We start from the raw sequence: 131,266 nt of genomic DNA, 5'->3' as shown, positions 1-131,266 counted from the left end.
TATAATGATCTTCGTTTGTTTTTGAATTTGAATAACCGTCCACACTTGTTTTCTTGACGACCGTTCTGCACCCTACTTTGACGATCTATGTTGATAACTTCTCCCGCACATAGCACGCCCCATAATGGCTTAATTTAAATTTTAATAAAAACTGCTCCTTTCCTAGTGAATTAGAAGCTTTCCCGCTAATATACTGAAGAGAAGTGTTAAGGGGCAGCAGATTTTGGGATTTGTAGTCATTAATTAGCCATAATAAATATTTTTAATGGTATGAGATTATATCTAATGATGTGAAATCACTCTTTTTTTTATGATTAAGTGCTGGTCAAATTTTAATAAAAATACTGGCCTCCCAGACTTTCTCTATACTAAATCTGACTTCATACGTTATTAATAATATTATCTTATATTTATTTACTTAAAACAACTTTTTTTTAAATGATAATATTTTTTTGTCTAACAATTATATATGTCATTTTATATATATATTTAATATTTTCTCTTTTTAATTTTTCTCATTTTTGATTCTTTTTCTTTGACCCAAACAGATAAAAAAAATATATATTTCTCTTTGTTTTCAATTTTTTTCTTTGCACAGCCAAACAAAGGATTAATACAAAATTACACGATTAAACTTTACGGAGAGTTATGCACTAAACATTATTTTTTTTATTTTATATTTTAAGAATATACGTTAAAATTATAAATTATTTTTTTATTAAAATATAAAAAAATAAATTTTTAATATATTTATTTAAAACTTAAAATATTTTACTAATAATAAATTTGTCATGTATTATTATGACACAAAGAAATAACACATGTTAACTAAATTTTAACTAATATTAAATAAAAACATTATTTTTTAATTATTTTTTAAAGATAAAATAGATAACTTTTAGTCATAACTAATCTTAGTTATAGAATAATCATCACAAGAAATTAAGTTGACTTTTATTTTCATCAATGCATTATACTAACGCACCATAAGATTGATAGTTTCGAAAAAAAATCACAATATATTATAAAATTATTTTTTTATTACAAAAAATTTTAAAAAAAAATTTGAACACACTACCAATCTTTAAAATGATATCTCCAAGTCCAACACAATTTTTTTAAAAACTGAATTTATATTGAGAAAACTCAATATCATCATATGCTTCACTTTAAAGATTTTTCTGGTAGACTTAGAAAATATAGAAAGAGTGATTAGAAGCTATTTCTCAGTCAAAAATTGAGATCCTCCTAAAAAACTAACTTTATTTATTTTCCATTAGGTTGGTAATAATATATGAGTATATTCAACTGTCCTTCAGTAAAATAAAATTTACTGTTCATTCATTTTCTTACATCTATATAATTAGAACATGAATCAATGAATACAACTCGAGGTGGTATTTAATAGATGTAGTGCATTCTAAATGATTGTGACAAAGGATAATCGTGCTATAACATTAGATGTATAGAATAAGTTTAAATAAGAATAATAATCAAATTATCAAAAGAACAATAGAATGACAACATTATAAAATATCATAAAAAATTATAATGCATACCTTAAAAGTGTTATAAAATAACTAAATAAATAAATAAGGAAGAGGTAACAAACATAAAGTATAAAGAAGTATAAAGAGAGTGAGAGAAGTATTGCAACATAAAAGAAAGAGAGAATTATTTTATTGCTTTTGTGTGTTCAAAGGCCTCAGCCTATGCTCCTATTTATACATGTGCAAGGCTTCTCTTTTTCAAACTACATTAAATTCATTCATCCTTGAAAAACTCTATCTTATGGAAAATGGGCATCCACATAAGATGTGATAACCCATTCTTATCACAACACTCCCCCTTGGATGACCATTTAGGATTATTGCCTCGTTAAAACCTTACTAAAGAAAAACCCTATGGGAAAAAATCTTAGTGAAGGAAAAAGAGTACAATATCCTTTGTGATGGGGACTGCCTCATTAAAAACCTTGTCAAGAAAAACCCAATGGGAAAAAAACCTGACCACGGAAAAAAGAGTACAGTCTCCCCCTCTTGCCGACATTATTTTATATCTCAAAATCGGCGCATCCCAATTTGATTTACCAATCTTTCAAAAGAAGATTTTGGGAGTGACTTTGTGAATAAATCTGCCAGATTATCACTTGAGCGGATCTGTTGGACATCAATTGTCCATTGATTTTGAAGATCATGAGTGAAGAAGAATTTGGGAGAAATGTGCTTTGTTCTATCGCCTTTGATGTATCCACCCTTAAGTTGAGCAATGCATGCTGTATTATCTTCAAACAGGACAGTTGGAGCTATCTTATGATCAATCAGTCCACATGATGACAGAATATATTGAATCAGACTCCTCAGCCAAAAACACTCACGACTAGCTTCATGAATCGCCAGTATTTCAGCATGATTAGAGGAGGTTGCTGCTATCGTCTGTTTTGTGGACCTCCATGATATAGCTGTACCACCATATGTAAACAGATATCCTGTTTGAGATCTCCCTTTATGTGGATCAGACAAGTATCCGGCATCTGCATAGCCAACTAGTTGTGACTTGGATCCGTAGGGATAAAACAATCCCATATCAACCGTTCCATGAAGATATCGAAAAATTTGTTTGATTCCACTCCAATGTCTTCTGGTTGGAGAGGAACTATACCTTGCTAGTAAATTCACCGCGAATGATATGTCAGGTCGCGTATTATTAGCAAGATACATTAGTGCTCCAATGGCACTAAGATATGGTACTTCAGGACCAAGGATATCTTCATTTTCTTCTTTAGGACGGAATTGATCATTTTTCACATCCAAAGATCTTATGATCATTGGGGTACTTAATGGATGTGACTTATCCATATAAAATCTCTTCAAGATCTTTTCTGTGTATGTTGTTTGATGAATAAAGATCCCGTCTTTTATATGCTCGATCTGCAGGCCGAGACAAAATTTAGTCTTTCCAAGATCTTTCATCTCAAACTCTTCTTTTAGAGTTTTTATAATTGTTGGAATCTCTTCAGGAGTCCCAATGATATTTAAATCATCAACGTACACAGCAATTATAATGAACCCAAATGTAGTTTTCTTTATGAAAACACATGGGCAGATGTCATCATTCTTGAAATCGTTTTTGGCCAGATACTCAGTAAGACGATTATACCACATTCGTCCAGATTGCTTTAGACCATATAAAGATCTTTGTAATTTGACTGAGTATAACCCTTGTGAATATTCACTGGATGGTTTAGATATCTTTAGTCCTTCTGGGACTTTCATATAGATATCCCGATCTAATGAGCCGTATAAATAGGCTGTTACCACATCTATTAAATGCATATGCAGTTTATGATATGCAGATAAACTGACCAAATAACGCAATGTTATTGCATCCACTACAGGGGAATACGTTTCTTCATAATCTATATCGGGCCTTTGTTAAAAACCTTGTGCCACAAGTCGGGCTTTATAGCGCACAACTTCATTTTTCTCATTTCGTTTTCTCACAAATACCCACCGGTATCCAACAGATTTTACATCTTCTGGTGTACGGACTACAGGTCCAAAGACTTCACGTTTTGCAAGTGAGTCTAATTCAGCCTTCATGGCTTCTTTCCATTTTGGCCAATCATTCTTTTGTCGACATTCTTCGACTGATCTTGGCTCCAGATCCTTACTTTCATGCATGATATTCAATGCCACATTATATGCAAATATTTCATTGACAATTGTCTTATTTCGGTCCCATTTCTCTCCTGTAAAGACATAATTTATCGAGATCTCGTCATTTTCACAATTTTCAGGTACCTGAACGTCTTCTAGCGTTATATCAGAATTTTGGACAACTGCAGGTGTCTTTACTATGTCTTTTTCAACAGGAATATTTACCTCTTTTCTCTTTCAAGGATTTTTATCTTTGGAACCGACAGGCCTGCCATGCTTCTGGCGTGTATTTGCTTCAGTGGCTATTTGTCCTACTGGGACATCAATTCGAATTGGGGCATTTTCTGTCCTGCCACGCTTCTGGCGTGAATTTGCTTCAGTGGCTACTTGTCCTACTGGGACATCAATTTGAATTGGGGCATTTTCCGTTGGTATATAAGATTTGGTTATCCTCTTTGTATCGGAAAATGCATCAGGCAATTCATTTGCTATTCTTTGCAAATGTATAATCTTTTGAACTTCTAGTTCACATTGCCCTGATCGAGGATCTAAATGCATCAACGATGATGCATTCCAATTAAGTTCCTTTTCAGGAAGCTTATTCTCTCCCCCTAATGTTGAAAATTTTGATTCATCAAAATGACAATCCGCAAACCGGGTTTAAATACATCTCCCGTTTGTATCTCAAGATACCTCACTATAGAGGGAGAATCATATCCAACATATATCCCCAATTTTCTTTGGAGTCCCATTTTGGTGCGTTTAGGTGGTGCAATGGGAACATATACCGCACACCCAAATATTCTTAAATGGGAAACATTTGGCTGCTGGCCAAAAGCTAATTGCATGGGAGAGAACTGATGGTAACTTGTTGGCCTCAAACGAATAAGTGCTGCGGCATGTAAAATAGCATGCCCCCAAACCGAAGTTGGGATATTTGTTCTCATAAGTAAGGGTCTAGCAATCAATTGGAGGCGTTTAATAAGTGATTCTGCTAACCCATTTTGTATGTGAACATAAGTTACTGGATGTTCAACACTTATTCCATTAGCCATACAATAAGCATCAAATGCTTGGGAAGTAAATTCACCAGCATTATCAAGACGAATTGTTTTGATTGGATTTTCTGGAAATTGTGCTTTTAATCGAATAATTTGAGCCAGTAATCTCGCAAACGCCAGGTTGCGAGAAGATAATAAGCACACATGTGACCATCTCGAAGATGCGTCTATTAGGACCATAAAATATCTAAAAGATCCACATGGTGGATGAATAGGTCCACATATATCACCTTGAATCCTTTCTAGGAATTCAGGGGACTCAAATCCAATCTTTACTGGTGATGGCCTTAAATTAACTTTCCCTGAGACATGCAGCACAACAAAATTCACTAGATTTAAGAATCTTCTGGTTCTTTAGTGAATGTCCATGAGAGTTTTCAATAATTTTCCTCATCATGGTTGTTCCCGGATGACCCAATCTATTATGCCAAGTTATAAATTCATTTGGGCTAGTAACTTCTGGTTTACAATGGCATGTGATTCAATTGCACTAATCTTGGTATAATACAATCCAGATGAAAGTGAGGGTAACTTTCTAATATAACTTTCTTATTTGAATCATGAGTTGTGATACATACTCATGATTTCCCTCATTCATTGTCTCAACATGATCCATTTCGGCGAATATATTTGAAACTCAACAAGTTCCTCAGAGACTTGGTAGATAATAGTGCATTATTTATTATAAATTTGTTCCTCCAGGAAACAAAATTATAGCTCTTCCGGAGCCTTCAATCACATTGCCTGAGCCAATAATAGTATTAACATACTCTTCTTTTGGCACAATGGGTAAAATATATATCACTTTTAAGAATAGTGTGCGAACTTGCACTATCCGCAAGGCAAATATCTTCAGAATATATCTTTGCCATTTTTCTTCAAAAACAAATAATAATAATAATAAATGAGTAAAAGTACATGCACAGTAAATTATTCACATGATACTTAACAAACACATATATATCAAATTATTCCATCATTGATCAAATAGCCAATATCTCCTTCAAATCCTTAAAGAAATTAGATACATCATAATGAGTGGTGGAATTTTCATCATTTGAAACAAAATTTGTTTCCTTTTCTTTGTCATCCCTTTTCAAAGATGCTTGATAAGATCAACTAGGTGCCTTGGGGTACGACAGGTACTGACCAATGGCCCTTTCCACCAACGGAAGCATTAATCCTCAGTTGATATACTTTGCCCATTATTTCTTTCTTTATCCCACTTCTGGTGAGATCCTTTCTTGTGAACATAATTCATTTTCCTTCCATAATTTTTCTTGTCATCAAAATCTTGCCATTTACCTCTTCTGGGGTTATAATTTGCCGCATTTACTTCAGGAAATGGGGCGTCGCCAACTGGACCCCTTCATGATTATCAAAGTAACTCATTGTTGCATTCAGCAACAAGAAAGCAAGAAATTAATTCAAAATACTTTTTAATTTCTTTTTCTCGATACTGCTGCAGGAGCACATTCGAGACATGAAGGTCGAGAAAATTTTCTCTAACATATCGGGCTTGAGGAAGTATCACATGATTGTACCTTTCTTCAAGGTCTTTCCACAGATCTGCAAGATCTTTTAATGTGGGATATTCATTTTTCAATCATACTTCAAGATGACGACGAAAGAATTATGGCTTTGGCTATATCCTTCTGGGATGTATTATTTTCAGCCTTAATGGTATCTCCAAGATCCATTGAATCAAATAGATTTTACGCATAATAAAAATTTGTTACCTGAAGTCTTCCTAAAATTTTGTTAGAGCTTCGTGCTGATAACGTGTTATAAAATAACTAAATAAATAAACAAGGAAGAGGTAACAAACATAAAATATAAAGAAGTATAAAGAGAGTGAGAGAAGTATTGCAACATAAAAGAAAGAGAGAATTATTTTATTGCTTTTGTGTGTTCAAAGGCCTCAACCTATGCTCCTATTTATACATGTGCAAGGCTTCTCTTTTTCAAACTACATTAAATTCATTCATCCTTGGAAAACTCTATCTTATGAAAAATGGGCATCCACATAAGATGTGATAACACATTCTTATCACAACAAAAAGATTAATTTTGATGAAAAATAAAAAATACATTCTTATTTCATGAAGTAGTTAAAAAAAAATAATAAATTAAAAATTAAACAAAATACTTTGGTTCTTAAATCTAGATTCATGAATCACAAAAGAAACACTATATAATTATATATACATTTGAGTTGCATTAAATTGATTATAGTAATTAATTATTAATTTTAATATTAATTTCATACTAATAAAATATACACTAAGCTATTAATGTTAATATTATATTTATGACTAATTATGTTTGACTAAAAATTATATTATAATAATAATTAATAATTAAGATAATTAACTATTAATATAACTAGATTGAAAATATTAATTGTTCATATCCTAATTAAAAATGAATAGAATCCAATCAACATTTTTCAGATATTCATACCCAGGCCTACACTCCAAGACAATATGGGCCTATCTTTATTTTTTTAGATAAGTAATTATCTCCTACAAATCTTTTTTACTTATCTAAAAAGGAGATCTCAATAATCTTCATATTTAAAAAGTAGTTATTAATTTTACTTCTACACTTATAAATATCCTGACAGGTATTCTTCGAATTTTAAAATTATTGAAAATCTGTCTAAAACTTTTACTGACTTAAGCATCCTAAAACCCCTGCTAACTTAAGTATCCAAGTTCCTTTTAGGTACCACTGCCATCTCCATCTTTGTTTACAAGGAATTCAAACAACTTCATCTCACCGAAGAAGACGTCGGACACAATTTCAAAAAGAGTCCAAACTCTTCAGGTAATTTATGGAACATTAATCATTGACAATTAATATAATTGTGTATTAAAGATAGAGAAACTCGAACTCGCGACTTCTTAAATGAATATGAGGAGAGTATGCCTTTTGAGATATAAGCATGGTTCTGAAAATCGGACCGGACCGGCCGGTTCAACCGGAAAAACCGAGAACCGGTTACTTAGCCGGTCCGGGTAACGTCCAAAACCGACTGACAAAAAATCGGTAAAAAAACCGGTCGAACCGATGGTTAACCGACGAACCGGAAGAACCGTCAGGTTTTTTGGCGGTTTCAAAATTTTAATTTAAAAAAAAAAAGAAATTCAGCGTATAAAAGCTGTCTCTTCATATCCACTCCCTCACGCAAATCCTAACGGCGTAACCCACAACCTCCCTCTCTCTCTCTCTCAACCACCACAAGCAGTAGCCACCGCCTGGCCTCTACCATCGTCGAACTCTTCTCGTCAGCTAAAAGGTGCTGTCACCGCGCGCAGTGACAGACAGAGTGTCAGATTAAAGCTGTTGTCCGTCGTTCCTCTTCTCCACGCCGTCGCCTCTGGACTTGCATGTCGAAGCTCGTGGCCGTCTTCTACTCTTCTCTACGTCGTGGTCGTGGTCGTGGACTTGCAGATCGAGGATCTGACAGTTTGAATCCTATCCTCGTCTCTGTCTTGCCGTTCTACCCTCCTCGACAGTTGAGTTTCCTTCGTCCCTCATCTTGGTCTCTGTCTCGCCATTTCTCCCTCGTCTCTGTCTCGCCGTTCCTCCTTCACCGGCAGTTGAGTTTTGTTACAACTTCGTCTGTCTCTGTCTCGCCTGTCTCTGAGTTTTATGATTCTGGAACCGAAAATGTTTAGGATTATGAGTATGCACTGCTAAAATCTATGTTTGCTTCAGTTTATGTTTGTTCATTTTATTGATCGAGTTATTGTGATTATTGAATTGCTGTTTTCTGATGATTGGGTTGTAATTTTTTTTTGTTTTTTTCTGAGTTAGGGTTATTGGTGGTGTGATTTGCTAAATTTGGATCGAGTGCATGTGGATTGTGAGTGGATCTGAATTTTAATTTTTTTGTGATTGAGTGGCTGAATTTTCTGATGCTTTTGAATTATCTGGCTTGTCTATATTTGGATTTTGAGGTTTTATCTTAGTATTTATGCTTATTATTTTATTAGAATTTGAGAGTTAATTTGTTACATTACATATGTTTTTGTAATTTTGTTCGTTTGTTCTAAATTATGATTATGTTTGTTCCAAATTTAAATTATGATTATGTTGGCAAATTCAATGGTTAGTGGTTATTAGTATTACTGATCTGTTTGTTATATTTTATTATTAGGTTATAAATTAAAATTTTAAATTTTAAATTTTAAATTTTATGAGGTTAAATTTTATTGAAATTTAAATATTTAAAATTATATATTAAATTTTTAATAATTTTATTTAATATTTAATTAAACCGGTCGAACTTTGGTTGAACCCCGGTCGAACTGTTGAACCAGTAAATCAGTCACCTTACCGGTTTATTGACCGGTCCGGTTTTCGCAACCTTGGATATAAGTCATTGGTGTCGGCACATTATATATGTATATTTATTTATTTTCGGTCAGCGCTCTCTCAGGCAACAAAGACTGAACACGCACCAGAAAGCCGACCCACCCAAAGACCCGGATCCAACTCAGCTACCCGGCTACCCCCACACCTGATCCCTAACTTGTCTACCCCTCTTCATAGCGCTTTGCCAGCTTTCCAGACCTAGGTATAAGGGTCAATTTGGCTAAACTTCTTAAATAAGTTCTTTTGAAAAAAGAGTTTAAAATATAAGAACTTTTATTAATAATAACTTTTAAATAAGTTATTTTGAGTTTGAATAGTTATTATAAAAGTCCTTATTTTAAAGTTGTGCATTAAATAAGAATGATAAAATAGCTTTTAAAAATAAGAGAAGTCACATTTTTTAACTTCTTCAAAAGCTCTTAAATAACTTTTTGAAAAGTTCATCTAAAAAATTGTACCAAACACATTAATGTAACTTTCTATAAGTTAAAAGTTGAAAAAAAAAGTAACTTTTTGATATTTTCCAAACGGACTCTAAGTCGCCACCGCGTCACCAACAGCGGTTGCTGTGATACTCAGACCGACGGCGCCGATTCTCAAGCCTTCCCAACTGCTGAGCAAGGTGGTCAACCTCTCCTATGAAGATCCATGTGGTTCTAATCCTGCTTCAAAGTCTGAGGGCGACGGTCGAACTTCAAGGCGTAGCCCCTGTTGCGATTCCGGAGAAGAATAGAATCTTGATGTCCCTTGTTGCTGCCCATGCTGCTTGATCCGATGACGACTCTCGTTCCTTCCTCCCCGGCGAATCAACGCCGGCAAGGCCATCACCGCCACACCCCTTCATTATTTTTTTAGTTCAAGAGAAAAAAAAGATAATAATAAGAGAGAATTGGACCAAAGACCTTTTGGGCTGCATGTATGGATTAGGATTTAGAATGGGTTTAATTTGGGCCTGAGATGGGCCTAGACTAACTGAGGACATACTAAAATAAAAGAAACCTAGTACACAAAAAAAAAAACCTACGGCACACGGATGGAGGCAACACTTGCAGTTAGGCACTTAGGCTTTAAACACTGCGATGAGCCGATGATGTTTAATTGCTTAATTGGGAATTTTTTGTTTTCTTTTCTTTTCTTTTCTTGTGTGCACTAAATATCATCATAATACAACATCGCAGAGGCGCTATCTCCTCTCCAGAACGCTCGTCTCTCTCTCTCTCTCTCTCTCTCTCTCTCTCTCGTATGGCCAAACTCTGAGCTCGCTTACCACGAAATTAATACACAATAAAGAAGAAGGTATGCTTCTTTATCCTTCCCTAATGAATTAATGCTATCATAGAGCTTTTAATTCCGCCACTGTTTGAGTTAAATAGAACCGTAAAGGTAGGAAACTTTGAATCCTTTACTTGTTTATTCCTTTTGAGCGTTTTTGTTTGCTGAAGTAGAGGATCTTATCTTATGTTATGTTTTGATTTTTTGATTTGTTAATTGAAAGTTGAAACACTTGCCTGATTTGCTTTCTATACGCATGTGCTGATATAATTGCAAGAATGTAATTGGATCTTATGGAAAATCAAATCTACATAGCTTTTGGTGCACTTTGTCATGTCAATTCCTGTTCCTCACTCCAATCCTTCTTTTGTCTTGATTGTTTGCTTCTAGGGCGCTTATTTTGATTTTGATTTTGAATATTTCTGCGTATAAGTTTGCTTCCTGTTCATTCAGCATGTATATACACTCCATACTGGAAATGCCTGATTACCTAGAGTTTGATTTTGGTTTGTTGATTCGAAATTTGGTATTTGGCCTTGCATTGAATGGCAATGTTTCGTTTCTGATTAAACTATCATTTTAGAGATAACAAGCATCTAAATATAACAACTGTGTAACCGAAGGTATTCTCAATTATTTAGGAATACGAATCATGAATTGTATTACCTTGGCGGGAACCATAATAGACGTGAATTTATCATTAAAGATAAATTTCACATGTTAAACAATGATGTGAGCGCTAAAAACTAAAACAATGATGAGTTAAACTGTGCCTAGCTAAGAAATTTTCCTGAACAACATTTACCTGAGTATTTTCTTATTTTTTGTATTACCTTATTAGTATGACAATATCTTGACTTCAATGTGAGCCACAGTCTTTTGAGAAGATGATTACCTTTCAATGTGAGCCAAAACATTTTACAATAACATTAGTAATAGAGTAATTATTAAACACAAAACTTAACTGAATATTAGTCACTTTGGTGCCATTATTTATGCTGAAGCTCAACTGTTGAAAATTTTTAGCTTCACAGAAATCCGTTTGATGTATGGATTTCATACCCACGTTTAATTGCAGTTTCATCATCTCAACTTCTAGATAATGAACATTTGGTCTGATAACAATGCATTATCTAACTGAAGGTAGCTGTGCTGCAGGATAGTAGGAGTTGGGGGAAGACAATATTCTCAATGTACTTGAGGAGAATACAGTGTAGGGACCGGAGATGGGCTTTCGTATTGCAGCCATCAAAATACTCTTTTAGTCCAAGATTCTCAGATCATGCAAACTTGCAATCTTTTTCCTCTAAGACCACTGTGAGAGCATATGCTTCTCATGGTAGTTTCTTGAGAAGACATCTTTTAGGTTCAGATTCATATAGCTCTGCTTCATATAGAAATAATTGTATTGGTCTGGACAAAAGGACTAGTTTATGTATAAGTACTCAGTTACGTGCATATAGTTCTGAAAGTGATGGAAGAAATGCAAGTGAGGATAAACATGTGCATGTTAAAGATGGAGCTAACATTGATAAAGGGAAAAATCAGAAAGAGAAGTTTGACAAAGATGTCAAGTATTGCAATGAGCATGCACGACTTGGCGAGCAGGATCAAGCGGAATGGCTTCATAATGAGAAACTTGGAATAGAAAGTAAGAAGAAAGAATCACCATTTTTGACAAGAAGGGATAAGTTCAGAAATGAGTTTCTAAGAAGAATTGTTCCTTGGGAGAAAATAAACATTTCATGGGACACATTTCCTTATCATGTCAAGTAATTATGTTTACTTCTCTTTGGTCTTTTTCCTTATTATTAATTTTTGTTATCTTTAAGTTAATTGTGGATTTAAGTTGCACTTTTCCATCCATAGTGAGCACACCAAGAATCTACTGGTGGAATGTACTGCTTCACATTTGAGACATAATTCATTCGCTTCATCTTTTGGTGTTCGTCTCACATCTTCAAGTGGGAGGATATTGCTTCAGAGTGTTCCTGGTGTGCCATTTTTATTCCATTTTGAATGTGATTTTTGTAATATTTATGCAAGGGAAGCCTTTTCTAGTTCTTGTCTTTAGAGTCGTGAATATTTATGTTGTTATTTTCAGGCACTGAACTCTATCGTGAGAGGCTAGTTAAAGCTCTTGCACATGATTTACAAGTTCCATTATTAGTTCTTGATAGTAGCATCCTTGCTCCTTATGTAAGCTCTTCAATAAGCTAGAACTGATAACTTTTAGAAATTTCTTAGTGTCAGTGTTTGAAAGCAAACAAGTTATCTACTTTGAATTATTTTGCAGGACATTGATGATGAATTATCATCAGACTATGAGTCTGAAGATGATAATGCAGACTCCGGGGCAGAGGGCTCTTTGGAGTCAGAGAATGAGGATGATAATGATGCTGGCAATGAAGAAGAGTGGACTAGCAGTAATGAAGTGAAGTCGGATGCAAGTGAAAATGAAAATGATAATGATGATGCAATTGCATCGGCTGAGGCTGCTCTTAAGAAGGTTAAAGCAGCTGTTCAGAAACTTGTTCCTTACAACATTGAAGAATTTGAAAAGGTGTATATAAAGTGAAGTGTTTATAATTAAGGGGCGGTATCCTTTGCCTAGAGCAAAATCTAACAAAATGAATGTTTAAAATGCGATATTGATGCTAGAGTTAATATGTATCTATTTTCAAGTTACTTAAAACACACTGTTGGTTCAATTTTACTCAATCTGCATGAATAGACTTTTTACTTATTGTTGTTCTTTATGAAAAGAGCAAAGGATGTTTTAATTTTTGTAACAAATTATAGGAAATCCATGGGGCATTAAAATGAATTGATGGTGATATTTGTGCAAAGGCAATTTATTTTATTGTAATCTGTTACACTTACTCAAGTAGGATTGTAGGAATATTGGGCGGGGGGGGGGGGGGGGGGTTATTTTTTTCAATTCCGTGAGGATAATATGGTCTAAATGAAAGTAAATGTTTCGATAATATTTCAGAATTATTGGCTTATTTAGTTACAACAGACTGTTTAATTTCTCACATCCTGTCCCCAAATCTGCTGGCAGATATCATCTGGAGAATCTGAGAGTTCTGAGTCATCTAGGTCTAATGAAGCCAATTCTTCTGATAAATCTGGGTGCCAGATAAGAAAAGGTATCATACACATAAGCTGGAACTTATATCATACCTATGAACTTGCCAAATGTGATTTTCAACCATGTCTATTCAAGATATTCAGCAACTGAAACTTTTAACATACATATGAACTTGCTGAATGTGACCTCCCGCTTCCCCTCTGTCACCCTCTAGGATCTGGTGCAATATAGGAAGCTGGTAGAGAAGTTTGATGATCTTACTATGACTTGATATGATATTATCCCCCTAAATTCTATTTCAGTTTGTTGCATTTAATTAATGGATGAATATACGTAGTTGTTGCAACGTTAATGATTGACCTTCAAAGCTGTCCACTTTCACATGTATGTATTAGCATTCATGTAATTTCTAAATTACTGGTTTGTTACGTTTCAGGTGACCGAGTGAAGTACATTGGACCGTCTACTCGAGCTACAATTGATGATAGGTAATGAAATAATTCCTTATTCCCCTTCTAATCTGGAAGATGCTTACTTCTTGAACTGTTGTTTCCCCCAATATTGTATTTATGTGTTGAATGTTCTCTATTTATTGAAGAAAGCATGACCTATATATATCTTTTGATTTGGCTCAGTTGCACTTGAATGTGCCTATTTGTAGTAAGGTGGGGCTAGGCAAATATGGTTTATTTCATTAGCCAATTGGATACAATTTTTTCAGTGAATGTATTGCAGAAATAGTAACAATGGTTGTGGTGATATCATCACAAGGTGTGTGTCATAGTGCTTCCTATGCTTATGGCTATTGTCATGCAACATGTGAGGTTACAATAATGGTGATTGTCAAAGAGCTAGTGTGATACTGTTGAAGGAGACAGAGGATAAACTTATCTATATTGAATTGGAAATTTAAGGTCTTATATTTTATTAGATGAAAATCCTTGCGTATTAAGTGTAAGATGCAAATCCCTGACAAGTTTTTCCTATAGTTAAGAGGACCAAAGTGAAGTTTGGCAGATGATAACCTAGGAAAATTATCAATCACTTCTATTTCTCCTTATCATCTAATATGTGGTTGAATTTTATTGCTAATATTTGATGAATTAATACTGCTTTCTTATCCAAACAGTGTTTCTTTATTTTTTCCCCCTGTAATTTCTAGGATTATCCACTTAAAGGTGTTTGATATGATGCTTTGGATATTGTGTAAAAGTCAAGTACTTTAAACTACAAACATTTGGAGTTTGCATGATATTACTCGGTGAATAGTTTTTTTATATCATTAACTTTAGTACTTAATTATGAAGGCTTTTGTCTCCCATTATTTTTCCCCCTAAAACAAATTGGAACCTTCATTCTGAACCTTGAGGAAGATGTAATATAACTTGGGGGAAAGGTACAAGGAGAAATAATGAACGGGTTTTTCCAATATTTTGAGTATTGGACTTGAGGTTTGGTTCAAGGAGAGCAGCCTCTAGTTCCTTGTAAAACCATTATATACACATCCCGGGTGGACTTTTAGCACTTGCTTGACATTGGCATATATAATTTTATCACAGGATCAGATTGGGGAAGATACTGACATCTGATGGGTCAACTAGTGCTTATACTGTTATACATGGCAGGTGGGTCGGTAAGTCATCCTAATGTGTCAAAACCAAACTGCTAAACACCTCACACCTTTTTGGCATTTTCTTTTGAAACTGTTCATTAAATAGAGTCCATTGTTCTGCCAACTTCTCAGCTAATCAAAATTATACACACGCCTATGTAATTTGTTACAAAAATGGGCTTGTATTTAATTTGGGGCTTGACCTTACCCGTGCCTCAACCCAGGAAAGCACACTGCCTAAGCTAAATCTTGTGGCGTTATGGAGAAAGGGCCTGTGGTTGTTAGTTGTTACTGTTGTTTGGGTACGTAATGCACTTGGTCAGGGTTAGGTAGTTAGACAAGGGTTTCAGATTGAATAATTTGCCTGCTTCTGTGTGCACTTATGTTTCATGACCTTTTAACTGTAAGGGGTTTCTTAGTTTGACATTTATATTTCTTCTTTTCCATATTTTTGTTCCGTTATTCGATTCTTGATTGTCTGATCCTTTTACATTTGTATTCTTTTATTCATAAATTTTGGTATTGTATGTTTCTTGGCTGGAACGCCGAAATTTCTTGTATTCATGTATTTTGTATTGTCCTTTAGGCCAACGTTGATTTTTCTATCTGATACAAATATGAGGATTTCTACTATTCTTAGTGTTATCTTGTGACATGCTTAATGTTTATGGCTTTATTTTTGTATGTTGGCTTGTAATTTGTTATTTTGATAGATGTTTGTATCTTGCAAATGAGAACTATTTGTTGCAGAATACTCATATAGATTTCAGGTCATGCAGTTTGCACCTTTAATCAATTAGGATACTTTGCAGGCCTTTAACCACTGGTCAGAGAGGAGAGGTATATGAAGTAAGCGGAGATCAAGTTGCTGTCATAATGGATATTAATGAAGATCGTGGCAATGAGGGTGGGGCAGAGAATCTTAGTAGTGACCATCATACAAAACCACCGATTCGTTGGCTACATGGTATATTCTATATTTTTCTTATTCAGAATTATCCTATTTATTTTGTGTTCACTATTCAATTGTCTGTAGGAGATATTGGTAACATTCTTATTTATTTATATTTTTTCAAAGAATTAAATTAGTCAGAATTACTGTCACTCAATATATAAAATATGGACATATGGAATTAATCTCCCTTACAAGGAATTGACGTTTGACATTTTTTCCCAAATGGCCTATTTTCTACTCTTGGGAATAGTTCTTTTTAGCCTTGCAGAAGACTAGCGTATGTGTTTTTATCAAGGCATCAAGTTATTTTGATTATTGACAAATAGACAAATAGAAAATTAGATATTACTAAGGATCTAATAATAAATTTATTTTATGTGCTTGAACACCCCCCCCACCACATCCACCCACCAAAATCCCCCGCCATCCCTTGCCCTGTTCCCTTTTAGTTTTAAGATGAGTTTAGCTTATAATTCTTTCGATTACAAACAAACTGATTTTTTTTTTTTAATTTGCAAATAGTTAAGGACATTGAGAATGATCTTGATGCTCAAGCACTAGATTGCTATATAGCACTGGAGGCTTTATGTGAGGTATGTTGTTCTGGTATTCTTCAATATTTTGAACTTCCGTAATAAGGTAGCCACTATTTTTATTGATGGTTTAAGCTTGACTGCTGTTTTTTCAGGTTTTGCATTCGAAACAACCGCTCATTGTCTACTTTCCAGATGGTTCACAGTGGTTGCATAAATCAGTTCCTAAGTCAAACCGTAATGAGTTTTTTCACAAGGTTGAAGAGCTGTTTGACCGGTTATCTGGCCCCGTTGTGTTGATCTGTGGGCAAAACAAAGTTCAATCAGGATCAAAGGAGAAAGAACAATTTGTAAGCTTTAATTGTTTAATCATGAAGTAGTATCTTCTAAATATTTTTTATGACTAATGCATTTATTTTCATTTTGCAAATGGTAACATTTTAATTGTTTACTTTCTTCTTATTGATATGCATTTTTGACAGACAATGATACTTCCAAACTTTGGACGAGTTGCTAAGCTGGTAATGCTTGCTATCTACAAATTTATACATTCCTTAAAATATCATATGGTCATTTTGGTTAGATACATGAGAGCCTTTTTTGTGTGGCTATTTATATCCTACTATTTTAGAAGCTATCATATTTTATTTATATTTTTATGGCCAAATCTATGGTACCCAAGTGGCCAAGTTGCACTTGTAATCACTTAGCTCTTTTATATGGTCTGATTATTGCATCTACCTGCAGCCTCTTTCTCTGAAGCGTTTGACTGAGGGATTCAGAGGTGCAAAGAGATCAGAAGATGATGAAATTCACAAGCTTTTTTCTAATGTTTTGTGCGTACACCCACCTAAGGTAATTGTTTTCTCTTTACTGGCTTATGATCTTCCTTAAAGACTTTAAGTTCCTATGATTCAATGCAAAAGTAAATTTATATGTCAATATTGATGAGCATTTCTGTTGTGGGCTCTTTTTTTACCCAAGCATTAGAGTGATATATTTTTCTCAACACATTACATGGGCAGTCTTGTAATTTTCCTCGAAATTCAAGATGAAAAGATGTTATATTAGGTTGGCTCTTGATTGACTCTATGCCAAGTAAACTGTTTTTAGCAAGGATTACAGAAGTATCTAAGTAAACTGTTTTTAGCAAGGATTACAGAAGTATCTATTATTTTCTTTTTATTTTCATTATGCTTACATTTGCAAATTTGTGTATCTGCAGGATGAAAATGTGCTGGTAACATTTAAGAAACAACTTGAAGAAGACAGGAAAATTGTCGTTTCAAGAAGTAATTTGAATGAATTAAGGAAGGTACTTTGATCTATGAATTTTGTTGCTACCTTGATGATTCATGATACACTTAAATCATGCCATGTATGTTGCTTGAGATTTTTCACCGTCCCCAATCGGGCATTTATAGTAGGACTTTTATCTTGTAGGTTCTCGAAGAACATCAGCTGTCATGTGTGGATCTATTGCATGTAAACACTGATGGTGTTATTTTGACAAAGCAAAGTAAGAAGCTGCAGTTAGTGAATAGTGAAGTCATTTCCTTTATTCCCTTGTATACACATGCATGCGCTCTATTCCTAATAGTTCAGTTGCATTTATTCTCCATTCTCTTTTAGATTGATATGACTTCAGCCTTGCTGAATATAATGCTTGCTTTTTGTTTTTGAAATGGAGAAGATGTTGATTAATAACTTACGTAATGATTTTCTTGTCATATTATCTTTGTTCTCAGAAGCTGAAAAAGTTATTGGGTGGTCGAAAAACCATTACTTATCATCATGTCTGCTCCCTTCTGTGAAAGGAGAACGGTTGTGCATCCCTCGTGAAAGGTTTAACTACAAATCCTATCATTTTATATGTTTTAGTGTTTATTTTGAAGCTAATTTGTATTTTTTTTCCCTTTATGTGAAGTCTTGAGATTGCAATCTCAAGGTTGAAGGGCCAGGAAAATATATCACAGAAGCCTTCCCAAAACCTTAAGGTGTGGTTTATTTTACTCATAGTACATATAAGAAAGAATTTTAAATTCAAAAGTTTTAAGTTTTTTATTTTTTTGAATCTAATATTGATTTCTATCTTGCAAATTACAGAACCTTGCAAAGGATGAGTTTGAGAGCAATTTCATTTCAGCTGTGGTACCCCCTGGTGAAATTGGGGTGAAGTTTGATGATATAGGTGCTCTTGAAAACGTGAAGAAGGCACTTAATGAACTTGTTATTCTTCCGATGAGAAGACCAGAACTCTTCTCTCGTGGTAACTTGTTGCGGGTAAATGATTGTCGGTTTTCGTATGCATTATGACTTTGTCCTTTAAATTTTATTGTTTTTAATTGGAGGAAACCTTCTCAGCCTTGCAAAGGAATATTACTTTTTGGTCCTCCTGGAACTGGAAAAACACTTCTGGCCAAAGCACTTGCAACTGAAGCTGGTGCAAATTTTATTAGCATAACTGGTTCAACTCTTACTTCAAAGGTGATTTTGATGCTAGTCTTCTTAATTTGATAAACCTTTACTACTAAAACTTAAATATTTTTTTTCTATTTCTTCTCGGTTGTCTAAGATCTCACATTTTTTCTTGATACAGTGGTTTGGAGATGCAGAAAAACTAACAAAAGCTCTTTTCTCCTTTGCTAGCAAGCTTTCTCCTGTCATTATATTTGTTGATGAAGTGAGTCTTTGTCATTAATAAAATCTTGTTCTTGCGTGTTATGCCAGTATTAAAAAATGGTCATAGAAATCATCAAGGATTTAGCTATAAATATCTTAATACTATGCAATTTTATTTTTAGGTTGACAGTTTGCTTGGTGCTCGTGGTGGTGCTTTTGAGCATGAAGCCACTAGGAGGATGAGGAATGAGTTCATGGCAGCTTGGGATGGATTGAGATCAAAAGAAAATCAAAGAATCCTCATTCTTGGTGCAACAAACCGGCCATTTGACCTTGACGATGCTGTCATTCGTCGCTTACCAAGAAGGTAATCACTAAGGCCTTAAGAAAGTTATAAGCATGGGTTGAATTATGATTGTCTTGAATTTTATTGGCTGAATGATGGGCTGAAATAAAAATTCGGAGGCTGGGGCTGGGGTGTCCTTTTTTGTTTTTCTTAAAGGGAAACCTTATATATTCACATAACACTTTCTTCAATTTCTTGTCCATGTAGAACTTTATTTTAAAAATACGAAGGTGGTTTGTGATAAGGTCCTGAAAATAAAACAATTTGGCTAATTAAGCTGTGTTTGCATTGCATTTGCTTAGGATATATGTTGATTTACCTGATGCCGAAAATCGAATGAAGATTTTGAGAATATTTCTTGCACAAGAGAATTTGGATCCTAATTTTGAGTATGACAAACTTGCTAACTTGACTGAAGGATACTCTGGCAGTGATTTGAAGGTAAATTTTGTTAAGTTCTGTTGATTTTCTTTAATGAGAAATTAAAATGTAACATTTCATGGGTAAACTTGACATGTCATGTATATATGATGCTTCTTCCTTATGTTTGGCAGAACCTTTGTGTTGCTGCGGCATACAGACCTGTTCAAGAGCTCATAGAGGAAGAAAACATTGCACAGGTATTATCAAGTGTTTTTCAGAACACATTTGATTTTCAGAATAGTTTCTAACAGATAGTTCACACGGTGTTATGTGTTGCATTGTACAGGGAGGGACTAATAGTACAACTACAGTATTAAGGCCTCTTAATTTGGATGATTTTATTCAGTCAAAATCCAAGGTATTTGATAATTCAGTTGTTAATTATTTATTTTTAGCACAGCAGTTTGATCCATGTAGCCTACCATCTAGTGGAATAAGACTTTGATGCTGTTATTGTTTACATGCGATGTTAAATGTGTGTATAGGTGGGTCCATCGGTGGCATACGATGCAACAAGTATGAATGAGCTGAGGAAGTGGAATGAAATGTATGGTGAAGGTGGTAGTAGGACTAAAGCGTCTTTCGGATTTTGAAAAGAGCATGGTTTCTATGACTAATTCATGAGGCTCATGTTCCATAGCAACCTGAGAATATACCAAAGGTGGCAAAAAAGGAGTACTGAATGCAGCATACATTGTACGTTATAACTTATTCAACGGCCTCTGCATTCCAAATAATTCGGTACCCTCATTTCATATAATTTTTGATACAAGAAGAGTTTTCCACCTGCACAAATTACTGATACAATATGATTCCGTCTTGGAGGCTTTGTTTCGAGGTCGAACCCACCCATAATCTATTTTGAGCCTTTGGAAGAGTTACTCAGAGTTTAATGTATGTATTGAAATTTAGGTAGTTTCTAATCTGGTCTTAGGAGATATTCAAATCATATGTATGATAGGGGAGATTTTCCCAATTAATTTTTTGTTATTTTCATTGGCCGTGTTTAATAATTCAATGTCATTTTAAGTGTTGTAATGGAAATAATTATGATTTCTAACTGGGGGTATTATTTCAACCAAGAATTTAGTTGCAGAGAAAGTTCAGGGGCTTGTTACAAAGCAAATACAATGTGTTTTCTTCTGCCAAAATATTACACGGATATGATAAGTATCAAATCTAATACTATGCATTGTCTAAGATGAATGCATATTAATTATAATCGTTCAAATGTTGATTTTAATGCCAATAATTTAGAGAAATCGAAACCAATGGATTAAGTGAATAGTTTCTAAACAGATTTGATATTGATTCTTAAGTCTTAACTATACATTTTAAGCTATTTAATTTAGAATTCTAATATTCACTTAAATATTTTTAACTACTATGAAAATTGAAATTTGATACAAAATATTAAGAAATCATTAAAGTGATTTTACAATTTAAGTCAACTTAAGACAATAAATATTTATCAACTATACTAATTTTTTGTTTAATTCATTTATATAATATACATTCTTTCACTTGTAAAGTTCAAAATATTTTAGCAAGTTAAATAAAATAATAGAGAAAGAACATCATTGGAAAATTGAGAATTATCATGTTAATCAAACACTTTAACTAAAATATAGAGTTAATTACCAATTCAGTATCCGAAAGATTTAGCCGCTAACAAAAAGGCCTCTGAAAGATGTTACCAACAAAATAACTCCTGAATTATTTGAAAATACGACAAAAAAACCAATAAATATATTTTATAAGAAAAAAATTTTAATATTTAGCAAATAGCTTATCCATTAGATCTAGATTTTTGTAGCAACATTTGAATGATGATTTTAAAAAATTAAGAACAGAATTTGATCTCTAGATTTCTTCATTTTTCAAATAAATGTGGTTTTATGACAAAAAATTACCAAATTTTAAGGATGAAAAGATCATTTTCTAATAATAATTCCAAAAATTTATATCAAAATTTTATCGCTCAAGTCATTTTCTAAAATATATTTTTAATATCTATTTTTTAATTATGTTTTTAAATCTTTTAGAGACTTATTTATCATTATGATTTTTTAGAGTTTATTTTGTCATTGATGCAAATTTTCAGATACTATTTTAATAATTTACTCTAAAAAAATGTTTGAAACTGGAGAGAAAGGCCCCATGTTATTAAAGGACAAGAGTTAGAAACGCATGAAAAAAAATGTATTAGTATAATTTCCGAGGTGCAGCAAATCATATTCAACCGAGATTTAAACTTTGTAACGACTTTTTTTTCCTAGTATAATCCGAAACATGCATGCTGGCAGTCTAGCACAACTTTAGCAGCAAATAAATAAACTATTTGTTCACACTAATTGATGGCGAGGGTTTCATCAGCCAAGAAGTCACCGCTTGGAAAACCAATTCAATCAAAATATATGTACCTACAAAGTATAGTAATTGGAAATAAAGTACCAATAATGTAAACCTTCAGATAACATACTTTGAACTTTTTCTTTTTAAATTTTTTCGCGTACATCATAAATAGTTATAGTTATAGTTTACAAATTGAGCGAATGTAAGAAACATGAGGAAACCAGTACTTAAGATAATTTCCCACCTCACATCCGAACCCAAAAGAGAAAACTAAGCATTTTGGGAGTTCGGAGCCAAAAAAATCAGCCAACTCCCAAAAATAGGATCCATGAGTTAACATACGCCACTCAATCATTTTTTCACTCAACCAAGATAAATGATAAGCAAACCAAACAAGGGGCAAAATTATATACACAACCATAAATATTTTTTCCCCAATAAAATCGAATATACACAAACAAAAATTACTATTGAACCCTAAATTTACAAAACGGTATTTATGTGTAGAGCTTTAAGCAATGAAGTAGCCATCTGTTTAACCAAAACTTGGCCATCTCTTCGTTCGCCTATTAAGTTTTGAAGTTTCTGGGGCAAATCATTCTCCACGATCAGCTTCTTCGGCTGCGGATGATGCTCATAGACAGCCTGCCGCAACATTTTTTTCATATATTTGGTTTATGGACAATAGATAAAGGAAAAAACAAATGTGCAGGGAAGACCATTTCTTTAAAGTTATTGAATACAAATATTTCAATACACACCATCACCTCGTGACTAAGGCAATGCAGAAAGACGTTGACATAAGTCACGGAAAGAGTGTAAAATACCAAATAGAAATTTTTTGTATGTATAACAAAATTCTTATATGCGTACCTTTATTAGCCTGAGTAAATTAAGGCGAGCAATGGCATCTTGATGATCAAGCCTTGCAATGAGTAATGGTGTTAATCCATTAACAGCCAGCGTGGTATTGATCCTTGCAGATTTTCTGCAACATAATTTTATAATGGCGACTTAATTAACAAAAAAGTGTAGAATAGAAGGAAGGACCAATACTCAGAATGACAAAAAGAACAATGCTCACAAACAAAACAGAAAAAAAAAAAAATTTCTAACATCACAAACTATTTCTGGCAAGAGGGCAGAGTTATTTGTATAGCCTATAGCTTACCCTTGTGAAAATCTAAATATCTTTGGTGTGCCATATAAATTCCTCTCATACAATAACCCACCATATTTCCCATATGCTATTTGGACTAAAAGAAACGGGAAAAGGCAAGATGATAAGCTAAACAACATTGCGGCTTTGGCCCCACCATATCTTATTTTTCCTATATAGCTCTATGCTACAAGGTAGTCAAGCTTCTAGGGCATCGGGCCATTGATATAACTCAGTCCCTACATTTACAAGATCCTAATTCTCTTTCAACCATGCATCAATTGAACTGAAAAGTTGAACACCCTTTCATTTTACATGCTCAACTATAAAATTAAAGGGTGTGAAAAATGATGGTTTAGAAAGAGGACTAACTTGTCAAGCAATTGGAATGTAAAAAACAAATCCTTTCAATAATTGGATCAATAAAAGGCAAAGGATTTAGAATCATGTACGTGATGATTTTCAAGAATGGCTCCAATATGTGTACAAAATGCTGCTCCGGACACGACTGGAAAAACTTCACAAGCTTTTGAACTGCATCCTTTTTTAGTAATGATTGTTCCACCTTCTTACTGTCATTGTCATGGGCTAAGCAAACAGCAATAGAATCTAGTGCTGTCACAGACCAAATTTCATCCTCAAGGAGATTCAAATAGACATCCAAACCACCATGAGCCCTTAACTGCTCCCTTGAATTGCGAGATGCATGAGCCATATCACATAGTAGAGGCAAAGCATATTGTTTCAAGGGAGAATTTGATGTGATGAATTGCATCAAATGGGGAATGATCCCATTTTCAGCTGCCTGCTCTTGTCTCCTTTTATTTATCTTGCATAAGTTAAACAGTGCATTGAGGACCTATAAAAGATAAATGAAATACAACATTTAAGCCAACTTTAGATAGTCACACTAATATAGAATCAAAAGCAATGTAAAGCTGCAAGTCAGTGCAGAGCCGAGAATAACATGCAAGACTTTGAGTACTGTCTGCAAACAATCTTCCTACGATTTATTGAATAGTGAAGCATTTTAGTAGCTGCCATAATCACTGTCAACTTAAACTGAACATAATACAAAAGAAAGAGAGAAAGCATTATACAGAATGATGTAAAGATGTTTTAATCACAACAAATTTTAAATGACAGCAGCAAGAAGATCACCAAGACTCACCTCGTGATGTATTTCTGATACAAGAGACCCTTCTTTGAGTTCAAGATTTGGTATCAAGTATTTTATAGCTTCAGCACGTTGAAGATTTTCTAAGCAATTTGGATCAGTTGACAGATGATTAATACACTTCAGTATCTGGAGAATAAGCCAATACATAAATGGTCAGAACCAATAGGATATAAGCTAAGCTATTAAAGGGTAAGTTTTGGGCCATACCTTTAACAGAATAGGAGGCTCCACCCTGTTAAACATCTGGAAAAGACGACTGAGCAAGCTATGGCTACACATATAAGACTTCACTGTTGTGTCTGCTTGTGCAAACTCAAGCAGAAGGTCTGCCACCTTTTCTAGGTACTCCCGGGCAACATCTGCATTCAATGATGAAACCATGTGGGAAAGTAGCCCAGATGAAGTTGCACTACCTGGTCTAGCATTTAGAACACCTGAACCAGATAATACACCTGATGCAGTCTGGGATACAATCCCAGATGTTGAAGCAGCTCCTTCACTAGCACCTAAAGTCCCTAATTTCTTGGGAGCAACTTTGTGAGACAATCTGGTACCAAAATCAAGATTTCCATTTTCCTTTCCACGTTGAGAAACATCTGCAACACCACACACAAAACATGTGAACATACAATTGATACAGAATCAATTAAATAACAACCAAACCACAGAAAATTTGGAGGTAAAAAGAAGCAGCAGCTAAGGTGATCTGTTTTATCTTTTAAAGTACATATGGTTAAATCAAATTTCAGGAACAATAACACTAGAACTAGGCTCAACATGCTTTTAGATATTCAAAAAGATTGAACAAAAGTACCAATAATATAATATCAGAAATTTTGGTGTAAAGATAATAACTTAATCTATGAGAAAATATGTGACATAGAAGATTCTAAGATGTAAGTAGTCCAATTCTTCAATCAAAACCTAGAATGCAAGAAGCAATCAAAGGCTGGTTGCTGCACAAGAGGTTTTGATCACTTAATCGTGTTGATGTAATCATTTTTTCAAGTAGTTTGAAAGGAAAGGAAAGGAAATAATAAAAAATGAAGAGCAAAAAGCTTACAATGAATGTCTATGATTGAATTAATTGCAATTGGCCTCTTATATCTATTAACATATGTTCATTGAAGGCAGTTGATGGATCCTTCTTACCTGCAAACTCTGCCATCAAAAAGTCTAGTTCACCATTTGCTTTCTTTTCAGAGGCATGTAGCAAAGGAAGTACACTTTCATGTCTTTCTAATCCAGAAAACTGACGCACATACTCAAGCTGGCCAGAGAAGCGTCCAGATGGGGGCTCTTTCTCCAATAAGCTTAGAAGAGGCCGAACTTGCTCTTGCTGTGTCCCTCCAGTTACTGATAACCCATTTGATGCAGTCTCTGATGCTTTAGGAGGTCTATCTGTTGATGTCCTGTTGGCAGAGAAACTGATACGCTGAGGTCTGGATTCAACATCTGCTCGAGAAAAAGAATCCCTTGGTTCAGATGCTGCATTGCTAGATTGAGGCCTATCAACATCCAAGGAGTAAGTAGAATCTGATCTTCGATTATTGGATGTTGAAGCATGGGAAGCTTCCACGTGATGGTCAAGTACTGCACGCCTCACTTTAGGTATATCCTGCTGATCTACTGAAGGGAGCAATGCCTCATTCTGAACAATAAAAGGATGTGTAGGATCTGCCATTCCTGAACGTGGTCGTTGAGATGAACCATCAACCAAAAGTCCACCCCCAACAGACATAGAAGCTAGCCGAGTTGCTTCATTTAAGCTATAAAGGGTATTTATAAGCCTAAGGAGTATTCCATTCTTTGCAGCAATTCGACAGAAGTCATTTCTAGGAGTCGACTGTTGAAGCTTGAATACTTGCCACATGCCATCAATAGCCAGATGAACCATTTCCCTGAGACAAGACAGTTCAAAATAGACACATCTTGAGCATAAGTACTGCATACTGCACTAATGGGAAATATAGCCAAATATTTTCTATAAAAGACACATGCATCATCAAAATAACAATTACAATGTTAAAAGAAATTCTCTTGATCATGGATCCTCCTCCATGGCAAAAAGAGAAAAGATAAAACAAGAATAATTCAAAACATCAGTATAAGAAGCACAGTCTCACTGCTTATCTATTAAGAAACCCTGATTCACACCAAAGAGGACCCAATCCTCTAAATTTAGCAAAAAACAAGATGAAGACGCTGAAAAGTTCTCAAAGGAAATTTATTGAGACAATGTCATTACAAAATGTGTGGATAATGTTAAGTGTCAACCAAGTTTTGGCATTGCATTGTAGATTATAACCTGGAGAAACGTGTGGATAATGTTAAGTGTCAACCAAGTTTTGGCCTTGAATTGTAGATTATAACCTGGAGTAAAATGCGAATAATTGAATATAAACACCATTCACAAACAACTAACCTGTACTTGGCATAATCAGCCTCAAGAAATCCCACCAGTACAGGTATTCCACGACAAGCTATAAACATTTGTAATGTCAAAGAGCTGCATCAAGGGTAAACGATTTATTTAAAAAAAAAGTATGAGAGTATGAAAGAAACCAACTAACAGTAACATAAAAAACTTCAAACCTTGACTGACAAAGCTGCTGCAAAAAATAAGCTGCTTCCATACGAATCTCTCGGGGTCGATCAGGTACTGCAAAGCTCATGACTGCAGGAATCTGCCGTGGGGATTTTGAAAAGAATTAAGAATATAGCTAAACCAAGATATTTAAGGATATCTATTGATACAACCAAGCATCTACGAAGCCTAAGCACAAAATAGACTTAGACTTGTTTCGTTGTTTTGACCTAAATTTATTCAGAATAGTCAGCCTAGAGTAAATATGAAATGCACTCAAATTTCCTTGTTTAGAAATTAGGAGGATGTTTAGAGAATGACTTAGGAGGATCTATCATTTTCCATATATTTATGGGGCTGATTTTAATTTTGCAAAATCCTAATCAACCCAAAATTGTTCAGGGTTCTTAAGAATAGAAAGCAGTTAATGTAGATAACTTAAATCTAAACTCTGAAGAATATTTTACTATTGTTCATAATATATTTCCAAGTCATGGATATATATTTGGGTTAATGAGTTCATCACATTTAGGTGATATGGAGTGTTATTTGAATGTTCAACCTTGAACTGTGGGAGTTTTGTAATACCAGAGTCATGAAAGAAGTCATAACTGAAACATATTCAATCCTTCCATTTTCAGCAATAAAAAACATCATCTTACAAATTAAGTAAGCCATTAATGCAACTGTGACAAACCATAGGTAGTTGATTACCCACAAAAGAAGGATCATATAACATTTGTAAAAGTCATCTGCTAGATTACACATTAGGAATATGCCCTTTTGCATAGAAGTTATTTACTGAATTCTGTGTGACGGCATGACTGAACAGTAATACAATCTTTCAATTTCTCAATTTACCGTGGTTTTGGTTAATTCCTTACAAAAGTTGAACCCATTTTTATTACTGAAGTTTCATAAATATAAGCCTAACTCAACAATAAACACAATATCAAATCAGAAAGATAAGAATGCTCATGCTGGACAGAGAATTAACTAAATGAGCGTGCCAAGTGAGCCAAAATAAACTTGCTAATTTTAATAAGAAATAAGAATGGATAATAAAATAAGAGAAATGGGAAAGAGAGGAGCATAAATGTATATATGACTTACCAATCCAACAAGACATGCATTTTCTTGAAAATCAGTGTTGTCTTTAATTATTTGATTTATAAGTTGAAGCACAGAGCATATGACCTGCAACATCCATTAAAGATAAGATGTCTTCCCACTTACTAAAATGTCAGCCATGCCCGACAACAATGAGTAAAATAAGGTATCATTATGGACAACATACACGTGTTTTAGGAACCTCCAGTAAATCTGCCAGAGGAAGTAAACCATGCTGGGTAACAAAAACAATCTTCTGCTCTGGACGTTGGTGAAATATACCAATAAGTTTCTGGCAAGCAGAGGCAATGACTTCTTCTGATTCCTCTTGCCGTAGTGAACCAACTAATCTGCCAAACTCAACAGCCTACAACATGTAAACAACATCACAAACGCAGTCAAGAATTTGTTAAGCTGATTACAAAAATTTTCCTGCATGGAAGCAGTTTATTGGAAACAATTAAAAAGAATGGATGTCAACCGAATTGCACATATCAGCTTATTCCCTCTCACTAGTTTCTTGCCATCTCTAATCCTCTTCCACTCCTTGGACCAGAGAAGGCATATATGTAAGCAATGCACTCAAATAAAATAAAACAAATAAATTTCATGTCTCACTTGACAACCCTGAATTAAATGCTTCACCATGGTGTATGCCCCGCAAAATGAAAATGAAAATGAAAAGGGAACCAAATAACAAATTCAAGAAATTTCTATTGTGCATAATATGTAATACATACTTTATAAATACATAAGCAAATTTTGAAGAACAGTTTCAGCTTTGCATTTTGTAAAGGTATGCTCACATCAAATAACATACAATAAGTAAATAACATTCGTGAACATCACATAAAGTTGAATAAGAAAGTGAATACATGAGATGCTAGAACTGAGTATAACAGAACATAGTATGTTAGGGAGGTTGATATTATTCAGAGGAGAGGTACATCAGAATAAAAAAAAAAAATCACAACTGCAGATTCAAAAGAGACTTGGTACCTGCAATGGAAAAAGATTCTCTCCAGGAAGCTTCTCATCGAAGACCTGATTTATTTGGGAAAAAAAAAAAGTCAAAAGGGATAGAAACATAGATTTCAAATAAAGAGCTACTGTAGACTGGTAACATACCAAACCATCAATGTCAATCACATCATCTTTTAGAACACCTATCATTACTCGGTGTAAAAGGTTCCCACCATTGTTTGCCTGTCCAATTTCACTCTCCTTCTCCCATTGTTTTCGGGCAATGGTGGCCCTCAACTCCTTGGCCAGATCATTTTTCCCACCATCATTCATGGATGCATTGCCTTTAGCCATATGTGAAGTGGATGTAGATGTGGAAGCCTCAGCAGCAGCATCGCCAGGTTGTTTGTCTTGAAATAAATCGTCTAAGTATGCATCTCCTGGAGGGTCACTAAATCTACTCAGCTCATGTCCTTCCCCTTGGGCTGGTACCTTCATTGCCTTCAAATAGCAATCAGACAAATCCATTAGTTTCATCATTCAAAGAATGAGGAAGTATTTTATTGATGAACTACAGCATCATAACTAAGACAGAAGACTTTAGGAAAGGGACGTGTCCATATTCTAAATGGATTTACTGATAAGATACCTTTTCATTAGAGTACTGGTCATCTTAACCTAAAATACGGCTTCTTTCTTTCTGTAATATGTGTGTAGTAAAAGAAAAGAAAAAGAATACTAGAAATCTGTTTGAAGAGAGAAATCATTTCGGACAGAAAGCAAATAAATGCTCAAGGGATATTTCAATCAGCAAGCAGAAACATGGATGCATTACCACCAGGGCACCATTATCATGACCTCTTGTTCCAAAAGCAAATGATTTATTGCCATTATTATTGGTACTGTCTTTTCCTCCAAGCTTATTAGCCATCCCTCTTGATTTTGGAGATTTGACTTCTCCATTCACCCCAACTGCATGTAGGTCTTTAGCATTAGAATTTCCATGATCATCGGTTGGCCCAGAACCATCTACTTCTCCATTAGATGAGAGTTTGCTAGAACCAGTTTGTAGAAGCGATGTCTCGGGAATGGCTAAGGTAAGAACTTGATCTGATGGAACATCATCAGCCTTCTCTGTTCTCTCGTTGAGAAAGTTAGAATCTGAAGCATTGTCTTCGTGAGATTTGCTGCCATCAGCAGTCACAGTTGAAAACTCTTTTGGAGGATCCTAAAAGAATCAAATTGAAATTAAGACATAATAACAAATTAAAAATACAGTATCCAAAAAAAAAAAACAATATAATTGCTCAAAATATGCAGATTCCTGGTTTAATGTGTTAGATTATATTCTTAAAAGTACTAGCACCAGAAGAAATGACAATGAAAGGAGATTCCCATAGCTTCAATTCAACACTGACCTCTTTCTCCGCTGAAGATCTTTCACCAGCACCCTTGTGATCAACAGAAGAAACTTGTGCACCTGCAGAATCATCTTCCTCTATATTTCTGTAGAGGTAGCACCATTACTCAAATTAAAAAGCTATAAAATTCTGGAGCTACAAGTAAACAACAATAAATGATTCAAACAACAGTCTAACTGTAAATGCATCCAAGAACTATAAACATACTCATTTCACAAAGTAGAAAAAATGTATCTTCAAAGTGTTATACAAAAATGCATAGACAAACACTTTCAAAATAGAAAATGTATTCCATATTAGATGATTCTTATTCTCAAATAATTAGAAGACGAATTAAAAGTAAGAAGCTAAGCAATGAGGACAATTAATTCAGAAAACAACAGTGTGATTTCATTAAGTCAAGTTGTCTGCTGTAGTATACGGAGGAGGATTGTGTATATTACTTGAAAAATTGAAAAAAAAATTATGAAAGTAACAACCACTTGGTGCCTTGTAAAATATCAATATCTGACGCACAAGATTCAAGCTACATGCTAATTGTCAATATTAGACAAACTATACCAGAAATGATAACAAACAGAAACATGTCAGCTCCTTCAAATCTTATGAATTCTTCTATCAAAATAAAAATTTCATAAAGATTTGATTTGTTGAGCTAATTGGTCAGTATCTTGGAACATCATTAAGGAAAGACCATATTTTGAAATTGTTGATACAATCTTTTTTTCATTTTCTTTAATTTTGAAAGAAAGAATATTAGAAAAGACAAAGTAAGAAGTACAATAACAGGAGTAAAGACCATTTTGTGACATTTAAATGTCAATTCAACCAAAATGGATGTCACCCAATATCAAGCATCAGAATAATGAGAATAAAAATAAAGTGATAACTGGATCACAAAGTATTCGTATTTAGAAGGATACACTTGACCAAAAATAACATAATTGGACAGTAATATATCATGCTATCAAACCTCAATGTTCCACTATGACGGAGTGAAGACTGCAGGACACGTCTACAGTTTTGAATCCAAGGGTGAGACAGCAGTGTTTTAGCATCAGGCCTTTGTCTAGCATCCTGTCATGTGCAACAGAACACCAGGACATGAACAATGAGCAAAAGGGCCGAAAGGAATACTCAAAGGGAAGTCACATGCAGCCGGCATAGCATCTATGTTAATACATTGTATGCATTCCAACCAATAAGTTAAGATTTGCTTTACCTTCTTAAAGCATTGATGCAGAAAATCGGTAATGTCAGGTGACAAGCTATCAGGAATTGGAGGATGCTCATCCTGAGAGAAAAGTCAAGGGATTAAGAAAAAGTTTCTTTTCACTACACGAAATATAGATCAAATAAATTTTTTCATGGGCCTTTTGAGAGCTCCAATAACACTAAATCTTAAACCCGAAACTCTAACCACACATTGGTTACACATGAAAGTTTGATGCCTTTATTTATCCAAATGTAAATAAAAGAAGGTCCTAGGAACCTTGAAGAAAGAGTAACTAATTACACATATACAAACCTGGACAATACGAAAAAGAGCTGGCATAGGCTGCAAATCATAATACGGAGGTACACATGTAAGAAGTTCAATAACTGTACACCCAACACTCCAAATGTCAGAAGCAGCACAAACCCCAGACATTTCTATAACCTGAAAAATTAAAATGAACATTATCCATGAGTGTCCTTAAATAAGGCTAATACATTATATTAGAAGCCACTGCTATAATCCACAATCCTTTTTGTTAGGTGGACTAACATTAGATATTTAACCATTAGTGGCCTCTATCTAACAGCTTAAACTTTTATGATAAGTGATTTGATGACATGACATTAGAGCTGCTATGACCAAAAGAGCCCTTGTTGCCCCATTCTTCTAAATAAAGAAACAATCAGCATAAAATAAACATATGAATAATTCACAGCTTTCACGCTTCAAGTCCAAAAAAGGCTCGTGTGTGAGGGGCCACATTAGATATATAACTATTCATGTGTCTTTGCCTAACATCTTAAATTTTAAGATAAGTGGGTTTTATTACAACTAAAGTGCCATCTTGGTGCTCATCCCAACAAATATACCATTTTTATATTATGAAAGATACAACATAATAATGAGAGAAGAGACAGAAAACAAGGGGAAGATGAGACGTTCCTGAGAAAGAAACAAAATAAACAGCATGCCAAAAGCTGTTATAGATTATTCAAATAAAGTAATGATTAAAAGCTCTAAACAAATGATTAGTGCTCAGAGCTAATACCTCTGGGGCCATCCAGTATGGTGTTCCAACAACTGAATGTGTATTGACATCAGCCTCTGTTAATTTTGTCGCAACACCAAAATCAGCAAGCTTGACAAGACCCTGAAGAAAGCAAGAGTTATAATTGGTGAGAATTAATTGAACTAGATTCAATGACAAGAAAATTAATAAAACTCGTAACTAGATCATGAGACACTAACCAAGCAAAGTACAAGTTACTAAATGCAGAATAGCTAGTACCTAGTAGTTCATAATAATGCTAAAAACAAGCTAGCAAGACTGGGAACCCCTTCTCTTGTCTTCTGATTTCCAAATGCGGGCAAAAAAGTTAAGTTTTGACTCACTCCTTACAAAATACAGTTAATTGCCATTAACTTAAACATAAAGGGGGAAAATCAACATAGACCAAATTAAGCACAGAAGCAACAAGGGGGGAAAACTCCGAAAAGCAAAAAGATATGGTGAATCATAGAGGGAAGGGGGAAAAAGGGTAAAAATGCAAAATACATTTTTTTTTTCCGAACAAAGACGAAAATATAACAACTACAGTTATCCCACCTAATAAGATTCTACCATCTCTCTACTACTGAGCTATCCAAACTCTATCTATAATGCATTTACTCCTGCTGCTTCTATCCGTCCTAATGTGTCCACTCACCTGTCTCAACATCCTAATCCTTTAGTTATTTTCTTGTTGGCTTTTTTACCATCCAACATTCAATCCCATAGAACATTTTTTATATTTTGCAGTTGATGCTTGTACACCAGGCTGCCCTTTTTTTAGTTGTACAATAAATTTCTCCTCAACCTTTAGTGGTATTTCTTTGTCGCATAGAATGAATGCCCATAGGCTACTGCTCTTACCACTAAAACCACACATCAGTACCCACCATGGCCAAATATTGATTTTAGATAGATTAATATGAATACACAGTAAAGCACCAACATGTTGATTCAATCAATTAACTCCAACTGAGGAGGGAATATATGACACAAAACTCACTTGTATATAGATAATAACCTGAATAACAATGCATACACACCAGCAAAAGAATTGCCTAAACACAAAGCCCTAGCACATAATGTGAGCTAGAAAAATAGAAGACTTGCCTCTTTAGTTGTCAATATGTTTGCACCCTTGATATCTCGATGAATAACACCTTGTTCATGTAGATAAACCAAGCCTTCCAACACCTAGCTCAACATATAATACATTTAACATAAAATCTTATAGCCAAATCCTTGGAAGATCGCAATGAAAAAGTCATAAGTACCCCCAAACCTGGGCAATATAAACAGCAACCAGTGATTCTGGAAAAGGACCAAATTTATTTGGCTTGATTATATTTGCAAGTGAACCATTCTCCACATACCTATTAAGTCACAAAGAACACATAGCAAAATCATGACTCCTCTAAAGTACCATTAAATTATGCTACAATGAGATTTATTTACATTGTAACACAGATTTGAGGTCACTTACTCAAGAATTATGTGCAGGTGACTCTTCGTCTTTAAGGATCCAAGATACTTTACAATGTTTTTGTGGTTCAAATTCTGTATCAGATTACTAGCAGTTAACATGATAGGTAGTGTGATTTTGAGAGTTTAAACAAAAAACATTACAGGAAAGTAGACATGTAAAGAACACATATTAAAAAAACAAAAGTGGGAAGAGAGAAAAAGAAGGGGGGGGGGGGGGATACATTGTAGCATAGTAACACATTGCAGCACAGATACAATATTAAGAAACAGTACCTTCAACAAATCAATCTCTTGCTGGAAAATCAAAGCATCCATCAAATCGGACGAAAGCAACAGCCAAAGCAGCACCCAAATTAGTAATGTAGATAATAGATGAGGAAAGAAAAGCAATATAAAGAGCTAAAAAGACATTGAGAGCTTCAGAAAGATTGAATTGATTTTTCTAGTTGCTTTATCTATCATACAATATATGTTGCCAAATTATGAATATGTGAAGAAGTTCTGCTCCAAAAAGAACTAGCCTAAGCAATAGATCAGTTTCTCTTGAGTATGTTTGTTGGTTTTAGGACTAGGAGAGAGGTTAACTCCTTGTGGCATTATGCAATATATGCCAGTAGTCTCTTCAATGACAGATTGTCAAACACGATATTTTTATGGAAAATGATTATATATTTGGCATCCTAAACCTCATGATTCATTTAGAGGACTTCCCCCTCATAGATAGCTCTTCTTTTGATTGTTTTGTGCTCTTGTATGGAGGATCTCTTATCCTCCATTTCCTTGTTTATTCTTCTCTCCATCTTAATGAAATTCTTCTTTTATCCAAACCTTTTTTGAAAAAAAGGTGAAAGACCTAGCCTAAGCAAGGACCATATCAGTTGAATGACATATGGACACATGACATATGGACACAATATCAAGCCACCATGAGAGCCTCAGATGTCCATCTCAACCTCAATTGGGTCTGTTGAGACATAACAGACTAACTTTCTGCTTTATAATCAACAGTTAACACAATAATTCAATCTAAGGAAAAATTAAAAGAGGGATGATATGAAGACATTTTATACCATGATGATGTTGAGATCCTCCTGTGCAATATTCTCCAAAGAGACTTGTTTAATTGCAACAAAGTCTCCATTCTCCAGGTCCAAACCTTTGTAAACTCGACCATAAGCTCCTTTCCCAATCTCATCTCCCAGCATCTGCTCCAAGTTTCACAAGCAAAAATAAATAAAAAAACAAGAATAAAAGAATTGGCCAATGAAAAAAATCAAAGCAGTTTAATATACCAATCCAACAGCAGTTTCAAAATAGAGACAAAACCATATAATAAAAAATCCATGAATTACAGAATATAACATTTCAACTTTCAAGTGCATTCTCTGCCACGTGTGTACTGCAAACGCTGGATGATTTAACAAAGATGAAGGAACAACCAGAAGCAGCATCAAACAATGTAACACAGTCCCTTTAGAAAACATTTATTAACTGCTACCATCCAATCATCATCAGCAGCAGTAGCATCCCTCACCACTAGATCATGTTATTAGCAATATGACCTCATTGCAACCATAGTCACATCAACAACAGTACTCTTATTTGGCTGCCTAACACCAGTTCCACATTACCCCAGCACCCTAAGTCTAACATTACCACCACTACAGCTCAAAGCTGCTACAGCCTACCAGCTACCCTACCATCAGCTTCATCTCCTTTTTTTAAGGTGGTGGTATTGCTACCGTAAGCTTATGATTACTAATGTTACAATTCACACAGTCACCGTAATTTCAACAGTTCCCATATACTACTATCCTCCACATTATGTGCCATATCGTACTACTAAAGTAAAAACCACCACCAGGCTTTCAAATTTCATTCAGAAACATCTCTTATTCCACAATGAACACAACACTAAACCCTTCACTAATTCAATTTCAGCTATATGCTTTCTAAAACAAGAAATTCACGTCTTCACCCCCCAGAAAATGGGTAAAAAATCTTAAATTTAAGCAGCATTCTTTTGGCAATTGGCGAAAACAGAGAACAGAAAAGGCTGAAATCGTACGGAGAATCGAAAGTGAATTTGTGAAAGGAGAGAAAATGGCGTACATATTTGTTGTCGAGAGTCTTGGATTTAGTGAATGCCGTCGACGCCGTTTGGCGCGACATGTCTCCGGTGGGAAAGCGCAGCAAAAGCTACGATAGGAGACACGCGGAGGGAGAAAGAGAAAACAAAGAAACCCTAGAAATAGAGAAGAACGAGCCGGAGGAGGCCCATTGCGGAATTGGCTGATTCCGGCGGCGGCGTAACGGGGGCTCCGATCGGATGAAATTTGGGGAAATAATAATGGGAATATCTATGAAAACAAACTAACAAAGTGAAAAATAAATAAACAAAGAAGAGAAGAGAGAAGAGAGAGAGAGTGTGTTGCTGTCAGGAGTGGTCAAAATGGAATGTCCTGTGTGTCTAGCTTGCTTTCTTTCTTTCTTTCTTTCTTTCTTTCTCTCTCTCTCTCTCTCTCAATCTATAGACATTGGTATATAGCTGGCATCTTACTGGGTTTCATACTTTCATTTTCTCTTTTTCTTTTCCTCCCTTCTTTATATCCATTATAAAGTATAGTATAATAATAATATACAGTTAAAAAATGTGTCCAAAATAATCACAATAATTTTGTATGCATTAAATGTGTCATTTTTTTTTAAATATGCATCGTTTTTTTATAATTTATTTAATTTTACTAAATAAAACTTAAAAATTGTTATAAGAAAAAAAAAATTATTAGATTTTAATAAATACAAAATAGAAAACATGTTTTAATATATAATATTTTAAACAATAAATATTATTTTTTAAAAATAAATACATATAAATACAGAAAAATATAAATGAACTTTTATACATTAAAGATCGATTATTATATAATAAAATTTTTATAATATTTAAAATTTATATTAAAATAATATTTTAAATTATAATATAAAAATATAAAATATTTAAATTTAATTTTATATTATCTAAAAAGATTAAATTATTTTATTAAAAAAATTTTAACTAACTATTTTTGTTAAAAACAATATTATAATATATAATTTTTTATCAAAATATTTATAAAAATTTATTTAAAATATTATATATAATACATTGAAATATTGAGTTTTTATTTTTTTTCAATTTATTTTAGAAAAACAGTATTTTCATAAATGATTACGTCACTTTTTAATGATAAAAAGTTATATTATATAATAATATTTTTAATAAAATTAATTACTTAATAAATTTTTATTAAAATAATTTAATTATTTGTCAAATAATATAAAATAAAATTAATTATTTTATATTTTTATATCATAATTTAAAATACTATTTTAATATCAATTTCTAATATTATAGAAATTTTAGTGCATAAATAATTTATATTTTTGTGCATCTATATGTTATTTATTTATTTATTTAAAAATAATAAATTATATATATTAATATATTAAAAGATGAATAATACTACAATTTAAGTCTTTTTGTTAATCAAATTCAATTAAATTAGTCTAACACAACAAAAATTAGTTATGGTTAATATTATTCCAAATTTTATTGTTTAATTTACTTCATAAAAAGACTTGGATATATAATATTATTTTTAAATTACTTATTGATGTATTAATGTATTATTAACAATTCATCAATTCTCTTCTTTTAAGACCACGTTTAATTTTTATTTAATAAAATTCAATAGTTTATAAAAAACAGATTCAATGTTCACAAAGTTATTATGCTTATTTTGGATATACTCGAGGTACAATATTATTTTAATTTTAAATATACTAATTAAGTATTAATTTTATATTTAAAATATTATATTTTATTTCCAATATTTTATTTTCTTCTTTTTTCATTTTGTCTAAATTATTTTTTTTAATATCATTTTTTATTATTATCTTTTTTATTTATTTATCACTCTTAAATCATTACAAATTTACAATCACCACTATTACTACTACAACTATAATATTTTTATTAATTAAAAGAAAATATTAATGATAATAATAATAGAAGGGAATAAATTAATTTTGACAAAACAAATTGAATAAAATAAAATATTTAAGATAAAAATATAACACATTAAATGCTAAAAACAGAATTAAGAGTTAGTTCAAATATTAGGATTAAAATAATACTTTATACTATAATATAGTGTATATAGTATACCTTGAAAATATTTTGAATACCCTATTTCAAAAGGATTTTGCTAACATTAAAAAAAAAAACAAAAAAACAAAAAACAAAACAAACAACTACCATCCTCCACGGATAAATTTTCCGGCCACCAAAATTTCAGACTAATATGAGAAATTATCAAGCATAACAAGGTCTAATATGTCTCTTTTTATGGATTAATCTGAAAAAAAAAATATTTTTAATTGTTTTCTTAATTATTAAATAAAAAATGTTTGTTTTTATATTTTAAAAAATATATATTTAAAATTTTATTTATTTAAATATTAGGAAAATACATTAAAACTTCCGATCAATATTCTATCCTAAATGCCAATCTCATCTAATTTATCTAACTAATAAGTTGGCTAGCCTATTACAATTTCTGTTGTTTGATTCTGCTAACACCGTTATTAATTATTTCAGTTGAATTTTTAAAACTTGTTTAATAAATACATTATAGATACAGTAAAACTTTATTTTTTTTAATAAAATCCTTTTACATTGAAAGTCTTAACAAAAATACTTTTAAAAAATACTAAACAAAGTATATGTACATTTCTTTTCTTTTCTTTTTCCTTTTAAGAAAATAATATTTAAAAAGCAAAGAATATTTTAAAAACAAGAAGTATGGACCATAACATAGTTGAGAAGAATTTATCCAACTAATATTCACTCAAGATACTAAGAAATTCACTTCACAGAAAATTAGCAACATAAATAAACGTTGCTGATTCCAACAAGCATTGCACATAACACTTATGGAATAGGCCTTTATGTTATAATTGTAATCCATTGTCAAGAGATTTTTTAGTCTTTAAACTTTAAAGGGGTTTATCGAAGCACTTACCATGTAGTACAATTACAAATGGTTGATTATAAATTAAAAAGTATAAAAGTGTAAAAAAGAAAAGAAAAAGAAAACGTTCCAAAGTTTTTTCTGTGACTTGCAAATATATCCATTTAATGGAAAAAAAAAAAGAAAAAGAAAAGAAGTAGTTATCTTTATTGCACATAACAATTCGTATACTACTAATTACTAGTATTAGTATTTGGTTCTAAACTTCTCTCTTCCCTCTTTTTGTACTCTATAAAATAATAACTCATACTTTTTGTAGTATTGATTACATTGTACAAAGCTTTTTTTTCAAATATCTAAAAGACAAATCGACATAAAAACCAGTTTTCAATTAAAATTAATTATAATGATGATGTTAAAAGTTTAACCATCCTTCTGGCCATTTATTCATATCCAAGGTTCTTAAAGTCAATTCAATATTTTTTTATAGTATCTCCCAATCCGAGAAATTAAGGACTAATCCGTCATAAATCAGAACTCTATTTAAAGATTTGTCGCTGACCAATGAGCTACTGTATGCACAAGATTTTCGAACTTTCGACACTTGTTTAAACGGACTAGTGAGTTAATCATTAAACCAACCCAACTTAGTTACTCAATATCCTCTTTATTTATATGATGATTATGATATTGATAAATTAGTAAATATACATGTAATGAATCAGATATAAGCCAAAAGATATACCAAGTCAAACGAAATATTTTTAAACAAAACTAAATTATCGTTTAGCTCATGGAGCTCATTGTAGTAATCAATTTCTATTTCTATTTTTATTTCCAGTTTACAATAATTGTCATTTTAACTATTTTTTTTTTTTTTTGGGTACAATCATGGATTAATACTGGATAAAAATTAAATACAAATACATTAATTTTTAGATGTATCCAAAAAAAGTCAAAATCACTTTTTTCATTGTCACATTACTGTGATAACCAGTGTTACATGCTTCAGTTAGATGTCAACATTGATGAGTCAAGATCACTCGATAATGGTGCTTTTGAGTCAACCCCTTTGGCTTTTTTATCACTTCTTTGATGTGACTTATTTAGAACTCTGTCAGACTGAGACACAATCTTGGAAACTGTGAATCCAGCAACTTCAAAGGTGTGTGATCTGTAAGGTAATAAAGAATTACGAAGAATAACATCAACACCTTCATATGTCCAAGCACTTAAAACTGCATCTCCTTTGAGTCCAATGGCAAACCAACCAAGCCCAGAAGCAGCAATGTCTACAGAACTTGACCCCCAACTGTTCCCACTAACATGGAACTCCCTTCTCACCCAATTCCCAAGCTCTTGAACTCGTTTCTCTCCAATTGGAGGCTGGCAAAGAACAGTTCAAAATGGTGTTACAGACGAGGAAAATTTAATGCAATATCATTCATGCCACAATGAAATATGCGCACACAAAAAAAATCAGCTACCGATTCATCCGCTGTGTCTGTGCATAATACATGTGTTATTTAACTCATTTTTAATGTATATTTTGTATTTCAACATATATTCTATACAGGTGGTTGATTTAATAGCTGATTTTGTGTGTGTGTGTATGTATATATATATATATATATATATATATCATGATGGATTAAATAAAGTCCTGTGGTATTATAACAAATTCCCCTAATCCCCTTATATCTGCCATTATCAGTTTTTGGCACATCCTTCTACAGATGTATCTGGATAATTCCTTGATCTAACAATGTACCAAACGTTTTGTTGCTCTCATGTTTTAGTGCATAATGTATTTGGAAACGAATTGTAGTTATCTGGTGGATACAAATTGTATGTGGATACAATATCTATCATAGTTCCTTTTATTCGCCATTATCACCATTTGCTATATTTTTAGATCAATGTATTTTGGATACATTAAAAGGAATGAAAGGAGTATAAGATTTGTTGATAGTGTAGAATATTTTACACCGAGACTATATCAAAATTAATCTCATTGAATAAGTAGTCTCTCACCTAGAGGAATAAATAAGAATTTGTTGTTGTTGTGGTGGTGGTGGTGGTGTAATTTTTATTGAATAAACAAGAGCAAAGTGAATACCTGTAGCTGGCAGCCAAAATGGTCTTGGAATATTTTGGGTGCATTTTCTATTTTACCCATATGCAGTGGAAGATAAGGAGATGCCCACACTGTGACATAAATAGTATCTAGGGATGTTTCTTCAATATCCAACCTCATTAGACCAGCTATGTGAATAGAATGACCAACCTGCCACAATAACAAATATTTATTTTATCTTTAAAAAATAGTCACAGTGCAAACTGGCAATGCATATAAGAAATTCAGTACCAAGAATTAGCATCTCAGTGCACTCACCTTAACTCTATATGTCCTAGGTTTCAACTCCTTGCCCATGTTAACAAGCTTTTGCTCTTCCCTCGTCAACCGTGTTGTGATCTGGTGAGGATGAAGAAGGCCAGGTGTATCGAATAATTTTGCCTGCCTTGGAAGGACACCCTCCACTCTGAGAATGCCGAGTGTCGTCCCTGGCACAGGTGCTTCTGTCAGATGTGTAATGTTCCCCCCAACATACTTCCCTATTGAGTTTATTAATGTACTCTTTCCTGCATTCTGTGCCCCAACAGCCCAGACATTCCCTCTAGGCCCAGCTAGTGCAACTATATCGTCGACTAGGTTCTTCAGTCCCCAATCCCGCAGTGAACTCACCATGTGCAAACTAGTAATCTTGTTAATTCCACCCTCTCTCGCTCTTTGCCTAATCCAATACTCCAATGTTGTTGGTGACAATGAGCTAGGCAACAAGTCAATCTTTGTCACCACAAGTACCACTCTTGGCACATTCCCTGACTTGCCTTGCTTCCATGCAGCGGAATGATCCTCAATTGTCTTAGACAACAATTTTGCAACCTTCCGTGGAAATGATCCATCAAAATCCACTGCATCCACAACCATCAGCACCACTGATCGGGTCCCTGATGTTGATGCTAACTTCCTTCCCACCGTATAATCAAAGTCGAAATCCGGTAACAAGTTCTCTACTGTTGGGTCCTTTACTTTCCCATAGTGCCTCAACGAATGGCAGCGTGCACATACCACTGGCTTCTCTGGTTTCTTGATCAAGTTTGCATCATCATCATTAAGCTTTTCAGGTTCAATAACAATCCCTCTTTTAACAGAATTGGAGAACTCAGGCTCTTCTGCAACAGGTTCAAGATTGTTAAACAATTTATAGTTCAGGTCCTTTTCAGAGGGTTTAATAAAATACCCAGGGTGCTTAGGGTTGGAATCCTGCATATAAACACCACAGCCAGGGCAAACAACAGATGGGGATGTCCCTTCATCATAATTACCGTCACGCGAGATAGGCAAATTTTGTTTCAAAGCTGAATCTCCAGGCTGTGAAGAGAACAACCTAATCATAATTGTGGGTTGTGGCGAAAACTTTGGGCAGTTTTGTATCTGGAATTTTGAGTGTGCTACCAAAACTGAAGAGAGCTTTGAGTGGGCAAGGTTTCTGCACTCAGGAAGGAGTGATAAATAAAAGAGTGGCTTAAGCTTTGAAGGAGATAGCTTTCGAGCTAGCAGCATTTTTAAATGTTCGGTCTGAATCCAAAGAAGAGTTTAAGCACTTGGGAAATTGGAACTTGCCTATTAACCAACTACTATGCTGTATTGCTATATGCTATTTAACTACTGCAAGCTTCATAATCACACTCGTACTCGACACACTTAGGAAACCACAAATATGACTATATGAGCAATAAAATTACACAATTTAGAGTACGCATTTCATCAAACACCTTGTAAGCACTCTGTTGTTCTCGGGTGTTTTCTCTAGTACTAGAGGCCCCTTGCTTGGTCCTCTTGGGATGGTTGTGGCTATTATAGAAAACTGGTTATGCTGCAATGAAGAAGAGGGAGCAACGGGGGAAGCTGTATTGAGGAGGTTGGTAACCAGTGGCAGTGAGAGTCGAACTTGAAAATGGAGGTAGTTGTGGCGGCTGCTCCGAAGAAGGAGAACTCGTCAATAACATTTTAAAAAGAATTTAGTTTTGATACTAAAGGCAAAAGGTTCTAAAAACCAGACCGGTCATCAAACCACTTTAACTATCGGTTTATTAGTTTATCGGTCTAACCAATTCAACCGTAATTCAACCAAAAAACCATTTTTATAACAAAATAATAAATAAACATTGTACACTAAACTCATTGTCTCCCTATACTTTCTCTTTAAAAGTGTTGTAGACTTGTAGTACACTTATTCATCTCTTTTCCTATGATGCTAGTTGTTTAATAAACCATTTGTATGATTTAAGATATTGCATTGTATTCACTAATTTCACCCGCTGTAGCATTAATTTTGTAGTTTTTGTACATAAGGGATATCATAGAATAAATGCTAGGAATGAATGATTCAAAACAAGCAAAAAACCGGAGTCCAAATCTAGTTTAGTTTTCATAATATAGATCCTCTAATTGACCCTTCTAGATTTAACCAGCTATCTATCCTATATCTAACTCCCATAAGCAAATCTTTCTGGCATGTTACAAAAAGCTTGCATTGTAGTGCTGACTGTGTCAAGAAGCTGCAAGTATTCATCAGCACCATCAACCAGACACCGCAATTCTACGAGCAACTAGTGAGGGATCGTAAGCATCACAGAATAACAATGATGCATTTGAGTAAAATTTTTAAGTTCTTACAAAGGTAACAGAAAAATATTATGTGGTATTAGTGATTTAGTGTATAATTTCTGAAAGCAAAAGGTCATTTTGTGAAAATATTATCCATAACTGAAATCAATAAATCATTAAGAGTTTAAGACAGTCACAAACTCACAATCTAAACATAATTAACTCACAAAAACAGTAAAACACAAAGCAGGCTACATTACACAGGCAGCAGCTCATCACTATCCAAAAAATCACAAAACAGAAAAGTAGAAAACACAAAAAAGTAGCAGAGAACTACTCGATAATCATTAATCAGATAATCATCCCAATAAAAACACACAAAAACGAAGAACAAGTGAGCTCTGAGTCACTGACCTTCGATCGCAGAGGAGGACGGGCGGCGACAGACGAAGACAACGGACGCCGAGCTCGAGGAAGAACCTGCGAGCCAGCGACTGATGATTGCGAACAGATGAAGACTTGAACGCCTGCGACGCACGAAGACACGAGGAGACACGCCCCTGAATGCGACGGACGGCGGCAAACACGGCTCCTCCTTTCAGCGGGGGTGAGGCTAGAGTTTTTCCCTTGTTATGCGCTCAACCTTTTTTTTTTGCCCTTTAAGAGGAGACACGGCGTCGTTTTCTACAAACCTGCCTGTTTCCGGTCCGGTCCGACCGGCCGGTTCAGAGGTTTGATTCCATTTTTGAATTGGCGGTTTTCATCAATAAAACAAACCGTTAATGTCTCCAGTTTGCAGTCGGGCCAGTCTGACCGACCGATCTGGTCCGGTTTCAGAACACCCTGCACTTACCAGTATAGTTATCAAAATCGAACCGGTATTTGATTTGACCGGATCATCGTGTTACTAGTTCAATCGATGAGTTATTGGCTCGCTTGATTGATTTAGACATAATCCCTATAATTTTGTCAAATTTTCAATTAGGTCTTTATAGTTTTTTATTTTCAATTGGATCCCTAGACAAATTTTAATTTTGTAATTAAGTCTTTTCATGTCAAAAACGTTAAAATTAACATAATATTTCTCCTAAATACATGTGGTTAAAGATCTAATTAGTTTTTTAATTATAAATATTTTCAATTTGCAAAAAAATATTCAATTAACTCTAATATTTTTTAGAGAAATTCTCCACGTACAAGCGTTTTTTTATACAAGTATTTACAAGTGCACCTTTTTCTTCTTCTTCCGCACGTTCTTCTTCCTCTTCTTCTTCTTTTCTTTCGTTTCTTGCCTTCTTTTTCTCCTTCTTCAACCATTACTCCACGTTTTCACTGCACCTTCTTCTTCTTCTTACTGCACGTTCTTCTTCCTCTTCCTCTTCTTCTTCTTCTTTTCTTTCATTTCTTGTCTTCTCTTTCTCCTTCTTCAACCGTTACTGCACGTTTTCACTGCACCTTGCTGCACGTTCTTCTTCCTTCTCTTCTTCTTCTTCTTTTCTTTCGTTTTTTGCCTTCTCTTTCTCCTTCTTCATTTACGTTCTTTTCTCTCTGTTTTCTTTCTTTGTTATTTTCAATTTCCATTATTTTTTGACATCAAGTTCTGAAATCATTTTTGAAGAAGAAGAAGTAGCAGAAGATGAGGAGGAGAAAGAGAAAGAGTTTTGAATTATGCATAAGGTGTACTTCAACGAATTTTGGGTGTATTTGTTAAATCATTTAGGTGTAGTTTTTGTAATCCTTTGGGTGTATTTCTATAATCGTTTGGTGTATTTCTATAATCGTTTGGGTGAATTCCTGTAACATTTGGGTGTATTTCTGTAATCTTTTGGGTGTATTTCTGTAATCGTTTGAGTGTATTTCTGAAGTTTCATTATCTTTAAATTTGGCAGAAACTCGTTTTCATTGAGGAAGAAGAAGAGTTGTTTATAATGCATGGTGAGTAGCGCGCTTTGGAAACAGGAATTGTTTGAATAACGTGCGTTTATTTACTCTTGAATGTGGGAGTGTAATGCGTGTTTTTTGTTGGGCTTGTACCAACTTGTAAGACTTGTAAGCCAAAAGGACTTGTATGTGTAGCAGGCCTCTATTTTTTACACTAAAAAAGATCTAATTATAAAATTAAAAGCAGTCTAGGGATCCAATTGAAAAAAAAAATTGTAGAAATCTAATTAAAAATTTAATAAAACTATAGAGACTAATAGAGTAATTAAATCTAAATAAAATTATAAAATTATAAAAATAAAATTAAAATTATAAGTTAAAATGTATGTCTTCACACACATATTAATAACAATCAAGTATTAATTCTTTTAGAAACAAAATATTCAACTATGATAATTTTCAACAACAAAAAAACTTAGCTAAGTAAGAGTAAGATAATAACAAATTTGATGATAATCAGTAACAAATTAAACTTGCCGATGTTTTTTAGCAAAAAAAATGTAACTAGGTAATTATTCAGGAAGACGGCAAAAAATTCAAGGTTCAATCACTAACAAATTCAGTGACGATTTTCAACAACAAACAAATTTAAGCTAAGTGATTATTTCGACAAGAAAACAAATTTAAGGTTCAACTTTACTCAAAAAAGTATTAGCAAATAAGATTGGTGGATACTACCATGAAGATTTTACAATTGTTTTCATACGAAAATGTTTCTTTTTTACCATTAGATCATGAATTGTATGATTTGATTTTGATATGTTACAGAAGTGTTATTTTTTTTAAAGTGTGGCTAAAAAAATAAAATACACTTTTAACACAAGAGTCTTCGTAAAATATTTTTAGCATCTTCATTTGAGTAAGTGCCAATAAGAGTTATTGCCAATAAGAGTTATGAAGGTTTTTTTCTTATTTATTTAACTACAAAATAATGAAATTCCTTCATCTTGCGCACAAAATTAATGCTCATTAAACTGAGAGCGCACAAGATTTGTGCAGTCTCCTCACAAGTGTTATTGCGTACCACCTTAACTAACACATTGTGAGGAATAGTTGAATTTGATGGAAATTGATTCCTGAAAAATTATATGTTCATCAATTTGATTTCTTAAAAGATACTAACATGAATCAATTTGAATATTTTGTTAACTTCCTTGGTGTAAGGCTTAAGGGCTTGTTTGGGTGTTTTAGAAAAAAAATTGAGCGATATAAATTAGTAAAATTTGGTCCACTGAATGAGTAAAAATAAACGAATAAGTTGCTACTATCATTGCATATAAATACTATAAATAGTTTAAATAATATCATCCGTATATATATATACACAAGAAGAAATGTCAACATAAGCTCAGAAGGTGCAATGATCTTTTAGAACTTGTCTAGCAAGATCAAGAGCTCCACTCTTCTTGTAGATCAGGTGCAGATTGTGAGCAGCCTCTCTGCGAAGATCACAGTAACCGGGTTTATGATTTTCAGCAATATCCGGTGTTTCATTGAGAAGTTTTGGAATGGGATAGTCCTTCTCACGAATAGCAAGCACTTTCTCATAATAGAAAGCTGCCAAAGTTACAAGACCAACATGATGGAACGCCCTAGCTATGTTGTACAATGATTCCTGCAAAACCTCAACAATTTCTTGCTTATTAGTATTGCATCAATTTATAGATTTAAAAAATAATAACTCATGTCAGAAGAAAAACCAGTCATTTCAGCCCTTCATGATTTTACAGCCAGAAAAAAAAAAAAAATTGAATTCAAAAGATGACTCGTGCCTGAGGCTCCAACCTTAACAAGGTCTAGATAGATGTCCACAGCAAAACTATAATCAAATTTTTGCACTGGATACAAATAAAGCTAACCTTTGGTTTTGTGATTTTTATTAACAAGGTATTTTTCTTCTTACATGGGAACAAGGAAATTTAAGAGATGCAGTGTGGCACAAACCTGGCTGTTGTCGCAGATCCTTAAATTGTTATAGAGGAACGCTAAACCTTGTACAACACACTGATGCTTATTTTGAAGTCTTAAACCCAATGCTAGGTTGATCAAGGCAGTTCCTGAAGAACATTTTGAAGGAATGAGTTCAATAGCTCATTCTTGGCCTAAGCAAGCACTACCCAGATGCAGCACAAAATAAAAGAACATACCAACGCAAAGATTAACCAAGGGATTCTCTGGCAGAAGTTTATAAGCTTCTAAGTATTTCCTTGCAGCATCTTGGTGATGGCTAATTATAGTATACTGATTAGCAGAAATGAGAATAGGAGGTACACAATCCACGAACTTTCCTTGCATATTAAGTATAAACTTGGAGTGTCTTGTATCTCGATTTTCCAATCTACCAGACAGGAGAAAACAAATAAATGAAATGTTAGGGAAAACTAATGCGTGTCCATAGGTCATCAATCTATTCCTACTGTTACAGAATATGAGGCAACCTAATGTTTTACGAAGAAATCGGGGATCTTTGCATTCACAAATTTACCTAGACATAACCTTGTAGTAGCAATTCCAAGCAGCAACACTGTACGGATGTTGCTGAACAATGTATTTTACACAATCAAACCCATGCTTAGGATCCGTGGTGTTGTATGCCATTTCTGTGAAGAACAAAAATTTACTTTATTAGCAAAAAACAAAATAACTACATATTAACTTTCACTCTCTTTAAAAGACCTCTATATTGTGAGCTTCAACACAGAAATACCTAAACATAAAGGGGAGAGTAACAATAATAAACGAGCAGTAAAAGCAAATATGATCCTCTAAAGTAAAGATACATGTAATTGGTCCAAATGTGATTGATCTGTCACTTCTAACTCTATAACATCCCTCACGTCAGAGGATCTAAATCCCAATAAAATTCTTTCACTTTTCAATTTTATTTCTTGCAAGCAGAAAAGTAGGAAGCAAATAACTAAGCTACAAGAAATACACGTAGTTGGGGCTCAGGAGTTACGAGCTCCAAGAGATCGAAGTTCCTCTTTCTTGTCAGCAGAAAGTGCAGAATGAGTCAATCTGAGAGTAATATTTATAATCTCCAATGCTTCCCAATACCTTTGTAAGGAAGCTAATGCCTTGCACAACTGTACAAAAGAATTAATAGGTCAGATAGTATGGAGAAAAGCATAGAGATAAAAAGAGATAAAAGTACTAACATTAATTATTAGCTGGTGATGCTCTTCATCCTTGAGAAGATTACATAATGGAGGTTCTTTGCGTACTCTCTGGAAACATTCCATGCATAATACAGAAGGCGGTTATTACATTATTGCTCAACTTGTTTGTTCTAGAGGCAAGATTAGCTATCACAGAACTGATCACCTGAGGTTCAATATCTGAATCATCGCTCAGCCAGTCAATTCCAGCGGCCAATGCCTCAGCTTTCTTTTTCTCCTTCTCAATTTCCTTCTTTTGAAGTGATCGTTTTGCCCTGGAAGCTTTCCACCTGAATTTATTTAAACAAGAGTAGAAGTTCTTTAGCAAGGAAGTTAAGTTTACAACTATCCATTGTTTACACTATCATAGAAATAAGCATATAACACTTTTTTTCGGGATAAAAGAAAAGAATTTCATTAAGATGAGGAGAAGGAAATACAAATTGGGGGATCAGAGGAAATACAAATTGGGGGAACAGGATCCTCTACACAAAAACAAAAGGAGGCAAAATACTCACCGGTCAGACCTATCAGAAGGAGTAGCTATAGGCCTGAATCCTTGAAATACATTATCCTTTTCTGGAGCATTCATTACCCTAACCCTTTCAACCAGGTCTCGTGTAGAGAGGCGTTTTTTCGATTTACCCTACAGTGAGAACCGACCATGACAAATATTGACTGTCATTTTAGATGAAAATAAATTAGATAGATTATAACATCAGGAGGAGGCTATATCTTGGCATAGAACAATGTATAAGAACAAGTAGAAAATGGCATGCCAAAATAGGTCAAGTCAAATATTTCTATTGCATGCACATGCGAGAAAGATTTTAAGAAAATATCTTATAAAAAATTACCCTCTGTCGAAGGGTTGCGACGTACAATGATTCACGTATCATAGGAAAAATTGCATCCACAAAATCATCTAGCAACCCTTTATTCCAATATATATTGCAAAGCTTCAGTTTTATCCTTTCATTAACCCACCATTTATTTGGCTTTACAGAATGTGCTTCAGCAGAGTCTGCAAGTATCACATGTTAAAATCTTTCAGAGAAAAAGAGACAAAGGGAGGGGGTGGTGGTGGTGGTGTGGGGTGGGGGGTTGGGGGAGAAAGCAAAAAAAGAAGAGTTCATGGTATTTACCAGAATCCTTTGGAGGAGAAAGCAAAGAAATGGCTTCATCTTCTTTCCCTTCTTCAATCAAAAGGGAAGCCAACGTAATGCGTGCATCAACATCATCTTGTAGTGTTTCTAGGGCTATAATAATAAAAGGTTGTTCAGCAACAGAGAAACATGAATATCAAAATGCAATCAATAGTAAAAGAAAAACTTATGAACTTTAATATCACCAGCACTTGTTAAAAAAATGTAATGTAAATATTTAAGCTCAAAATATGCTCTTATAGTAACCCAAATCAATTATTAACTCTAACTCAGCATTGGATGTGACAAATATGCCAAACTTGAATCTAAGATGCTTAGCAAACCTCCCAAGAGAAAAATAATTGTAGCTAAACTTGATATTGTTGGCAACATTCATTCTAGAAACTAACAAAACAGATTATCCAGTATTTCAATCCATGCAATAAAAAAGGTAGACATAAGTGGTTCTAATAAATTATCATTTTCCTGAATACACACTTAACAAAAATGAAAGCTTGCCTTTGGTAAAAAAGTGAATTGCTTGTAACCTTTCTTTCAAGGATAGATAACACCTAGCAATTTTCAGATACAGAAGACCCTGCAAACAAGAAAAAGGTATATGCAATATGACACAGATTAAAATTACTTTTTGGGGAGAAGAGAGAAACAGGACTTTTGGGGGAGAAGAGAGAAAAAGGATAGAGTTTCTTGTATACTTTCTTTGAAAGATTTATATGTAGAGCTCAATATCAGATTGTATGACTTGTAAAGGGCAAGTCAACCACTAAAGAAAAATAGTAAAATACCACTATAAAAGTGACAGAGTGCTGCAATACAGCAATAGACAGGAACAAGTTACCATACATGTTCATTTCCACCATTGCCTTCCAGCATCAAATAATAACTCAATGCGGAGTCATAATGCTCAAGTTCCATTAAGGAGTCTGCAGCCGCTGTGACCAACTCAACATGTTCAATTGCATTCTCTGGTTTTATGTCACTGAAGCAAGCCTGTTAATCATGTAAAATGCTGATTATAGCATACAAATAATGCAGAAACAAAGGGAAGCTTTATATCTTTCCATAGATTCCCTAAACTCCACATAATGATGATATAACAGAGGATTTAGATATCTAATGTGTAAATAAAAAAAAAATTCTTAACATGACAATAATCCCCCACAATATAGGAAATTCAGCAAAAAACTACACGCATTTCTCTTTTGTAAAAATTCAAATAAGTGTACAATACATGGAGATATCATAAAGGAATCTCAACACCCAGTAATAGATACCATGATTACTTGCCATCTAAGACCTATGATATTCTGAGGTTCAAGCGTGTAAGATTACATACTCACCTGAGCCCTCTCCATGTTTCCAAGATGAGCATGGCAGATTCCAGACTTAATTTTCAGGTTCAAAGGCATTTCTTCCCCTGAATTTACTATTCGAACATGCTCAATATGCTGAAGAGCTCTGTCATGTGCCTTAGTTTCCATGTATATAGTAGCCAATAGGTCAACTAAGCTTGCATGAGCTTTGTCTGGTTGACTGCTTAGATAATCTTCAAGAATTTCGATTGAACAGGCTACTTGACCACATTTTTTGTAGCACTAAAAGAAAGCAGTAAAAGATAAATTCAACAATGAAAGTCAACTTCTAAATAAATAATTGGGTCAAAATCAGATGTGATCAAATAATGAAAAGTAAAGATCATAATCTCAGTGAGTAAGAGGAAGAATCACTGTTGTTAACAATATAGAGTGGCAACAAAATAAGCAGCATCTCTGACTCAGATAAACAGAGCTAAAGACAAACCTTAGCTGCTTCTGTTAGTGCTTCAACATTCTCAGGACAAAGGTGATGTACTTGCTCATATGCAGCAGCAGCTTTTTGATAATCTCCAAGCTCAACATAAAACATTGCACGTTCTTTCCTAAGACTCTCGTCCTTGGGATCTGCTGTTATCGCTTTGGAAAGGCAGTAACTGGCTTGACCAATATCACCTTGTTCTCTGCAGTTGGAAAAGGTTCTCAATTCAGTAATTAAACTTCTTCTCTTCGAAAAGAAAAGCATTTTAAAAATGAATACATTGATTCAGGTACTTTTAAAAGGTGACAAACTCCAATGAGGTAAAACTAATAAAGGGATATTTTGAAATGGAAAATTGAGTTAATTATGAACCATTTTCCCCATTATTATTTTGCCTGCACAGGTTATTTATTATGTGGACATATTAGTAGATGAAATTCTAATCACTTTCATGATTCAAGTGGGAATGAAAATTCATGCAGCTGAATAGTTCCGGAAGCATAACTAATTAAGAATGAAGATGCAACAAAATAATAAACCATCTCACCTGGACCAGTCATAAAGCATTTTCCAACGGGATGAATCTTTAGGAGTCAAATGAGCAGCAATCATGTAAAAATCCATCGCCCTTTTGTAATCCTCAAGGTCATAATAGACAAGTCCAAGGGTGTGATACGAATCAGCCACATTTGGTGCCAGCCTAATAACTTCATGTGAGACAGCTATAGCCTGCAAAAAGCCAACAAAAAATCTAAAGAAAAAGGAATAGACGAAGAGAGCATGCAGGAGAGAGATCCAAAAAAGAAAATGTTAACATCCGGCTTTTGTGACAAATTGCAACTTCCAACCTTTTCAGCTTTTCAATCGTAGACAACTCGTATATTGGTAAAGTAGTGTAATTTTGAAGCCAGATCTGAAGTAATTAAGTATGAATGCTCCTTCTTGTATATTAATTTTTTAGCCCTATCTCAACTAGTTATCATAAAAGAGAAATACAGAAGCATCTACTGCACCAAGTTGCATCAGGTTACTACATCCTCTAAGTTGTAGAATCTATCTGAAGGTGTATGGCAGAAAACCATCCTCATGAAAGATATGAATCAAGTTAGTAAAAAACTTATTTATCCTCTAACTTTTCACTCAATATACTTTAGAACTGTGACAGACAGGAATTAAACATCTCCAATGCCAGAGGCCAAAGATTGCAACATGACAGAACAATGTACCTGGTCATAACGGCGACAAACGTAGTGAAGCGTCGCATCACCGAGCATTCTTGTTATCTGTGGGTTTAGCTTATTCCTTGATCCTTTTCGCCTACCTCTTTTCTTTTGCTGCATCAGTCAGATGAATAATTGTGAAGAATGAGATGCAAGTTATACAAAAAGCTAAAAGCAGCTTGTACCATCCATGGGTTGTAACTGAAAATGCTTAAAATCATTCATCTACATCATTTCAAGGACAATCATTGATCAAAATAAGGGAGAAAAATATTAACAGAAAAGAGTAAACTATTGAGAAACCAATGATGTACATATCCATACCTTTCTTGATCTCCTGCGTGCGCCAAAATTCATTGCTTCCATTATCTCAGCCATGGTTGCCCCAGGATTATCATCTTCCCTCGCCTTCTTTGAAGGAGTCTCTTCCCTGCATGCAGACAAATCCAACAGCACAATGACCAGATACATCTTAAACACTTTTCAACATCCATAATAGCTTACTAATGCATGGTCCATAAAAATAAGAAAACATTCAGTTTATCCAAACGCAGCCGGAACATTTTAAACACTTAATTAATCCACTATACAGAAAACATAACTAGAACATGAAATTTTACAGAACGTAACTGAAAGGAAGCAACTATAAAATAGAATTGATAAGAGAAGAAGAATATTACTGATGAGAATCTGAAAGTGAAAGGGCTTTGCGCTTTCTATCAGCGAGAGCTTGATGCTCAAGGAGCTCGAATTGCTGGTAACGTTGGACGTCGGAATCGTTGTTTCGAACGAAATCCAAATGACTCATTCCGTTGGTGAATCTGAAAGTGTATTCGCCCTCTCCATCCTCCTCCTCCTCCTCCTCCTCGGCCTCTTCTTCTTCTTCTTCTTCTCCTCCTCCTCCTCCTTCATCGTTATCATTGTCTTCTTCTGCTTCTGCATCATCAACTTCGGTCTGATTTTGCTTCTCTTCTTCTTCGAAAGCAACATTTACTTCGTTATCCGTGGCAGCTTCTCCTCCCTCTGTCGCCATCACATACACAGCTCGGAGCTCGCTCCTTCCCCTTCTTTTCCTGCCTTTCTTATTTTTTGAATTTAGATTTCAGTGTGTTTGGAAAGATTTTTTTACCGTAAAAGAATTCTAATTCTATTAAAAAAAGAATTTTATTTTATTTTTAATTTAAATTATAATTTAGAATAATACATCATTTTGATTAATAAATTGAATGTTTTTGTAAAGATATTTTGAATTTTTTAATTTTTAAAATTATAACTGAGAATAAAATTAAAAATCAAACAAAAGAAATCCGATTTATAAAAAAAATAAATATGAGAACTAAAGTTTTATTAAAATTGAAATTATTTTTTATTTGTTTTAAAATATAAAAAATTAATTTCTAATGAATTCTGATTCTTAATGGTTAGAAAGAAAACATATAAGCTTTAAAGTCATATTTTTAAATTGCTGTAAATTGAAAATTTGTATAAAAAATATTTTAAAATATTTAACACAATTTATCTCATCCCATTGTTATTAAAAATAAAATACTTTTTCATTTGGTTTGATTTGAATTGATAATCCATTATTGAGTTTGGATTCTTCTGAGTAAAATAAGAATTCAATTGGTTTATAAAGAATTATTTTGATTTGAAATTTTGAATCCATGTTTGTCATTGTATTCTCTATTTATAACACAATTGTTTAATTTCATCTCTTATTATTTTCTCTCTCATATTTATTTTTTATTTTATTTATAAAATTAATAATAAAAAATCAGATTTTATTTTTTTAAATGTTAAAAAAAATTAAAAAGATCCATTTTCCAATTCACCCCGCTAATAGCTGAAAGTTATTATTCAAGGCCTAAAGTGGCTTCTCATATTATACTAAAATAATTCTTAAAATTTTAATTACACGACTGTTGTTTTTGAAACTAGAAAAATTGTACTATATTAGACCGGAAAATTGAGTCTTAATATTATATTTAGTGGTCAGATATTTTTTTTTTCAAAATTTTAATTTTTTTAATATTTTTAAAAAGTAGAAACATAAATAATTAAAATTTTTAAAAATAAAAACTGAAATTTTAATATGTTATTCTTAAAATATCTTTATTCAAAATTTTATATTTCAAATTCTCACTCCACCTAACTATCACACATCCAAATTTTACCACTATCACCACCATTAATATCAAAAACAACAATTTCAAAAACATATATCAAAATCAGATTCATTAACTCATAACAAGAAAATTTCAAAATCAGAATATAAAAGAGAAAAATAACAGGAGAGATTGAGGCGATGCAAAATTAGAACTAAGGCGATGCCCACGAACACAGCAGAAAATAGAGACGGCACAACGACCTCGAATATAGTAGTACGGTTCGAACAAAAGTGACACAGTGCAACACGAAACTGTAATGAAAGAAAGAACACGACACGGCGATATCCGAAGAAGGCGACACGACACGGCACGGCGCGGAACTGTAACTCGAAAGAGCGCGACAAAAAGAACGCGTGACAAGGCAGCACAACACGAAACGAGAGAGAGAAAGAGAGAGAGCTAAGAGACTGAAGAAAGGGGTAGGTTTTATTAGCAAGGATAATTTGGTAATCTCACTTATTTAAGTCTCAAATAAAATATTGAGACATAATTCGGTCATGTATACTTTACACCAAATACAATACAAAAATTTAATTTAATTTATGTATCTTTTTTAGTTGTAGTCTCTCTTTTAAATTCTACTTTAGTTCTTGTTCCATTAAGTGACTCATCGCATTAAATTAAGGTAGTATATTTTTGTTAATTTTAAAAGTGTAATTAATATAATTGAGATTTAAAGAATTGCTTTAGTAAACAAAGATATTTTAAAACCAGTTTGAAATTTGACTCACTTTAATCTTCTCTTTTTCTCTTCAAATATTTATCTTTTATGTTAATTATAGTAGAGTATTTTTGCTAATTTTAAAAACGTAATTAATAATTTAATACAGTTAGAATTTTAAAAATTATTATAGTGAATGGATATATTTCAAAAACCACTTTAAAATTTGACTCACTTTTTAACTTTTTTTTTCAAAATATTTCTCTTTAACATTAATATTTAATAGATAAAAAAGACATTTTTTTAATATTTTCAACGCACTATCATTTCAATTCTAATTAATTCCTCTAAAAGAATGAAACAATTTGATCTTAATTATAAATTTATAATGTAAATCAAATTAAATCAGTTCTTATTTTATATTCCAAAGAAAGAAAATTAATTTAAAAATCAAATTAATTCCAATTTCCTTATATTCCAAACATTACCCCCGAGTATCTTCTGTTCAATTGCCAAAATGTAAGGTCTATGCATATATTTGTGCACACGTCTGAAATTTAGACATTTTGTATCATTTTCATCAAAGTAAAAGAGAATGGTTTCTAAACTTATACGCGAGTTTTAATTTAGTTCTTAAAGTTTCAATTACTTTTATTTAGTCCCTAAACTTTATAAACGTGTCTCATATTAATTTCGGAGATGATTTTCAGTACAAAAACATTAATGAAGAGCTGATATAGATAGTCAGATGTCACATTGAAACTTGTAAAATGATGCAGTTTTAATTTTGACATTCAAATAGTTCATAAACGGGCTCGTATCACTTATTTTGTTAGGTAAAATTTTAATAAACACCACTTACGATGTTGTTTTTGGGTTATTTGAGTGCCAAAACTAAAACAATATCATTTTACAAAGTTTAGTATAGCATCCGGCTGTCTACGACGGTATTTCGTTAACGTTTGTACGTAGAACATTGTTTCAAGGACTAACATGAGTTATGTTCGCAAAGTTTGGAGACTAAATAAAGACAATTAAAATTTTAGGGACTAAATTGAAGCTTACATGTAAATTCAGGATCAAATTGAGTATTATCTCTTTTCTTTTTCAACTCAACCCTAATTCTAATTCCAAAATCCATAGTATATTATAGTTGTACCGCATAACAAGAAGCAGTAAACGAATCGAAATCAATCGAGACAAGTGGACAACCTGTTTAACCCACTAATGAAATCGAACAAGACTTGGTAATTGTAGAAATATATGTTTAACCAAATATGTGTAGCTACAATTTTTTGAGTTAATAGTCAAAATCGTCCCTAAAAAATTACTCGATTTCCATTTTGGTCCCCGAAAGATAACCGTGTTGGTGGAGTTCGTCCTTTCGTCATCTCAGTTGATGAGCTAGCTAACGTTCGTTGAGATGGAATGTTAACTGACAGCGTGGCACACCTCAAACATTACAATGTTGATGTAGATAAGATAAGTTTGTTAAATTAAGTCAAATCAGTCCCAAAACCCTAATCCCAATCTCAAGCATAAATATGTCTTCTTCTCCAATTGGATGACTTTATACGTTCCCTCAGCTAGCATACCCAACTTCAATGCACAACAACGAAGATACTGACCTTTTATCCCTAGCCTTGTCAGAAACACAAACTGAGATAACAAATAGTAGTGTAAGCTCATTCAATTCCAGTGCAAACTTAGATTTCCTCATAGAAAACAAACTGATACACTTGTCAAGGTGGCCCATTTTCGAAACCCCAAAAACCAAGGAGTTCCACGACACAAAATTCTTGTTGGGCATTTCAGCGAACAGCTTTTCTGTATCATGGATAGAACCCAAATTGAGGTAACTTGATATACCATTTGATCACCGATAAATCCATCTCTAAAATCTATAGATTTAATTACACAAGCATAGAAATAACTCTGAGAGACTCAACCCCACCACATGGTAGTATTTTCCCACAGCCGCCACCACCGTCAACATGGAGGAGAAGAGTTATTTATGCTTGAGATTAGGATTAGGGTTCTAACATTGGTTGTAACATCCAGGGAATTAAAGAGTAACAATAACAACATGAATGCAAAGGTTGACTACACTAACAAAATGCTAGTATTGAAGAATAGGTAGGATCTTTGCAAGAAAAAATTGCATAGGAAAATTCTAGAAGGGAAAAATAAAATACAGAACAAAAGAAAGAATAAAACTTTTGAGAAAATCACCACCACAGAAGAAAATAAAACTCGAAGAGAAAATACAGTTGTAGTATAGCTCATGTCACAGTAACCACCACCGCCACCATTATTAGAACCTATGCCGCCACCATCGCCACTGCCTCCGTTCACCTGACACGTACCCATCTTGCAAAAGGATCACCGGAAACACTCCAAATAAGGGATTTTGAATGCCGTAAAATCTCACAGCACCACCGCCGATTCACCACCTTGAACACGAGCATTTCACATGAAAAAAGAAAGGTTTTGGAGCAAAACAGAGAGATGGTTGTTATGAGAGATGGTGATAGAGAGAAACATTTGAATGTCCATTCTGAACATCAAACAACGTCGTTTCAACACTTGGAGGGAAAAAAAATTTAAATTACGTCGTTTTGGATGTTCTCTGCTATTAGTTGATGTTCCACTTCACCTACCGTTAGCTACATCATCACTGAGATGACAAAAAGACAAACTCCACCAACACAATTATTTTTCGAAGATTATTTTGATTAATTTTATCTTTTGAGGACTAGTATGGAGATCGAGTAATATTTCAAGAACGATTTTGACTATTAACTCTACATTTTTTATTATCGTTGCATAATCAATATTCTATAGTATAATCCTATGCATGAGGAATGCGTCCTAACTAGTACAAATTAAGTGTTGAATTGGTCATAGGAAACAAAAACAAAGATATACAAGTGCTTTTATAATAAATGACCATTAAAAAATCTTTGATAAAATCTTTGATATTCTATTCTGTGTGAGAATGTGATTTGAGAAGATATAAAAACTGAATTTCACTCCTCATTTGTATCAACCCAAATAATATTTTACTAAAATGTGTTCTATTAATCAAGATCTAATTGTCAATGCCTTCCCTCCAGACAGATCAAGGAATGTATCAAGTCTGATCACACCAAGAAAGTAATGCAATCGACCATTAAGTCAATTTCATTGATGCAAATGATGTTGCAAGATCCATAGCCTCACTTACATGTGATGCATCTGTACCCTGAAAAAGATGTGCTCACACAAATCAGTCTTGCATGATTCCAAAAACCATGTAACTACTTGAAAATTTTAATTTCTAAGCACTATTAGTGTGAAAATGACTTTAAATTAGGTATTGTCAGAGATGGAAACAGTTAACTGCCACTCCCACTGTTTAAAAAGGAAACCATTTTTATCTAGGCAAAACATTAGATGCCAATGTCAAAGTTTTATACTAACCTGGCCTGTTGCAAGACCACCTTTTCCTTTACCGCATCTCCCTTTCAGAGGCCCTAAAGCGTTGGTTAACCACTCTGTAACATCCAGCTTGCCTTTATCACCTTTCTCCGGTACGCCAGCACAAACTACAGCCTTGTTTGTAGACTTGTCAGTGCTAAATACCATAACAGATATACCCTGTTCATTAGCCGTCACCAGTACAAGTTAGTGTTTGATTTATCAAGGACACTGTATGATAATTAATTCGTGAAGCATAAGAACGATGACAAATTAAGATCACAAAATCTGAGCTTCAATGGTGTAATAGGTGCCAAAAAACCAAGGAATAGGTTTCGAATTAATAAATACCTTCTGCTCCATGACTTTTGTAACTGCTTCACGCACTGCATTTACATCCAGACCAACTTCAACCTGGGACACGCAAAATGTTTTCCCATCTGATGCAGCAAGTTCAGCCTTCTCAGCTGTAATCGTCACAGCTTTACGTTTATTTTCTTCAGCAATTTGCTTTTGTGCTTTTCTCACCCGATCCTACCCAAAAGGAAAAAAGGAAAATGTTACTAGAAAATAGGACTTACGGCATGAATGAATGTGTAAGATAAAAGAAAAGGATTTCTAAAAATGAATAAGAAAAGAGAATAAAGGCTGCAAATTTATTCCATGTAAGACACCTGAAGTTGGACTATCTTGTTCTTTATGTCAGCTTTCTTGGCTGCAGGAATAGATAAGGTTTCCACATTGCTTTTCAGGTACAAAACTTTCTGTGACAAGGAAATAGAATATCCAATGATTACAATGTGGGAAACAAAGCATAAGATGCATATCTTTATGCTAATGAAGATAAGTTAATAACGCAGATGAAGAGAAAATGGGAGCAAGTATCAATTCTGCAGAAGGGGTATGCACTAAGTTGAATTGTTAGGCTCCCAAATTTATTCATATTTCCATACTAGGCTAAGAACAAGTCTTCTACACACAACCGTAGGCTGAACAAGTCCAGGCAAGCCATGGCTCCGGTGAGCCCCTATTAGGACTCCCTCTAATAATAAACTGGTTTGATATTACTGGCCACACAATCAGTTGCTGAGTGGTTTTAGATATGCACCTTGCTTGGACCTTTCAGCATTAAACTGATAAAAACAACAATACAAACCAGCTAGAAACGCAAGCAGAAACATATACACAACACCAACCTCTTCCAGTGAACTTCCCTCTAACTTGGCTGCATTGTCTACGTGTTGCTCAAATTCATCTGCAACTCTTATTGCATCAGAAGCACGATCAGTTGTCACAGCTGTTATTCTGCGTATTCCCTTTGCAATTCCCTCCTCAGATAAAAGAGCAAAAGCTTTGGCCTCTCTTGTGTTTGATATATGGGTGCCTAGCACATATAATAATAATAATAATAAATGAAATCTCGGGCAGAGAGGTAAAGAAAGCTACAAAGGAGATTTATGCCAAGATATTCACCACCACATAATTCTGATGAAATAGATAACCATTTTTTATTTTCAGGGTCGGCAAGGAGATCCTCAACTTTTTCTCCGATTGATACAACTCTTACGGGATCAGGATAAACCTACATCAAAGAAAAATCTTGAACAACACTGTCCTGCATGGGACAAGAAAAATAGTAAAATTACACCACTTACTTCTCCAAACACAGCTCGTAAGCCATTAATACGCTTGGCTTCAGCAAGAGTTGCCTCCTTTGCATTGACATCTAACTCATCCCTAATTTGCTCATTAACAATTGATTCGATTTTCCTCAAATTGTCGGGATCAACAGGCTTGCCTATTCATTTCAGCATAAATTAATAATAATTTTTTACATTCACCTAATTCTAACAACGAAATGGAACAAAGCATACCATGAGAAAAATCAAATCTCAATTTTTCAGGAAGAACAATGGATCCTTTCTGGTCAACATGATCCCCAAGTACTTCCTGTATTCACCATAAGAAATTTTAGCAACAACGACGTGCAAAGGAATGAATAAGTCCAACTCAACAGTGTTCGAACATACCCTAAGAGCAAAGTTTAACATGTGTGTGCAGGTATGGTTGGGGGCTATAAGGGAACGCCTACCATAATCAACCTGCAAATGAAATGAAGTATAACAAACAAAAAAATAAATAAATAGAGAGAGAGAGAGAGAGAGAGAGGTGACAAGAAATCAAGAAGGTATTTAAAGTAAAAGAAAAAATGTAGATAAATAATCATAGGATTGTGAATTCATGAAGAAATCCATTCACGTATGAAAGTTTACCTTGCATACTACTTTGTCACCAACAGAGATTCCATTCCCATTAGAACCAATGTGGAGAACAAAACCTCCAAATACTTGTACGTTGTGAACTTTGAATGATGCATGTGGACCCTCCAGTGATCCAGTGTCGAAAATCTATATGTAGAGTTGTTTTTTATATATATAAAAAAAGAAAAAGAAATGAATCACATACACGACACTAACACATTCAAAAGGTAGGATTTTTTTATTTAGAGGAAAAGGTAGAAAAACATAAAGCATCGCAAGGCTTGAGGGCCAGGACACATTACACCAATCAACCCTAGTGTCTACCCTAAGTTTCTAAATATCTCTAGGCAAATATGAAAAACATTTATCCAAAATGTATTCCAAGGTTGGTTACAAAGTTTTACGTGAAAAATTGTTTAAGAAATATCTGCCAGAGGCTCAGAGCCAGTTGTATCAAGTCATTATGGTAAATTTACAGAAATGTAAATACATGCAAATACGTAACACATATACGGAGCCACATACCTGACCACCTTGTTCAGCATAGAAACTTGTAGATTCAAGAACGACACCAATGTCACCATCAGTTTCAACAGATTCAACAAACTCAGAACCAGTGTATATTGCTTTCACCACGCTCTCGTGGTCCTAAGACAAGAAATGGTGGATTGAAAATCCCAAATTAGCAAGTTTTTCTAACTACATATTTTTGCATGAGTTATAATGATGCATGTTATTAACATATCCAAACAGTAAAGAGAGAGTAGGGACAGGGAAAGAGAGAAAAATAAAAACTTCTCTCTTTGGTGGTTTACACCATACTCATGCAGGCATCCATGTCTAGTATTTCCCTCTACTTTTCCCTCTTGAACAACTAACATAATTGAGAAGATAAAAATCACAATTTTTATTTACGGGAAAGTTGGTTTTGGCAAATGTGAGAAGCATAAAACTTAAGCCAGTAACCTATTCTGATGTCATTATTTGAAATGCAGAGTGAGGATTTAAGAGTATCCATGTCCCTGAACATGTTTGCAATAATGAAATACTGGTAATTTATGTTAGCATCATTGGTTTCTTGTGACTTTTGTTGGGTATCAGCAATCTATATTACACAATCTATTATATCCATGTGCCTACATGTTTCCAAAGACAATCTTATTATATACAAAGCAGAATTACAAGACTACAATTTATTATTATTTCATTGACTCTTGCTTTCTCAGAATGTAAATATCGCTTATCATCCTTTGTATTAAATTATTCCTCCTCTGATTTTCTTTTTTGTTCTTTTGCCACTATCCTTTTCTTGTCTCTGACAATTAAAATGTCTTCATGACATAAGGCTAAATACCTTAGAAAAAAGGTCTCACCTTGAACCAAACATATTTGAAGCTATCATCAGTTGGAGCAATGCCCCTTCTGTGCAACACTGAGGTAGCATCAGCATCCATGATAATGGCACCACCTGCTTGCTGCCAACAATGGATGGTCAGGAAGAGGTCAGGAGAAAAAGAATAAATGGGTGTCAAACTATCAACAATAATCTCGGCTTTTGCCTGTGCTGCATTTTTTTTTGGGAAGAGCAATTCAAGCAAATAGAATACCGTTGCTTGAGCATTCCTTGATCGCTCTCTTGCAGCCTCCAAGGCCTTATTATATCCATCTTCATCAACAGTTAAACCTTTTTCTTCAGCCATCAGCTGAAAGATGAAAATACTTAGAAATAAAAGATATAGAATGCTTGATGACAAGGATTCAATAATGCTGAGCAAATAACCTACCTTAGTGAGATCTATTGGGAACCCATATGTATCCCAGAGGACAAATGCTTCCTGAAAACAAGAGATAACTCCATAACGAATAGCCCAAAAACAACCCCCAACCCGAGTAATAACAATGTGAAAAATTAAATCATATCAACTAAGTTACAGTCATGCAAAACAAAACCGAAATTTAGTAGAAGTATATTAATAATATACAAAATAATCAAACACTCCTTTACCCTGTCAAGAGTATCAAAAACAGAATTCAATAACAAATGTGACCAATGTGGTAAATTAATTATTTGCAACCAATAGCTTTTTCATAAAACATCAAGGGTTTAAATTTAATGAATTTCACAACAAATATACGGGAAATTTACAGTTCCATAATCCCATGAAGCGGAAAAAGACACTTGCCATAAAAGGACTTCCTCGACAAGTTGTTAACAAAAGTCAACTTTCCTTCTTTTTTTTTCCTGTTTAGGGATCAAGCTCATGAGCCATTCCATGAAGTTATGGGAAAATGTGATAGAACGGAGGTTGAAACAAGAGACACAAGCAACAGATAACTAATTTGGTTTTATGTCAGGTAGATCCACCACTGAAACTACATACCTGTTAAGAAGGATGACGGAGAGATACTGTAGTAATAAAATAGATCTACATATGATGTTTATTAATTTAGAAAAAACATATGATAGAGTGTCAAGGGAGGTCTTATGGAAGGTTTTAGAAAGGAAGAGAGTAAACATTGCATATATTCGTGCAATTAAAGACATATATGATGGGGCTACAACTAGTATGAAGACTCAAGGTGGTGCGACAGAAGAATTTTCTATTGGTATAAGATTACACCAAGGATCATCCTTAAGTGTATACATTTTCACATTAGTCTTGGAAATACTCACTGAGTATATCCAAAAACCTGTGTCATGGTGCAGGCTTTTTGCCAATAATACTGTTCTTATGGGAGAGTTAAGGAAAAACCTAAATAAGAAGTTGAATTTTATGGAGTGACGCTCTAGAAGTGTATAGTCTGCACATAAACCGTAGCAAGACGGAATATATGGAATGTAAGTTCGGCCGCCGAAGGAAAAAACCTTAATACAGAAGTGAAGATTGGAGAAAACATCGTACAAAAAGTTAAAAGTTTTAAGAATCTAGGGTACATCATACAGGATAATGGAGAGATTGAACATGATGCAAATCATAGGATCCAAGCAGGTTGATAAAAATGGCAGAGTGCGTCTAGTTTTATATGTGACAAAAAAGTGTCTTTAAAACTTAAAGGTAAATTCTATCGTACTGCTATTAGACTGCTATGCTTTATGGTACAGAGTATTGAGCAGCCAAAGGAAAACACGAACATAAGTTAAGTGTGGTACAGATGAAGATGTTGAAATGGATGAGTGGTCATATGCAATTGGATAGAATAAAGAACGAAGATATAAGAGAGAGAGTTGGAATAGCACCTATTGTGGAAAAGATGGTAGAGTTGCGTTTTAGGTGATTTGGACATGTAAGAAGAAAACCAATAGAGCACCCAGTCAAAAAGGTAGATGAGATGGAAGATGGATAAGGGGTGAAAGACAAAGGAAGACCATCCATGAGGTGGTCAAACGAAATCTACATGTAGACGATCTCTCTATAGACATGATACATGATAGAGTTTAATGGTGTCTTTTGATCCATGTAACCGACCTCACCTAGTGGGACAAGACTTTGTTGTTGTTTTTGTAGGGGTATTTCCACACAGCTGTCTTTTGGCTTTCCTCCTTTTGATTTAAAACAAACACACACACAAGTACTCTTGCTAGCCAAAAAAGCGAACATGATAACATTGACCTCATCAATCTCTGAGAAGACAAATAAAACCATATGGGCTATGGCATAAGGGAATGTCAAAAAATAAAAGAAAAATTAAAAAAAAAAGAGGGGAGGGGGGGAAGAAATTATTGTTCCTAAGAACATCAAATATTATTTGATTTACTTGCAAGAACCCAACTTAAGAAGACATAACTACACAATAAGTAACCAGAAAAAGATTGTTAGGTAATAGGAAAAATAACAGATTGTACTTGCCTCTCCACTCAGCTGTTTGTCCTGAACATGTTGAACAGCATTATTAAATTTCTCAATCCCCTGGAGAAGTAAAACAGTGAGGTTACTTTCATTTTTACACAAGGGATGTGTGTGTGTGAGATTGCTATAAAACCTACACACGAACCAATTACCAATTGAGTTCACAAAAAACAAAACTAAACTAAGAGATGATAATCCCATAGACAGATTGATAAGGAATAACCCCCAGAAAATGTCTTTATACATGTTATCAACCTTACCTTAATTAAGGTTCTGCCAAAACTTTCCTCCTCCTCTTCAATTACATCCCTGATGTGTGCCTCCTGTTGTTTTAGCTCAGGGAAAACATCGCCCATCACCTTGACCACAACACTTACAAGCCTATATTAACCAAAAATTCATGGAATCCGGCCAAAAATTAAAAAACTTTTTTCAGATCTGGAAACAAATCTTAATATGCTCAAGTATCATATACATACCTGTTAAAAAACCCCTCCTTAGCTTTTAGAACTTCACGGCCATACCGAACTGCACGACGGAGAATACGCCTAAGAACATACTCCCGGCCATCGTTGCCTGCAGAAGGAAGCAAACTTGACACAATTAACGCAGGTTGTAGGAGCTTTTTTTTTTTGGGAGAAAAATAATTACCAGACACATCAGAAGTTTAAATTCGCAGACTTCAAAAGAAAGAGATATATGGTTACGAGATGTTCAGATAGAAACATCCTCATGTACCTCTACAAAGCCTTACATACACGAGTACAATCCTGCTGAGAAGCAGGCCTCCTCAAGACAAAGGGGAAAAGGAAAAAGCAGTGTAACTTGAAACTTGTAAAGAAAACAATTTGAAATACAGTTCACGAAATCCTACCAGGACGAGACCCATCAGCAATAGCAAATGATAGAGTTCTGATGTGGTCTGCAACAACCCTGTATGCCATGTCAACTTTATCTGCATCATCTGGCCCAACCTTACCAGAATATGGCCTAGCACCAGTTTCCTACAGACAGGTTATAGGAAAACACAATTACAAATCAGTATAATATCAGGAACTTTACAGTCACAAACATAACATCAGGTATTAACACAGGTACTAGCACCAAACATAAAAACTAACTCTCTTTTTTAAAATAAAAGTTGACATCATTTTTCAACATCTCAAAAAAGCATTCACAAGATGTGAAAAAATGCATTAAAATGCATGTCATCACTCAGGATTTTGTATGTCAACTGGATATTTGTGCAGCTAACACGTAACAATTCAGAAAGAACGAAAATCTTCAAAATTTTCACGTAAAACTTCCAACTCATTTATGTAGAGAAATAGGATATTTTGACGTTAGAATGAGGCACTTAATGTGTTGTCAAAGGGTAAAGAGCATTAGAAGTGGCAACTTGCCCAATACACGACTTAAAATTATCACTGTTCCAAAAATGAAAAGGAAATATACATGGCTCTAATTATCTAATGAATTAAATGACATACCAACTGAATAGCATCAAAGATTGGCAAGAAGACATCAGTGTCATAATTGCTCATTTTGTTTTGTAGTACAGATGTCAAACGTTCAAAACCCAAGCCGGTATCAACATGCTTTGCTGGAAGAGGTTTAAGAGAAGCATCGGCCTCCCTATTATACTGTTGAGGCAAATCAACGAAAAAAAAGGTCAAAGAAGTAAACAGAATAAAATCCAATAGTTATTCCCAAAAAATGAATTAGCTGCGAATTTCACGGGAATTTAGAAAATATTTGATACTCGAGAGTAGAGAGCACTATTGTACCAAAAGTCCCCATGCTATGCAGTCATCATAATACCTGAATAAAGACAAGGTTCCATATCTCAATTAATGTAGGGTCATCATTATTAACTAATGATGAAGCTTCACGGTTTCCAATTCGATCAAAATGTACTTCGGTGCAAGGTCCACAAGGACCAGTCTCACCCATCTCCCAGAAATTGTCCTATATATATATATCCAAAGATGCAAACCTAGTTAGATATGAAGATTCAAACACAATTTAATGTAACTATTAAATATCTTTGCATGTCGTAGGACTTTTGTAAATACAAAACAAGCTCTTGTAAACCCAGCACTGATCAGACTAAACAATCTTCAAACTGGGAACATATTTTCAACTTGTCTTTTTCCAAGAAGAAATATTATTAACAAGGAGAGAAGGTGTGTAAATTCAGTTTATTAATCACTGGAAACTACCAGCAATCACACAGTTATCATAGTATGCCATAAATACAAATGTAATTGCAGAAGGAAAAAACAGAAATTACTTATTTCTTCCTTGCATGGTTATTGCAATGTCAATTAAGCATGAAGATTAATTTCTTATTAGACAAGCAGAACAACAAAAAAACTGTACTTGTACCATTCACCTAAGGTGTATAAAAACATAACTATTTTTAATATAAGCCAAGACTAGACAGTATAAGTGGCTCAGTTACAAAAAAGTTGCTATAGATAGTAACTACAGAATACATAGCACATATACATATACTGTGTGATGTGTCTATAACATTAAAAAAAAATCAAGAATGTCTTATAAAAACATTTGACCTTGCATTTTAAAGAGCAATAAAGAGAAAGCATACTTTACAGCCAAAAGGAAGCACACGTCCAGGAGGCAAAAACTTTAGCCATATATCTCTAGCCTCATTATCAGGGGCAAGACCAGCATTTTCGTCACCACCAAAATATGTAGCATAAATGCGATCTGATGGTAATTTATAGACCTGCAACCCAATAAATATGTAAATGTATAAGCTTCCAAGATATAATCACATATTATAAAAATTGAGAAAATAAATAATAAAAACCACCAAGTTCTCCAAATTGAATAATAGTAATAATCATGGATCATGCTAAGAAATCCGAATTGAATTCAACATTCTAATAAAATCTTATTGGAAATCTACTATTTTACTTTAAAATAGCAATGAACATTGCTCAAATTGGTTTTCACAATGCTATGGACAACGACTGGTGATTTAACAATAAGAAACTCCTATATTATATTTAAGTCACAAAACAACATTCTTCCCAATAAAAAGACCATGTGGTAGTGGTATGTATGGTGCAATTCATTGAGTGGGAGTAGTGGTGGTGGAGTCAGCAGTCAAAGCAGAGGCAGTGGTTGGTTAATCATCTTTATTGTCAGTGACAGTGGCCATAGTGGCAAACTGCATGTATTTACCACCATATTCATTTGTCTAACACTAAAGAGGATCATTTAACTAGCAAGGTAAAACAAACATACTTTTGTTAGAAGTTCCCATGCCCAAGTAATAGCTTCTTCTTTGAAGTAATCTCCAAACGACCAATTTCCCAGCATTTCAAAGAATGTGTGGTGGTAGGTATCTTTCCCTACATCGTCAAGGTCATTGTGTTTACCACCAGCACGAATGCACTTTTGGGTATTATAGGCACGAGTGAGCTTGCTCAAGGCAGTGTTGGGATCCACAGTCCCCAAAAATATTGGCTTGAACTGGTTCATACCTGCCAAACCACAAAGAAACCTTGATAGTCAATGAAACCTAAATTTCACATTAAAAAAGGTAAATAATAAGCCACCATACTAAATTGAGATACCTATAACAAAGCAAGTAACATGAGCGGAAAATTCGAGATAATTTATAACATTTAATCCATATCTCACTATTTGGATTTACTTTATATGACAACAAGCCAGCGCTTTGAATCTTTCTTTTTTCCTGAGTGTTCAGATTAGAGAATTTGAAGCCAATCCTAATACTTAGATTGCTTATTTCTGAGCATCTAGAGGGACCATTTTAACAATAACAAAATCATCTTAAATTTCCTAAATTAATTAACACATTCAATATGAATCAATCCAAAAACAGTCAAATCACACTCAAAGTAACAAAATCAATGCATATGAACAAACCACAACGTCAACAAAAAATTACAACTGAAACTAACAGAGTGTAGTCGATTATAAGAGAAAGAAAAAAATTACTAACCAGCGTTGGCGAACAATAGGGTAGGGTCATTGAATGGAACAACGGGACTGGACCGCCAGTAGACATGGCGCTTTTCTTCGAAGAACTTAAAGAAAGTGTCCCTCACGCGCTTCGCCGGCCACTCCCGGTTGGGCGAGTCAGAACCAGGCATCGCGGCGGCGGAAGCGACGGAAGTAGGAAGAGATCTGGCGGAGGAAGACGCGACGGCGCAGAAGGGTTTGAGAAGAGTGAAGACGGAGCTGGAAATGAGTGGCGGCTTAGTGAAGCAGTTACGGTTATTGGCAGCTCCAAAAAATCCTCTTCTCATTCACTCTGATATTTAGTGTTAGCGCTTAAAAACACTATCGCATCTTAATATGTGTCTTGTATTTTCGTTCTTCTTCTCTTTGCAGATATGGAGATGGGTTCCTTTCATTGGGCTATTATTACATTTTTGTCAACTCCTTATTGTGTATCGGGTAAGGTCTTGTGTAATATTTTGGCCTGCTTTGTAAGTTTTGGACAACTCGTGAGTGCAACTCATAAATAAAGTAATTAATTTAACTAACTTAAAGTTGGTGGAATAGTCAATTCACTCATCCATTTCAACAAGTGTTAAAGAACTGGAATTCTATTCAAAATTTGTCTTTTGGAATTAAGAGATACTTTCAGCAACAGACAACCAAAAAAAATTAAATTCATTAATTTCCAAAATAAATAAATTACACATAAATTTCAAAATAAAATTTGAAGTAAGTTTTAGAAAAATAAAAATAAAAATTTTGATATTTTATTAATATTAAAATATAAATTATTTTTTTAATTATTTTTAATATTTTATTTTAATTATATAAAATATTTAAAATATTTTTTGTTTTAATAAATAATAATATATACTATTTCTAATTTTATTTTAACAATATAACATAAGTGTGTCTAAGTGTATCTGATAAATTTTTTTATTTTTTATTAAGATACGATTAAACACGATAAATATGCATGTGAAACGAGTGCTAATAAATATTATATTTAAATGTATTCGACATGCAGATACAACAACTCAAAGTGACAATACTTTATAAGGAGGAACAAATTATGATTACAGCAAAAATATAGAAATTAACCGTGTAACTTAACCAAATTAAATTGAAGCTGATCTCCAGTCTAGGAAGACTGGGCCGGCCCGCTTGTTACTTGTTGACTTTAACTCGTTCTCATCAGCAACACAATTACACAAACCACAACAGTATCAGGCTACTAGCAACTATTACACTGTAGCTAGTTAGCTACAAACACAATTACCTCGAAACTCGAAACAAACCACACTCAAGACATATCGCCGCGCCTCCGCGAGCGAGTAAAGCGGTCATGGCAACTCTGGAGTGAGTACTGAGTGCCTTGAACATAACACTGACACTGATAACACTTCATTTCATTCACTCACAAAGCTCAAAGCTCAAAGCTCCGATGAAGAATCACAAACCACTATTCTTCATCACCATATTCACGGTGCTAGTCGCAGTGGTACCTACCGTACAACTAGTTGTAGCATCGTCACCATCAGCATCATCGTCATCATCGCGCAACGTTGGCGAATGGGAGATCCTCACCAAACACAATTTCTCTTCTCAGATCCAACTCTATCCCCACATCCTCCTTCTCCTCACTATTCCATGTAAGCAAATTATTATTTCTGTCACTGAAGTTCGTATCTATACGAAGTTCTGATGTTTTATTCCTAATTTTTGAATCCTAGGGTCTGGTGAGGCTCGTTCTCTTATGAAGGATGTGTCACTAATGGTTTCTGATAGATTTGAAGAGTTTGGCAATCTGAAATTGATGTATATGCATAGGAATATTGAGAAGATGCTGGCAGATTCCCTTGGTGCTAGTGCTGATGGGATATCAGTGCTTTATTTTCACTATTCGGTGTCTTACAAGTACAAAGGGAGGTTCAATGCCAGGAACATTTTGTCTTCATTGCGTCCTTACATGTCTCTTGCGCCTGAGGAGGTTCCTCTCAAATCCCTCAACACTCCTGAGGATTTGAGAGTCTTCGTCGATTCAACCGATAAGGTTCTGGTTCTTGTTGACTTTTGTGGTTGGACCCCGAAGCTACTCGCCAAGAGTAGGAAAAATGGAACAGAAAATGGGTTTAGCATGCGAGGTTAGTGTCTGGATGTTCGTCACTTGTGTTACTTAATTGGATTTGGTGTTTATCGTTTTAGTTAAACATTTTGGTATTGTATGATGCTCAGTTTTTTTCCCTTATACTTTTGTATTTATATTGTTGGATCAAATGCTAGGCCATAGGATTTATTTGTTAGTAATGGTGTGATCCACAGCTAGCGTAAGGACTGCATCCATTGGAGGCATCATGAGTAGGGATGTTTATGTTTATCCCATTGAATTCTATGGGTGGAACTGGTATCATCATATATGCTACTTGTAATCTGTTAATGGTTGTAGTTGTTGCACAGGAGCCAACATATAAGCATTTTCCTTTCATATGTTTAGAAGTGGTATTATTGAACAACATTGTTGCAAGATGCTTTTAGTATAAAATAATAGAACTTTCCTTGCAGGTGATCACCTTGGAATGGGCTTTAGCGGAGGGAATGACAAACTTCCAATATCAAGTGGGAAGACTAACCAGAAGGTGCCTGGTATTATCTAAGTGCATGACAAATGTGAAGTTTTCAGATTACATAATAAATTCATCATATCAGTTTTTCTTTTCCCCCTCCTGAAATTACCAGAGAATCATATGTGCAAGGCGGAGCTTGGTATCAATAATGGGTTCTGTGAAGCTCCTGGGCTTGGGGAATCTGCCTCGGTAAATGATGGTCTTCTTGAGGATTCTAAGGATACAACTTTTCATGTTCCATATTCCTGTTCACCTGAACAGTTCGAACGGTTTCATTCTTTTTACTTGAAATTCATGACTGCTGTGAGAGAATTCTTTCTGCCTCCAGAACGACATAGATTTGGTCTGGTTTCAGATAAATCAATGCTTTCATCCCTTGGTGTTGATGAATCTGGTTCGTGGTTTGCAGTTCTCTACCAAGCTGGGTGTTCAAGTTGTTCAAATATTATTAAAGTAGAGGATGACTTGAACTATGTTTTGCAGATGAATAATTATTTTGTCAAAGAGGTGAATAAAACCTTCCTAACTTTTGCTTTTTGTAGTTGTTCCAAATTCTTCATTGTTCTCATTTCCTATCTCACGGATGAGCTATGATTGTATTCTTATTGTGGAGTAATTTAGTTTGCTGATATAAATGCAAGCTCCCATACATCTTTCAATTGACATCCATTTTTAGACTGATACTGTCTTGCTTTTTATCATTCAGCTGGAAGGTAATGGACATGATCGGGATCCAATTTTACCAGCAAACAAGCCATCAGTACTTTTATTTGTTGATAGATCATCTGACTCCTCTGAGACTAGGGGGAAAAGTAAGGAAGCACTTGATGCTTTTAGAGTATTGGCACAACACTATAATGTTGTGAATCAAGCAGGTAATAGTAGCAATGATAATCACGTGAAAGTTTCTGTCCAAGATTATCATGAGTGGAAGAGTAAATCTGAGCATCCCAAGTTAAAGTTGTCTATGACAGCTCAGAAGATTAAACTAAAGGAGAAGCTGTCTTCCATCATGCTTCTAAAAGATGGTCAGCAACTTCGTTTGGAAAATATAGCTTCGGATATAAAAGCTAGTTCTTTGAGTGAGATCTTTGGTTACCTTCTCCAGCAAAAGAAGGCTTCAAAACTTAGCTCCCTTGCAAAGGATTTAGGTTTCCAACTTTTATCTGATGATATTGATATCAAGTCAGCAAATGCTGAACAACCACCGTCAGAGTTTCAGTCAAATCAAATTTCAACAGAAACTTCTCAAGAAGGCCATACGGATACTGTAGAGCAGGAAAATGGTCCACATAGATCTGCTATTGAGCTTCAGAACAATCCCAATTTAAATGATCCCTCTTCTCAGCATGACGAAGTGAAGCCACCTACTATTGTCTCAAGTAATGATATAAAATATGGGGATTCTGAAGAATCTGTTGGTGATCAAGATCTTTCTGCTGCCAACTTGAAACTGGAAACAGAAGATTCTTCAGATGGGTACACGATCGGGGAAGGAAAGTCTCATTTTATTGGTTTTAATGGTTCTTTTTTCTATTCTGATGGAAATTACCAGTTACTTAAAAGTCTAACTGGGGGTTCTACAATTCCATCTTTGGTTATAGTTGACCCCTTTTGGCAACAACACTATGTTTACCCTGAAGAGGAAACTTTCGACTTTTCTTCACTGCATGCTTTTCTTTCCGAGTTTCTTAATGGAACCCTGTATCCGTATCAGCGGTCAGGACATGTTCTTAAAGGCCAAAGGGAGGCCACCCGTCCTCCATTTGTTAATTTGGATTTTCATGAGCTGGACTCTATACCTAGGATCACGACTTGCACTTTCTCTGAACTTGTTATTGGTTTCAACCTGTCTAATAAAGAAAATGCTTCTAATGCATGGAATAAAGATGTGTTGGTCTTGTTTAGCAATAGTTGGTGTGCATTTTGCCAGAGAATGGAAATGGTTGTACGGGAAGTATATTTGGCCATCAAGGACTATGCAAATATGTTGAGGAGTGGATCCCAGGACGTGAAAGGTATTTCTGATCAGTAATATTGTATATATGTGTCTTTTTATTTGTTTATCCATTTGCATGTTATTATGAACACTGATCCTTTGGTGAATCTTAATTGTTCTTATCGGGTGGAATGGTGGGCAAGAATTTTCTGTTATGTGAATTGAATTTTAGATGAATTTCCTGGTGATATGGTAGATGCAGTCTCTAACAGTCTTACAATTGATGATTACATGGCAGAAGGCTTGGATTATGTTACGCTGAAGCTTCCTGAAATCTACTTATTAGATTGTACGTTGAATGACTGTGACTTGATATTGAAGTCAGCAAATCAGGTACTTTTGTAACCATGTTTTCTGATCCTTGTTGCTCTATCTTGCTTATCTATTTGCCATTAATTTTTTACACAACACATTTTATTCTGTTGAAATTTTTGGAAATTATAGCCACTTGATTATTTTGGTATATTTTCTAATATGCAGGGCGAGGTTTATCCTGCACTGATTTTATTTCCGGCAGAAATCAAGAAAGCTATTCTTTATCAAGGAGATATGGCAGTAATTGATATTATGAAGTTTGTGGCTGACCATGGAAGTAACTTTCATCATCTTATCAAGGAGAAAGGTAGGCATTCATGTATCATAGACTCTTGTTGAATGTTTCAGTTTATCAAAAAGGAACCGGATAATAATTATGTCAAACTTGGATCACACACTTTATGGAGGTCATTGCCATCTAAGGGGCTTGAGTAGTAGAATCACAAACTTGTGGCTGATGTATCTTCTGTTTCTTCCTTCTTGTATTTGCATGCCATCTTTCAACTATTTGTCATCTGTTTTATTAGCCATAAACAAAGTGGTAGTCTTAATGATGATTTTTATCTCACGATTTGCCAGTTCTTTGGGTATCTGAGAGGGTAGTGAAGAATCAAGATTTGTATGATACTTTGCAAACTGAAATCCATGAAGAATCACTTCATAAACACAGCAAATATGTTGCAGCTCCAGTTCATGATAACATGGGGGACGAGGTGGTCAGACCTAATGTGATGAATTCACCTGTATCAGATGGATCACATGAAGCATTGTCTCAAGTGATGATTGGTTCAGTGCTAATTGCCACAGAAAAGCTCTCTGGGGTTCAGCCATTTGACAGAGCGAAGATTCTCATCGTGGCAGCTGATCAATTAACCGGATTTCAAGGTCTTATCATTAACAAGCCTATAGAATGGAATGTTCTGCCTACACTCCAAGAAGGCTTTGAAAAGCTTAAGGAGGCTCCTCTATCCTTTGGTGGTCCAGTTATGCAATCTGGACTGCCTCTTTCATCTTTAACAACAGTTTCCAGTGGTTCTTCACCCGAAATCCTTCCCCGAATTTACTTTCTTGATCAGGTAACAACAATTCGAAAAATCGAGGAACTAAAGTCAGCAAATAAACCAGCTGATAATTACTGGTTTTTCCTCGGGTTCTCGAGTTGGGGTTGGGACCAGTTATATCATGAAATGGCAGCAGGAGCATGGGACTTGAGTGATGATGGCGTGAGACATTTAAATTGGCCATGACTACCATTTATTCACCTTCTTCAATGTTCTAAAAGACTCGATATTTATTAAGTTCTTGTTCATTGTATGAATAATTTACAAGAGCATATATAGACAAAAGTAGGCAAGTAGCATCCGTTTTGTGATTAGTTATAATCATGGAGGTGAAGAATCCGAAAAAATGTGGCGCTTGTTTGGGCAAGTTATCCAAAATTTTCATTTGGGAATGGTTACAAATTTTTATTTGGGTTAGGTCAAATTTAGTCTCTAAAAGATGGATCATTTTTTAAATTTATTTTTGAAAGATTTTATCAATTAAATATTATAAATTAATTATTTTTGTTCTACCATTACTTCATTAACAATTTTTTGTCATTGGTTGATGGTTTGAAATATTAACCGATAACATATATGATACCTGGTACGTTTAATTTGACGATGAACGAATATGTTTATGAAAATTTATTAATTTGTGTCGCTAGGTTATATTGGGATTAGGATTTGGAAAAATGGGTATAGATTTTTATAAAACGTATTTGTTAAACATCTAATTGGGCATGCTAGATATTATATATACTGTTAGTTAATATTTTATATCATCATTGATAAAAATTGTTAATAAAGTAATGAAAGAATAAAATTGATTAATTTATAATCTTAAAATGATCCATTTGAATGATAAAGTCTTTCAATGATAAATTTACTTTTAGAGAACAAATATTTCTGTGTCTAATTTGATTATTAATTGAATGATTTTTTAGTGTTATTTAAAAACATAAATGTACCTTGTCAAAAAAAAAAAAAAGAAAAAGAAAAGAAAGGATGAATGTACATAACACTTTGACTTGTCTTCATGTTTTTCCTTCAAAAAGATTTGGCATGGTTAATTACCTTGAAATATATTTATAATAGGATGCATAAAGTTAAATCTTTATGAATCATTTAAAATATTTTACATAGTCATACAATTATAACTGTCCTTTTATATAATGTGATGTTATGTAATTGGATACACATGTAAAATAGTTTAACTTTACAATTATTTTGATCAACATGATTAAAAAATTTGAAAAAATTAACTGAATTTACCCATTGTTTGAAGGTGAAATTCGTGGTCAAGAAAATATTAAAAAGTGCATCAAGAGAGAAGAAAATGAAAATAGTACATTCAAATTCACTCATAAATAGAATTGAAAAATTTAAGAATTTAGCCAACTAAAATTAAAGTGTTTTTTTCTGTGTCTTAAAATTAAAGTGTTTAGCTACTACGTGCCTACCACAGTACGATAATAGAAATTTTAAGGTTTAATTATTCTATTGGTCTTTATAATTTTATTAAAATTTTAATTAGGTTTTTAAATTTTTTTTCAATTGAATTCCTATATTATATCAGATATTTTAATTAAGTCTCTACTATGACAAAACGAAAACGAATTAACAAAAAATTCTATTAAACAAAACAAATATGACTAACACTTGACTGAATATTCTAAATAGTTTAATAGAATATAACATTTTTGTCACGATAGAGACTTAGTTATAAAATGAATATAGTATAGAAGTTTAATTAAAAAATATATATATAAAGACTTAATTAAAAATCCAGTAAAATTATAGAAAAAAACCAAACTTTAAACACAGGAGATAGTAGATACCAATAACTTTTGCCAAAGAAAAAGAAATCTAACAATAGCAAAATGAATTTGTCAATTTAGAAGAAGTATAATATATGAAAATAAAAAATGAAATGCAGTATTTAGAATTTTATGTTAGAGAGAACAAATTCCTCTGTAGTTCAAATTGATTAACCATTTTTCTCTTATAATAATAATACACGAATTTTTCTTAGGATATCTCCCAAGAATATATATTTTAAGATTAATTTTAGTATATTAACAAGTATAAATAAGGATAATTTACCTATTTAAAATAAATGGATGAAAAATTTACTCAATTACAACAATTGAAAATGAGTTACTTGCATATCCTAATTCATTTTTATATAATCAGTGTTAACCTTTCACGTTTTACAATTAACACATAAACCTTCCACGTTTTATGAAAGAAGTATCATAAATATAAACCGTGGTACTCAAAAACCGTAGAAAGATTACTATAGTTTATATTTATGATACTTCTTTTATAAACAGTTGGAGCTTACTACGGTTTATGTGTTAGTTGTAAAACGTGAAAAGTTACCACGTAATATATAAAAATAAATCAAGACATGCAAGTAACTAATTCTCAATTGTTATAATTGAGTAAACTTTTTTTCTATTTATTTTAAATAGGTAAATTGTCCTCTAAATAATTTTATATAATTATTTAAATACGTTCGTTATTATATATATTTATTTAATAATTGTAAAATAAAATTATTTTTACTCACCTATACACAATTAAATGTATGTATAAAATTTTTTATATAGTTAATCAAAATTAAATTATTTTTTATAAAATCAAAATCATTTATTCATTTCATTTCGCTATTTTATGAAAAAATTTTTAAAAATAAATTTTTGTTCCTAACTAAAAAAAGAGCCAAATATAACTTCCATCCATCGGTAGTTTGGAATCAACCCGGTTGATTCCGGTGTCGCTGAGAGAACCTCTCATACATTGTTTGTTTCTCTAAAACTTTTTTGTTAAAAAAAAAAAAAAGAGAGAGAGAGAGAGAAGAACAGGTACATTGTTTTGATTCCTACCAGAACAGAGTACCTTGTAATTTTGCTATGTAAATATTTGTTGATTTTTGTTGTTGTACAATACAATCCACTTTTTGAGGAGCAAGGAATTGCATATTCGCATTCATGGCTTCTTCTTCTTCTTCTTCCTCCTCTTCTTCTTCTTTACCTGAGGTTGGTTTTGTATTTGTTTATTTTCTTGTTGTTATATTTTCCCTCTATTTTTCAGGTTTTAGGTAGCATCCATTTTTTCATTTCATATTTTCTATGTTGTTAGTTATCTGTTGTTGCCATTTCTGAATTGGTTTCTTTTGAATCATCTTTGGTTGTTTCATATATGAATCCTCAGATATTTTGGTACCTTGGATGATTAGAACTTTGTAACTGAAAACAAAAAAAAAATGTGAAATTTGATTAGAATCAAAAGCATTTTGTTAGTGTAAGTCTGTAACACCCTTAACATTTTTGATAAAAGTAAAACCAAGGAAGGAGAAGGATCACTTGGAACTTTTGAAGAATGACATTTTGACAAGAGGGGAGAAACTAAGATAATTGGCCTGTTTTCTCGATAATGGGGTTTTATTGGGAGGAAGATTCTCTCTCTCTCTTTCTGGCAGAGGGTGGAAATTCCTTTTAGTATCTCTTAGATGAATGGTAAACTCGTTACATTTTGGTGGAGATTTTAACTTGGGTATATTTGGCTATTTGCATCTCAAAAATCATCGGTTAACTACTACTTTGGAGGATGAGGTAACATTGAAAAATCATGTCAATTGATGTGAAATGCGCTTAACAATCGCAATATTCGCAACTCTTTGGGGAGTTGAGAAATTCGAATGTGGTCAATTAATGGCTGTGTTGTGCTCCCTTAGGGAGTTTTATTGTATTGATATTTATAAGAGGAGATTCTTACAGATGAAGATTCCATGTATGAACTTGCATTACTTAGCTGTTTTAGTCATTTGGTAAATGGATGGCTCCATGTATTGTATTGCTTGCTTTTTTACTTTTACAACATTTTTGAGATTTCTAGCTTCATTAGTTGCTCATATAATTCTCATCATACAGGAGCAGCATGTGACTACAGTTTCTGAGAATTATGAAACAACATGCTGGGGTTGTGGACTGCGCCTTTCGCTTCCTACTTGTACATCTGTTTTCAAATGTGGCTGGTGTGGAGCTTTAACAAATCCAAACAAGCAGAAAAATGTCACTAAGGGCTGTTGGTGGAGACGGCTGTGGGAACGGTGCATCGTTTCATTGGTCTTTGTGTTTATGCTCTTTATAATATGTAAGCCACTAATGTTCTTCCGTGCTACTTATGCCATCAAATTCCTGTTCAGTTTATGAGGTTTGGTTGTGAAGTTCAAACCGAAACTTGATTGTTTAAAATATTTTTCAAGTGGATTGGTAGTTATATTCGAAGGCAGGATTTTCTGGTAGCCTTTTTTTCTTGTTTTTCTTTTAAATGAAACATTGTTGTAAAAGGGTTCTAGAATCCTACTAAAAGAAAGGGTACCAAAATTGATTGAATTGTATGGGTTTGGATTATAACGTATGTTATAAAGTTCAGTTTTCTTGAATGAGTTGAAGGAGAGGTTAGAGTCTAGAACATTTATAATGAAATTTTGTAGTGAGGATTGATGCTCATCTGCAATTGTTGGTCTGCAGAATTCTCCCCCCCCCCCCCCCCCCTTCTTTCTTCTTTTTTTTTTTTCTTTCTGGGTTTATGATTGTGTGTCTTTCTCCCTGTTTGAGCAAAATTTACTTTAAGAACAATCTTGCACTTCACTGATCCTTCTGCAGGGTCATCATTACCTGTATTGTTATCACATCTATTATCATGTAGCTGGTTTCATTGAAGCATTCACCTAAGAAATAAAAAAGGAAGAGACTTGTAACTGCATTATCTGATTCTTCTCAATTCATTGGTCTTTTGTGCAGTTGGTGCAGTGTGGGCAGTCCTTCCCATTGTCTTTTCTTTCAGTTTCTTTTCTGGGATTTTTCACTCCACCATTTCAGCAATCTTGTCCATAGCCACCATTTCTTTCTTCAGCCTCGTTGCATTTCACGGTGCTGGATCGCCTCCAAACATATTATGGGGAAGTTACCCAACTGTAGGTAGAAATGAACTGGAAAATTACACTTTCTGTTACTACTGTTCGAAACCTAAGTCACCGAGAACCCATCACTGTCGAACATGTGGAAAATGTATACTCGACATGGATCACCACTGCCCATTTGTAAGTTAACATCAACTTCTAAATATCAAAATTTCAATCTTTAGCTTATATACTGTTGTACTCTTCTATACTAAAGCTTTTCTTGTTTTCAATAATGAAGTGTATATAGTGTAGACCTTACAAAACAATTTCCTATGTAAGAAATGTTTTGGAAGTTTCTCCATATTAAAAGAAAGTTCTAATGCAGGTTGTATTTACTATTTAGGATTTCTTTCTTTTGGTATTCTAGTTGGTTCACAATTCAGTATGTCATGTGGTCAGCAGCATGATTCATTTGTTCCAAGTGTCTCCAGTTTTATAGAATTACATCCAAATATATTGAGTTATCAATGTGCTAAATTTTTAAAGCAATAGGTTTTGGAACGGATATTAAATGGTGACTGTCATACAATAGGACTTCATACTATCTCTAATTCTGTATCTTAATGTATGGCAATTTTTTGTCCTCTTGGCAGATTGGGAACTGTGTTGGTGCAGATAACCACCGCTGCTTCATCGCCTTCCTCATCTCCGCTTTGGCCGGAACCTCCTATGCTTCTATAATGTCCATATATGCAATGTCCCATATATGGCAAATGCCATCACTGACATACTCTTTTGAAAACTTGGATGGGCCTATAGGCCTATTTCCTCAATCGAGACGTATCGTCGAAATTATGATTACTGCACTGAGTTCTCTTCTATTCCAATCCTCAAGGGGTGTTATTCTTGTTTACATAATCATTGCAAGTGTTTCAGTGCAGATAGGACTGAGTATTCTTCTGTGTCAGCAACTGTATTATATTTATGAAGGGGAAACTTACTTGGGTCACCTCAACTTGCAAGCTCATAGCATAGAGGCAAAGAAGGATTGCCAAAATCTTGTTAGATTTTTTGGTTTCCCATATTCTGTAAAAAGATTTTTGCCAAACTCTCTGCTTCCTCAGAAGATACATGTTAAGTGAAATAATAGCCATTTTTTGTTGTTGTAATCAAGGTGATTTTTTGTCCCTTCTATTTGACTAATTTGTATCAATTTGGCTTCTTCCTTATGTATAAAAATAAATAATAGCATTGCATGAATAGTAGCCATTAGTTATCAGCATAAATTTTACACCGAACCAACCATTCTTTGACAATTATCTTCGTTTTGAAGTTTAATCTGAGATGTATAAATTGGATGAAATCATACATGCATATGGTAATGTATTTATTATAAACAACAAAGAAACATCCGTTTGGTAAAGAGAAAAAGAGGATGCTATATTCATAAATTGTTTAATCTGGGTTGAATTTTACAAGATTTGTATTGATTACATTTAATAGAGTGTAATAATTTGATCATAATCCTAATTTGATTTTCTTTCAGGTTAGGAAACAAAAGTTAAAAACACAACTTTTCTTCTCTAGATAACTGGTAGACATTTGATAATTTTTAATTAAAAGATGTGGTAGTCTTGAATCAATGAGAAGGAAAAAGATAAAAAAAACCTAACCAGCATAACCTTAAAAATAGCATTTTTTTTAATCTTAAAAAATAAGTCGAAAATAAATTATTAAATAAATCAAGTCAAAATGTTTATAGTTATACAACAATTTTAATGGATTTTAACTATCAAACCCCTCTAAAAACTATACATTTTAGATTATATCAACTAGTGTTTAAAACATATTTATTATAATTTATAAATGATGAAAATTTTAAATCATCAAATCTATTAAAAAGTAAAAAAAAAAAAAAAATTTATTGTTTACTTTCGTAAAAATTACTACATATAAAATACGAACAAGTACTATTATTATTACACTAGCAATATTTTAGAATATGGTCTATACTCTATACTCAACTTTCCCTATAAATTGATAAAGATACACTTGCATACGAGGCTCAAACCCAATCACATATGAAGATAAGGTTTCAACCCATAAAACCAAACATAAATATCACTTGTGTTATTCTCTTCTGTTCAGTGAGTTATCCTTTGTTATGGCCAAAGTTTCAAATTTGGTGTCTCCAAGGATCTTCAATTCAGTTTTCAATCCATGCCACCAATCCAACACCATCAGGTTGCACTCTCAGTTGAACTCTCACAATCATTCCAACAATGCCATTGCCTCTACCAAAAGAAATGATAACTTTCACTCTCCATTGGTAACTAACTAATTAACTATTTTTTTCATTCTTCATTCTTCACTACCTTCTCTTTAAGTTCTTCACCCTTGTTTGTTTATTTGTTTCTATGTGTGCTTATGTATCTTGAATATGTTGAACGGTTGATTATTAGTGTAAATTTGGAAATTTGATACATTTATAATTCAATAAATCTGGTAATAAATTGCATACAAGTTAATTGAGTTATGAATATTCCAAAATTTACAAAGTGATTGAACTTGTGAAACAAAGTATCATCTAAATATATCTTAATAAGTTGAGAGTAAAATAAAGTAAGGTTGCTTTTTATTTCAAGCAAATTGGTCACCTTAAAAGATTCAAATTTCTATCCTAATAGTGTATCAAAGTTGATCTCTATGATATATGTACAAAGCAAAACTTGTAATACAAGGTGGTGTCTTCCATCTTCTCTTTTTCTTCTTCATATTCTGAAGCTAGAAATTGTGTGATCAAACTTAGATTGGCAAGAACACAAGCAGGGCAACTCGTCGCCGGCTGATCACGATATCACCAGGTGACGGCAGATATCATGGGGATTGGACAAGCAACTACCATGTATCATTGCAAGAATTGCAGTTACAGGATTTGATTGAAGATGATAATGATCAACACAAGGATGCACAAGTATTCATCAAACTCAACATCCAAAAGGTGGTTCCATAGTATTTCATTTTGATGTTTGACTAGCAACTTAGATTCAAATTTGTTACTGTCATGGTATTGAAATATGTTTAGTTTATGTGTTCATACATTGACCTAGAATTCATGCTCCAAAATGTTCAAATTTAGTTTGATTGGTCACTTGTCAATGCTTGTGCATGGTAATGCCAGCATGCTAGCTTTGGCTTATCAGTGGACGGAAGAGTTATGACATCATTCACTAGAAAGTGTGGCACCTGTTGTTCTCCATATTGCCAACAGGTATTATTTCCTTTCATATGAATCTAGGTTCACAATGTGGCTTTTTCTTTCCTTTTTTTTTTCCCTCAAATTATTATGCATGGATCATTGTTGGTTGTTATATTTTTATTGCAGTATCTTTGATATTATGAATTTGATCTCTACCGTCTTCTCTTTCCCTTTTATTATTTGAGAAAGTTCGATTAGAGATATAATAATTCATGTATTTTCTTTTATAAACTTAAACTTTTGGAATAAGTGATTCATGATATGATATCAAAGCTTCTATGATTTAAAGATTTAGATTTTGATCATTAGTAGTTAAAATCTCAGCATAAAACCAACAAAAAAGAGAAAGAAAGCCTGTACAAAATTTGCGCAAACCCAAAAAGAGGCTTTTGCACGAGGGGTATGTTAGAGATTTAACCATTTATGATCTCCTCTTATAAACTTAAGCTCGATCTTTACCAACTTATATTTAGGTTTTGGTACAACTAAGGACAAATATCTCTATGAATTTGGTAGAATGAAAATTTCATATATTATTTGGCTCCTAAAGTGTTTTCTATTCTATATGATGACCCCATTTCTTTTTTAATGATCAAAGATTGACGCAAACTTTAACGTATGGGTTCTCATGGCAAATAGAGATAACCGCAAGATGCAACTACCCGAAATTGGTGGTGATCCTTCTGTAAGTCTCTAAATGCATTGAGTTTCATCATTTTTGCGTCTCCCATTATGCATATAAATTTGAAAAGCTTGCTTTGATTTTTTCCTTCTTTGCAATTCCAAAACTTAGTAAAACTTTTCAAAAGAATATAAGATTTTATTGTCAACTTCAGGTATTATCTATGTTGTGACATACTATGCTTTGAATGGATACAGCTTTTACCACCACTATATTTAAAGATTAAGGCGGAATAATTATGCCTCATTATGCATACTAATTATTCAATCATTGGAGGCATTCGAAGCTATCATGCTTCATAACAACAAAACAGCAAAAATATCTTGTCCATTGTTTTCAGATTCAAATATGATTAAGGTCAATCTAACCCAGCTAATCTTTTCAATACAGGTGATATATGTCAGACCAGGATCTGAGGTTAATTTGGATTCTCTTGTACAAGATGCTATCAGGCTAAACTCCACAGTAAAGGTGTGCGCATTAGAACTTGAAATCATTTTAAGTTCTTATTTTAGAAGCTTTAATTTCTTTTTTCATGTATTAATTTGCAGGATACTTGCTCTGAGTTGTGCGAGAAATCCGAGGGTACAATACTATGTAAGCACCTCCAATTTTCAAAAAGAAAAGATTGAAAAAACTAAACAATGAGGCCACTTTTATTGCTTTTCAAATTTTCTTAATTTTTTTTATTGCTGTCATATACATACAAGAGTCACCATGTAAAATATACAACCAAAACTAATGAAAGTTTGTTTTGATTTTTCAGTTTCAAGTGGACAAGGTCAGGCCTATGTTGATAAAAAGTGGTTTTCTAGATTACTGGAACTGAAGAAAAAGAAAGCAAACTCATGATTTATACAGCATGGAAATTAGAAGTTCCTTGTACATAATAGTCAGTTTGCAAATAGCTTGTATGTATAAGTAACGACGCATCAACAAAATAATATCACACTTTTACTTAAATTTTGCATATTCATACTTCAGATGGTGGATATCATACTCTAAATCCTTACATTTAGCCATGAACATTTTACTCTCATTCATTGTAGTGAGTCAGCATACTTGATATTGAAATTAACTTCATATAATTCCAAATTCTACATTTCAAATGGCACACAAGTTTTTGCCATAGGAATTTTTATCCAAGGAGGAGATATTATTGGTTTGCTATCTTCATATAAAAAATGTTAATAACTTCAAATTCTCAATAATTGTCATTACCACTAAAAAATATGTAAATAATTTCAATGTTCATCCATATTGATTACCAGACGAGCTTTTAGAGAACATGATCCACAGGGAAGAATTACTGATCCTGGCAAAGAATCATTGTTCAATATAGATATTCTACTTTCATCCCTCAACAAGGAATACCCCATTTTCTGCAATTCCAATGAGTCTATAGAGAAGTAATCTCCACATCTGCACTGATAAAACAGTTCCAATGCTTCTCCGTCATCTTCAGCCATCATATCCTCTAAGCTTAAATCTTCTGCAACATCAACAGTTGAGACATCACGCCTTGAACTCCGAAGCTCACTATCATAAAATAAACGAGAGCTGGAATCGCCAAGAACTTCCCACGCCTTTTGTACTTTGAGAAATCTATCTCCACTAGTTTGATTGCTGCCGGATGCATCAGAAGATTTCAATAGCTTATCAGGATGCAAACTGAGTATGGCGGAGCGGTAACTAGCACGGATTTCTTCATAACTTGAATCTTCCTTCACATTGAGAACCTTATAATGCGTTTCATGAATGACATTCTTGTCCAGAAGCATTATTATAGACGTTAATTTTTACTCAGAAAGGCAAGGTTCTCTGCATTCAAGAGAGAAACATCAGCAACAAGGAAAATGAATTCTCTGGTTTGGAATTCAATTAAATATTATTGTGTGGACAGTTTTCAGATCGATGCTATTCTAAATTCCATCTTGACATATTTAAATCGATATTGTCGTTAATGTTACCAGATATTGTTCTCACTTCTGATTGTGCAGTATCCATAGCTGAAAACTTGCATAACTTCTATCTTCGCAAGCGAATGATTTAAATAGGATTCCAAGGAACAAGAGGAGAAAGAAATCGTACCGTATTATCACACGAGAGTCTTGATGTTTTTCGATTCCGCGCAGTCACCGCCTCACCGGAATGTATCGAGGAATTGCAACAGAATTCGGACAGAAAGATGTGAAGCTCTGAAACCCTAGGAATTGGGGAGGTGACAAAGGACAAAAAACTGAAAAAAAAAAAAAAACAGTAAAAAAGAAGCGGAGGTGCACAGTTCAATTAAAACGCACAGCTTCAAACCGGCGAGGCGGCGACTGAGTTGCTCTATTTTGGTTAACTCTGTTCTGCCATTTACGATTGTCGATTATTCTAAACTTATTATATATATTTTATGGTTGTAAAATTAGAATATCTAAAATTTAGGAAAAATTGTATAACCTAATTTTGTTTGACATGAACTTCGCATTCTAAACATCAATTAATTTTATTCTAAAAACGTATAAATACTGCATGAGTAATGTATTTCTTGTTGTAAAATAAATAAAAAATATATTAAATATAAAATAAAGATATATAAATAAAAGATTTTAGTATTAATATAATTAATTCAATAATGATTCATATATATATATATATATATATATATATATATTAAGAAGTATTCAGTAAATTAAAAATAAAGAGAGAGAATTGCATTTGTTTATTATTACTGTTTTAAAAGCCTAAGCACATTTCTCTATTTATTTATACAAGTTCAAGGTTTCACTTTTTCAAAGGTTGAAAAACATGCACCGCATATTCTTTAATGTTTGTACTTTCCAATAGTACTTGAATGGAAGAAAGAATAATGTTGACTAGATATTGAATAGATATGGACATCCAAATCGTAACACTCCCTTTTGAATGTCCATTTAGGATTATGTTTCGTTAAAATCTTACTAAAGAAAATCCAATGGGAAAAAAAACTTTAGTGAAGGAAAAAGAGTACAATATCTTTTGTGATAGAGACTGCCTCATTAAAAACCTTGTCAAGGAAAAATCCAATGGGAAAAAACCTGATCAAGAAAAAAAGAGTACAGTCTCCCCCTCTTGTCGACATCATTTAATGTTTCGAAATCGGCGCATCCCAATCTCATGTACCAATCTTTCAAAGGAGGATTTTGGGAGTGACTTTGTGAATAAATCTGCCAGATTGTCACTTGAGCGGATCTGTTGCACATCAATTGTCCCTTGATTTTGAAGATCATGAGTGAAGAAGAATTTGGAAGAGATATGCTTTGTTCTATCACCTTTGATGTATCTACCCTTAAGTTGAGCAATGCATGCTGTATTATCTTCAAACAGGACAGTTGGAGCTATCTTATGATCAATCAGTCCACATGATGACGGGATATATTGGATCAAACTCCTGAGCCAAAAACACTCGCGACTTGCTTTATGAATCGCTAGTATTTCGGCATGATTAGAGGAGGTTGCTGCTATCGTCTGTTTTGTGGACTTCCATGATATAGCTGTACCACCATATGTGAACAGGTATCCTGTTTGTAATCTCCCTTTATGTGGATCAGATAAGTATCCGGCATCTACATAGCCAACTAGTTGTGACTTAGATCCATATGGATAAAACAATCCCATATCAACTGTTTCATGAAGATATCGAAAGATTTGTTTGATTCCACTCCAATGTCTTCTGGTTGGAGAGGAACTATACCTTGCTACTAAATTCACAGCAAATGATATATCGGGTCTTGTATTATTAGCAAGATACGTTAGCACTCCAATGACATTAAGATATGGTACTTCAGGACTAAGGATATCTTCATTTTCTTCTTTAGGACGGAATTGATCCTTTTCCACATCCAAAGACCTTACGATCGTTGGAGTACTTAATGGATGTGACTTATCCATATAAAATCTCTTCAAGATCTTTTCTGTGTATGTTGTTTGATGAATAAAGATCCCATTTTTTATATGCTCGATCTGCAGGCCGAGACAAAATTTAGTCATTCCAAGATCTTTCATTTCAAACTTTTCTTTTAGAGTTTTTATAATTGTTGGAATCTCTTCAGGTGTCCCAATGATATTTAAATCATCAACGTACACAGCAATTATAATGAATCCAGATGCAGATTTCTTTATGAAAACACAAGGACATATATCATCATTCTTGAATCCATTTTTGGCCAGATACTCAGTAAGACGATTATACCACATTCGTCCAAATTGCTTTAGACCGTATAAAGATCTTTGCAATTTGATTAAGTATAACCCTTGCGAATATTCATTGGATGGTTTAGATATCTTTAGTCCTTCAGGGACTTTCATATAGATATCCCGATCTAATGAGCCGTATAAATAGGTTGTTACCACATCCATTAAATGCATATGCAATTTATGATATGCAGATAAATTGACCAAATAATGCGATGTTATCGCATCCACTACAGGGGAATACGTTTCTTCATAATCTATACCGGGCCTTTGTGAAAAACCTTGTGCCACAAGTCGGGCTTTGTAGCGCACAACTTCATTTTTCTCATTTCGTTTTCTCACAAATACCCATCGGTATCCAACAGGTTTTACATATTCAGGTGTACGGACTACAGGTCCAAAGACTTCACGTTTTGCAAGTGAGTGTAATTCAGCCTTTATGGCTTCTTTCCATTTTGGCCAATCATTTCTTTGTCGACATTCTTTGAGTGATCTTGGCTTAAGATCCTTATTTTCATGCATGATATTCAATGCCACATTATATGCAAATATTTCATTGACAATTGTCTTATTTCGGTCCCATTTCTCTTCTGTAAAGACATAATTTATTGAGATCTCATCATTTTCACAATTTTCAGGTACCTAAACGTCTTCTGACGTTATATCAGAATTTTGGACAACTGCATGTGTCTCTACTATGTCTTTTTCAACAGGAATAATATTTACCTCTTTTCTCTTTCGAGGATTTTTGTCTTTGGAACCGACAGGCCTGCCAAGCTTCTGGCGTGTATTTGCTTCGGTGGCAATTTGTCCAACTAGGACATTAATTCGAATTGGGGTATTTTCTGCTGGTATATACGACTTGGTTATCCTCTTTGTATCAAAAAATGCATCAGACAGTTCATTTGCTATTCTTTGCAAATGTATAATCTTTTGAACTTCTAGTTCACATTGCCTTGATCGAGGATCTAAATGCATCAAGGATGATGCATTACAATTAAGTTCCTTTTCAGGAAGTTTATTCTCTCCTCCTAATGTTGGAAATTTTGATTCATCAAAATGACAATCCGCAAACCGGGCTTTAAATACATCTCCAGTTTGTATTTCAAGATACCTCACTATAGAGGGAGAATCATATCCAACATATATCCCCAATTTTCTTTGGGGTCTCATTTTAGTGCGATTAGGTGGTGCAATGGGAACATATATCGCACACCCAAATATTTTTAAATGGGAAACATTTGGCTGCTGGCCAAATGCTAATTGCATAGGAGAGAACTGATGGTAACTCGTTGGCCTCAAACGAATAAGTGATGCGGCATGTAAAATAGCATGCCCCCAAACCGAGGTTGGGAGATTTGTTCTCATAAGTAAGGGTCTAGTAATTAATTGGAGGCGTTTAATAAGTGATTCTGCTAACTCATTTTGTGTGTGAACATAAGCTACGGATGTTCAACACTTATCCATTAGCCAATACAATAAGCATCAAAAGTTTGGAAAGTAAATTCACCAGCATTATCAAGACGAATTGCTTTGATTGGATTTTCTGAAAATTGTGCTTTTAATCGAATAATTTGAGCCAGTAATCTCGCAAACGCCAGGTTGCGAGAAGATAATAAGCACACATGTGACCATCTTGAAGATGCGTCTATTAGGACCATAAAATATCTAAAAGATCCACATGGTGGATGAATAGGTCCACATATATCACCTTGAATCCTTTCTAGGAATTCAAGGGACTCAAATCCAATCTTTACTAGTGATGGCCTTAATAATAACTTTCTCTGAGAACATGCAGCACAACAAAATTCACTAGTTTTAAGAATCTTCTGGTTCTTTAGTGAATGTCCATGGAAGTTTTCAATAATTCTCCTCATCATGGTTGTTCGCGGATGACCCAATCGGTCGTGTCAAGTTATGAACTCATTTGGGCTAGTAAACTTCTGGTTTACAATGGCATGTGATCAGGGACGGACCCACACACAAAGTGGTGGGGGCATTTGCCCCTATTGAATTATAAAAAAAAATAATAATAAGTATACATGAAAATATATAATGTTCATTGTATCATTATATTTGTTCCATGCTTAAACATTTTTTTTATGTATGATAAAAATTTAAGTTATTAAATATCAATAAAATGAAAAAAAAAACTATATATCAATTTAATCTATTAAAATTAGAAAAATTAAATTTACTTAAATTAGAAAATAAATAATAATAATTCAATTAGTTAATTATACAAAATCAAACTTAAATTTTTAAATAAAAATAATATTATTAGTATTTAGTAGTTTTTCCTAAAAGTTAATTGAGTTAATATTATATATTATTTATTTATTTTTATTATTTTATTTAATTTAGTTTTGGCCTTATATATAATAAATTTTTTTGTCAAACAAACATCTACTATAAATATGATAGAATTTTAACTTTACAATTAATTAAATAAAAAAATTGTTAAATAATTATTTAATAAAAAATAGAGAGACATTATCTATATATATATATATATAAACAAAATTATATTTAACTATTAAATTTAAATTTTTTTTGTGTATTTTTTTGTTGATCTTTTCCACACAATTATAAAAACTTAGGAAAAATTAAAGTTAGTTCATTCAAATTATATTTCTAATAATTTTTTAATTGTTGAGCTATAATTCTTTTTGCATTATATAAAAATCAATAAAATATGATTTAATGGGTATACAATATCTGACAAAATGCTAGTATTAATAATAACTATATAAAAATATTTTTAAATTAATATACTTTTAGCATGTTAATTAAATTATTAAAAACTTAATTAATATATTTTAAATTTTAAATATTTATTTTTAATTATTTTTATATTATTTTTACCCCACTACCAAAAATTTTTGGATCCGTCAGTGCATGTGATTCAATTGCACTAATATTGTTATAATATAACCTAGATGAAAGTGAGGGTAATTTTTCTAATATAACTTTCTTGTTCGAATCATGAGTTGTGATACATAAGTACTCATGGTTTCCCTCATTCATAGTCTCAATATGATATCCATTTCGGCGAATATCTTTAAAACTCAACTAGTTTCTTCGAGACTTGGTAGACAACAGTGCATTATTTATTATGAATTTTGTTCCTCCAGGAAACAAAATTATAGCTCTTCCAGAACCTTCTATCACATTGCCTAAGCCAATAATAATATTAACACATTCTTCTTTTAGCACAAGATGGGTAAAATATATATCACTTTTGAGAATAGTGTGCGAACTTGCACTATCCGTAAGGCATACATCTTCATTACATATTCTTGCCATTTTTTTTAAAGACAAATAATAATAAAATGAGTAGCATGCACGATTAAATTGAATACTTGATCGGAATTATTTTTCTAAGAAATACTGCACATAAAAATAATGTCATATACTAAAATTTTATTTTAAAACATGAGATATTTAATGATTTCAAAATTCATAAACATTAATATTTCATTATTTATATATCATATTTGAAACTTAAATACATAGAAAATAAAACTTAATAATAAGTTCTTTACATTATTTATTTACATGAATACTTAACAATCTCACACATTAAACTATTCCATCATTGATCAAATAACCAATATTTTCTTCAGTGTCCTCAAAGAAATTAGATACATCATAATGAGTGGTGGAATTTTCAGCATCATTTGAAACGAAATTCGACTCTTTTCCCTTGTCGTCTTTTTTCAAAGATGCCTGGTGTTCATACCCTGGCCCCATGTTAAGGGCCCAGGTCTAACTAAAAGACCCAATCCAATAGATTAAACCTTTCTAAGCGCCGACCTTCACACAAGAAGTCGGTGTTCACTACGACTTGCTCTAAAGAAGTCGGACATGAGATTAGCTGGCACATAAACACTCATTTAAATGAGTAACCGCCCCTAAAATCTCTCTAACCGCTTCACAAAGCCATATCTTAACCTCCCTAAGATAATGGGACGGTTAACACCCTAAAGATACGGCACTACTCCAACGGTGGTTATTGGCTCACCACTATAAGTACACTGACACTCCTCAGGTATCTCTAAGCCCAATACTCTCTAGACCTGCTCACACCCTTGCTAACTTAGGCATCGGAGTGTCTTTGCAGGTACCACCCCCCATTCACTTGTGAACACAAGTCGGACGGAGTCTCCCGAGCTGCATACTCAGACGGAAACTTCCTTTCTCACACGTTTGGGCCAGTCAACGATGTCCGTCCAATTCCTCTCCGGTTATCCACCGTAACATTGGCGCCGTTGCCGGGGACCCGAGAGATCATTCATTGATGGCGGATAGGTCCCACGAAGAAGTCCATGCGGAAACAGATTCCGAAGAAGAGAATCTGGACGCAGGTAATAACAATGTGGACCTCAACCTCCACCAAGAAATCGATAATCAACACAGGGAAGGCACTTCAGGGGTAAAAAACCCGAAGGCAAACCCCTCAGACGAGCGAGAATCGGAAAAAGGCGGAGCATCCCACATAACCGAGCTAATGGGGTTAGTCCACAGCCGTCTGGAGCAGTTAGAACAAGAGCGGGAGAAACAAAGGGAAACAGAGAAGTACCTAAAAGAGGAGATGGAACGGCGGAAAGAGTTAGAAAGGAAACTCTCAAAGCTGGAATCCTCCCTCAAGAGTCACAACTCCCGCGACGACCAAGAAGAGTCACTCTTAGGTGAAGAAGATCCTTTTAGCGAGGACATAATGAGGGCAAAAGTTCCGAGAAACTTCAAAAGCCCTGATATGGACCTCTACAATGGAACCACGGATCCAAAGCATCACCTAAGCAACTTCAAAAGTCGGATGTACCTAGCTGATGCTTCCGACGCTACTCGATGCAAGGCTTTTCCGACCACCTTATCGAAAGCAGCGATGAAGTGGTTCGACAGCCTTCCCCCAAGATCGATCACCAGTTTTGAAGACCTCTCAAGGAAGTTTTTGATGAGGTTCTCAATTCAAAAAGACAAGGTGAAACATGCACCGAGCCTCCTGGGAGTAAAGCAGGAGGTCGGAGAATCTTTACGAGCCTATATGGAAAGATTCAACAAAGCATGTTTGGAGATCCAGGACCTGCCCACAGAGGCAGTCATAATGGGGCTAGTCAATGGACTCAGAGAAGGTCCCTTCTCACAGTCCATATCTAAAAGACACCCCGTTTCTCTAAGTGATGTACAAGAGAGAGCTGAAAAGTACATCAACATGGAGGAAAACGCCAAACTGAGAGACCTGAGCGGACGACCTGGGCTCCCTCCCTCAACAAAAGAGAGGGAAAGGGAAACCAAGAAAAGAGAAGAGCTCAGTCTCGAAAGGCCAAGAAAATACCACTCTTATACTCCCCTGAAAGTTTCTATAGTGGATGTATATAGAGAGATTTGCAACACTGAAAGACTGCCACCCCCTAGACCCATTAAAAATAAAAAAGGGAGAAGCCGCAGCGACTACTGCGAGTACCATAAAATATATGGTCACTCCACTAACGACTGTTACGACCTTAAGAATGTGATAGAAAAGATGGCTAGAGAAGGTCGGCTTGATAGATATCTCATAGAGAGGTCGGACGGTCACGGAAAGAGAAAGCGAGATGATATGGACAGAAGAGACCCACCACCGAAAACCCCAGAAAGACATATCCATATGATCTCAGGGGGATTTGCGGGAGGAGGACTCACCAAATCCTCTCGCAAAAGACATCTCAAGAGAGTCCACCAGGTCGGGGAAGAGTCACCCGACCTCCCCACCATTTCATTCACAAAAGAAGATGGGCAAGGAATAATCCCTGGACACGATGATCCAGTGGTAATAACTACGATCCTAGCAAATGCCCATCTCCATAGAACCCTAGTAGACCAAGGAAGCTCGGCGGATATTCTCTTCAAGCCTGCTTTCGACAAGCTAGGGTTAGATGAGAAAGAACTAAGAGCCTACCCCGACACCCTATATGGATTAGGGGACACGCCAATAAAACCACTAGGATTTTTACCCCTTCACACTACTTTTGGAAAAGGGGAAAAATCAAAAACTCTGAGTATAGACTTCATAGTCATCGATGTGGGGTCAGCTTATAATGCTCTAATCGGCAGAGCTACCCTCAATCGACTCGGAGCAGTGGTATCTACCCCTCACCTCTGCATGAAATTCCCGACCTCAGCAGGAATAGCAACGGTAAGGGGAGATAAAAAACTAGCAAGGAAGTGCTACAACGAAAGCCTAAACCTAAGGGGAAAGGGCAAAGAAGTCAACACAATAGAGCTCGGCGGTGCAAAGGCCAAAGAAGAGCTGCGACCACAACCGGGAGGAAAAACCGAGGAGATACAGGTTGGTGGAGAGGAAGGGAAAAACACTCACATAGGAGCCAACCTAGGGGAAACTCTAAAACAATGGTTGACTAAACTCCTAAGAGATAATTCCGATCTCTTCGCCTAGAAGGCCTCCGACATGCCTGGGATTGACCCCGAGCTCATGTCCCACAAGCTCTCGGTTTATCCAGGATCCCGACCTGTACAGCAAAGAAGACGCAAGCTCGGCCCAGAACGAGCCCTAATAGTAGAAGAGCAAGTACAGGCGCTCCTGGAAGCCGGCTTTATTAGAGAGGTCAAGTACCCAACATGGCTAGCCAATGTAGTGCTAGTCAAAAAACAGAATGGTAAATGGAGAATGTGCGTCGACTATACCGACCTAAATAAGGCATGTCCTAAGGACCCTTATCCCCTACCAAGTATTGATACCCTAGTGGACTCCAGCTCGGGGTACCAATACTTATCATTCATGGACGCCTACTCGGGATATAATCAAATTTCGATGTATGGGCCCGACCAGAAAAAAACATCATTCATCACACCCCGAGCCAACTACTGCTACGTGGTCATGCCATTCGGATTAAAGAATGCAGGAGCCACATATCAAAGGTTGATGAATAAAGTGTTTTCCTCCCACTTAGGGACCCTGATGGAAGTATATGTCGACGACATGCTAGTAAAAACCCAGAAAGAGGTCGACCTCTTATCCGACCTCTCACAAGTCTTTGACACCATAAGGCTGCATGGGATGAGATTAAACCCGGCAAAATGCGCCTTCGCGGTGGAGGCAGGAAAATTTCTAGGATTTATGCTAACAAAAAGAGGGATTGAGGCCAATCCCGACAAATGTAGAGCCATCCTAGAAATGAAAAGCCCGACCTGTTTGAGAGAAGTCCAACAGCTCAATGGCCGACTTGCAGCCCTCTCCAGATTCTTGGCAGGATCGGTACTAAAATCCCTTCCATTATTCTCCTTATTAAGAAAGGGATGCCAATTCGAATGGACTCCGGAATGTGAGGAGGCGTTCCAAGAGTTCAAAAAGTTTCTAAGCCAACCTCCTATCTTAACCCGACCAGTACCAGGGAAAGACCTCGTTTTGTACTTATCCGTAGCAAACAGGGCTGTCTCGTTAGCCCTGATAAAAGAAGACGAGGTCGGACAGCACCCGGTCTATTTCATCAAGGACCTGAACTAAGGTACCACAAACTTGAAAAGTTCGCCTACTCCTTAGTAATAGCCTCACGAAGGCTACGACCTTACTTTCAGGCTCACACAATAAGAGTCCGCACAAACCAACCCATGAAGCAAATCCTCCAAAAGACGGATGTTGCAGGGAGAATGGTTCAATGGGCAATAGAGCTCTCCGAATTCGATCTAAAATATGAAACTCGGACAGCAATTAAAGCTCAATGTCTCGCCGACTTCGTAGCAGAATACGCAGGAGACCAAGAGGAAAAGCCGACTACATGGAAACTCTATGTAGACGGATCCTCCAACAAAACAGGAAGCGGCGCAGGCATAATATTGGTAGATGAAAGAGGAACCCAGATTGAGGTTTCTCTAAAATTTGAATTCCCAGCCTCAAATAATCAGGCAGAATATGAAGCCTTGATTGCTGGGCTAAAATTAGCAGAAGAAGTCGGTGCTACAAAGGTGATGATATACAGCGACTCGCAAGTGGTGACCTCCCAAATAAGTGGAGAGTATCAGGCAAAGGACCCAAATATGAAGAGGTACTTGGAAAAAACTTTGGAGCACCTTGGGCGCTTTGCAGAAACCAAGGTAAAACACATAACTCGGGATCTGAACAGCAGAGCAGATGCCCTATCCAAGTTAGCAAGCACCAAACCAGGAGGAAACAATAGAAGCCTGATCCAAGAAACCCTCCAGGAACCCTCAGTAACAAAAGATAAGCAAGAGGTACTTGAAGTAGTCGGTTTGAACCTCGGATGGATGAATCCCTTAGTCGAATATCTGAAATTCGATATCCTCCCTAAAGAGGAAAAGGAAGCCAAAAGAATCCGAAGGGAAGCACAGCATTACACTTTGGTGAAAAATGTCCTTTACCGAAGAGGGATATCGACACCGTTGTTAAAATGCGTACCGACCTCAAGAACCGCCGAGGTGTTGGAGGAAGTACATAGCGGGATCTGCGGAAATCATCTCGGGGCAAGGTCACTAGCCAGAAAAATAATCCGAGCTGGATTCTACTGGCCGACCTTGCAGAAAGATGCCACAGAATTTGTGAAAAAATGTCAACCATGTCAGATGCATGCGAATTTCCACGTAGCTCCACCAGAAGAGCTCATTAGTATCACCTCTCCATGGCCTTTTGCAAAATGGGGAATGGACTTATTAGGTCCTTTTCCCCAAGCGCCAGGACAAGTCAAATACTTGATCGTGGGAATAGATTACTTCACAAAGTGGATAGAAGCAGAACCATTAGCCACCATCACCGCTCAGAGAAGTCGCAGGTTTCTCTACAAAAATATCATCACAAGATATGGGATACCTTATTCCATCACTACGGATAATGGAACCCAATTCACCGATGCTACCTTCAGAAGCTTAGTGGCCAGTATGAAGATCAAGCATCAGTTTACCTCAGTAGAGCACCCACAAGCCAACGGGCAGGCTGAGGCAGCTAACAAAGTCATACTAGCAGGGCTAAAGAAGAGATTGCAAGAAGCAAAAGGGGCTTGGGCTGAAGAGCTCCCTCAAGTGCTATGGGCCTACAGGACAACACCCCAATCCGCCACGGGAGAAACACCTTTCCGACTAGTCTACGGCGTGGAAGCCATGATTCCAATAGAAATCAATGAGCAAAGCCCAAGGGTAATTCTCCATGACGAGGTCGGAAATATACAGGGACACAAAGAAGAGCTCGACTTACTCCCCGAAGTCCGAGAAGGTGCCCAGATAAGAGAAGCTGCGTTGAAACAAAGAATGACTACAAGGTACAACAAAAAAGTCATTCGAAGAACGTTTGCTCCAGATGATTTGGTCTTAATCAGAAACGACATTGGAGTCAACAAATCGGGAGAAGGAAAGCTCGCCGCAAATTGGAAGGGACCATACAAAGTCAATGAAGTCCTAGGAAAAGGTTATTATAAAGTAACCGACCTAAACGGCACTGAGCTACCAAGGTCGTGGCATGCTTGTAATATGAAAAGGTACTACAGTTAAAAGCGAACTCTACTCCCTGATGTACTCTTTTCCCAACTTCATGATTTTTTCCCAAAAAGGATTTTTTCTGGAGAAGGGTTTTTAACGAGGCATCATAGTAGAGACTAAGGGAAAAATAGGCTATCAAGACCCTTAGTAGCAAAAGAAGGTACCTCCCCAATTAATAAAGATCTTTTTCATTCATAATATCTCTTATAATATCCTTCTTTATTTTTCTAAGTCCTTCTACGAAACGCGCCGACTTAAGCTCGACAAAACGTGAAAATCCCATGAACCGACCTAGATGGTCGTCAGGATAAAACGACGAGGTACAAGTCGGTGTAAAGAGGTTATATGAGTCGATCGTAAAAACTCGGAAACAAATCCGACTCATAAGTCGGAACAATATTCCGAGTAGGAAAGCTCGGAAACACACCGATCCCTAAATCGGAGCGTAGAACCGAGTAGAAGAAAAACGCATCGCAAAAATAACCAAAGTCATAGGAACTCGCTAAAACAAAAGTTGAGTATGAGGAATAACAAAAGAGATATAAAAACCTAGGAAGAAGTTTAAAGGATGTCCCAAAAAAGTCCTTAAACGAAAAAGTCCGAAAGACAAACAAGCCAAAAGGTTTTCAAGAAAAAGTCAAAGGGAATTCAGAAAATTAGAAAAGCATACACGCACAAGGTAACTTAAACCCTTATCCAAAAAAGGGTATTTATTTTGTTAATCTAAACCCTTACTCAAAAAGGGCACGTGACAAAATATTTTGTTAACGGCCTTAAAAGGCCAAAAAAGATTGTTCAAACATCATCAAGCAACATATAAATAAGTTTAAAAAAGGGGGGACTCACAGGCCGAGCCCCCATATAGCCATAAAAAATAATTTACTTCTGCAGAGGAGTAGACGAATCATCACCACCAGAGCCAGGAGGGGCGCCACCAGGACCAGGAAGAGAAGCTGAAGAGGAAGTCGGAGGAACAACTGAAGAACTCGGAGCGTCTTTGGGACGAGGAGGAGACTCGATAATCCTCTGCCCCCGAGTCTTCAAATCTGACTCGGAAACAACCTCGGGGGCAGGAGGATCCACGATAGCACCGTCAATGACGACCTTATCAGGATGTAAAGGAGAAAGGTCCAAGTCGGGAGCGATAACTCTGACTTGCTCCAGGAAAATTCTCCAAGACTCCTCGGCCCCATCAGCGATAGAGTCCTCCAACTCAGCATATGCGTTCCGAGAATTCAACAAATCCTTCCTCACAGCCATAAGATCCTGAAATAAACTTTGGTAACTATCCTGTGCTGTCTTCCTTAAATTCGCCTCCATAGTACACTGGGCCCGCAGCTTACTCTCCTTCTCCCGGAGGCTATCCCTCTCCTCCTTCAACTTGGCCACCTCCTCCTTTAACTCCCTCTCTTGATCTTGGAAAGCAAGAAGCCTCCCCTCCAACTCCTCAACCTTCGAGGTTACCCCCAAAGAGCTGAGGGGAGTCTTCTCAAAAAGATCTAAAAGTTTGCCACAAACACCTGCTGCCCTAAAACTCTCCTCGGCCATGGTGGTAAGGTGGTTTCGAACAGAAACATCATCCATACTTATAAAAGGATAGATGTTCTTTCGGACGAATGCAAGAGCATCCGCCTTAACCCCACCATCAAAAGAAGAAGAGCCAGACTCTGAAGTCTTGCGCTTCTTCTTCTCTGGCTCAGGAAGAAGTTGGGCAGAAGGGAGTGGCCGGGACAAAGTTGAAGAGGAAATTATAATGGGCCGAGAGGGAGTACCCACGTTCTTAGGAGGAGGAGGAGGAGGAGGAGGAGAGGCGATCGCCCTGGCACCACCAGACCTGGCCCGGGACTTTGCCTTAGCCTCCTGAACTCGTTGGTAAGATTCCTGAGCATTCTTCCTTGCCATATCTGCAAAAGAAACAACTAGCAAAAGTTACAAGTCGGTAAAAACTCAAACCGGCAGAAACAAGTCGGAAATGAGAGATGCATGCACTACCTAGTTGTGACCGAATAAAAGTCGGCGTCCCTTGGAGAAATTTCCTCGTATCTAAATACGGGGCCCTCCCCCACGCCTCTCGGAAAAACCCCACGATAGCCGCCTCCACCTCGTCAAGGTCATCTAGACCATACTTCTCACAAGGGGAGGCCGCCAACCAATAAAGGGGAAAGCGAGGGGAGGAGTGCTCATCCAGGAAAAAGGGGTGGTGACCCTCTACAGCTTGCACTTTGAAGAAATAATTCTTGAAATCGTGAAAGGATTCGTCAAAAAGGGTGAAAATTCTCCGACCTTGTATGGCTCGGAAAGACACCCATTGTTGTTTGTTATTTAGCCCACTAAAGGGCTTAGTCATATGAAAGAGAAAAAAGAAAATCCTCAAAGAGGTCGGAAAGTCCAAGGCGTGGCTAACAAACTGATAAATTTTCAGAAAACCCCAAGAATTAGGATGAAGTTGGGTAGGTGCAACTCGACAGTGGTGCAAGACAGATATTTCAAAATCCGAAAAGGGAAGAAAAACACCCAAGCGGGTGATCATACATTCATACATAAAGAAAAAATGAGGAGCCGCCTCATCAGCCCTCCCAAAACAAACCCGGTCTTCCGGACCCGGGACTATCAACTCATACTTTGGCTCTTCCTCCTCCGAAGTACAAAGCCGGTGATGAGTACGAAGATGAGTGATAAACTCAGCATCGACCAAGGGTTCCTCCCCAAGGACAGTGTCATCAACCCACAGAGAAAGAACATATACAGAGGCCATTTTTCTTTATATAATGAAAAATGACAGAAACCTACAAAAAGGAAAAAAAAAAGAAAATAAAAAAATACGGTCCCTAAAGGGGAGGGATGCGAAACCGAAAATCTACAGATCAACCTATCCACCCATAAAAACCAAAAGCATGCAAACATAAGGCATGACATGGAAAAAGTGAACACTAACCTTTATCCGAGAAATGAAGGTTGGGAAAGGCAGAAATCTTCAAGCACAAGAATACAGCACGAACAAGGAGATAAGAAGTTTGAAAGATTGCAGAAACGGAAGAAGGAAAGAGAGGAAAAGTATTTATAAACATACTAAGGGGCATAATGGTAAAAACGAGGCAGTCATTAATGAGATTGCACCGTTACCAAAGCCCTCAATCCCTAAATGCTTCCTCAACGGACACGACGCTTGAATTGACGTAACTGTCAGAAACAAAAGGTCGCAAAAATCACGTCGGTTTCGAAACCCGTGAAAGTCGGCTACGAACCCGAGTTAAATACTTGAACCCAAGCCTCAAAAAGATCTTGGGCTCAAGTAGGGGCACTGTTCATACCCTGGCCCCATGTTAAGGGCCCAGGTCCAACTAAAAGGCCCAATCCAATAGATTAAACCTTTCTAAGCGCCGACCTTCACACAAGAAGTCGGTGTTCACTACGACTTGCTCTAAAGAAGTCGGACATGAGATTAGCTGGCACATAAACACTCATTTAAATGAGTAACCGCCCCTAAAATCTCTCTAACCGCTTCACAAAGCCATATCTTAACCTCCCTAAGATAATGGGACGGTTAACACCCTAAAGATACGGCACTACTCCAACGGTGGTTATTGGCTCACCACTATAAGTACACTGACACTCCTCAGGTATCTCTAAGCCCAATACTCTCTAGACCTGCTCACACCCTTGCTAACTTAGGCATCGGAGTGTCTTTGCAGGTACCACCCCCCATTCACTTGTGAACACAAGTCGGACGGAGTCTCCCGAGCTGCATACTCAGACGGAAACTTCCTTCCTCACACGTTTGGGCCAGTCAACGCCGTCCGTCCAATTCCTCTCCGGTTACCCACCGTAACACCTGGTAAAAATCGACTAGGTGCCTTGTGGTACGGCAGGTACGTGACCAATGGCCCTTTCCACCACAACGGAAATACTTATCCTCTGTTGATTTATTCTGCCCGATATTTCTTTCTTTATCCCACTTCTGATGGGATCATCTCTTTTAAATATAATTCCTTTTCTTTCCATAATTTTTCTTGTTATTAAAACCTTACCATTTACCTCTTCTAGGGTAGTAATTTGCCGCATTTACTTCAGAAAATGGGGCGGCGCCAGCTGGACGCGCTTCATGATTTTTTAAAAGTAATTTATTGTTGCGTTCAGCAACAAGAAGGCAATAAATTAATTCAGAATATTTTTTAAACCATTTTTCTTAATACTACTGCTGCAAGAGCACATTCGAGGTACGGAAGGTTGAGAAAGTTTTTTGTAACATATCATAGTCAATTATCTTTTTCCCACATAATTTCATTCGTGAGGTGATACGAAACATTACAGAATTATATTCATTTATGGATTTAAAATCTTGTAAACGCAAGTGCGTCCATTCATATCAGGCTTGAGGAAGTATCATCGTTTTCTGATGATTATACATTTCTTCAAGGTCTTTCCAAAGATTTGCAGGATATTTTAATGTGAGATATTCATTTTTCAATCCTTCGTCAAGATGACGACGAATGAAAATCATGGCTTTGACTTTATCCTTCTGGGATGCATTATTTTCAGCCTTAATGGTATCTCCAAGATCCATTGAATCAAGATGAATTTCAGCATCTAGTATCCATGATAAATAATTGTTTCCAGATATATCAAGAGCATCGAATTCAAGATGAAAGAATTTCGACATAATGAAAATTTATTACCTGAGTCATCCTAAAAATTTGATCAGAGTCTCATGCTAATAACGTGTTGTAAAATAAATAAAAGATATACTAAATATAAAATAAAGATGTATAAATAAAAGACTCTAGTATGAATATAATTAGCTCAATAATAATTCATATATATATATATATATATATATATATATATATATATATATTATATGTTGTAATGTGTATATATATAAAGATAGAAAGAAGTATTTAGTAAATTAAAAATAAAGAAAGAGAATTGCTTTTGTTTATTGTACTGTTTCAAAAATCTAAACCCATTCCTCTATTTATACAAGTTCAAGATTTCACTTTCAAAGGTTGAAAAATATACCTGCATATTCTTTATATTTTGGTCCTTATTTCCCCCCCCCCCCCCCCTTTTTTCTTTTTCTCTCTTCAGAAAATATTTAAAGGATTGCCACTAAAATATATATCACTTCTTTTTCACTTTTAACAATTTACTTTTTAATATCATTTAATTATAATATTGATAATACATGATATTATCATGATTTATAAAAAATAAAATTTTAACAAAAATGACTATTTAAACGAACGAAAGTTAGAATGAAAATATGAAATAAAATAAATTCGAATTGAATATTTTGTAATTTTACTTAAAGTTCAATTTATGTATAAATTTAAAATTAATTTATATATTTTAAAAACTATATATCCATTTTGCTCTAGCACAACGCGACTGTCTAAATCTAGTTTTTAAGTTATTTGATTAGCCTACACTCGCATGATCATTACACAGGGTTTTTTGCTTTTCCTCGTTTTTTCTTCTTTTGTTAACCCCCAAATAAAAACTAATTCTAAGTTGCATTGTAATAGGCTAATAGCAATTGGTAAGGAGGAAAAGGAAAAGATTAGAACAAAAATCCGCAGGTAGGGGATATACTATTGGCCTAAAATCCCATAGTAGAGCCGAAAGGTTGGCTTGATTTATGGCTTATGATATATTGGACTTTTCATTTCAACTAGTGAGAACTGAGAACCATGGTACTCAACAAAACTTGTGTCTCTCAGATAGGGAAAGATCAAATTGTATCAAACAACTCGGATGATTATGGCTTTGATAGCATTAAAGATGACTAATACTAATAAAATAATCACGAACCACCTAAAGATAAAGCATAATACAGCACCCTTCTTTGCTATATGTCTGCTGCAAGGAAGTTACCAGCCAGTGTAACCTGTAAAAGTATGAACACACTTTTAACAAATGCTATACTAGATAAGTGAAACCAAACAGCTGAGATAGGGAGTGAGAGTACCTTCTCGCCCAATTTGAAGGGAGGAAGCCCCTTGTAAGGACATGTACCGCATCTGAAAGCATCCCCTAGTCCACACTGCACAGACCCAAAAAATTTTGAACAGAGTGAAAAATGTAGGTAAAACAGGTCTAGCAAAGATTGACAGAATGAACTGAAAAGCAAATATTCACACACTAGTGTACAAATTATACTGTCACAACAACAAGAGTTCAAACCACACTTAGAAATTCTTGTTCCATCATGGTAGGTAGGCTCAATTCAACATGGTTTATCAATTATAAAACTCACCAAAGTAGCTATGAATTAGGCCACTCTTCCATAGTTGAAAATGAGAGAAATGACGGTCACAGGAGTCTAATTACACGAGTTACCAGGGAAGGGAATTTTTCTTTTTTTTTTTGGGGGGGGGGGGGGGTAGTTAATCTGAACAAAACAGAAAAGGAAAGCTATCAAATTAACAAAGAACATATAGATAACTTGATGAATAAAAAAATGCACAAATTAAATTTCTTTGAACTGTCTGCATAGAATGTACAGACAGCACCAGACAGCAAAGCACACACATTACATGCAATTAGATATACTCTAAACAATTATGAACAGTAAAACTGGATATAGCAAAGGAAAAAAAGCCATACATTTCCACAAGCTGATTGAGGATTATTGATTTGTTCTGCAGTTAATCCTAGCTTTACTGCTTTTTCCTCTTCTTCGGCCCTCCCACATGTGCAATTTTTACAGGCTTTTCTTGTACTTCCAATTTCACAATCACCTATTGGACAAGTATGTTAGTTAATAGCTTAATGTATTAGTGTGCTAATAAACTAAGGACAACAATTATAAAAGTAAGCATTACTAGGTGGAAGCTGGGGTTTCTTTAAATCTTCTTCAGTCAAAAGACTATCCTCATCAATCAGATCTGAGTCTACATCAATTTGCACTTTAGGTGAATTCTTCACCACTTTCTTCAGTGCAAAAGATGATCCAACTTTCCATGAAGGCTTTTTAGCTTTGATCTGCATGCAAGGCATAACATACCAACAATTAGAATTTGTAAGACATTCATCAAAGTCAATCAGAAAAAGTCAAAAAGGAATAATTTTACATGCCACATGTCCAATAGTCAACCCAAGAGGCAATAGGAAGACAAAATCAGCAGAATACAGTGAATCGGGATAAAATTATATATGTTGTGATAAAAAGAAGAAAAAATGTAGTTGAAATTAAATGTGCTCGATCCAATGACTTGATGATAATAACAGTAGATCAGATTTCAAAACCAATCAAGAATTAAATCCTTTAAAAACAATGCATGTGTTACAGTCTATCACTCAACACATCCACCATATGATAATACTGTATTCCATTTTGTAAACTTGAGAGAACATATGAGCAAATTAACCTGATGATAAATAAGAGACAGCAGCGTCAGATACAAGATAATTAACATACCCCAGAGAATCTGCCTCCTGATAGGACAGTTGATTTTAATTGTACAACTTGAGCTTCTATAAACCCAGCCAACAATAACTTGCTCTCAAGATCAGATATAATCTGTAAGGACAAATGTGGAAAATAAGATCATGCATAACAATATAAATTTACCCCAAGTAGAACTAAGCCTGTTTTTACCGTATCAGGTGAACCTGCAACAGACTGAGATGACTTGATAATGAGAGTTGTTCCACCTGATTTCAACACTCTCAGGCCTTCTTGAACCAGTTGGTCCATAGGACAATCAAGAGACAGCCAGATTAAAACCACAATGTCTACAGAGGAAGATTCTACTGGCAGTTTGCCTGCAGTATGCAATAGATGGTTAAAAAAATGTCCTACTCCCCTACTCCTACTACACTACAATATAATCAAACACATAAATGTACAATAAGATTTTGGATTCATCATATTGAAGGGTTCCAAAAATGCATGCTTTAGGAATCGATAATAAGCATGCACTTGATCTGAATCTTTCTCAATAGATGAAGCATATTTAGGCTTAGGTTCCCCTACTTGAATGAAACTTGATACCCAACAGAGTGCAACCAAGCATTAAAAAATCAGTTTCAAACGTTATTACAATGGATAAAGCTGCTAGCCTCTAATTGTTGAAGCATCAACCGAAACTAATTGGTATAGAAACTTAACTAGCATATAAACTCCTTGAATACAAACAACACATAACAGCCCCATTTGATACCAAAATCTGTCTAGAAGATATATAACCAAGCTTTTACTTGCTGTATTCAAAGTTAAGGAAGATGCACACCGTAGAAAGTACAACTTTTTATTGATTTATAAATTCATTATATTTAAAAAGCAATTTAAAACTTATGGTGTAGGACATGCTATATGCAAAATCACATCTAGTGATCACCAAACAAGAAATTCAAAGAAACGAGAGGGAAAATTACTTAGTGATGATGCAGATGTAACCACCAAAGGATCATATTGCTCAGCCCCTTCATTTCCAAGTTCTTTAATGGCTTCAAATACTTGACTTACAGGAAGAACTGCTTCATCTGTACATGCCAACACAGCAACGCTAGTCTTTGTAGCATCCTAAAATATGGAAAAGAAAAATCGCTCAGTAGGTTTTAATTTCAGCATCTTTTCTCTTACCATATGGGGAAAAAGGTAGGATTTCTCTTATCAAGTGAATAATTAGTAAGAGAAAAACAAAATGGAATGACACCGAAGGAAATTTGGGAAAATAGAACATCTGTATTCATAAAAATACTACTAACATATACTAAACCCCAAAGTTGAACAATTAAACAACATCAAAATGCATGAATAACCACAAACAAATAGAAAACTAGCTACATGTTTAAAAAAAGAAAAAGAAAAAAATGAATACAGATTTTTCTTATATTTAATGGTAAAAAAAGAAGACCGCACACACACAATTACGCCTTATGTGAGTTACAGAAAGAAGCAAAAAAGGCCTTTCACCATAGCCAACAAAGAAAAGAACTGAATTAAAAACCCTAGGAATCGCAGAAGATAAAAGGAAAAGAAACTCGAATAATACTGTAGCAGCTCAAAATCTTATACACCGACTTGATGGAGTATATGGATGGCTACAACAATCAGAAAGAGAAATCCACAAATAATTAAGAAACAGAAATAGTGATTAAAAAGAAGTACGAACCATTGCAAATTTGCAATGAGATCTTGAACCAGAAGGAAGCAAGAGGAAGAGAACTTAGAAGGTTCGAGAGATGTGTTTGTTTCACAGAGCAGAAAGCCCCTTGATTTGGAACGCAGAAGATTTTTTTTTTTTTCATTTCTGAAACAAGGAGCGGGTATTTAAAGGGACCGGTTGAGTACGTGGAATGCCTAATGTCCAACCACGTGCGTATCACGTGATCGCATCAATTTGCACGGGGTTTCGGTAAAAAAAAAACACATTATCACGAGAATTAATGGGCTTAGTTGGGTCAGCGTGGATTTGAGCCGGCCCAAATTTGCACCGGTTCATCGGCGTCATCGTACCCTTCGAAATGCACGGTGTAACTTGACCAAAAAAAAAACGCACGGTGTAAGGAGCGTTGCAGCAAGTAAAATTAACACTGGAGTCTGTAGACTGCAGGCTGCTGCTCTCAACGACCATCATGCCATGACGGAGAAGGCGGCGCCTCCACCGTCGAAGCCGCTAACACCTCAAGAATGGGAGCTTTTGCTGTTTGTGTTTGTGTTTCTTGGATGCTTTTGCTGGCCAAGAATGGGAGCTTTCACAAAGGCTCTTCTTGATTTCAAGAAAATCGCAGCATTACTTGATTTTTCGGCTGCTGGCTGTGCGGTGGTTTTTGGGTTTCAATCAGCTAATTTCTAGTAGAAGTTGTCAGAAGACAAAGTCTATGATCAAGGCTTGCTTTATTTGCTCTTCTTGTGTTTTGCTCGGTGTGTGTTGAGGTCCTCAGAATGAAAGAAGATGGGTATACTGAGTTAGTTAATTCAATCAAGCTGCTTGAAGATGGTCTCATATGTGGATCATCTTTCAAATGGTTGTCTCCCGGTAGCACTGAAATTGCCATTGCGTTCCGTACTTTCGATAAGTTTCTAAGCAAGCAGCGACATCACTCGCGGCGGAGAATGGAGAGGAGAGCAGAGAAGCGATATGGGCAGCGAACCCGCGACAGAAACGAAGTAGACGAACCGTGAATTAGCGACGCGGGTGAGGTGACTGACGCTGGTTGCATCAACGACGGCAACAACAACCGAGAGAATAAGCACTGAAGAAGCATCGAAGATTGAAGAATAAATCAATCAAATTTTTAAAAAAGAAACTCACGAAGCATTGAAGCAAGCAAGCAGCAAACAGGGGTTAGTGAGGGAGGAGCCGAGGAGTGCTTACCGTAGAGGTGAGCATCGACGAGATGAGCAAGGGCCAGAGACCGAATAGGCGAGCCGACAAGATGAGCAATATGCGACGGTGAGGTGGGCGACGTGAGCGATGACAATGTGTCTGAACGGAGATTCCACGGTGATGAGAAGAGGGGAGTGGCAGCTGGTGGTGGGGGCTTCTCTTGTCTCTCATAGGGTTCAGGGTTGGTTTGTGAATTCATTGAATTGTTTGGCCGGTTCAATCGGTTTACCAGTTTAACTGGTTCTTTCATCAATTTTTTGTCAGCTGGCTGGTCCAATTCGATTTACATAACCTAGATTTGGAATAGTTTTATCGTACGGAGCCGATCTTTTCTGGAGAAAGAGAAATCTGTTTAAAGAAGAACGAATAAAGAGGAGAAGAAAGGCTGGGGATATATAAAGGTACAAAAGGGAGAAAATGGTAATTTCATCCCACTTTAAAGAGTAAAGTACTAACTCGATCCTTAACCATTTTTTCGAATGACAACGCGGTCTTTAACCAAAAACGCAATCCATTTCGGTCTGTGTTTCGTCTGCCAATGCGGTCCTTCTACTACTTTCACGGCGAAAACTCGACAGAAATTGCTGACATGTGTAGGTAAATGGATGACATGGATGGCTTGGATAGTTACGTGGAAGATGGAAGTCCATGTGGCTAGGTGAAATGGACAGGGTTCTTTTTGTCCTCTTCCACAACACAAAAACATCATCGTTTTGAGGTTTTCAGGCGTCGATTGGTTTCGCACCTTATATGTTATCCCCTAAAGACCCCTTGACCCTCTAACACAATTACATTCTAAACCCTAGCAGACAACTCTCTTCTCCATCAAGGTAAGGGTGAGTGGTGAAAAGCTTGGTGTGGGAATGAACTTGAATAGTCTTGATGCAGTCCCAGAAGTTGCTGCGGCCATTGTCTCGGCACTAAGTCCATGTTGTGTGCTGGTAGGAGTGGAAGGTCTGAAGTGAGGTCCAATGATTGGAGGACTCTGATTCACCATAGAAGCTTGAACAAAGGTGGAAGAAATTGGTGTCCTAACAATTGGTTGCTTCATCATTTATGGAGGTGGGTTATTCAAGTTGGGGGTCTCGGATGCTCCCTGTAAACCAACAGCGCCGTCCAACAACCGTCTACGTCTCCGTCAAAAGTTTCATTAGCAACCTTGTCATCAAGCTTTTCACCACTCACCCCTATCTTGATGGAGAAGAGAGTTGTCTACTAGGATTTAGAATGTAATTGTGTTAGAGGGTCAAGGGGTCTTTGGATAACATATAAGGCGCGAAACCAAACGACGCCTGGAAACCTCAAAACGATAGCGTTTTTGTGTTGTGGATGAGGACAGAAAGGACCCTGTCCATTTCACCTAGCCACGTGGGCTTCCATCTTCCACGTAACCACCCAAGCCATCTGGATCCGCGTCATCCACTCGCCTACACACGTCAGCAATTTCCGTCAAGTTTTCACCGTGAAAGTGACAAAAGGACCGCGTTGGCAGACGGAGCACAGGGTCATGGATCACATTTTTGGTTAAGGGTCACGTTGTCATTCGGAGAAATGGACAGGGACCGGGTTGATACTTTACTCCACTTTAAATGATGGGGCACGGTTACTAAAAGGGACGCAAATGGTTACAGAATATGGAACATTACTGAAGTGTTACATCACTCAAATCAGGTCGAGATTTTGCCCTCTTCAAGTTCAAAACATGTCGATTCCATTGACCTTCTCGGCTTTCGATCCTGAACTACTGAATGACTTTTCAACTGCCCAACCTCCATATACCGACTCGATCATCTATTCGCTTGGTTGCTCGAGTCCAACTTGAAGGAACCCGATTTTGAACAGGGGCACTGTTCATACATGACACATTATTGGAGTCGGGGCCATAATCGATAAAAGTCAAATCCATAAAACTACAAAATAGAAAGCCCCAAGTTTACATTGTCCGACCTACCTAATTTGCCCGAATGAATCAATTTTTATTCATTCTTACAATCTCTCCTACTAGTTTAAAAAGAGATCACAATCACTTCTTTGAACAAAGGAGAGTAACCACCCATCATCAAAGGTGGAACAACTTTACAAGTAATAACTAACTGATTACATTCACTTATAAATATCCTGACACACAGATAACACACAAAACTTACCTCAAATTCTTGTTAACTTAAGTATCGGAGTACGTTGTAAGTACCATCATCTGCCTCTTTGAGAAACTCGAACGACTTCATTCTATCAGAAGAGACTTCATAGCACCCACCTTACTAAAAAAGTTTAGACTCCACATTTAAATCCAAATCACATTGATTTCAAGTAAGTTTCAGAATATGACTATTTTCTCAAATCGGCAAGTCTAATTTATTGTGAGAAATAAAATATTTTATAATATTAATACCTATTCATCCAATTTTTATTTTTAAAATTAAATATTTTTAAAGTTGAATTAAACACTTCCAATTTCACTTTATAAAAAGTTAAAATATTAAAATCAAATCCTCCAATTTATGACCCTCTGATCTCATACTCCTCTTCGCCTCTCAACTAATCGGATTGTCTAATTTAGATAATAACAATTTAAAAAAGAAATTATTCCATATTAAAAAAAAAACACCCAACTTTTCAATAATAGTGCATATCACACCATACAAAATAATTTGGACATCATATACTTTTATGTTTTATTTTACTTTTCATCTATTTTCCTTATGCGAGACACTACCTCTGGCCAAACTAACTTGATAATGTCGAGGAATGTGAATGAATGTTCAATTGTTTACATGAAATGATTAGACATTTCTCATTGCAAATTGCAATATACTGACGATATGATTATATAATACCACTCTATAGCAATCTAATAGATGAAGCAATGACCTCAGAATTTAGAACTTCATCTGTTATAACATCAAGGCTTTAAAGTTAGAGACCTAATCTCTCAAGAATCATCTCCTCTCATGGGATCTCCCAGCTTCCAACGCAAGTTTAATAGATTCTAATGTGTTTTTACCCTTAGTATCTGTGTTTTCCTCTTCCTGGGATGACTTTTGCCGCCGCTGCACATCTTGTGTGTATCGGCGCCACAAGGGTTCCCTATCTTTCCTTGGAACTTTGTTATATCTTGGATCAGATTTCAAAAGACGCTTTGCAGTAGACCATGAATTAAGAACTGTTTTCCCATCTTCACTTTCATGGGATGCAGCTTCCAAAGTTAATACTTCAGCCAAAAGCATTCTAAAATCGTGTGCACATCGCTGTCCAAATCACAGAGATCCCTGACATTAGTGTGCAATATAAAGTACTGCATGTGCTGTTAATGATTCATACAATAAACACACTCATTGCCAAACCAAAAACCTGCTGAGACACACATCATAACTTTTGAGAGAAACCCACACAAAATAGTTCACACATAATCACTCACTTCCTGAAGAATCTTGATATGTTCCCGAAAGAGCTTTTCAGTGTCAGCTGGATCTAGATCAGGATTAGTTGCACGTCCTTGAGGATCCTTTTCTAACTTATGCTTAGATTCCGTCCATGAAGCCTAACAATAAGGTAGCAATAATGATTTTACTTAAATGAAAGTAAATAGCACACATTCATTATTGTTATTTTTAAGAGGCAAAGTCGTATAAAATAATGCAAATTACCAGCAAGCAACAGAAGTATAGAACCGTTCAAAATTCAACCATCAAGTGTTAGAGAAGACTCTGTACATCCTCTAGGGGTGAGCTATGTATGGATTAGACGATTTATGTGCACATAGATCTAGATAATTTTCCTCTCCATTTTAACCACATACCAAACTCATCCTAAAGAAAGCAATAAGATTAATGGTACCGCCTATAGAATGAGTGTTATACCAAAGGGTCTTTGATTGTCTCCACAAGTAAAGTTTGAAAATAAGCGATTGCCTCCTTTCTTTGGATTTTCACCCGCACCCTTTCCATTTCCTGCTCCTTAGTTTACTTCCTTTTCCGAAGCTCCCGTTCTCTCTCCCTCAACTTATCCTGCAAATAAGTTTCAGTGGTTTGAATGTAATTAACATGTCAAAAAGCTATTCAAAATAAACTATTGAGTGAATGCCAGGCTACAACTAAATCAATAAGCCAACACAAATAATAGATGTAGAATCAGCAAAATTATCAATGAGAGTCATCACTGAGATATGTCACAGAAGTGCTAGAGAAACACATTTATACCTGCTCCTCCCTTTTGGCTTTGTTCTTTCGTTCTGCAGCATGTTCAGTTGCTTTTAATTTAGATATATAATCATTGAACAAAAGCTCCCTATCCTCGTGTCTCACAGATTTATATCTTGGGTCATCCCTTAACCTTCCTTTGACCTGCATCAACCAAAGGATATAAATTAAATAATATGACAAAGAACAGATTAACATGGATTGAAATTTTGTGGTAACACAATCAAGAATTTTAAAATATATCTATATAAGGATTAAACCTTAAATAAATGAGATCATGGAGCAAATCATTTGTCAATTGATTTTGCAACTGCCAAGATTATTGGAAGTAACACTTGAAAACAAACTTGTCATCCTCCAATCAGACAGCAAAAATAACCAAACGCAAAAGCTAAAGATTGTTGACCAATTCATGATACGCCCATACCCTGGACCAACAGGAGTTAATAGATATATCGCCTCGTTCTTTAAGCATTGATTTAAAACTGGTAGCAGCAGCTATGCGGCTTGCTTGAGCCTTTTGTTCAGCAGCTTTCTTAAAAGAAAGCACTCTGAAACACAAAAAGGAACCCCCATCAACCAGCATTCTAATGAACCAAATCAACATAAAGAAACCAAAGGACATTGCCACTCCTATTTTGATAAAATCACTCCATACATGAATTTTTTTTCATGGTATTTCGTCTGAATATGTTAAAAAACAGTGACAATATCCATTCTATATCCAAATATGCACGCGCGCACACACACACGAAAGCATGAGGAAAAGCAAAATAAGAAAAGAGGAAGAGATAGAGAAACTATAAAGATAAGGATAGTTAAAATTATATAATGAAAAGAAAGATCACAATTCTCATAAAAAACAACAAATATACCTTAAACTGAATGATGCACTTTTCCTTTGAGGGTCCACTATCTTCATCTTCTGAATCTGAGGATGTGTCAGAGGTGTTAGCATCACCATTAGCATCTTTTTGTTTATCTTTGTTATCATTTTGCAGGCCCTTTGCTGCAGATTCAGCTGCTTTGGAACCATTTGATTCAGATCCTGTTTGTACTGGTGAGACAGGAACAGAAGAGGAAGCAACAGGCATTCCAGACTCCTGCAGCTTCTTCTTGATCAAATCCAGTGCCGATGGTGAGCTCTGAACACTAGAGGGTTTAAGAGCTGCAGCATCACGACCACCAGTATTAATAGCAGGAGTATTCAGAATAACCATTCCAGACCCTCTATCAGACAATACATTAGTATTTGGAACTGACATTGAATGATCTTTTGTGACATCACCATCCTGCTTTTTCAATTCAGCCACCTCATTTGGAACTTCCCAGCAGCTTGTCTAACACAGAACAATGGACCAGAAAATAATAAACAAATTGGCAGAGAAATCATATCACAAGAAGTAGAAAAAGCAGCAATAAAGAGAAGAATCAGAAGCTAAGAAGGCCAGGTCAAGCTAAAACGAGAAGATAGGAGATCAAGACCAAGTGAACGATGACAGAGATCATACAATTAAGTTGTGAACATATCAAATGAATATTCCAATCATACCTGGTTTGTTTGTTGTAGTAATATTTTTTCCCATCACTAGTGGAGACCAACATCCAATCTGTACCCGGTATATCCACCCTATAACAAGAAAACACAATCAGAGAAGACATGGTATTAATGTACATCTTTGTTTCAAAATAACAAACTTTTCAGAGCAAGCAATAAACTAATATCAAGATGTAACAGACAACAAAGTTCAGAGTCAACATGAACAATGACACCTATGTGTCTTACTTTAATGAGAAAGAACTAAAGACACTTTTATTGCCTCAATTAAAATAAGGTAATCCATATAAGGAAAAAATGAATAAACAACAACATATATTATACGTTGAGACCACAAACCAAAATAGACAAAAGGACTTGACAATAAACTTACATTGAAACTGGAGTTGGCTGCACAGCAATTTGGTGAGGCTGCACATAGGCCAAAAATCAGTATACAATTATCTTGCTTCTGAATTTTTCCTTTCATAGTTAGGTTATCCATTATCCAATATTCAATACTTAGATATTCATATATATAAAATAACATAAAATTAAATATTAAAAGAAGGGTTACAATTGTGATATTAAAAAATATTATGCCAACAACAAAGAGCATTACTTATGTGATGCAGGGCAGGATAAGGGATATGATCGGCTAAGGGAGTCGACTCCAACGATGCATACGTCGCCTTTAAAGCCAGCAGGTTTATCATATGTTGATTCTCCTGTCAAGGCATTATAATAGTATACAACTCCTATTTCAGTCTTATGGGATGTCCAGGCATCCAATTTCTCGTTAGCAGCATCAACATTCTGAGTCACATTTGATTTCTTGTCATCTACAACAAGTACCACAAATATGAGGAAGTGATGTGTATTTTCAAACAATATTACGAGAAAATAATTTCTATTGAGCTCTTTCCATTCAGGGTGTGTTTGTGAAACACGTTGGAGAGGATAAAAGTGCGTTTCAATGCTTTGAACGCTGTTCTTTGATGTTTGGCAATTTTTTTTTCTCCCAACCCGACGACACTTGTTGAAGTGGACGAGTGAGCTGACCATTCGACCAATCCAAGTTAGTTAAAATGCAAGAATATTTATTCAGTCTTATAACTGCATGAAAACCTAGTATAAAAAACAAAAACAAAAACAAAAATAGTAAAAACAAATGCAGGCCCCATTATGTTATTATACAATTACATCACTCCGCATTATGTTATTAAACAAACTTTTTTTTTTCTGAGAAAAAAATATTCAGTTACCACTAATAACTATTATATATGTCCATTAATTATTTATATTACTGTTTCATGCATCCCTTTAATTATTTTCACTTCGCTCAAGCATTTAAAAGGGAGTGCATGCTTTGAGTATGTCAAACGTAAAACAGTAGGAGATAGGGGCAAGCTCAAAGGAAATGGAACATAAGCCCTTTTGCCTCATTGATGGTTGCTTGGTAGAGGGATAAAACAAATTTCAACTCATTTTCAAACTAGCGGAGTGAACAAATATTATATGATGAGGCATAAAGGAGTAGCACTCCACTTTCAACTGCTTCATACAATCTTCAAATCAGTCAAGTATGAATTAACTTTCATCCCATTGTTTCTACCTACTGAAACAGTCATCATACCCTAACATCTTAATGAATCTCACTAAAATATGGAATCATCCATCGTGAATACCTTCAGCTTAATGTAAGAGAATGAAGCTTACTGTGCTAGACAACCCAAGCTTCAATTTTCTATATGCAAAGCTAGGAACCTAGGACATCATATATATAGTAAAAAAATTGACTCCTCAAACACAATAATGTGAACTCGAATTGATAACACACCCGTGATAGTCATAATATTAATAATGCCTGCAACTATTGAATTAGGTCTCTACATTTGATCAGTCACCACCAACATGTAGATTTAATGTTTTATACCCACCAAAATTAAACAACATAACAAAGAATATGATGACATGTGACTTAGGCCATAAATGAACGATGATCAAGTTATCAAACTTTGCATCGATAACAAGAGCTTTCTGAAAGCATAAATAATTTTGTCATGTTCTGAATTGAATAAACTTGTGAAAAGGGAGATTGGAATGTGCCTTCCAGCTAGAGGAATGTGGAGGGTCCTTAAAGCAAACATTTGACGATCTGTAACAAGCCCGTTCACCTTTTTTATATCTGCAACCTACAGTTTCCCAAAGCAAATTAAAATGCTCAAAAATCTAGAGAGGAACAAGCAAACCAAAAAAATTCAACAATTATTTTAAATACTGTTTGCAGGATGCCAAAAGATTGTTTCAGAGTTTTGTGGATAATAATATTGGTCAAATTTATATTCTTAAAGTCTAATTAAAACTAATAAATGATTAAAGCATATGATAAGTGATTGGTATATAGTACTACAAAAACTTTAATCACATATCTAAGAGTTTATTGCGTGAATAACGTCTCATATGATATACAATAAGACAGTTACATGACATGCATGGAGGCTGATTTATAAGTGCCATTTTCATCACGAAATTCCTAAAAAGATAATCTAGTACCTCAACACCATACTTGATTGCAATGCCAGCTAACGTGTCCATTTTGGAGATAGAATGTTGGATGCATCCAAGTGCAATAGGAGGTGATGCACAAGAAAAGTGGTTGAATAGGCATAGTGCCTGTTTGAGCCGCTAGTTTAATATAATTTGGGTGAGGTTGCTGTTGATGTTGGCTCTTTTTTGCGATCCATCTAAATTTGACAAGAACAAGATGACTTACATAGAAATGGTTCTCATGGATAATAAGGTAAGTTAATTATTTTCTATTATTCTTTCAAGTGACCATTTTATAAATATTTTTTGTTCATATTTTAAGTTTATTTGATAAGTAAATCTTTGCGAATCAAAGACAATGCGATTTTATAGATTTATAAGTGCTAATTTTGTTTTATATATAGTGTGATAATAGCCAATATATTTGTTGGTGGATTTAACTATTACTATATTATTTATGATCACATTCGGTATATATGTCTGATTTATTAGATTATTAAAATTGATTAATAATTATTTTAGAGTTAATCCAATTAACACTAAATTAAAAAAATAATACATAACATGTTAAATTTTTATTAATCAAATTATTATAATTTAAATTAATTTTTAAAAAATAATTTAAAATTATAATTTCAATTTTATCACGTGCATAGTATAGATAATTACACTTGTTAAAGACTAAAAAGATGGTAAAATACTACGTTTTTAAAATGGTCTTGGCTCTAACTTAACTTATGTACTAAAGAGCTTAGAACTACAAATTGAAAAAAAACATCTTAAAAATATAAAAAATAAAATTTTTAATATTTTTATTTTATATTTATTAAAAAAATATTTAAAATTTTTTATTAATAATATAATTTTTTTATAAATCTTAAAGATATATATTAATTAATTTTTTATTATTTTTATAAATTTATAGATAAAGTTTAATTTGAATCATTTTTTATTGTTTAAAATAATTTTTTTGTATTCTTTTTGTTAATTCTTTTTACTATTAATGAGTATTAATTTTTTGTTAATTTTGTCTCAAAATCTTAATTTGAGTTTTTTCTTTTACTCAACAAAATTTTTATAACCTAATCCTACTATAAATTATTTTTATTTTTATTTAACTAATATAAGGGACGGAGCTAAACAAAATTACCTATGAAATTTTACGGGACGGAGCTAAACATAAAACGCAGGTAGCTCCTCCACCTTCCGCTGCATGCTCGAGAGTGAGGAATAAAACTTGGGAATCAAGGACAGCGGCAACTGGAGGAAGAACCCAGATTCGATTTCCTGAATCCAATTTCGCGTTGTGTCTGCAACTTGGTCTCGCTGAATTTCAACACTGAGGTGGTGAGGTCATACCTTCACTTCTCTTACGCTTTCTATCAAACACCTGACGATCAACTAGTTTGCACCCGCCACACCACATTGAAACTGCATGTAAATATCTTTCTGAAGCATTTAACAAAAACTTCACACATCCATTTACTCAAAAATTGAATTTCTACTCAATAATTATGCGTTTCTTCGCTGCAGTTTCTATTCACCTTTGCAGAGAAACACATACTTCTTTTTAGAAGATATTCAGGAATGACATTAGACAAACTTGGTGGATCCACACGAGGTGAAAATGCTCGTTATTTTCTTAAGAATTAACTCTCTAATTATGTTTGTTACCAATATGTTTTATAATCTCATCTTGTCCAATTCTTCTTCCTTGTTCTACCATCAATTTAAAGAACTGAATTTTATTTGTTAATATCCAAACTTTTGATGTAAAAATATTTACCATTTCATATTATCAGACCATTTTAATATGGATCTTGCTCTCTTGTTTCCACTTTCAGGTCCAATTGTTCAGTCATTCTGCATAAAAACCATAGCAGAGTTGGTGAGTAAACAGCACTGGTCAGAGCTCAAAACTCGTCTGATATCAACCAAACCTGCAGAACTTCTTGACCAGTTGCTTGATGCCGGGGTCGATTCGAAACTTGTTCTTAGGTTCTTTCAGTGGTCTCAAAGAGAATTCAAGCTTTCGTATGGTCTTGAAACGACTGGCAAAGTCTTGCATTCTCTGGTAAAATCAAAATGTTACTCCAAGGTCAGGTCCCTTTTGCATCACTTTGTGAAGAATGAAAAACATACAGTTTCTTCTGTTTTTCATTCCTTTTCGCTGTATTGTGATCGATCATTGGCAACTACTATAATAATTGATATGTTGGTCCTAGCATATGTCAGAAATTTGGAAGTCCACGCTGCCTGTGAGGCATTTAGGCAAGCTCGAGAATATGGATTTAAGTTGTCTCCTACATCATGCAATCCTTTGTTGAATGCTTTGGTGAAAGACAATGAAATCAGGGACATGGAGCATGTGTACAAGGAGATGATAAAGAGAAGGATTAAGCCTAACTTGATCACATTTAACATTTTGGTTAGCGGTCTCTGTAAAGCTGGTAAGTTGAATAAGGCAGAGGATGCTATCGAAGACATGAAGGCCTGGGGAATTTCCCCAAACACAGTTACCTACAGTATTCTTATTGATGGTCATTGCAAGAGAGGCTCTGCCAGTAAAATGTACAAGGCTGAAGCTATTTTGAAGGAAATGCTTGCTAACAACATCAGTCCAAATGAAGTTACATTCAACACTCTTATTGATGGGTACTTTAAGGATGAGAATACATTAGCTGCAAAGAAAGCTTTCCAGGAGATGCAGAATCAGGGACTAAAACCTAACGTAGTTACTTATAACTCCATGATAAATGGCCTATCTAATAATGGCAAGCTACACGAGGCTATTGCTCTGCGAGATGAGATGGTGAGCTTGGGTTTGAAGCCAAATATTGTTACTTATAATGCTCTTATCAATGGGTTTTGCAAGAATAAGAGGTTGAATGAAGCAAGAAAACTCCTTGATGACATAATTAAGCAAGGGTTGATTCCAAGTGCAATAACATTCAATACGCTGATTGATGCTTACTGCAAGGAAGGATTGATGGAGGAAGGCTATTCCCTGTGTAATTATATGGCAGATGAAGGGATTCTTCCAAATGTTTCAACCTATAATTGCTTGATTGCTGGCTTATGCAGAAAACAGGACATAAGAGCTGCCAAGGAGCTTCTTAATGAAATGGAGAGTAAGGACTTGAAAGCTGATACTGTAACATATAACATCTTAATAGGTCAATGGTGCAAAGAAGAAAAATCAAGAAAAGCTGAACAATTACTAAATGAAATGCTTCATGTGGGTTTGAAACCTAATCATGTAACATATAATACTTTGATGGATGGCTATTGCATGGAAGGAAATCTCAAGGCAGCATCGAATGTGAGGACAAGAATGGAGAAAGATGGGAAGAGAGCTAATGTTGTCACTTACAATGTGTTGATTAAAGGATTTTGTAGAGCAGGGAAGGTGGAAGATGCAAATAGATTACTTAATGAGATGTTGGAAAAGGGTTTGGTCCCAAATCGTAATACCTATGATATAGTAAGACTTGAAATGATGGAAAAAGGATTTGTTCCAGACATAGAAGGGCACTTGTATAATATCTCTGGCATGTCTTAACATGAACTTGGGCTGAGCATCGCCAACGATAAAGATGTGCAGAATGAGTACAATATGGTAACTAACTAGTACCTACTCAGTCATGGCACAGTTATACCGCCTCACTTGTACACACCATCAGTAGAGCCGTGAACTCCACAAATAATTGATTATATCTTTATTAGAGTAATGGAACACGTGTGTATGTAGCAGCTTTCATGGCAAACTTATCCATCGAAAGATGAAGGGTGACTTCAAATGGAGCTAAAGATTAGTCGCTAGCTTTCGTCTAATCACGAACGGATAGCCGAGGGTTTAAAATAAAGTGACGGAACACTTGTAATGTGTGTAAATGTAAACCAATAGATTTGTACCCATACAAGAATTTCTCATTTAGTAATGGGTTCTGAAGTTGGGTTAGTGTTGTGTTTCCTTGAACTGAAAAACAATTATTGAAATTTCTTGGACATGTACATAATTACGAACGGCTATTATGTAAGAGCAGAATAGATGTATTGGAATTGAAATATCCGTTTCCTTGACGTTGTTGCGATGTTATTACAAAGAAAGGATATATTGCAGTGTGTTGGAAATTAATCTCTGTCGACAACCTAATCCATTTGCTTAGTTTCTACTTTATCGTAAGTACATATTAAAAAGAATCTCCTAATTTGACGGATGCGGGGTAAATAACGATTCTGGGAAAAGGAAGTTTTATTAACATCGTATCAGGCAAGAGACGAGAGGATCTTTTTCTTTTAGGTCTAAAAAGGAGCAAGGGAATTGAGAACTGAGAAACCTGTTATTCTATTTTATTACTGCCTGGTCGAAATCACTTAACTTTATAAACAATTATGTGAAATGAGATGAATCAATTTTTGTGGCTCACACATGAAACGAAGCAAAAAATCATGTGTCGCCCGTACATGCTGCTTTCCTCCATAAGCAGTACTAACGAATATAGAATACTATACTTCTATATAAAAAAAAATAAATAAAAAAAATAAAAAAAAAAGAGAGGGGGAAATGGAGGAAAAAAATCTCTCAAACTAATCTGATTTGAAGTGATCAACTGATCATATCCTACTGCCCCACCTGTCAATTAAAGAAAATGAAAAAAAAAACGAATTAATTACTTCAATGGTAATAACTAATAACATAAGTTGAAGTTAGAAAACTATAGAGAGGCTTTAGAATTTACTTGAGTTCTAGCTTGCAAGCAGCACAACACTATCTTTAAGGATTGAACAAACTTGAACCCTCCATACTGATAGCAATTAGTAATGCTATGCCAGTAATCACAGAAAGCCAGAACAAGGCTGAACCTAAAATTGGAAATTTTGACCACGGTCAATAACAAAATGTTCAAATGCATTCAATAATTTAGGTTTAGTGATATAACCTCTTAATATAATGTTCAATTAGAGAGTGTAAGTAAGCATGGTACCTCCAAAGCCTTCAGAACGATCAGAGGTAGAAGGATTTGATTCAGAACCAGCAACAGGCGACGGTGATGGTGATGGTGATGGTGATGGTGATGGTGATGACGAAGTTGGTGCTTTCGAACCTATCTTTGTAACATTGTCCGAAACTTTGGTAAATCCTGTTTCAGATGCTACAATCCCTTGGAATTCTTCACTTACAATTAGTGCAGCCAAAACATCCATAAATGACTCTTTGTCTGTGTCATACATAGAATCTATTTCATTCATCGCATCAGTGACAATGCCATCATCTAAATCAGACAATTCATCATCTGATGCATACATATCAGTAGCATCCATCTCAGCCTTGTCATCTTCCTCATCCTCCACATATGCTTTATATGTCAACCGTAGTAATATCTCCCCGGAAGAACCCTTTCCCAAAAATCCCCAACCTCCTTGTAAAGTAACAATTCTATCCGTAGGAACAGTGTCTTTCAGAGAGCTCAAATCAACCTGAAAAACATATTCAATTAAAAAGAATTTAATTACAGCAAAAACAAGGTTAACTCCGAAATACCAAGTGTTTCTAATTTTTTATTCAACTCAAAAATCAAATATGCATTAAATTATCTAGGTACTGCATGCAAGACATACTTCTCCTGTACCAATAGTCAAATCTGCAAACCCTAGAGAGTCCTTTACTTGGATGCTTAACTTCTGCTTTTTAGGATTGTTGACAAGCATATGAAAATCCTGGCAGAGTAAGAAAGATAAATAAGATTCTTCAAACTAAAAAGTATGTAAATGACGAGAACATGAGACAAAGATGAATCAATAAATCCGAAAGCAACACCTGATTCCAAATTGGCATTCCAGGGGGCCCAAATACAGTTGTTTGACTGTTCTTCTTGCTTCGTATGACTTGATCTCCAAGGTTAAGAACAACATAAGGATCTGTCTTGCCTGACAAAACAGTGAGCAAATAATGAGCCTTCAAAAGACCTTCAACTACTTCCCCCAGTTGCCATGGTAGGAAGAAAGAATTTACACGAGACTAAGATTATTTCAATCACTTCAGAAATATATAAATAAGAGAAAATCAACCTAACACACCACTTTAGTAGAAGCATGCAAAGATTTAGCCCAAGTAAATAAAACAACATAGAATTTTACCATAGAAGATATAAGAAAGCTTTCGGGCATCCACAAGAGTAACTGAAAGTTCTCCAACAGAATCCTTGTTTCCTTCTTGTACTTCTCCAGATTTAGTATTAACAGCAACAGGACCAACAGCTTTTCCCTTCTGGAAATCCAAAACAATTTTCTTTGGGCGTACAAATAGTCTAGGTAAATCTACCGTGAGAAGTTTAGTCAAAAACCTGCAAGAGAAAAACCAAAAATATTAACTTAAATTTATTGACAGAAAAAGTTAACCTCTTGTAATATTTTACCAAAAACAACCTTGGAACAATACATGCATAATAATCTAAAGAGCTTGGAATGGATAAATTCAGAATACATTGAATATTTTAAAGAATGAATGCAATTGACTAGTATAATTTTTTTTTTTTTGGGGGGGGGATGTCTAAAACAAAATGAAGATAACGTCTTTAAAAAGGGAATGGCTCACAATTTATGATCACCTGCAATAAATATTTAACCAGGACCAAACAAAGCTTCCAAATTGCAGTTAATTTCTATAATTATAATATCTGTCAGAGATGCATACTTATCGTTAGTACTATAGTATCACTTTCAGGATGCATTCAAACATGTACATGTATAGCTTCATGGGCATCAAACACAACTATAATGTCAAGAAGATAAATGGAACTTACATTGAGAGAACTGGAATTGCTGATCATGCCCAACCATCCAAGAAGAAGGAGAAAAATGAAAAGAGAAAAAGACATAGATGTCAGCATCAATATGTCAGATCTGAAAAAAAAAAGAAAGGGGCGGGGGGTTGGAGGAGTATATATTTGACAAGAAGGAAGATCATATGTTGCATTTGACCGAGCAAAAATTATGAATGCAATGTTGGGCACTCTTAAATGAAAATGCCAGTTCAGAAATATGCTGTGACTTAGCTGTTAAGGCTTAAAACAAAAGTATGACATCCACATACCCATCAAGTTGAACAAACGGAATGGAGACAATTCGAACTTGATTTTTGGAAGTGAAACAAAAGCCCACTGAACAGCTCCTACCCAAGGTTCTGTTGGTATTAGTCGCAATTTCACCCAAAGCTCACCATCAATATCAAAATCTCTAACACCAACAGGCACAACAATTGGAATAATGCCAAACTTTAGAGAAAGCATTAATAGCATGCGAGCTCCACCAGTATACCTAAGACCAATCTGGTACCTATATACAATGTAAGGAGATTGATAGGTTATTAGCAATATGTTTATCCCAGGATAATCCCTAGTCCCTAATAATAAATTAATAATAGATAAATGATTGTAAAAAGAAAAAGAGCTATCAAGAACTACTGATATTCTAATAGTTTTAGAACTTGATCACACGATTATATCACTGGGCAATAAATATAGTGCCACTTTCTAGTCATTTTCCATATAATCCCAACACAAAGGCAACTTCAACAACAATTTAAAACCATAAATAACGAAAATGAGAAGCAGAACTTACTGCAGATCATTCACCCGACGAGAAGTCCTCCGTTCAACATTCCTAACCGACAGCGGCTCATCCCCCAACGAGAATTGCTTAATCTCAACCCTCTCCACATAATCAGGCTTCTTCAAGTTATCAATTACAGGCTGAAGCAATCCAATAATCCAGTTCTCTATCCCACCTCTATACACCTTCCACAACTTCCCCAACACCATGTTCACCCATTCCACCGACTCTTTCCTCTGAAGGTCCTTCTCCAGAAACAAGGAGAAGCTGGTGGGCACCTAATCAGGAGATACATTAAGTCATGTAAATCAGCTAGTCTATATTAATACCTGTTGCTATATCAGTTAGTGCATTTTAAAAACACAAGCTGTTCTCTCTCATCACCTAATGCCACCTAAGATTATCATCTTCTCCTACCATCATACGTAGCTAAAGCATCATACCATGAATGAAAAGAGCATACTATATGGTACACTAGGTGCAAACAATAATTTCTTGTACCTGAGGCCACACGCCACGCAAGCTATCCACACTGTTAACCTTATTGTTCCTCCTTCTTGAAGTCCACAATTTGTCAAACACAACACCTACAAAGAAGAAGAACACGAACAAACCAGCAACGTTGCGGTTAATTGGCGGCGACGGAATCGGGTGAATTACTCCTAATTGCGTTCTGAGCTTATCAACAAGAGGATCCTCCTGGAAATTCGTGAAGTTGGAACCCAACTGAACATGCTGCTGCGATTGTTGCGACCCTTGGTGGTGGTTGAACTCGTTCCCTTGCTCCAATTCGCTCGAAACTCGCTTCAACACATAACCTTTGGCGCCTCTTGCGGCGGAGTTGACAAGTTCCGGATTCCAATTGCGGTTAGAAGCTTCGGGAGGGATGGCGCAAAGGCGAAGAGTCCATCGCCTTCGGAACTTCCGGTGACCGAAATTGGCGAGGAAGCGTTTTCTGCGCTTTCTGGATGAGAAGGGGAATGGAAGAAGAAAAGCTTTGGAATCAGCTTCATTGCTGCAGGGACAAGAAGCCTGCAAGAACTGGAAGAAGCTCGCAGAAGAAGGTGGCCGAAGAATCATCTAGAAACATCTAGAATCATTGAAGAAGCATCAATTCAATTGAAGTCAAAAGGTAAAAGGTATAGCAATTATGTTAAGCTTCTGCAGAATTATATTATGAATACTGAAGGGTATTTTAGGAATTATGGTTGACACAACCTTGAAAGCTTGGGATGCTGGGGAATGGAAGTGCAATATTGAGTCATAGAGGGAAAGTGTGGTGGAAAATATTGAATGAAGTAATGAATAATAATAATAAACACATGCGAGAAGTGAAATATAGGAGAGAATAGAAAGGGAAATTGGAAAAGAGCGAAAGAGGAATTGGAGGACCCGTTTTATGATTTTGGGAATTTGGAGGCAAATTTATGGCCTTACAATCAGCACTACGTGGATATAATCAATTACTCTGTCTAGTGCCTGATCAATGTCCACCAAAGTCGGAGGAAGACGAGGTGCTGCATTTTTTTTCTATCTTTTCATTTTTTTAAATTAAATCTTTAATTTTTTTTATGAAAAAATATGATAAAAATATAATACGATAATGAATAATTATTAAATAATTTAATATATGACTAGAATATATTTTTTTTTTATCAAAGATAGAAGATTCAAATCTGCAACCTCTTAATTAAATACGAGAAGATTATGTCATTTGAATTATTACTTATTGGCATATGACTAGAATACTTAATATAATACGTATTTATATTTTAATTATTATTTTTACATGTTACTATCTTTGATATAAGTAATTACTATTTAATTCTCTTTTCGATTTTTTTTGTACTATCGCACTTTATTTTCATATAAAACTTATTATAACATTTTTATATAAAAAATTGGACTTTAAATAAAAATTACCTTACTATCACATTTGTTAATTTGATAAAGTAATAATTTTAATATTTTTAAATCATAATAATACAGAATAATGAACTTACTAGTATTTTTATATATTTTTAATCCGCTTTATCAATATTTTCGTTTGTTGCTTTGCGCACGTGGGTCGGAGGTTGGGCGCCAACGCGGTTCATTGAGTCGGCTTTCTTTCGTAGCCATTCCTCTTTTTTATTTTTCTAACCATTTTTTTCAAATTTTGGAAAGGATTTAATTTCAATATATTTTTAATAAAAAATAATTTTTTTATATATTTAATTATATAATATTATATTAATAAAAATAATTATATTTTATAATAATTATGTAAATAATTAAAAAATTGTATAGTTTAATAATTGTATAAAATAATTTATATAATTAGTGAATCAAAATTATTTTTTAAATATAATTAATAAAAAATTAAATTAAATACTTCTTTTTAACTTTTAATATATTCAATACATTAGAAAAACAATACTTTTTTCTTTTATCTTTCAATTAATGCTTTTAAGTAATTATTTAGTTAAATACTTTTTTTCTTAATTTGACTTTTTTTTTCTCACATTCTTTCTAGGATAATTCTTTGTATGAAAAACGTGGTTAGCTATAAAAGAAAGATATAATATTTTGTTGACCGTAATAGGTAAAGCTATGCATAATTTATATCTTCACCCGGAAATTCAGGCCATAGTGTGAAACATAATAGCTCATAATAGACTTTATGTTATACAAATAAATCTAAGCCTAATTTATATCTTCACCTGGAAATTCTGGCCATAGTATGAAATATAATAGCTCATAACAGACTTTAGGTTATACAAATAAATAATTTGGTAGCTAAATTTTTTATTATTTTGACAAATTTTAATTTTTTTATTTTATTATATTTTCAATAAATTATTAATATTTAAAAATAATCTATAATTCAGGTAATTATTTTTTGGCAAGATTTGACCTTTCTTTTTAATTTTTTCCAATTACATTATCTCATTTTTATTTTGTTTAAATTGTAAAAATTTTATTTATCATCTTTCTAAAAAAATTTCAATGGACTATTTATATATTTTTTTAAAAATAAAATACATAATGTGTTATTCTATTCATTACTTCTAATAAAAAAATGATATTAATTGGAGTATTTTTTCTTTTTAAATTTTTAAATGATTGATAGTTAACACATTTACATTATAATCTATTAATTTATAAAAAAAATAATGTCAATAATTAATTTCACCTTTACATGATAATAAATTTATCTATTTTATTTTTTTAAATTTAGTTAAAATGTACTCCAAAAACTATTGATTAAAAAATATTTAAAAAATAAAAATTAATATTAATTAAGATATTAAAGAATAAAAAGTTAAAAACTATTTTAAATTTTATATATTAATTTTTTTAATTAGCTTAAATATTAATATAACAAAAAAAATTAACCACTTAATATATATTTGTATAACAAATAAATTAACTCTTTTAATAAATCAGGTCTGCTACACATACAAGTCTTTTTGGTTTACAAGTTATACAAATTGGCCTAAACCCAACAAAAAGCACGCGCACTACACTCCTTTACAAACGAGCGTAAACACACGCGCCTTAAACAACCGTTTCTTTTTCCAAAGCGCGCTCATTATGACAGTCTCTTCCTCTTCTTTCTCAATCAATACCCAAACCGTCGAGATTCAAGCCACATTCCAAAGCAACTCCAATTCTGAAGAAACCTTCCAACTCCTCACGAAAAGTAGAAGAAATCAAACAAAAAACATACAAATCTCTATAAAAAACACCAAAAAGAACGAACAAACATTATTCAAGGTACTGTTTTACTATTTTTCTAAGTTTTTCACATTTTTGTTTCTGATTTCGAAATCAAAGCACTATATAATCAGTATTTCTCTCTCTGTTTCACTGTTCTTAGTTTAGATCTCATATTACTGTTTTGATGAAACTGTTCTTCGTTTACGCTATTTTACTTACTTCAAGTGAATGCTTTAAAGTGTGTTTTGATATGTTTTGGTACATGTTTTGTGCAAGTTTATATATTTTTTAAGTAGGTTTGTGCATGTTTACATGAAAGACTCTTCATCTTCTAAATGATTTTTGAGTGTATATGGCAAATTTTTGGGTGTATATGTCGGACTTGGAATGCGACTGTTGCTTCTAGTGTCATTTTGAACTTAAATATCTTTCTGAACTCGTATAATGTCATGTAATCTAAAAAAATGTAGATGTGTATGGGACTGATATATATATTAGGAGTATTGAAGTCTAAATGGTACTGTTCTAATTGTGCTTGATCTTGTAGTGTCATTTTATACATGTTTGGTTGAATTGAATATGATTTTGAACTCATTTAATTTCATTTAATTGAAAAAACAAAATGTTTATAGGACTGGATTTGGGTGTATGTGACTGATATTTGGGTGTATCTAACTGATATTTGGGTGTATGTCTCTGATATTTTGGTGTATTTTTTATCTATTGACAGTATCTCTTTTTCATTGCAGTAAAAATGGCAACCAAGAACCAAGGTGAAAAAAAATACAATGTAAGCACAAATATATATCTTAGAACAAGTAAATTTTTCCTAATACAAATATATGTTATTTAAATGACTCTAATTTTATTTTTTTACAGCAAACCAAAGACTTGAAGTGTGCCACCAGATTGTTGAGTGAAAAATTTAAAAATATGAGTGATGCAAAGAAAGCGATTGTTAGGAAATTAGGTTTTGGTGGACTCATGCACATCCTGCCAATGAGGGTGCATCACAAACTATTAAAAGAGTTGGCTAACTCCTTTAAATTGGAAAAAAACACACTCGAAATAAGCTATGGTTCCTTTAAAGTTAAACCCAGCACAATAGGGGTTGTGCTTGGCCTGAATGCATCAGGTAAATTATTACAGAAAACCTATATACTTCCATTCTTCGTAATATCTTATTCTGCTATCATGTAATTAAGAAATGAATATAGGTGTATATAAGTGACATTTGGGTGTATATGAATGATATTTGGGTGTATATGAGTGATATTTGGGTGTATTTCAACTGATTTGCAGTGTAAATTATTTTCTTTTTTGTAGAAGATCTATTTCTTGAGAAAGTGAGTTATAAGGAACTTTCTGAAGAAAACAAACAGATTTTTAGAAGATTTTAGGGGAAGACTCTAAAGAATCTGACAGATGAGATGATGAGCATTAGTGTTGAAAATGAACAAGATCGCCTGATGTTCAAGAGGATTTTCATCCTCTATATTCAGATGGCATTCTTGTTGCCAACAACAATAAACAAAATCTCTCCTATGCACCTAGCTCCAATTTTTAAGATGGACAAAATAACGGAGGGCAACTGGGGAGCCCACGTGCTGAATTTCATCATCAAAGGCATAACTAATTATCGTCTGAAAAAGAAAAAATCAATCGATAGCTGCCTCTTTGCCTTGATGATAATCTGTTTCCATCTGGCAAAAAACAAAGACAAGAAAGGAGAAGAAAAACGTGCACTGCCTTGGGTTAGCAACTAGAATAGAGAGTAGTTGTTGCAAAGATGAGGGTAGAAATAGATGGACATATGGTAAATGAACAGAATACCTTCTTTAATTTGGGTGTATTTTATTTATGTAGATGCTGTAAACTAATATTTCTACTGTTTCAATGGATCGTAAAAAAAGCAGAAACAAAACAGAAAGTTAAAACAAATGAAGGAAAAAGAAAAGAAAGAAAAAAACAAAAAAAAAACAAAAAAAAACAAGGCAAGTTTATCATCATCTAAGAGTGATACATCTAAAACTGAAGTCTATTCTCCTCTGAGTCTAAGATTGAAGAAGACTCAGAGGAACCAAAAAGGAAACAACCCACCAGAACGGCCAAAAAATAAGTAATATATTTGGGTGTATTTTGTCACTTTTAGGGTATTTTTTACTAATGATTGTTTGCCTTGAAGAATGGAATCCAAAGAAAGAAAGCAGATTCAGGAGGATTCAAATTCAGAAACTGAATCGAATGATGAGTAAGATTCTAAAATTATCATTGCTTTCTTTTTCGTTTATTTTCAAAATTTGATGTATTAACAAAGTGTTTCTCATTAACTTTCAGAAGTGAAGAATCATCACCAATAAAAAAACAAAAAACAAAGAAAAAAAATTCAGACTATGCCCAAAAAGTAAGCACTGCTTTGGATAGTATTTTATGATGAATTTTATTTTGTTTTTCTCATTCATACTTTTTTTTCCAGGGCACAATCCAAAAAGAGAAAACACGTTGTTGAGGATTCGTATCCTGAACAAACTCAATCCTATGATGGGTAAGATACTTTGTAAAGCTCTATTACCGTTTATCATCAGAATTATATTTGTTAACATGTTCTTTTATGCATGTACTGTCATATCTGACTTGAAACTGAAGTATTAGAAGAATTCTTAAGGGAATCAAAAAAGAAGAAAAATAATGAAAAAGCTGCTACACAGAGGTTTGTTATATTTGGGTGTATATAACTGATTTTAAGGTATTTTGGTTGCTGATAATTGTTTTTGGTTTTCCAGGAAGAAGGGAGCTGACCTGCGATCAACAGAAGGTCACTATGACTCATCCGAAATGTAAGAACCTTTATTTGATAAAATTCTGATTTAACTATATAGTATTTTTACTGAATGATATTTATTCTATGCTTAGAATGCCTGAGGTGAACTT

General features: G+C 34.7%; 13 protein-coding genes across 20 annotated transcripts; 5 read left to right on the top strand and 8 right to left on the bottom strand.

Moving 5' to 3' along the window:
* Positions 1–10,201: 10,201 nt before the first annotated feature.
* Positions 10,202–21,020, top strand: LOC130968356 (uncharacterized). 3 transcript variants are annotated; one of them, XM_057893574.1, is made up of 25 exons: positions 10,202–10,399; positions 11,534–12,147; positions 12,245–12,369; positions 12,480–12,574; positions 12,672–12,938; positions 13,440–13,527; positions 13,906–13,957; positions 15,029–15,094; positions 15,894–16,048; positions 16,559–16,629; positions 16,725–16,919; positions 17,052–17,090; positions 17,317–17,424; positions 17,795–17,884; positions 18,013–18,088; positions 18,318–18,414; positions 18,497–18,566; positions 18,676–18,852; positions 18,934–19,056; positions 19,169–19,252; positions 19,374–19,558; positions 19,840–19,978; positions 20,092–20,157; positions 20,247–20,318; positions 20,446–21,020. In XM_057893574.1, exons 2-25 carry the CDS (start codon positions 11,567–11,569, stop codon positions 20,551–20,553), a joined length of 3,129 nt encoding a protein of 1,042 aa, XP_057749557.1. In that variant the 5' UTR covers positions 10,202–10,399; positions 11,534–11,566; the 3' UTR covers positions 20,554–21,020. The 3 variants fall into 3 exon arrangements, with proteins under 3 accessions (XP_057749557.1, XP_057749559.1, XP_057749558.1); XM_057893575.1 differs by having other exon boundaries at positions 10,210–10,399; positions 11,519–12,147; XM_057893576.1 differs by lacking the exon at positions 15,029–15,094.
* A 1,408-nt stretch (positions 21,021–22,428) lies between these two features.
* LOC130967964 (MAP3K epsilon protein kinase 1-like) lies at positions 22,429–37,041 on the bottom strand. Its single transcript, XM_057893026.1, has 24 exons — positions 36,600–37,041; positions 35,558–35,692; positions 34,761–34,781; positions 34,486–34,559; positions 34,285–34,375; positions 34,113–34,196; positions 33,003–33,104; positions 32,264–32,395; positions 31,958–32,029; positions 31,709–31,812; positions 30,733–30,820; positions 30,150–30,542; positions 29,480–29,815; positions 29,351–29,395; positions 28,539–28,718; positions 28,355–28,438; positions 27,250–27,341; positions 27,080–27,163; positions 25,807–26,555; positions 24,862–25,250; positions 24,646–24,780; positions 23,927–24,333; positions 23,189–23,303; positions 22,429–22,960 (listed from the first exon to the last, which is right to left on the bottom strand). The coding sequence occupies exons 1-24, from the start codon at positions 36,657–36,659 to the stop codon at positions 22,799–22,801; spliced, it is 4,134 nt and encodes a 1,377-aa protein (XP_057749009.1). The 5' UTR covers positions 36,660–37,041; the 3' UTR covers positions 22,429–22,798.
* A 3,275-nt stretch (positions 37,042–40,316) lies between these two features.
* On the bottom strand, positions 40,317–44,793 carry LOC130965311 (GTP-binding protein BRASSINAZOLE INSENSITIVE PALE GREEN 2, chloroplastic). The gene is made up of 4 exons (XM_057890068.1): positions 44,592–44,793; positions 41,898–43,056; positions 41,622–41,789; positions 40,317–40,888 (listed from the first exon to the last, which is right to left on the bottom strand). The coding sequence occupies exons 2-4, from the start codon at positions 42,960–42,962 to the stop codon at positions 40,511–40,513; spliced, it is 1,611 nt and encodes a 536-aa protein (XP_057746051.1). The 5' UTR covers positions 42,963–43,056; positions 44,592–44,793; the 3' UTR covers positions 40,317–40,510.
* A 2,560-nt stretch (positions 44,794–47,353) lies between these two features.
* Positions 47,354–54,556, bottom strand: LOC130966805 (uncharacterized). The gene is made up of 18 exons (XM_057891629.1): positions 54,137–54,556; positions 53,781–53,886; positions 53,463–53,570; positions 52,784–52,965; positions 52,243–52,438; positions 51,783–52,037; positions 51,286–51,432; positions 50,941–51,019; positions 50,422–50,535; positions 50,134–50,300; positions 49,795–49,922; positions 49,443–49,566; positions 49,277–49,345; positions 49,078–49,204; positions 48,604–48,718; positions 48,266–48,456; positions 48,063–48,175; positions 47,354–47,733 (listed from the first exon to the last, which is right to left on the bottom strand). The coding sequence occupies exons 1-18, from the start codon at positions 54,487–54,489 to the stop codon at positions 47,467–47,469; spliced, it is 2,841 nt and encodes a 946-aa protein (XP_057747612.1). The 5' UTR covers positions 54,490–54,556; the 3' UTR covers positions 47,354–47,466.
* Positions 54,557–59,231: 4,675 nt separating this feature from the next.
* LOC130968469 (alanine--tRNA ligase) lies at positions 59,232–70,268 on the bottom strand. Its single transcript, XM_057893755.1, has 23 exons — positions 69,854–70,268; positions 69,130–69,368; positions 68,465–68,605; positions 67,675–67,821; positions 67,344–67,496; positions 66,728–66,857; positions 66,333–66,429; positions 66,114–66,234; positions 65,854–65,913; positions 63,790–63,840; positions 63,613–63,708; positions 63,379–63,480; positions 62,531–62,653; positions 62,018–62,152; positions 61,775–61,846; positions 61,619–61,694; positions 61,400–61,542; positions 61,218–61,326; positions 60,941–61,128; positions 60,419–60,508; positions 60,096–60,278; positions 59,748–59,924; positions 59,232–59,529 (listed from the first exon to the last, which is right to left on the bottom strand). The coding sequence occupies exons 1-23, from the start codon at positions 70,158–70,160 to the stop codon at positions 59,458–59,460; spliced, it is 3,012 nt and encodes a 1,003-aa protein (XP_057749738.1). The 5' UTR covers positions 70,161–70,268; the 3' UTR covers positions 59,232–59,457.
* An 804-nt stretch (positions 70,269–71,072) lies between these two features.
* Positions 71,073–76,271, top strand: LOC130969262 (uncharacterized). 2 transcript variants are annotated; one of them, XM_057894917.1, is made up of 8 exons: positions 71,073–71,507; positions 71,589–71,999; positions 72,418–72,498; positions 72,592–72,986; positions 73,186–74,497; positions 74,720–74,811; positions 74,959–75,100; positions 75,373–76,271. In XM_057894917.1, exons 1-8 carry the CDS (start codon positions 71,300–71,302, stop codon positions 76,038–76,040), a joined length of 3,309 nt encoding a protein of 1,102 aa, XP_057750900.1. In that variant the 5' UTR covers positions 71,073–71,299; the 3' UTR covers positions 76,041–76,271. The 2 variants fall into 2 exon arrangements, with proteins under 2 accessions (XP_057750900.1, XP_057750899.1); XM_057894916.1 differs by having other exon boundaries at positions 74,717–74,811.
* Positions 76,272–79,354: 3,083 nt separating this feature from the next.
* Positions 79,355–81,892, top strand: LOC130965403 (protein S-acyltransferase 11-like). The gene is made up of 4 exons (XM_057890168.1): positions 79,355–79,453; positions 79,772–79,994; positions 80,648–80,946; positions 81,402–81,892. The coding sequence occupies exons 1-4, from the start codon at positions 79,355–79,357 to the stop codon at positions 81,888–81,890; spliced, it is 1,110 nt and encodes a 369-aa protein (XP_057746151.1). The 3' UTR covers positions 81,891–81,892.
* A 932-nt stretch (positions 81,893–82,824) lies between these two features.
* LOC130967484 (large ribosomal RNA subunit accumulation protein YCED homolog 2, chloroplastic) lies at positions 82,825–85,784 on the top strand. 2 transcript variants are annotated; one of them, XM_057892351.1, is made up of 7 exons: positions 82,825–83,077; positions 83,558–83,749; positions 83,930–84,019; positions 84,606–84,692; positions 85,080–85,160; positions 85,241–85,286; positions 85,456–85,784. In XM_057892351.1, exons 1-7 carry the CDS (start codon positions 82,913–82,915, stop codon positions 85,539–85,541), a joined length of 747 nt encoding a protein of 248 aa, XP_057748334.1. In that variant the 5' UTR covers positions 82,825–82,912; the 3' UTR covers positions 85,542–85,784. The 2 variants fall into 2 exon arrangements, with proteins under 2 accessions (XP_057748334.1, XP_057748333.1); XM_057892350.1 differs by having other exon boundaries at positions 85,080–85,286.
* LOC130967485 (uncharacterized) lies at positions 85,725–87,042 on the bottom strand. 3 transcript variants are annotated; one of them, XM_057892354.1, is made up of 3 exons: positions 86,990–87,042; positions 86,781–86,928; positions 85,725–86,510 (listed from the first exon to the last, which is right to left on the bottom strand). In XM_057892354.1, exon 3 carries the CDS (start codon positions 86,468–86,470, stop codon positions 85,934–85,936), a length of 537 nt encoding a protein of 178 aa, XP_057748337.1. In that variant the 5' UTR covers positions 86,471–86,510; positions 86,781–86,928; positions 86,990–87,042; the 3' UTR covers positions 85,725–85,933. The 3 variants fall into 3 exon arrangements, with proteins under 3 accessions (XP_057748337.1, XP_057748338.1, XP_057748336.1); XM_057892355.1 differs by having other exon boundaries at positions 86,660–87,037; XM_057892353.1 differs by having other exon boundaries at positions 86,781–87,037.
* Positions 87,043–104,039: 16,997 nt separating this feature from the next.
* On the bottom strand, positions 104,040–107,642 carry LOC130967669 (anamorsin homolog). Its single transcript, XM_057892629.1, has 8 exons — positions 107,516–107,642; positions 106,776–106,923; positions 105,997–106,163; positions 105,817–105,918; positions 105,221–105,380; positions 105,003–105,136; positions 104,365–104,439; positions 104,040–104,283 (listed from the first exon to the last, which is right to left on the bottom strand). Exons 1-8 carry the CDS (start codon positions 107,516–107,518, stop codon positions 104,245–104,247), a joined length of 828 nt encoding a protein of 275 aa, XP_057748612.1. The 5' UTR covers positions 107,519–107,642; the 3' UTR covers positions 104,040–104,244.
* Positions 107,643–111,612: 3,970 nt separating this feature from the next.
* LOC130965402 (pre-mRNA-processing protein 40C) lies at positions 111,613–117,067 on the bottom strand. Its single transcript, XM_057890167.1, is given in 12 exon segments — positions 111,613–111,981; positions 112,152–112,274; positions 112,594–112,740; positions 112,933–113,076; positions 113,360–113,483; positions 113,591–113,616; positions 113,808–114,267; positions 114,485–114,562; positions 114,864–114,901; positions 115,157–115,311; positions 116,553–116,664; positions 117,026–117,067. Coding segments are annotated over 12 exon segments (1,758 nt in total). The 3' UTR covers positions 111,613–111,672.
* A 1,124-nt stretch (positions 117,068–118,191) lies between these two features.
* On the top strand, positions 118,192–121,076 carry LOC130968827 (pentatricopeptide repeat-containing protein At1g09820). 2 transcript variants are annotated; one of them, XM_057894295.1, is made up of 3 exons: positions 118,192–118,371; positions 118,553–118,640; positions 118,864–121,076. In XM_057894295.1, exons 2-3 carry the CDS (start codon positions 118,607–118,609, stop codon positions 120,579–120,581), a joined length of 1,752 nt encoding a protein of 583 aa, XP_057750278.1. In that variant the 5' UTR covers positions 118,192–118,371; positions 118,553–118,606; the 3' UTR covers positions 120,582–121,076. The 2 variants fall into 2 exon arrangements, with proteins under 2 accessions (XP_057750278.1, XP_057750277.1); XM_057894294.1 differs by having other exon boundaries at positions 118,192–118,456.
* Positions 121,077–121,343: 267 nt separating this feature from the next.
* Positions 121,344–126,090, bottom strand: LOC130968826 (tricalbin-3). The gene is made up of 10 exons (XM_057894293.1): positions 125,135–126,090; positions 124,643–124,911; positions 124,116–124,357; positions 123,826–123,844; positions 123,161–123,366; positions 122,841–122,950; positions 122,642–122,740; positions 122,008–122,500; positions 121,762–121,885; positions 121,344–121,655 (listed from the first exon to the last, which is right to left on the bottom strand). Exons 1-9 carry the CDS (start codon positions 125,711–125,713, stop codon positions 121,797–121,799), a joined length of 2,106 nt encoding a protein of 701 aa, XP_057750276.1. The 5' UTR covers positions 125,714–126,090; the 3' UTR covers positions 121,344–121,655; positions 121,762–121,796.
* Between the last annotated feature and the right edge of the window lie 5,176 nt (positions 126,091–131,266).

The sequence above is a fragment of the Arachis stenosperma genome, chromosome 3 (genome assembly GCF_014773155.1).
Source record: "Arachis stenosperma cultivar V10309 chromosome 3, arast.V10309.gnm1.PFL2, whole genome shotgun sequence".
Taxonomy (NCBI): domain Eukaryota; kingdom Viridiplantae; phylum Streptophyta; class Magnoliopsida; order Fabales; family Fabaceae; genus Arachis; species Arachis stenosperma.
The sequence above is the reverse complement of the archived record's forward strand: the minus strand, read 5'-3'. Positions and strand labels throughout refer to the sequence as shown.

Excerpts from the sequence above, each read along its gene's own strand:
- LOC130968356 (XM_057893574.1), top strand. The coding sequence starts at position 11,567 with ATGTACTTGAGGAGAATACAGTGTAGGGACCGGAGATGGGCTTTCGTA. Across the intron at positions 12,939-13,439 it reads ACATTGAAGAATTTGAAAAG|ATATCATCTGGAGAATCTGA; the intron begins GTGTATATAAAG and ends ATCTGCTGGCAG. Across the intron at positions 16,920-17,051 it reads CAAAGGAGAAAGAACAATTT|ACAATGATACTTCCAAACTT; the intron begins GTAAGCTTTAAT and ends CATTTTTGACAG.
- LOC130967485 (XM_057892354.1), bottom strand. The coding sequence starts at position 86,470 with ATGCTTCTGGACAAGAATGTCATTCATGAAACGCATTATAAGGTTCTC.
- LOC130969262 (XM_057894916.1), top strand. The coding sequence starts at position 71,300 with ATGAAGAATCACAAACCACTATTCTTCATCACCATATTCACGGTGCTA. Across the intron at positions 74,812-74,958 it reads TATTGAAGTCAGCAAATCAG|GGCGAGGTTTATCCTGCACT; the intron begins GTACTTTTGTAA and ends TCTAATATGCAG. Across the intron at positions 75,101-75,372 it reads TCATCTTATCAAGGAGAAAG|TTCTTTGGGTATCTGAGAGG; the intron begins GTAGGCATTCAT and ends ACGATTTGCCAG.
- LOC130967964 (XM_057893026.1), bottom strand. The coding sequence starts at position 36,659 with ATGTCGCGCCAAACGGCGTCGACGGCATTCACTAAATCCAAGACTCTC. Across the intron at positions 35,693-36,599 it reads AGACTCTCGACAACAAATAT|ATGCTGGGAGATGAGATTGG; the intron begins GTACGCCATTTT and ends AACTTGGAGCAG. Across the intron at positions 34,560-34,760 it reads AAGAGATTGATTTGTTGAAG|AATTTGAACCACAAAAACAT; the intron begins GTACTGTTTCTT and ends AATCTGATACAG.
- LOC130968469 (XM_057893755.1), bottom strand. The coding sequence starts at position 70,160 with ATGAGAAGAGGATTTTTTGGAGCTGCCAATAACCGTAACTGCTTCACT. Across the intron at positions 67,497-67,674 it reads GGAACCTTGTCTTTATTCAG|TATAATAGGGAGGCCGATGC; the intron begins GTATTATGATGA and ends TTGCCTCAACAG. Across the intron at positions 61,327-61,399 it reads TACGAGCTGTGTTTGGAGAA|GTTTATCCTGATCCCGTAAG; the intron begins GTAAGTGGTGTA and ends TCTTTGATGTAG.
- LOC130967669 (XM_057892629.1), bottom strand. Across the intron at positions 106,164-106,775 it reads TACATCTGCATCATCACTAA|GCAAACTGCCAGTAGAATCT; the intron begins GTAATTTTCCCT and ends TGCATACTGCAG. Across the intron at positions 105,919-105,996 it reads TTGCAGGTTCACCTGATACG|ATTATATCTGATCTTGAGAG; the intron begins GTAAAAACAGGC and ends TTGTCCTTACAG.
- LOC130965311 (XM_057890068.1), bottom strand. The coding sequence starts at position 42,962 with ATGATTAGGTTGTTCTCTTCACAGCCTGGAGATTCAGCTTTGAAACAA. Across the intron at positions 41,790-41,897 it reads CTAGGACATATAGAGTTAAG|GTTGGTCATTCTATTCACAT; the intron begins GTGAGTGCACTG and ends TTATTGTGGCAG. Across the intron at positions 40,889-41,621 it reads ATTTTGGCTGCCAGCTACAG|CCTCCAATTGGAGAGAAACG; the intron begins GTATTCACTTTG and ends GTTCTTTGCCAG.
- LOC130967484 (XM_057892350.1), top strand. The coding sequence starts at position 82,913 with ATGGCCAAAGTTTCAAATTTGGTGTCTCCAAGGATCTTCAATTCAGTT. Across the intron at positions 84,020-84,605 it reads GTTCTCCATATTGCCAACAG|ATTGACGCAAACTTTAACGT; the intron begins GTATTATTTCCT and ends TAATGATCAAAG. Across the intron at positions 84,693-85,079 it reads AAATTGGTGGTGATCCTTCT|GTGATATATGTCAGACCAGG; the intron begins GTAAGTCTCTAA and ends TTTTCAATACAG.
- LOC130968826 (XM_057894293.1), bottom strand. The coding sequence starts at position 125,713 with ATGATTCTTCGGCCACCTTCTTCTGCGAGCTTCTTCCAGTTCTTGCAG. Across the intron at positions 124,358-124,642 it reads CGTCGGGTGAATGATCTGCA|GTACCAGATTGGTCTTAGGT; the intron begins GTAAGTTCTGCT and ends CATTGTATATAG. Across the intron at positions 122,501-122,641 it reads TGACTATTGGTACAGGAGAA|GTTGATTTGAGCTCTCTGAA; the intron begins GTATGTCTTGCA and ends TATGTTTTTCAG.
- LOC130965403 (XM_057890168.1), top strand. The coding sequence starts at position 79,355 with ATGGTAAACTCGTTACATTTTGGTGGAGATTTTAACTTGGGTATATTT. Across the intron at positions 79,995-80,647 it reads GTTTATGCTCTTTATAATAT|TTGGTGCAGTGTGGGCAGTC; the intron begins GTAAGCCACTAA and ends TCTTTTGTGCAG. Across the intron at positions 80,947-81,401 it reads TGGATCACCACTGCCCATTT|ATTGGGAACTGTGTTGGTGC; the intron begins GTAAGTTAACAT and ends TCCTCTTGGCAG.
- LOC130966805 (XM_057891629.1), bottom strand. The coding sequence starts at position 54,489 with ATGGCGACAGAGGGAGGAGAAGCTGCCACGGATAACGAAGTAAATGTT. Across the intron at positions 49,205-49,276 it reads ATCACCAGCTAATAATTAAT|TTGTGCAAGGCATTAGCTTC; the intron begins GTTAGTACTTTT and ends TCTTTTGTACAG. Across the intron at positions 48,719-49,077 it reads ACTTCGATCTCTTGGAGCTC|AAATGGCATACAACACCACG; the intron begins GTAACTCCTGAG and ends TGTTCTTCACAG.
- LOC130968827 (XM_057894295.1), top strand. The coding sequence starts at position 118,607 with ATGACATTAGACAAACTTGGTGGATCCACACGAG. Across the intron at positions 118,641-118,863 it reads ACTTGGTGGATCCACACGAG|GTCCAATTGTTCAGTCATTC; the intron begins GTGAAAATGCTC and ends TTCCACTTTCAG.